Source organism: Phyllobates terribilis, unplaced genomic scaffold (genome assembly GCF_046119375.1).
Source record: "Phyllobates terribilis strain yellow unplaced genomic scaffold, ASM4611937v1 Scaffold_43__1_contigs__length_10536358, whole genome shotgun sequence".
Taxonomy (NCBI): Eukaryota; Metazoa; Chordata; class Amphibia; order Anura; family Dendrobatidae; genus Phyllobates; species Phyllobates terribilis.
This window is the reverse complement of record NW_027362803.1, coordinates 3,184,359-3,328,537: the sequence shown is the minus strand read 5'-3', so window position 1 is coordinate 3,328,537 and position 144,179 is coordinate 3,184,359.

The window sequence follows — 144,179 nt, the reverse complement described above, 5'->3', positions numbered from 1 at the left end:
GTCATAATGGTCGTCATGGCGACGGTGATGTCATAATGGTCGTCATGGCAATGGTGATGTCAGAATGCTCGTCATGGCGACGATGATGTCAGTATGGTGGTCATGGCTTTGGTGATGTCATAACAGTCGTCATGGCGACGATGATGTCATAATGGTCGTCACGGCGACGATGATGTCATAATGGTCGTCACGGCGACGATGATGTCATAATGGTCGTCACGGCGATGATGATGTCATAATGGTCGTCACGGCGACGGTGATGTCATTATGGTCGTCATGGCGACGATGATGTCATACTGGTCGTCATGGCGACGATGATGTCATACTGGTCGTCATGGCGACGGTGTTGCCATAATGGTCGTCATGGCGACGATGACGTCATAATGGTCGTCATGGCGACGATGATGTCATAATGGTCGTCATGGCGACGATGATGTCATACTGGTCGTCATGGCGACGGTGTTGCCATAATGGTCGTCATGGCGACGATGATGTCATAATGGTCGTCATGCCGACGATGATGTCATAATGGTCGTCATGGCGACGGTGTTGCCATAATGGTCGTCATGGCGACGATGATGTCATAATGGTCGTCATGGCGACGGTGATGTCATAATGGTCGTCATGCCGACGATGATGTCATAATGGTCGTCATGGCGAAGATGATGTCATAATGGTCGTCATGGCGACGATGATGTCATTATGGTCGTCATGGCGACGATGACGTCATAATGGTCGTCATGGCGACGATGATGTTATAATGGTCGTCATGGCGACGGTGATGTCATAATAGTCGTCATGGCGACGATGATGTCATTATGGTTGTCATGGCTTTGGTGATGTCATAATGGTCGTCATGGCGACGGTGATGTCATAATGGTCGTCACGGCGACGGTGATGTCATAATGGTCGTCATGCCGACGATGATGTCATAATGGTCGTCATGGCGACGGTGTTGCCATAATGGTCGTCATGGCGAAGATGATGTCATACTGGTCGTCATGGCGACGATGATGTCATACTGGTCGTCATGGCGACGGTGTTGCCATAATGGTCGTCATGGCGACGATGACGTCATAATGGTCGTCATGGCGACGATGATGTCATAATGGTCGTCATGGCAACGATGATGTCATACTGGTCGTCATGGCGACGGTGTTGCCATAATGGTCGTCATGGCGACGATGATGTCATAATGGTCGTCATGCCGACGATGATGTCATAATGGTCGTCATGGCGACGGTGTTGCCATAATGGTCGTCATGGCGACGATGATGTCATAATGGTCGTCATGGTGACGGTGATGTCATAATGGTCGTCATGCCGACGATGATGTCATAATGGTCGTCATGGCGAAGATGATGTCATAATGGTCGTCATGGCGACGATGATGTCATTATGGTCGTCATGGCGACGATGACGTCATAATGGTCGTCATGGCGACGATGATGTTATAATGGTCGTCATGGCGACGGTGATGTCATAATAGTTGTCATGGCGACGATGATGTCATTATGGTTGTCATGGCTTTGGTGATGTCATAATGGTCGTCATGGCGACGGTGATGTCATAATGGTCGTCACGGCGACGGTGATGTCATAATGGTCGTCATGCCGACGATGATGTCATAATGGTCGTCATGGCGACGGTGTTGCCATAATGGTCGTCATGGCGAAGATGATGTCATAATGGTCGTCATGGCGACGGTGATGTCATAATGGTCGTCATGACGACGATGATGTCATAATGGTCGTCACGGCGATGATGATGTCATAATGGTCGTCACGGCGACGGTGATGTCATAATGGTCGTCATGGCGACGGTGATGTCATAATGGTCGTCATGGCGACGATGATGTCATAATGGTCGTCATGGCGACGGTGTTGCCATAATGGTCGTCATGGCGACGATGATGTCAATATGGTGGTCATGGCTTTGGTGATGTCATAATGGTCGTCATGGCGACGGTGATGTCATAATGGTCGTCATGGCAATGGTGATGTCAGAATGCTCGTCATGGCGACGATGATGTCAGTATGGTGGTCATGGCTTTGGTGATGTCATAATAGTCGTCATGGCGACGATGATGTCATAATGGTCGTCACGGCGACGATGATGTCATAATGGTCGTCACGGCGACGATGATGTCATAATGGTCGTCACGGCGATGATGATGTCATAATGGTCGTCACGGCGACGGTGATGTCATAATGGTCGTCATGGCGACGATGATGTCATACTGGTCGTCATGGCGACGATGATGTCATACTGGTCGTCATGGCGACGGTGTTGCCATAATGGTCGTCATGGCGACGATGACGTCATAATGGTCGTCATGGCGACGATGATGTCATAATGGTCGTCATGGCGACGATGATGTCATACTGGTCGTCATGGCGACGGTGTTGCCATAATGGTCGTCATGGCGACGATGATGTCATAATGGTCGTCATGCCGACGATGATGTCATAATGGTCGTCATGGCGACGGTGTTGCCATAATGGTCGTCATGGCGACGATGATGTCATAATGGTCGTCATGGTGACGGTGATGTCATAATGGTCGTCATGCCGACGATGATGTCATAATGGTCGTCATGGCGAAGATGATGTCATAATGGTCGTCATGGCGACGATGATGTCATTATGGTCGTCATGGCGACGATGACGTCATAATGGTCGTCATGGCGACGATGATGTTATAATGGTCGTCATGGCGACGGTGATGTCATAATAGTCGTCATGGCGACGATGATGTCATTATGGTTGTCATGGCTTTGGTGATGTCATAATGGTCGTCATGGCGACGGTGATGTCATAATGGTCGTCACGGCGACGGTGATGTCATAATGGTCGTCATGCCGACGATGATGTCATAATGGTCGTCATGGCGACGGTGTTGCCATAATGGTCGTCATGGCGAAGATGATGTCATAATGGTCGTCATGGCGACGGTGATGTCATAATGGTCGTCATGACGACGATGATGTCATAATGGTCGTCACGGCGATGATGATGTCATAATGGTCGTCACGGCGACGGTGATGTCATAATGGTCGTCATGCCGACGATGATGTCATAATGGTCGTCATGGCGACGGTGTTGCCATAATGGTCGTCATGGCGAAGATGATGTCATAATGGTCGTCATGGCGACGGTGATGTCATAATGGTCGTCATGACGACGATGATGTCATAATGGTCGTCATGGCGAAGATGATGTCATAATAGTCGTCATGGCGACGATGATGTCATTATGGTCGTCATGGCGACGATGATGTCATAATGGTCGTCATGGCGACGATGATGTCATAATGGTCGTCATGGCGACGATGATGTCATAATGGTCGTCATGGCGACGATGATGTCAATATGGTGGTCATGGCTTTGGTGATGTCATAATGGTCGTCATGGCAATGGTGATGTCAGAATGGTCGTCATGGCGACGATGATGTCAGTATGGTGGTCATGGCTTTGGTGATGTCATAATAGTCGTCATGGCGACGATGATGTCATAATGGTCGTCACGGCGACGATGATGTCATAATGGTCGTCATGCCGACGATGATGTCATAATGGTCGTCATGGCGACGGTGTTGCCATAATGGTCGTCATGGCGACGATGATGTCATAATGGTCGTCATGGCGACGATGATGTCATAATGGTCGTCATGGCGACGATGATGTCAGTATGGTGGTCATGGCTTTGGTGATGTCATAATGGTCGTCATGGCGACGGTGATGTCATAATGGTCGTCATGGCAATGGTGATGTCAGAATGGTCGTCATGGCGACGATGATGTCAGTAGGGTGGTCATGGCTTTGGTGATGTCATAATGGTCGCCATGGCGACGATGATGTCATTATGGTTGTCATGGCTTTGGTGATGTCATAATGGTCGTCATGACGACGGTGATGTCATAATGGTCGTCATGGCGACGATGATGTCATAATGGTCGTCATGGCGATGATGATGTCATTATGGTTATCATGGCTTTGGTGATGTCATAATGGTCGTCATGACGACGATGATGTCATAATGGACGGAACGGCGACGATGATGTCATAATGGTTGTCACGGCGACGGTGATGTCATAATGGTCGTCATGGCGACGATGATGTCATAATAGTCGTCATGGCGACGATGATGTCATAATAGTCGTCATGGCGACGATGATGTCATTATGGTTGTCATGGCTTTCTTGATGTCATAATGGTCGTCATGGCGACGGTGATGTTATAATGGTCGCCAAGGCGACGATGATGTCATAATGGTCGTCACGGCGATGATGATGTCACAATGGTCGTCACGGCGACGGTGTTGCCATAATGGTCGTCATGGCGACGATGATGTCATAATGGTCGTCATGGCGACCGTGATGTCATAATGGTCGTCATGACGACGATGATGTCATAATGGTCGTCATGGCGAAGATGATGTCATATTGGTCGTCATGGCGACGATAATGTCATAATAGTCGTCATGGCGACGATGATGTCATTATGGTCGTCATGCCGACGATGACGTCATAATGGTCGTCATGGCGACGGTGTTGCAATAATGGTCGTCATGGCGACGATGATGTCATAATGGTCGTCATGGCGACGAAGATGTCATAATGGTCGTCATGGCGACGATGATGTCAATATGGTGGTCATAGCTTTGGTGATGTCATAATGGTCGTCATGGCGACGGTGATGTCATAATGGTCGTCATGGCAATGGTGATGTCAGAATGCTCGTCATGGCGAGGATGATGTCAGTATGGTGGTCATGGCTTTGGTGATGTCATAATAGTCGTCATGGCGACGATGATGTCATAATGGTCGTCACGGCGACGATGATGTCATAATGGTCGTCACGGCGACGATGATGTCATAATGGTCGTCACGGCGATGATGATGTCATAATGGTCGTCACGGCGACGGTGATGTCATAATGGTCGTCATGGCGACGATGATGTCATACTGGTCGTCATGGCGACGGTGTTGCCATAATTGTCGTCATGGCGACGATGATGTCATACTGGTCGTCATGGCGACGGTGTTGCCATAATGGTCGTCATGGCGACGATGACGTCATAATGGTCGTCATGGCGACGATGACGTCATAATGGTCGTCATGGCGACGATGATGTCATAATGGTCGTCATGGCGACGATGATGTCATACTGGTCGTCATGACGACGGTGTTGCCATAATGGTCGTCATGGCGACGATGATGTCATAATGATCGTCATGCCGACGATGATGTCATAATGGTCGTCATGGCGACGGTGTTGCCATAATGGTCGTCATGGCGACGATGATGTCATAATGGTCGTCATGGTGACGGTGATGTCATAATGGTCGTCATGCCGACGATGATGTCATAATGGTCGTCATGGCGAAGATGATGTCATAATGGTCGTCATGGCGACGATGATGTCATAATGGTCGTCATGGCGACGATGACGTCATAATGGTCGTCATGGCGACGGTGATGTTATAATGGTCGTCATGGCAACGATGATGTCATTATGGTTGTCATGGCTTTGGTGATGTCATAATGGTCGTCATGGCGACGGTGATGTCATAATGGTCGTCACGGCGACGGTGATGTCATAATGGTCGTCATGCCGACGATGATGTCATAATGGTCGTCATGGCGACGGTGTTGCCATAATGGTCGTCATGGCGAAGATGATGTCATAATGGTCGTCATGGCGACGGTGATGTCATAATGGTCGTCATGACGACGATGATGTCATAATGGTCGTCACGGCGATGATGATGTCATAATGGTCGTCACGGCGATGATGATGTCATAATGGTCGTCACGGCGACGGTGATGTCATAATGGTCGTCATGGCGACGGTGTTGCCACAATGGTCGTCATGGCGACGATGATGTCATAATGGTCGTCATGGCGACGGTGATGTCATAATGGTCGTCATGCCGACGATGATGTCATAATGGTCGTCATGGCGAAGATGACGTCATAATGGTCGTCATGGCGACGATGATGTCATAATGGTCGTCATGGCGACGATGACGTCATAATGGTCGTCATGGCGACGATGATGTCATAATGGTCGTCATGGCGACGGTGATGTCATAATATTCGTCATGGCGACGATGATGTCATAATGGTCGTCATGCCGACGATGATGTCATAATGGTCGTCATGGCGACGGTGTTGCCATAATGGTCGTCATGGCGACGATGATGCCATAATGGTCGTCATGGCGACGATGATGTCATAATGGTCGTCATGGCGACGATGATGTCAGTATGGTGGTCATGGCTTTGGTGATGTCATAATGGTCGTCATGGCGACGGTGATGTCATAATGGTCGTCATGGCAATGGTGATGTCAGAATGGTCGTCATGGCGACGATGATGTCAGTATGGTGGTCATGGCTTTGGTGATGTCATAATGGTCGCCATGGCGACGATGATGTCATTATGGTTGTCATGGCTTTGGTGATGTCATAATGGTCGTCATGGCGACGGTGATGTCATAATGGTCGTCATGGCGACGATGATGTCATAATGGTCGTCATGGCGATGATGATGTCATTATGGTTATCATGGCTTTGGTGATGTCATAATGGTCGTCATGACGACGATGATGTCATAATGGACGGCACGGCGACGATGATGTCATAATGGTTGTCACGGCGACGGTGATGTCATAATGGTCGTCATGGCGACGATGATGTCATAATAGTCGTCATGGCGACGATGATGTCATAATAGTCGTCATGGCGACGATGATGTCATTATGGATGTCATGGCTTTGGTGATGTCATAATGGTCGTCATGGCGACGGTGATGTTATAATGGTCGTCAAGGCGACGATGATGTCATAATGGTCGTAACGGCGATGATGATGTCACAATGGTCGTCACGGCGACGGTGTTGCCATAATGGTCGTCATGGCGACGATGATGTCATAATGGTCGTCATGGCAACCGTGATGTCATAATGGTCGTCATGACGACGATGATGTCATAATGGTCGTCATGGCGAAGATGATGTCATATTGGTCGTCATGGCGACGATAATGTCATAATAGTCGTCATGGCGACGATGATGTCATTATGGTCGTCATGCCGACGATGATGTCATAATAGTCGTCATGGCGACGGTGTTGCAATAATGGTCGTCATGGCGACGATGATGTCATAATGGTCGTCATGGCGACGATGATGTCATAATGGTCGTCATGGCGACGATGATGTCAATATGGTGGTCATGGCTTTGGTGATGTCATAATGGTCGTCATGGCGACGGTGATGTCATAATGGTCGTCACGGCGACGATGATGTCATAATGGTCGTCACGGCGACGGTGATGTCATAATGGTCGTCATGGCGACGATGATGTCATACTGGTCGTCATGGCGACGGTGTTGCCATAATGGTCGTCATGGCGACGATGACGTCATAATGGTCGTCATGGCGACGATGATGTCATAATGGTCGTCATGGCGACGATGAAGTCATACTGGTCGTCATGGCGACGATGACGTCATAATGGTCGTCATGGCGACGATGATGTCATTATGGTCGTCATGGCGACGATGATGTCATACTGGTCGTCATGGCGACGGTGTTGCCATAATGGTCGTCATGGCGACGATGATGTCATAATGGTCGTCATGCCGACGATGATGTCATAATGGTCGTCATGGCGACGGTGATGTCATAATGGTCGTCATGGCGAAGATGATGTCATAATGGTCGTCATGGCGACGATGATGTCATAATGGTCGTCATGGCGACGATGACGTCATAATGGTCATCATGGCGACGATGGTGTTATAATGGTCGTCATGGCGACGGTGATGTCATAATAGTCGTCATGGCGACGATGATGTCATTATGGTTGTCATGACTTTGGTGATGTCATAATGGTCGTCATGGCGACGGTGATGTCATAATGGTCGTCACGGCGACGGTGATGTCATAATGGTCGTCATGCCGACGATGATGTCATAATGGTCGTCATGGCGACGGTGTTGCCATAATGGTCGTCATGGCGAAGATGATGTCATAATGGTCGTCATGGCGACGGTGATGTCATAATGGTCGTCATGGCGAAGATGATGTCATAATGGTCGTCATGGCGACGGTGATGTCATAATGGTCGTCATGACGACGATGATGTCATAATGGTCGTCATGGCGAAGATGATGTCATAATGTCGTCATGGCGACGATAATGTCATAATAGTCGTCATGGCGACGATGATGTCATTATGGTCGTCATGCCGACGATGATGTCATAATGGTCGTCATGGCGACGATGATGTCATAATGGTCGTCATGGCGACGATGATGTCATAATGGTCGTCATGGCTACGATGATGTCAATATGGTGGTCATGGCTTTGGTGATGTCATAATGGTCATCATGGCAATGGTGATGTCAGAATGGTCGTCATGGCGACGATGATGTCAGTATGGTGGTCATTGCTTTGGTGATGTCATAATAGTCGTCATGGCGACGATGATGTCATAATGGTCGTCACGGTGACGATGATGTCATAATGGTCGTCACGGCGACGGTGATGTCATAATGGTCGTCATGGCGACGACGATGTCATACTGGTCGTCATGGCGACGGTGTTGCCATAATGGTCGTCATGGCGACGGTGTTGCCATAATGGTCGTCATGGCGACGATGATGTCATAATGGTCGTCATGGCGACGGTGATGTCATAATGGTCGTCATGGCGAAGATGATGTCATAATGGTCGTCATGGCGACGATGACGTCATCATGGTCTTCATGGCGACGATGACGTCATAATAGTCGTCATGGCGACGGTGATGCCATAATAGTCGTCATGGCGACGATGATGTCATAATGGTCGTCATACCGACGATGATGTCATAATGGTCGTCACGGCGACGATGATGTCATAATGGTCGTCACGGCGACGGTGATGTCATAATGGTCGTCACGGCGACGGTGATGTCATAATGGTCGTCATGGCGACGATGATGTCATACTGGTCGTCATGGCGACGGTGTTGCCATAATGGTCATCATGGCGACGATGATGTCATAATGGTCGTCATGGCGAAGATGATGTCATAATGGTCGTCATGGCGACGATGATGTCATAATGGTCGTCATGGCGACGATGACGTCATAATGGTCGTCATGGCGACGATGATGTCATAATGGTCGTCATGGCGACGGTGATGTCATAATATTCGTCATGGCGACGATGATATCATAATGGTCGTCATGCCGACGATGATGTCATAATGGTCGTCATGGCGACGGTGTTGCCATAATGGTCGTCATGGCGACGATGATGTCATAATGGTCGTCATGGCGACGATGATATTATAATGATCGTCATGGCGACGATGATGTCAGTATGGTGGTCATGGCTTTGGTGATGTCATAATGGTCGTCATGGCGACGGTGATGTCATAATGGTCGTCATGGCAATGGTGATGTCAGAATGGTCGTCATGGCGACGATGATGTCAGTATGGTGGTCATGGCTTTGGTGATGTCATAATGGTCGTCATGGCGACGATGATGTCATTATGGTTGTCATGGCTTTGGTGATGTCATAATGGTCGTCATGGCGACGGTGATGTCATAATGGTCGTCATGGCGACGATGATGTCATAATGGTCGTCACGGCGATGATGATGTCATAATGGTCGTCACGGCGACAGTGATGTCATAATGGTCGTCATGCCGACGATGATGTCATAATGGTCGTCATGGCGACGGTGTTGCCATAATGGTCGTCATGGTGACGATGATGTCATAATGGTCGTCATGGCGACGGTGATGTCATAATGGTCGTCATGACGACGATGATGTCATAATGGTCGTCATGGCGAAGATGATGTCATAATGGTCGTCATGGCGACGATAATGTCATAATAGTTGTCATGGCGACGATGATGTCATTATGGTCGTCATGCCGACGATGATGTCATAATGGTCGTCATGGCGACGGTGTTGCCATAATGGTCGTCATGGCGACGATGATGTCATAATGGTCGTCATGGCGACGATGATGTCATAATGGTCGTCATGGCGACGATGATGTCAATATGATGGTCATGGCTTTGGTGATGTCATAATGGTCGTCATGGCGACGGTGATGTCATAATGGTCGTCATGGCAATGGTGATGTCATAATGGTCGTCATGGCGACGATGATGTCATAATGGTCGTCATGGCGACGATGATGTCAATATGATGGTCATGGCTTTGGTGATGTCATAATGGTCGTCATGGCGACGGTGATGTCATAATGGTCGTCATGGCAATGGTGATGTCAGAATGCTCGTCATGGCGACGATGATGTCAGTATGGTGGTCATGGCTTTGGTGATGTCATAATAGTCGTCATGGCGACGATGATGTCATAATGGTCGTCATGGCGACGATGATGTCATAATGGTCGTCACGGCGACGGTGATGTCATAATGGTCGTCATGGCGACGATGAGGTCATACTGGTCGTCATGGCGACGGTGTTGCCATAATGGTCGTCATGGCGACGTTGATGTCATAATGGTCGTCATGGCGACGATGATGTCATAATGATCGTCATGCCGACGATGATGTCATAATGGTCGTCATGGCGACGATGATGTCATAATGGTCGTCATGGCGACGATGACGTAATAATGGTCTTCATGGCGACGATGATGTCATAATGGTCGTCATGGCGACGGTGATGCCATAATAGTCGTCATGGCGACGATGATGTCATAATGGTCGTCATGCCGACGATGATGTCATAATGGTCGTCATGGCGACGGTGTTGCCATAATGGTCGTCATGGTGACGATGATGTCATAATGGTCGTCATGGCGACGATGATGTCATAATGGTCGTCATGGCGACGATGATGTCAGTATGGTGGTCATGGCTTTGGTGATGTCATAATGGTCGTCATGGCGACCGTGATGTCATAATGGTCGTCATGGCAATGGTGATGTCAGAATGGTCGTCATGGCGACGATGATGTCAGTATGGTGGTCATGGCTTTGGTGATGTCATAATGGTCGTCATGGCGACAATGATGTCATTATGGTTGTCATGGCTTTGGTGATGTCATAATGGTCGTCATGGCGACGGTGATGTCATAATGGTCGTCATGGCGACGATGATGTCAGTATGGTGGTCATGGCTTTGGTGATGTCATAATGGTCGTCATGGCGACGATGATGTCAGTATGGTGGTCATGGCTTTGGTGATGTCATAATGGTCGTCATGGCGACGATGATGTCATAATGGTCGTCATGGCGACGATGATGTCAATATGGTTGTCATGGCTTTGGTGATGTCATAATGGTCGTCATGGCGACGGTGATGTCATAATGGTCGTCATGGCGGCGATGATGTCATAATGGTCGTCACGGCGACGATGATGTCATAATGGTCGTCACGGCGACGGTGATGTCATAATGGTCGCCATGGCGACGATGATGTCATACTGGTCGTCATGGCGACGGTGTTGCCATAATGGTCGTCATGGCGACGATGATGTCATAATGGTCGCCATGGCGACGATGATGTCATAATGGTCGTCATGGCGACGATGACGTCATAATGGTCATCATGGCGACGATGATGTCATAATGTCGTCATGGCGACGATGATGTCATACTGGTCGTCATGGCGACGGTGTTGTCATAATGGTCGTCATGGCGACGATGATGTCATAATGGTCGTCACGGCGACGGTAATGTCATAATGGTCGTCATGGTGACGATGATGTCATAGTGGTCGTCATGGCGACGGTGTTGCCATAATGGTCGTCATGGCGACGATGACGTCATAATGGTCGTCATGACGACGATGATGTCATAATGGTCGTCATGGCGACGATGATGTCATACTGGTCGTCATGGTGACGGTGTTGCCATAATGGTCGTCATGGAGACGATGATGTCAATATGGTTGTCATGGCTTTGGTGATGTCATTATGGTCGTCATGGCTTTGGTGATGTCATAATGGTCGTCATGGCGACGGTGATGTCATAATAGTCGTCATGGCGACGATGATGTCATACTGGTCGTCATGGCGACGGTGTTGCCATAATGGTCGTCATGGCGACGATGATATCATAATGGTCGTCATGGCGACGATGATGTCATAATGGTCGTCATGCCGACGATGATGTCATAATGGTCGTCATGGCGAAGATGATGTCATAATGGTCGTCATGGCGACGATGATGTCATAATGGTCGTCATGGCGACGATGACGTCATAATGGTCGTCATGGCGACGATGATGTCATAATGGTCGTCATGGCGACGGTGATGTCATTATGGTGGTCATGGCTTTGGTGATGTCATAATGGTCGTCATGGCGACGGTGATGTCATAATGGTCGTCATAGCAATGGTGATGTCAGAATGGTCGTCACGGCGACGATGATGTCAATATGGTGGTCATGGCTTTGGTGATGTCATAATGGTCGTCATGGCGACGATGATGTCATTATGGTTGTCATGTCTTTGGTGATGTCATAATGGTCGTCATGGCGACGGTGATGTCATAATGGTCGTCATGGCGACGATGATGTCATAATGGTCGTCACGGCGATGATGATGTCATAATGGTCGTCACGGCGACGGTGATGTCATAATGGTCGTCACGGCGACGGTGATGTCATAATGGTCGTCATGGCGACGATGATGTCATACTGGTCGTCATGGCGACGGTGTTGCCATAATGGTCGTCATGGCGACGATGATATCATAATGGTCGTCATGGCGACGATGATGTCATAATGGTCGTCATGGCGACGATGATGTCATAATGGTCGCCATGGCGACGATGATGTCATAATGGTCGTCATGGCGACGATGACGTCATAATGGTCATCATGGCGACGATGATGTCATAATGTCGTCATGGCGACGATGATGTCATACTGGTCGTCATGGCGACGGTGTTGCCATAATGGTCGTCATGGCGACGATGATGTCATAATGGTCGTCACGGCGACGATGATGTCATAATGGTCGTCACGGCGACGGTGATGTCATAATGGTCGTCATGGCGACGATGATGTCATACTGGTCGTCATGGCGACGGTGTTGCCATAATGGTCATCATGGCGACGATGATATCATAATGGTCGTCATGGCGACGATGATGTCATAATGGTCGTCATGCCGACGATGATGTCATAATGGTCGTCATGGCGACGGTGATGTCATAATATTCGTCATGGCGACGATGATATCATAATGGTCGTCATGCCGACGATGATGTCATAATGGTCGTCATGGCGACGGTGTTGCCATAATGGTCGTCATGGCGACGATGATGTCATAATGGTCGTCATGGCGACGATGATGTTATAATGATCGTCATGGCGACGATGATGTCAGTATGGTGGTCATGTCTTTGGTGATGTCATAATGGTCGTCATGGCGACGGTGATGTCATAATGGTCGTCATGGCAATGGTGATGTCAGAATGGTCGTCATGGCGACGATGATGTCAATATGGTGGTCATGGCTTTGGTGATGTCATAATGGTCGTCATGGCGACGATGATGTCATTATGGTTGTCATGGCTTTGGTGATGTCATAATGGTCGTCATGCCGACGATGATGTCATAATGGTCGTCATGGCGAAGATGATGTCATAATGGTCGTCATGGCGACGATGATGTCATAATGGTCGTCATGGCGACGATGATGCCATAATGGTCGTCATGGCGACGATGACGTCATAATGGTCGTCACGGCGACGATGATGTCATAATGGTCGTCACGGCGATGATGATGTCATAATGGTCGTCACGGCGACGGTGATGTCATAATGGTCGTCATGGCGACGATGATGTCATAATGGTCGTCATGGCGACGATGATGCCATAATGGTCGTCATGGCGACGATGATGCCATAATGGTCGTCATGGCGACGATGACGTCATAATGGTCGTCATGGCGACGATGATGTCATAATGGTTGTCATGGAGACGATGATGTCATACTGGTCGTCATGGCGACGGTGTTGCCATAATGGTCGTCATGGCGACGATGATGTCATAATGGTCGTCATGCCGACGATGATGTCATAATGGTCGTCATGGCGACGGTGTTGCCATAATGGTCGTCATGGCGACGATGATGTCATAATGGTCGTCATGGCGACGGTGATGTCATAATGGTCGTCATGCCGACGATGATGTCATAATGGTCGTCATGGCGAAGATGATGTCATAATGGTCGTCATGGCGACGATGATGTCATAATGGTCGTCATGGCGACGATGACGTCATAATGGTCGTCATGGCGACGATGATGTTATAATGGTCGTCATGGCGACGGTGATGTCATAATAGTCGTCATGGCGACGATGATGTCATAATGGTCGTCATGCCGACGATGATGTCATAATGGTCGTCATGGCGACGTTGTTGCCATAATGGTCGTCATGGCGACGATGATGTCATAATGGTCGTCATGGCGATGATGATGTCATAATGGTCGTCATGGCGACGATGATGTCATAATGGTCGTCATGGCGACGATGATGTCAGTATGGTGGTCATGGCTTTGGTGATGTCAGAATGGTCGTCATGGCGACGATGATGTCAGTATGGTGGTCATGGCTTTGGTGATGTCATAATGGTCGTCATGGCGACGATGATGTCATTATGGTTGTCATGGCTTTGGTGATGTCATAATGGTCGTCATGGCGACGGTGATGTCATAATGGTCGTCATGGCGACGATGATGTCATAATGGTCGTCACGGCGATGATGATGTCATAATGGTCGTCACGGCGACGGTGATGTCATAATGGTCGTCATGCCGACGATGATGTCATAATGGTCGTCATGGCGACGGTGTTGCCATAATGGTCGTCATGGCGACGATGATGTCATAATGGTCGTCATGGCGACGGTGATGTCATAATGGTCGTCATGACGATGATGATGTCATAATGGTCGTCATGGCGAAGATGATGTCATAATGGTCGTCATGGCGACGATAATGTCATAATAGTCGTCATGGCGACGATGATGTCATTATGGTCGTCATGCCGACGATGATGTCATAATGGTCGTCATGGCGACGGTGTTCCCATAATGGTCGTCATGGCGACGATGATGTCATAATGGTCGTCATGGCGACGATGATGTCAATATGATGGTCATGGCTTTGGTGATGTCATAATGGTCGTCATGGCGACGGTGATGTCATAATGGTCGTCATGGCAATGGTGATGTCAGAATGCTCGTCATGGCGACGATGATGTCAGTATGGTGGTCATGGCTTTGGTGATGTCATAATAGTCGTCATGGCGACGATGATGTCATAATGGTCGTCATGGCGACGATGATGTCATAATGGTCGTCACTGCGATGGTGATGTCATTATGGTCGTCATGGCGACGATGATGTCATAATGGTCGTCATGGCGACGATGATGTCATAATGGTCGTCATGGCGACGATGATGTCATAATGGTCGTCATGGCGACGATGATGTCATAATGGTCGTCATGGCGACGATGACGTCATAATGGTCTTCATGGCGACGATGATGTCATAATGGTCGTCTTGGCGACGGTGATGCCATAATAGTCGTCATGGCGACGATGATGTCATAATGGTCGTCATGCCGACGATGATGTCATAATGGTCGTCATGGCGACGGTGTTGCCATAATGGTCGTCATGGTGACGATGATGTCATAATGGTCGTCATGGCGACGATGATGTCATAATGGTCGTCATGGCGACGGTGATGTCATAATGGTCGTCATGGCGACGGTGATGTCATAATGGTCGTCATGGCGACGATGATGTCATAATGGTCGTCACGGCGACGATGATGTCATAATGGTCGTCACGGCGACGGTGATGTCATAATGGTCGTCATGGCGACGATGATGTCATACTGGTCGTCATGGCGACGGTGTTGCCATAATGGTCGTCATGGCGACGATGATGTCATAATGGTCGCCATGGCGACGATGATGTCATAATGGTCGTCATGGCGACGATGACGTCATAATGGTCATCATGGCGACGATGATGTCATAATGTCGTCATGGCGACGATGATGTCATACTGGTCGTCATGGCGACGGTGTTGCCATAATGGTCGTCATGGCGACGATGATGTCATAATGGTCGTCACGGCGACTATGATGTCATAATGGTCGTCACGGCGACGGTGATGTCATAATGGTCGTCATGGCGACGATGATGTCATACTGGTCGTCATGGCGACGGTGTTGCCATAATGGTCGTCATGGCGACGATGATATCATAATGGTCGTCATGGCGACGATGATGTCATAATGGTCGTCATGCCGACGATGATGTCATAATGGTCGTCATGGCGAAGATGATGTCATAATGGTCGTCATGGCGACGATGATGTCATAATGGTCGTCATGGCGACGATGACGTCATAATGGTCGTCATGGCGACGATGATGTCATAATGGTCGTCATGGCGACGGTGATGTCATAATATTCGTCATGGCGACGATGATATCATAATGGTCGTCATGCCGACGATGATGTCATAATGGTCGTCATGGCGACGGTGTTGCCATAATGGTCGTCATGGCGACGATGATGTCATAATGGTCGTCATGGCGACAATGATGTTATAATGATCGTCATGGCGACGATGATGTCAGTATGGTAGTCATGGCTTTGGTGATGTCATAATGGTCGTCATAGCGACGGTGATGTCATAATGGTCGTCATGGCAATGGTGATGTCAGAATGGTCGTCATGGCGACGATGATGTCAATATGGTGGTCATGGCTTTGGTGATGTCATAATGGTCGTCATGGCGACGATGATGTCGTTATGGTTGTCATGGCTTTGGTGATGTCATAATGGTCGTCATGCCGACGATGATGTCATAATGGTCGTCATGGCGACGATGATGTCATACTGGTCGTCATGGCGACGGTGTTGCCATAATGGTCGTCATGGCGACGATGATGTCATAATGGTCGTCATGGCGACGATGATGCCATAATGGTCGTCATGGCGACGATGATGCCATAATGGTCGTCATGGCGACGATGACGTCATAATGGTCGTCATGGCGACGATGATGTCATAATGGTCGTCATGGCGACGATGATGTCATAATGGTCGTCATGGCGACGGTGTTGCCATAATGGTCGTCATGGCGACGATGATGTCATAATGGTCGTCATGCAGACGATGATGTCATAATGGTCGTCATGGCGACGGTGTTGCCATAATGGTCGTCATGGCGACGATGATGTCATAATGGTCGTCATGGCGACGGTGATGTCATAATGGTCGTCATGCCGACGATGATGTCATAATGGTCGTCATGGCGAAGATGATGTCATAATGGTCGTCATGGCGACGATGATGTCATAATGGTCGTCATGGCGACGATGACGTCATAATGGTCGTCATGGCGACGATGATGTTATAATGGTCGTCATGGCGACGGTGATGTCATAATAGTCGTCATGGCGACGATGATGTCATAATGGTCGTCATGCCGACGATGATGTCATAATGGTCGTCATGGCGACGTTGTTGCCATAATGGTCGTCATGGCGACGATGATGTCATAATGGTCGTCATGGCGATGATGATGTCATAATGGTCGTCATGGCGACGATGATGTCAATATGGTGGTCATGGCTTTGGTGATGTCATAATGGTCTTCATGGCGACGGTGATGTCATAATGGTCGTCATGGCAATGGTGATGTCAGAATGGTCGTCATGGCGACGATGATGTCAGTATGGTGGTCATGGCTTTGGTGATGTCATAATAGTCGTCATGGCGACGATGATGTCATAATGGTCGTCATGTCGACGATGATGTCATAATGGTCGTCATGGCGACGATGATGTCATAATGGTCGTCATGGCGACGGTGATGTCAGAATGGTCGTCATGGCGACGATGATGTCAGTATGGTGGTCATGGCTTTGGTGATGTCATAATGGTCGTCATGGCGACGATGATGTCATTATGGTTGTCATGGCTTTGGTGATGTCATAATGGTCGTCATGGCGACGGTGATGTCATAATGGTCGTCATGGCGACGATGATGTCATAATGGTCGTCACGGCGATGATGATGTCATAATGGTCGTCACGGCGACGGTGATGTCATAATTGTCGTCATGCCGACGATGATGTCATAATGGTCGTCATGCCGACGATGATGTCATAATGGTCGTCATGGCGACGGTGTTGCCATAATGGTCGTCATGGCGACGATGATGTCATAAAGGTCGTCATGGCGACGGTGATGTCATAATGGTCGTCATGACGATGATGATGTCATAATGGTCGTCATGGCGAAGATGATGTCATAATGGTCGTCATGGCGACGATAATGTCATTATGGTCGTCATGCCGACGATGATGTCATAATGGTCGTCATGGCGACGGTGTTCCCATAATGGTCGTCATGGCGATGATGATGTCAATATGATGGTCATGGCTTTGGTGATGTCATAATGGTCGTCATGGCGACGGTGATGTCATAATGGTCGTCATGGCAATGGTGATGTCAGAATGCTCGTCATGGCGACGATGATGTCAGTATGGTGGTCATGGCTTTGGTGATGTCATAATAGTTGTCATGGTGACGATGATGTCATAATGGTCGTCATGGCGACGATGATGTCATAATGGTCGTCACGGCGACGGTGATGTCATAATGGTCGTCATGGCGACGATGAGGTCATACTGGTCGTCATGGCGACGGTGTTGCCATAATGGTCGTCATGGCGACGATGATGTCATAATGGTCGTCATGGCGACGATGATGTCATAATGGTCATCATGCCGACGATGATGTCATAATGGTCGTCATGGCGACGATGATGTCATAATGGTCGTCATGGCGACGATGACGTCATAATGGTCTTCATGGCGACGATGATGTCATAATGGTCGTCATGGCGACGGTGATGCCATAATAGTCGTCATGGCGACGATGATGTCATAATGGTCGTCATGCCGACGATGATGTCATAATGGTCGTCATGGCGACGGTGTTGCCATAATGGTCGTCATGGTGACGATGATGTCATAATGGTCGTCATGGCGACGATGATGTCATAATGGTCGTCATGGCGACGATGATGTCAGTATGGTGGTCATGGCTTTGGTGATGTCATAATGGTCGTCATGGCGACCGTGATGTCATAATGGTCGTCATGGCAATGGTGATGTCAGAATGGTCGTCATGGCGACGATGATGTCAGTATGGTGGTCATGGCTTTGGTGATGTCATAATGGTCGTCATGGCGACGATGATGTCATAATGGTCGTCATGGCGACGATGATGTCATAATGGTCGTCATGGCGAAGATGATGTCATAATGGTCGTCATGGCGACGATGATGTCATAATGGTCGTCATGGCGACGATGATGTCAGTATGGTGGTCATGGCTTTGGTGATGTCATAATGGTCGTCATGGCGACGATGATGTCATAATGGTCGTCACGGCGATGATGATGTCATAATGGTAGTCACGGCGACGGTGATGTCATAATGGTCGTCATGGCGACGATGATGTCATACTGGTCGTCATGGCGACGGTGTTGCCATAATGGTCGTCATGGCGACGATGATGTCATAATGGTCGTCATGGCGACGATGATGCCATAATGGTCGTCATGGCGACGATGATGCCATAATGGTCGTCATGGCGACGATGACGTCATAATGGTCGTCATGGCGACGATGATGTCATAATGGTCGTCATGGCGACGATGATGTCATAATGGTCGTCATGGCGACGATGATGTCATACTGGTCGTCATGGCGACGGTGTTGCCATAATGGTCGTCATGGCGACGATGATGTCATAATGGTCGTCATGCCGACGATGATGTCATAATGGTCGTCATGGCGACGGTGTTGCCATAATGGTCGTCATGGCGACGATGATGTCATAATGGTCGTCATGGCGACGGTGATGTCATAATGGTCGTCATGGCGACGGTGATGTCATAATGGTCGTCATGGCGACGATGATGTCATAATGGTCGTCACGGCGACGATGATGTCATAATGGTCGTCACGGCGACGGTGATGTCATAATGGTCGTCATGGCGACGATGATGTCATACTGGTCGTCATGGCGACGGTGTTGCCATAATGGTCGTCATGGCGACGATGATGTCATAATGGTCGCCATGGCGACGATGATGTCATAATGGTCGTCATGGCGACGATGACGTCATAATGGTCATCATGGCGACGATGATTTCATAATGTCGTCATGGCGACGATGATGTCATACTGGTCGTCATGGCGACGGTGTTGCCATAATGGTCGTCATGGCGACGATGATGTCATAATGGTCGTCACGGCGACGATGATGTCATAATGGTCGTCACGGCGACGGTGATGTCATAATGGTCGTCATGGCGACGATGATGTCATACTGGTCGTCATGGCGACGGTGTTGCCATAATGGTCGTCATGGCGATGATGATATCATAATGGTCGTCATGGCGACGATGATGTCATAATGGTCGTCATGCCGACGATGATGTCATAATGGTCGTCATGGCGAAGATGATGTCATACTGGTCGTCATGGCGACGATGATGTCATAATGGTCGTCATGGCGACGATGATGTCATAATGGTCGTCATGGCGACGGTGTTGCCATAATGGTCGTCATGGCGACGATGATGTCATAATGGTCGTCATGGCGACGATGATGTTATAATGATCGTCATGGCGACGATGATGTCAGTATGGTGGTCATGGCTTTGGTGATGTCATAATGGTCGTCATGGCGACGGTGATGTCATAATGGTCGTCATGGCAATGGTGATGTCAGAATGGTCGTCATGGCGACGATGATGTCAATATGGTGGTCATGGCTTTGGTGATGTCATAATGGTCGTCATGGCGACGATGATGTCATTATGGTTGTCATGGCTTTGGTGATGTCATAATGGTCGTCATGCCGACGATGATGTCATAATGGTCGTCATGGCGAAGATGATGTCATAATGGTCGTCATGGCGACGATGATGTCATAATGGTCGTCATGGCGACGATGACGTCATAATGGTCGTCATGGCGACGATGATGTCATAATGGTCGTCACGGCGATGATGATGTCATAATGGTCGTCATGGCGACGGTGATGTCATAATGGTCGTCATGGCGACGATGATGTCATACTGGTCGTCATGGCGACGGTGTTGCCATAATGGTCGTCATGGCGACGATGATGTCATAATGGTCGTCATGGCGACGATGATGCCATAATGGTCGTCATGGCGACGATGATGCCATAATGGTCGTCATGGCGACGATGACGTCATAATGGTCGTCATGGCGACGATGATGTCATAATGGTCGTCATGGCGACGATGATGTCATACTGGTCGTCATGGCGACGGTGTTGCCATAATGGTCGTCATGGCGACGATGATGTCATAATGGTCGTCATGCCGACGATGATGTCATAATGGTCGTCATGGCGACAGTGTTGCCATAATGGTCGTCATGGCGACGATGATGTCATAATGGTCGTCATGGCGACGGTGATGTCATAATGGTCGTCATGCCGACGATGATGTCATAATGGTCGTCATGGCGAAGATGATGTCATAATGGTCGTCATGGCGACGATGATGTCATAATGGTCGTCATGGCGACGATGACGTCATAATGGTCGTCATGGCGACGATGATGTTATAATGGTCGTCATGGCGACGGTGATGTCATAATAGTCGTCATGGCGACGATGATGTCATAATGGTCGTCATGCCGACGATGATGTCATAATGGTCGTCATGGCGACGTTGTTGCCATAATGGTCGTCATGGCGACGATGATGTCATAATGGTCGTCATGGCGATGATGATGTCATAATGGTCGTCATGGCGACGATGATGTCAATATGGTGGTCATGGCTTTGGTGATGTCATTATGGTCTTCATGGCGACGGTGATGTCATAATGGTCGTCATGGCAATGGTGATGTCAGAATGGTCGTCATGGCGACGATGATGTCATTATGGTTGTCATGGCTTTGGTGATGTCATAATAGTCGTCATGGCGACGATGATGTCATAATGGTCGTCATGGCGACGATGATGTCAGTATGGTGGTCATGGCTTTGGTGATGTCAGAATGGTCGTCATGGCGACGATGATGTCAGTATGGTGGTCATGACTTTGGTGATGTCATAATGGTCGTCATGGCGACGATGATGTCATTATGGTTGTCATGGCTTTGGTGATGTCATAATGGTCGTCATGGTGACGGTGATGTCATAATGGTCGTCATGGCGACGATGATGTCATAATGGTCGTCACGGCGATGATGATGTCATAATGGTCGTCACGGCGACGGTGATGTCATAATGGTCGTCATGCCGACGATGATGTCATAATGGTCGTCATGGCGACGGTGTTGCCATAATGGTCGTCATGGCGACGATGATGTCATAATGGTCGTCATGGCGACGGTGATGTCATAATGGTCGTCATGACGATGATGATGTCATAATGGTCGTCATGGCGAAGATGATGTCATAATGGTCGTCATGGCGACGATAATGTCATAATAGTCGTCATGGCGACGATGATGTCATTATGGTCGTCATGCCGACGATGATGTCATAATGGTCGTCATGGCGACGGTGTTCCCATAATGGTCGTCATGGCGATGATGATGTCATAATGGTCGTCATGGCGACGATGATGTCATAATGGTCGTCATGGCGACGATGATGTCAATATGATGGTCATGGCTTTGGTGATGTCATAATGGTCGTCATGGCGACGGTGATGTCATAATGGTCGTCATGGCAATGGTGATGTCAGAATGCTCGTCATGGCGACGATGATGTCAGTATGGTGGTCATGGCTTTGGTGATGTCATAATAGTCGTCATGGCGACGATGATGTCATAATGGTCGTCATGGCGACGATGATGTTATAATGGTCGTCACGGCGACGGTGATGTCATAATGGTCGACATGGCGACGATGAGGTCATACTGGTCGTCATGGCGACGGTGTTGCCATAATGGTCGTCATGGCGACGATGATGTCATAATGGTCGTCATGGCGACGATGATGTCATAATGGTCGTCATGGCGACGATGATGTCATAATGGTCGTCATGGCGACGATGACGTCATAATGGTCTTCATGGCGACGATGATGTCATAATGGTCGTCATGGCGACGGTGATGCCATAATAGTCGTCATGGCGACGATGATGTCATAATGGTCGTCATGCCGACGATGATGTCATAATGGTCGTCATGGCGACGGTGTTGCCATAATGGTCGTCATGGTGACGATGATGTCTTAATGGTCGTCATGGCGACGATGATGTCATAATGGTCGTCATGGCGACGATGATGTCAGTATGGTGGTCATGGCTTTGGTGATGTCATAATGGTCGTCATGGCGACCGTGATGTCATAATGGTCGTCATGGCAATGGTGATGTCAGAATGGTCGTCATGGCGACGATGATGTCAGTATGGTGGTCATGGCTTTGGTGATGTCATAATGGTCGTCATGGCGACGATGATGTCATAATGGTCGTCATGGCGACGATGATGTCAATATGGTTGTCATGGCTTTGGTGATGTCATAATAGTCGTCATGGCGACGGTGATGTCATAATGGTCGTCATGGCGACGATGATGTCATAATGGTCGTCATGGCGAAGATGATGTCATAATGGTCGTCATGGCGACGATGATGTCATAATGGTCGTCACGGCGACGATGATGTCATAATGGTCGTCACGGCGACGGTGATGTCATAATGGTCGTCACGGCGACGATGATGTCATACTGGTCGTCATGGCGACGGTGTTGCCATAATGGTCGTCATGGCGACGATGATGTCATAATGGTCGTCATGGCGACGATGATGCCATAATGGTCGTCATGGCGACGATGACGTCATAATGGTGGTCATGGCGACGATGATGTCATAATGGTCGTCATGGCGACGATGATGTCATACTGGTCGTCATGGCGACGGTGTTGCCATAATGGTCGTCATGGCGACGATGATGTCATAATGGTCGTCATGCCGACGATGATGTCATAATGGTCGTCATGGCGACGGTGTTGCCATAATGGTCGTCATGGCGACGATGATGTCATAATGGTCGTCATGGCGACGGTGATGTCATAATGGTCGTCATGCCGACGATGATGTCATAATGGTCGTCATGGCGAAGATGATATCATAATGGTCGTCATGGCGACGATGACGTCATAATGGTCGTCATGGCGACGATGACGTCATAATGGTCGTCATGGCGACGATGACGTCATAATGGTCATCATGGCGACAATGACGTCATAATGGTCGTCATGGCGACGATGATGTTATAATGGTCGTCATGGCGACGGTGATGTCATAATAGTCGTCATGGCGACGATGATGTCATAATGGTCGCCATGCCGACAATGATGTCATAATGGTCGTCATGGCGACGTTGTTGCCATAATGGTCGTCATGGCGACGATGATGTCATAATGGTCGTCATGGCGATGATGATGTCATAATGGTCGTCATGGCGACGATGATGTCAATATGGTGGTCATGGCTTTGGTGATGTCATAATGGTCTTCATGGCTTTGGTGATGTCATAATCGGCGTCATGGCAATGGTGATGTCAGAATTGTCGTCATGGCGACGATGATGTCAGTATGGTGGTCATGGCTTTGGTGATGTCATAATGGTCGTCACGGCGACGATGATGTCATAATGGTCGTCATGGTGACGGTGTTGCCATAATGGTCGTCATGGAGACGATGATGTCATAATGGTCGTCATGGCGAAGATGATGTCATAATGGTCGTCATGGCGACGATGATGTCATAATGGTCGTCATGGCGACGATGACGTCATCATGGTCGTCATGGCGACGATGATGTCATAATGGTCGTCATGGCGACGGTGATGTCATAATATTCGTCATGGCGACGATGATATCATAATGGTCGTCATGCCGACGATGATGTCACAATGGTCGTCATGGCGACGGTGTTGCCATAATGGTCGTCATGGTGACGATGATGTCATAATGGTCGTCATGGCGACGATGATATTATAAATATCGTCATGGCGACGATGATGTCAGTATGGTGGTCATGGCTTTGGTGATGTCATAATGGTCGTCATGGCGACGGTGATGTCATAATGGTCGTCATGGCAATAGTGATGTCAGAATGGTCGTCATGGCGACGATGATGTCAGTATGGTGGTCATGGCTTTGGTGATGTCATAATGGCCGTCATGGCGACGATGATGTCATTATGGTTGTCATGGCTTTGGTGATGTCATAATGGTTGTCATGGCGACGGTGATGTCATAATGGTCGTCATGGCGACGATGATGTCATAATGGTCGTCACGACGATGATGATGTCATAATGGTCGTCATGGCGACGGTGATGTCATAATATTCGTCATGGCGACGATGATATCATAATGGTCGTCATGCCGACGATGATGTCATAATGGTCGTCATGGCGACGGTGTTGCCATAATGGTCGTCATGGTGACGATGATGTCATAATGGTCGTCATGGCGACGATGATATTATAAAGATCGTCAAGGCGACGATGATGTCAGTATGGTGGTCATGGCTTTGGTGATGTCATAATGGTCGTCATGGCGACGGTGATGTCATAATGGTCGTCATGGCAATGGTGATGTCAGAATGGTCGTCATGGCGACGATGATGTCAGTATGGTGGTCATGGCTTTGGTGATGTCATAATGGTCGTCATGGCGACGATGATGTCATTATGGTTGTCATGGCTTTGGTGATGTCATAATGGTTGTCATGGCGACGGTGATGTCATAATGGTCGTCATGGCGACGATGATGTCATAATGGTCGTCACGACGATGATGATGTCATAATGGTCGTCACGGCGACGGTGATGTCATAATGGTCGTCATGCCGACGATGATGTCATAATGGTCGTCATGGCGACGGTGTTGCCATAATGGTCGTCATGGCGACGATGATGTCATAATGGTCGTCATGACGACGATGATGTCATAATGGTCGTCATGGCGAAGATGATGTCATAATGGTCGTCATGGCGACCATAATGTCATAATAGTCGTCATGGTGACGATGATGTCATTATGGTCGTCATGCCGACGATGATGTCATAATGGTCGTCATGGCGACGGTGTTGCCATAATGGTCGTCATGGCGACGATGATGTCATAATGGTCGTCATGGCGACGATGATGTCATAATGGTCGTCATGGCGACGATGATGTCAATATGATGGTCATGGCTTTGGTGATGTCATAATGGTCGTCATGGCGACGGTGATGTCATAATGGTCGTCATGGCAATGGTGATGTCAGAATGCTCGTCATGGCGACGATGATGTCAGTATGGTGGTCATGGCTTTGGTGATGTCATAATAGTCGTCATGGCGACGATGATGTCATAATGGTCGTCATGGCGACGATGATGTCATAATGGTCGTCACGGCGACGGTGATGTCATAATGGTCGTCATGGCGACGATGAGGTCATACTGGTCGTCATGGCGACGGTGTTGCCATAATGGTCGTCATGGCGACGATGATGTCATAATGGTCGTCATGGCGACGATGATGTCATAATGGTCGTCATGGCGACGATGATGTCATAATGGTCGTCATGGCGACGATGATGTCAGTATGGTGGTCATGGCTTTGGTGATGTCATAATGGTCGTCATGGCGACCGTGATGTCATAATGGTCGTCATGGCAATGGTGATGTCAGAATGGTCGTCATGGCGACGATGATGTCAGTATGGTGGTCATGGCTTTGGTGATGTCATAATGGTCGTCATGGCGACGATGATGTCATAATGGTCGTCATGGCGACGATGATGTCAATATGGTTGTCATGGCTTTGGTGATGTCATAATAGTCGTCATGGCGACGGTGATGTCATAATGGTCGTCATGGCGACGATGATGTCATAATGGTCGTCATGGCGAAGATGATGTCATAATGGTCGTCATGGCGACGATGATGTCATAATGGTCGTCACGGCGACGATGATGTCATAATGGTCGTCACGGCGACGGTGATGTCATAATGGTCGTCACGGCGACGATGATGTCATACTGGTCGTCATGGCGACGGTGTTGCCATAATGGTCGTCATGGCGACGATGATGTCATAATGGTCGTCATGGCGACGATGATGCCATAATGGTCGTCATGGCGACGATGACGTCATAATGGTGGTCATGGCGACGATGATGTCATAATGGTCGTCATGGCGACGATGATGTCATACTGGTCGTCATGGCGACGGTGTTGCCATAATGGTCGTCATGGCGACGATGATGTCATAATGGTCGTCATGCCGACGATGATGTCATAATGGTCGTCATGGCGACGGTGTTGCCATAATGGTCGTCATGGCGACGATGATGTCATAATGGTCGTCATGGCGACGGTGATGTCATAATGGTCGTCATGCCGACGATGATGTCATAATGGTCGTCATGGCGAAGATGATATCATAATGGTCGTCATGGCGACGATGACGTCATAATGGTCGTCATGGCGACGATGACGTCATAATGGTCGTCATGGCGACGATGACGTCATAATGGTCGTCATGGCGACAATGACGTCATAATGGTCGTCATGGCGACGATGATGTTATAATGGTCGTCATGGCGACGGTGATGTCATAATAGTCGTCATGGCGACGATGATGTCATAATGGTCGCCATGCCGACAATGATGTCATAATGGTCGTCATGGCGACGTTGTTGCCATAATGGTCGTCATGGCGACGATGATGTCATAATGGTCGTCATGGCGATGATGATGTCATAATGGTCGTCATGGCGACGATGATGTCAATATGGTGGTCATGGCTTTGGTGATGTCATAATGGTCTTCATGGCTTTGGTGATGTCATAATGGTCGTCATGGCAATGGTGATGTCAGAATTGTCGTCATGGCGACGATGATGTCAGTATGGTGGTCATGGCTTTGGTGATGTCATAATGGTCGTCACGGCGACGATGATGTCATAATGGTCGTCATGGTGACGGTGTTGCCATAATGGTCGTCATGGAGACGATGATGTCATAATGGTCGTCATGGCGAAGATGATGTCATAATGGTCGTCATGGCGACGATGATGTCATAATGGTCGTCATGGCGACGATGACGTCATCATGGTCGTCATGGCGACGATGATGTCATAATGGTCGTCATGGCGACGGTGATGTCATAATATTCGTCATGGCGACGATGATATCATAATGGTCGTCATGCCGACGATGATGTCACAATGGTCGTCATGGCGACGGTGTTGCCATAATGGTCGTCATGGTGACGATGATGTCATAATGGTCGTCATGGCGACGATGATATTATAAATATCGTCATGGCGACGATGATGTCAGTATGGTGGTCATGGCTTTGGTGATGTCATAATGGTCGTCATGGCGACGGTGATGTCATAATGGTCGTCATGGCAATAGTGATGTCAGAATGGTCGTCATGGCGACGATGATGTCAGTATGGTGGTCATGGCTTTGGTGATGTCATAATGGCCGTCATGGCGACGATGATGTCATTATGGTTGTCATGGCTTTGGTGATGTCATAATGGTTGTCATGGCGACGGTGATGTCATAATGGTCGTCATGGCGACGATGATGTCATAATGGTCGTCACGACGATGATGATGTCATAATGGTCGTCATGGCGACGGTGATGTCATAATATTCGTCATGGCGACGATGATATCATAATGGTCGTCATGCCGACGATGATGTCATAATGGTCGTCATGGCGACGGTGTTGCCATAATGGTCGTCATGGTGACGATGATGTCATAATGGTCGTCATGGCGACGATGATATTATAAAGATCGTCAAGGCGACGATGATGTCAGTATGGTGGTCATGGCTTTGGTGATGTCATAATGGTCGTCATGGCGACGGTGATGTCATAATGGTCGTCATGGCAATGGTGATGTCAGAATGGTCGTCATGGCGACGATGATGTCAGTATGGTGGTCATGGCTTTGGTGATGTCATAATGGTCGTCATGGCGACGATGATGTCATTATGGTTGTCATGGCTTTGGTGATGTCATAATGGTTGTCATGGCGACGGTGATGTCATAATGGTCGTCATGGCGACGATGATGTCATAATGGTCGTCACGACGATGATGATGTCATAATGGTCGTCACGGCGACGGTGATGTCATAATGGTCGTCATGCCGACGATGATGTCATAATGGTCGTCATGGCGACGGTGTTGCCATAATGGTCGTCATGGCGACGATGATGTCATAATGGTCGTCATGACGACGATGATGTCATAATGGTCGTCATGGCGAAGATGATGTCATAATGGTCGTCATGGCGACCATAATGTCATAATAGTCGTCATGGTGACGATGATGTCATTATGGTCGTCATGCCGACGATGATGTCATAATGGTCGTCATGGCGACGGTGTTGCCATAATGGTCGTCATGGCGACGATGATGTCATAATGGTCGTCATGGCGACGATGATGTCATAATGGTCGTCATGGCGACGATGATGTCAATATGATGGTCATGGCTTTGGTGATGTCATAATGGTCGTCATGGCGACGGTGATGTCATAATGGTCGTCATGGCAATGGTGATGTCAGAATGCTCGTCATGGCGACGATGATGTCAGTATGGTGGTCATGGCTTTGGTGATGTCATAATAGTCGTCATGGCGACGATGATGTCATAATGGTCGTCATGGCGACGATGATGTCATAATGGTCGTCACGGCGACGGTGATGTCATAATGGTCGTCATGGCGACGATGAGGTCATACTGGTCGTCATGGCGACGGTGTTGCCATAATGGTCGTCATGGCGACGATGATGTCATAATGGTCGTCATGGCGACGATGATGTCATAATGGTCGTCATGCCGACGATGATGTCATAATGGTCGTCATGGCGACGATGATGTCATAATGGTCGTCATGGCGACGATGACGTCATAATGGTCTTCATGGCGACGATGATGTCATAATGGTCGTCATGGCGACGGTGATGCCATAATAGTCGTCATGGCGACGATGATGTCATAATGGTCGTCATGCCGACGATGATGTCATAATGGTCGTCATGGCGACGGTGTTGCCATTATGGTCGTCATGGTGACGATGATGTCATAATGGTCGTCATGGCGACGATGATGTCATAATGGTCGTCATGGCGACGATGATGTCAGTATGGTGGTCATGGCTTTGGTGATGTCATAATGGTCGTCATGGCGACCGTGATGTCATAATGGTCGTCATGGCAATGGTGATGTCAGAATGGTCGTCATGGCGACGATGATGTCAGTATGGTGGTCATGGCTTTGGTGATGTCATAATGGTCGTCATGGCGACGATGATGCCATAATGGTCGCCATGGCGACGATGATGTCATAATGGTCGTCATGGCGACGATGACGTCATAATGGTCATCATGGCGACGATGATGTCATAATGTCGTCATGGCGACGATGATGTCATACTGGTCGTCATGGCGAGGGTGTTGCCATAATGGTCGTCATGGCGACGATGATGTCATAATGGTCGTCACGGCGATGATGATGTCATAATGGTCGTCACGGCGACGGTAATGTCATAATGGTCGTCATGGCGACGGTGTTGCTATAATGGTCGTCATGGCGACGATGATTTCAATATGGTTGTCATGGCTTTGGTGATGTCATTATGGTCGTCATGGCTTTGGTGATGTCATAATGGTCGTCATGGCGACGGTGATGTCATAATGGTCGTCATGGCGACGATGATGTCATAATGGTCGTCACGGCGACGATGATGTCATAATGGTCGTCACGGCGACGATGATGTTATAATGATCGTCATGGCGACGATGATGTCAGTATGGTGGTCATGGCTTTGGTGATGTCATAATGGTCGTCATGGCGACGGTGATGTCATAATGGTCGTCATGTCAATGGTGATGTCAGAATGGTCGTCATGGCGACGATGATGTCAGTATGGTGGTCATGGCTTTGGTGATGTCATAATGGTCGTCATGGCGACGATGATGTCATTATGGTTGTCATGGCTTTGGTGATGTCATAATGGTCGTCATGGCGACGGTGATGTCATAATGGTCGTCATGGCGACGATGATGTCATAATGGTCGTCACGGCGATGATGATGTCATAATGGTCGTCACGGCGACGGTGATGTCATAATGGTCGTCATGGCGACGATGATGTCATACTGGTCGTCATGGCGACGATGTTGCCATAATGGTCGTCATGGCGACGATGATGTCATAATGGTCGTCATGGCGACGATGATGCCATAATGGTCGTCATGGCGACGATGACGTCATAATGGTCGTCATGGCGACGATGATGTCATAATGGTCGTCATGGCGACGATGATGTCATTCTGGTCGTCATGGCGACGATGATGTTATAATGGTCGTCATGGCGACGATGATGTTATAATGGTCGTCATGGCGACGGTGATGTCATAATAGTCGTCATGGCGACGATGATGTCATAATGGTCGTCATGCCGACGATGATGTCATAATGGTCGTCATGGCGACGTTGTTACCATAATGGTCGTCATGGCGACGATGATGTCATAATGGTCGTCATGGCTATGATGATGTCATAATGGTCGTCATGGCGACGATGATGTCAATATGGTGGTCATGGCTTTGGTGATGTCTTAATGGTCTTCATGGCGACGGTGATGTCATAATGGTCGTCATGGCAATGGTGATGTCAGAATGGTCGTCATGGCGACGATGATGTCAGTATGGTGGTCATGGCTTTGGTGATGTCATAATAGTCGTCATGGCAACGATGATGTCATAATGGTCATCATGGCGACGATGATGTCAGTATGGTTGTCATGGCTTTGGTGATGTCATAATGGTCGTCATGGCGACGGTGATGTCATAATGGTCGTCATGGCAATGGTGATGTCAGAATGGTCGTCATGGCGACGATGATGTCAGTATGGTGGTCATGGCTTTGGTGATGTCATAATAGTCGTCATGGCGACGATGATGTCATAATGATCGTCATGGCGACGATGATGTCATAATGGTCGTCATGGCGACGATGATGTCAGTATGGTTGTCATGGCTTTGGTGATGTCATAATGGTCGTCATGGCGAAGGTGATGTCATAATGGTCGTCATGGCGACGATGATGTCATAATGGTCGTCACGGCGACGATGATGTCATAATGGTCGTCATGGCGACGATGATGTCATAATGGTCGTCACGGCGACGGTGATGTCATAATGGTCGTCATGGCGACTATGATGTCATACTGGTCGTCATGGCGACGGTGTTGCCATAATGGTCGTCATGGCGACGATGATGTCATAATGGTCGTCATGGCGACGATGATGTCATAATAGTCGTCATGCCGACGATGATGTCATAACGGTCGTCATGGCGACGATGATGTCATAATGGTCGTCATGGCGACGATGACATCATAATGGTCGTCATGGCGACGATGATGTCATAATGGTCGTCATGGCGACGGTGATGCCATAATAGTCGTCATGGCGACGATGATGTCATAATAGTCGTCATGCCGACGATGATGTCATAATGGTCGTCATGGCGACGGTGTTGCCATAATGGTCGTCATGGTGACGATGATATCATAATGGTCGTCATGGCGACGATGATGTCATAATGGTCGTCATGGCGACGATGATGTCAGTATGGTGGTCATGGCTTTGGTGATGTCATAATGGTCGTCATGGCGACGGTGATGTCATAATGGTCGTCATGGCAATGGTGATGTCAGAATGGTCGTCATGGCGACGATGATGTCAGTATGGTGGTCATGGCTTTGGTGATGTCATAATGGTCGTCATGGCGACGATGATGTCATAATGATCGTCATGGCGACGATGATGTCAATATGGTTGTCATGGCTTTGGTGATGTCATAATGGTCGTCATGGCGACAGTGATGTCATAATGGTCGTCATGGCGACGATGATGTCATAATGGTCGTCATGGCGACGATGATGTCAATATGGTTGTCATGGCTTTGGTGATGTCATAATGGTCGTCATGGCGACGGTGATGTCATAATGGTCGTCATGGCGACGATGATGTCATAATGGTCGTCATGCCGACGATGATGTCATAATGGTCGTCATGGCGACGTTGTTGCCATAATGGTCGTCATGGCGACGATGATGTCATAATGGTCGTCATGGCGATGATGATGTCATAATGGTCGTCATGGCGACGATGATGTCAATATGGTGGTCATGGCTTTGGTGATGTCATAATGGTCGTCATGGCGACGGTGATGTCATAATGGTCGTCATGGCAATGGTGATGTCAGAATGGTCGTCATGGCGACGATGATGTCAGTATGGTGGTCATGGCTTTGGTGATGTCATAATAGTCGTCATGGCGACTATGATGTCATAATGGTCGTCATGGCGACGATGATGTCATAATGGTCGTCATGGCGACGATGATGTCAGTATGGTTGTCATGGCGACGGTGATGTCATAATGGTCGTCATGGCGACGGTGATGTCATAATGGTCGTCATGGCGACGATGATGTCATAATGGTCGTCACGGCGATGATAATGTCATAATGGTCGTCACGGCGACGGTGATGTCATAATGGTCGTCATGGCGACTATGATGTCATACTGGTCGTCATGGCGACGGTGTTGCCATAATGGTCGTCATGGCGACGATGATGTCATAATGGTCGTCATGGCGACGATGATGCCATAATGGTCGTCATGGCGACGATAACGTCATAATGGTCGTCATGGTGACGATGATGTCATAATGGTCGTCATGGCGACGATGATGTCATACTGGTCGTCATGGCGACGGTGTTGCCATAATGGTCGTCATGGCGACGATGATGTCATAATGGTCGTCATGCCGACGATGATGTCATAATGGTCGTCATGGCGACGGTGTTGCCATAATGGTCGTCATGGCGACGATGATGTCATAATGGTCGTCATGGCGACGGTGATGTCATAATGGTCGTCATGCCGACGATGATGTCATAATTGTCGCCATGGCGAAGATGATGTCATAATGGTCGTCATGGCGACGATGATGTCATAATGGTCGTCATGGCGACGATGACGTCATAATGGTCGTCATGGCGACGATGATGTTATAATGGTCGTCATGGCGACGGTGATGTCATAATAGTCGTCATGGCGACGATGATGTCATAATGGTCGTCATGCCGACGATGATGTCATAATGGTCGTCATGGCGACGTTGTTGCCATAATGGCCGTCATGGCGACGATGATGTCATAATGGTCGTCATGGCGACGATGATGTCATAATTGTCGTCATGGCGACGATGATGTCAATATGGTGGTCATGGCTTTGGTGATGTCATAATGGTCTTCATGGCGACGGTGATGTCATAATGGTCGTCATGGCAATGGTGATGTCAGAATGGTCATCATGGCGACGATGATGTCAGTATGGTGGTCATGGCGACGATGATGTCATAATGGTCGTCACGGCGACGATGATGTCATAATGGTCGTCACGGCTACGATGATGTCATAATGGTCGTCACGGCGACGGTGATGTCATAATGGTCGTCGTGGCGACGATGATGTCATACTGGTCATCATGGCCACGGTGTTGCCATAATGGTCGTCATGGCGACGATGATGTCATAATGGTCGTCATGGCGACGATGATGTCATAATGGTCGTCACGGCGACGGTGATGTCATAATGGTCGTCATGGCGACTATGATGTCATACTGGTCGTCATGGCGACGGTGTTGCCATAATGGTCGTCATGGCGACGATGATGTCATAATGGTCGTCATGGCGACGATGATGTCATAATAGTCGTCATGCCGACGATGATGTCATAACGGTCGTCATGGCGACGATGATGTCATAACGGTCGTCATGGCGACGATGACGTCATAATGGTCGTCATGGCGACGATGATGTCATAATGGTCGTCATGGCGACGGTGATGCCATAATAGTCGTCATGGCGACGATGATGTCATAATAGTCGTCATGCCGACGATGATGTCATAATGGTCGTCATGGCGACGGTGTTGCCATAATGGTCGTCATGGTGACGATGATATCATAATGGTCGTCATGGCGACGATGATGTCATAATGGTCGTCATGGCGACGATGATGTCAGTATGGTGGTCATGGCTTTGGTGATGTCATAATGGTCGTCATGGCGACGGTGATGTCATAATGGTCGTCATGGCAATGGTGATGTCAGAATGGTCGTCATGGCGACGATGATGTCAGTATGGTGGTCATGGCTTTGGTGATGTCATAATGGTCGTCATGGCGACGGTGATGTCATAATGATCGTCATGGCGACGATGATGTCAATATGGTTGTCATGGCTTTGGTGATGTCATAATGGTCGTCATGGCGACGGTGATGTCATAATGGTCGTCATGGCGACGATGATGTCATAATGGTCGTCATGGCGACGATGATGTCAATATGGTTGTCATTGCTTTGGTGATGTCATAATGGTCGTCATGGCGACGGTGATGTCATAATGGTCGTCATGGCGACGATGATGTCATAATGGTCGTCATGCCGACGATGATGTCATAATGGTCGTCATGGCGACGATGATGTCATAATGGTCGTCATGGCGATGATGATGTCATAATGGTCGTCATGGCGACGATGATGTCAATATGGTGGTCATGGCTTTGATGATGTCATAATGGTCGTCATGGCGACGGTGATGTCATAATGGTCGTCATGGCAATGGTGATGTCAGAATGGTCGTCATGGCGACGATGATGTCAGTATGGTGGTCATGGCTTTGGTGATGTCATAATAGTCGTCATGGCGACGATGATGTCATAATGGTCGTCATGGCGACGATGATGTCATAATGGTCGTCATGGCGACGATGATGTCACTATGGTTGTCATGGCTTTGGTGATGTCATAATGGTCGTCATGGCGACGGTGATGTCATAATGGTTGTCATGGCGACGATGATGTCATAATGGTCGTCACGGCGATGATAATGTCATAATGGTCGTCACGGCGACGGTGATGTCATAATGGTCGTCATGGCGACGATGATGTCATACTGGTCGTCATGGCGACGGTGTTGCCATAATGGTCGTCATGGCGACGATGATGTCATAATGGTCGTCATGGCGACGATGATGCCATAATGGTCGTCGTGGCGACGATGACATCATAATGGTCGTCATGGCGACGATGATGTCATAATGGTCGTCATGGCGACGATGATGTCATACTGGTCGTCATGGCGACGGTGTTGCCATAATGGTCATCATGGCGACGATGATGTCATAATGGTCGTCATGCCGACGATGATGTCATAATGGTCGTCATGGCGACGGTGTTGCCATAATGGTCGTCATGGCGACGATGATTTCAATATGGTTGTCATGGCTTTGGTGATGTCATTATGGTCGTCATGGCTTTGGTGATGTCATAATGGTCGTCATGGCGACGGTGATGTCATAATGGTCGTCATGGCGACGATGATGTCATAATGGTCGTCACGGCGACGATGATGTCATAATGGTCGTCACGGCGACGATGATGTTATAATGATTGTCATGGCGACGATGATGTCAGTATGGTGGTCATGGCTTTGGTGATGTCATAATGGTCGTCATGGCGACGATGATGTCATAATGGTCGTCACGACGATGATGATGTCATAATGGTCGTCATGGCGACGGTGATGTCATAATATTCGTCATGGCGACGATGATATCATAATGGTCGTCATGCCGACGATGATGTCATAATGGTCGTCATGGCGACGGTGTTGCCATAATGGTCGTCATGGTGACGATGATGTCATAATGGTCGTCATGGCGACGATGATATTATAAAGATCGTCATGGCGACGATGATGTCAGTATGGTGGTCATGGCTTTGGTGATGTCATAATGGTCGTCATGGCGACGGTGATGTCATAATGGTCGTCATGGCAATGGTGATGTCAGAATGGTCGTCATGGCGACGATGATGTCAGTATGGTGGTCATGGCTTTGGTGATGTCATAATGGTCGTCATGGCGACGATGATGTCATTATGGTTGTCATGGCGACGATGATGTCATAATGGTCGTCACGACGATGATGATGTCATAATGGTCGTCACGGCGACGGTGATGTCATAATGGTCGTCATGCCGACGATGATGTCATAATGGTCGTCATGGCGACGGTGTTGCCATAATGGTCGTCATGGCGACGATGATGTCATAATGGTCGTCATGACGACGATGATGTCATAATGGTCGTCATCGCGAAGATGATGTCATAATGTTCGTCATGGCGACCATAATGTCATAATAGTCGTCATGGTGACGATGATGTCATTATGGTCGTCATGCCGACGATGATGTCATAATGGTCGTCATGGCGACGGTGTTGCCATAATGGTCGTCATGGCGACGATGATGTCATAATGGTCGTCATGGCGACGATGATGTCATACTGGTCGTCATGGCGACGATGATGTCAATATGATGGTCATGGCTTTGGTGATGTCATAATGGTCGTCATGGCGACGGTGATGTCATAATGGTCGTCATGGCAATGGTGATGTCAGAATGCTCGTCATGGCGACGATGATGTCAGTATGGTGGTCATGGCTTTGGTGATGTCATAATAGTCGTCATGGCGACGATGATGTCATAATGGTCGTCATGGCGACGATGATGTCATAATGGTCGTCATGGCGACGATGACGTCATAATGGTCTTCATGGCGACGATGATGTCATAATGGTCGTCATGGCGACGGTGATGCCATAATAGTCGTCATGGCGACGATGATGTCATAATGGTCGTCATGCCGACGATGATGTCATAATGGTCGTCATGGCGACGGTGTTGCCATTATGGTCGTCATGGTGACGATGATGTCATAATGGTCGTCATGGCGACGATGATGTCATAATGGTCGTCATGGCGACGATGATGTCAGTATGGTGGTCATGGCTTTGGTGATGTCATAATGGTCGTCATGGCGACCGTGATGTCATAATGGTCGTCATGGCAATGGTGATGTCAGAATGGTCGTCATGGCGACGATGATGTCAGTATGGTGGTCATGGCTTTGGTGATGTCATAATGGTCGTCATGGCGACGATGATGCCATAATGGTCGCCATGGCGACGATGATGTCATAATGGTCGTCAGGGCGACGATGACGTCATAATGGTCATCATGGCGACGATGATGTCATAATGTCGTCATGGCGACGATGATGTCATACTGGTCGTCATGGCGAGGGTGTTGCCATAATGGTCGTCATGGCGACGATGATGTCATAATGGTCGTCACGGCGATGATGATGTCATAATGGTCGTCACGGCGACGGTAATGTCATAATGGTCATCATGGCGACGATGATGTCATACTGGTCGTCATGGCGACGGTGTTGCTATAATGGTCGTCATGGCGACGATGATTTCAATATGGTTGTCATGGCTTTGGTGATGTCATTATGGTCGTCATGGCTTTGGTGATGTCATAATGGTCGTCATGGCGACGGTGATGTCATAATGGTCGTCATGGCGACGATGATGTCATAATGGTCGTCACGGCGACGATGATGTCATAATGGTCGTCACGGCGACGATGATGTTATAATGATCGTCATGGCGACGATGATGTCAGTATGGTGGTCATGGCTTTGGTGATGTCATAATGGTCGTCATGGCGACGGTGATGTCATAATATTCGTCATGGCGACGATGATATCATAATGGTCGTCATGCCGACGATGATGTCATAATGGTCGTCATGGCGACGGTGTTGCCATAATGGTCGTCATGGTGACGATGATGTCATAATGGTCGTCATGGCGACGATGATATTATAAAGATCGTCATGGCGACGATGATGTCAGTATGGTGGTCATGGCTTTGGTGATGTCATAATGGTCGTCATGGCGACGGTGATGTCATAATGGTCGTCATGGCAATGGTGATGTCAGAATGGTCGTCATGGCGACGATGATGTCAGTATGGTGGTCATGGCTTTGGTGATGTCATAATGGTCGTCATGGCGACGATGATGTCATTATGGTTGTCATGGCGACGATGATGTCATAATGGTCGTCACGACGATGATGATGTCATAATGGTCGTCACGGCGACGGTGATGTCATAATGGTCGTCATGCCGACGATGATGTCATAATGGTCGTCATGGCGACGGTGTTGCCATAATGGTCGTCATGGCGACGATGATGTCATAATGGTCGTCATGACGACGATGATGTCATAATGGTCGTCATGGCGAAGATGATGTCATAATGTTCGTCATGGCGACCATAATGTCATAATAGTCGTCATGGTGACGATGATGTCATTATGGTCGTCATGCCGACGATGATGTCATAATGGTCGTCATGGCGACGGTGTTGCCATAATGGTCGTCATGGCGACGATGATGTCATAATGGTCGTCATGGCGACGATGATGTCATAATGGTCGTCATGGCGACGATGATGTCAATATGATGGTCATGGCTTTGGTGATGTCATAATGGTCGTCATGGCGACGGTGATGTCATAATGGTCGTCATGGCAATGGTGATGTCAGAATGCTCGTCATGGCGACGATGATGTCAGTATGGTGGTCATGGCTTTGGTGATGTCATAATAGTCGTCATGGCGACGATGATGTCATAATGGTCGTCATGGCGACGATGATGTCATAATGGTCGTCATGGCGACGATGACGTCATAATGGTCTTCATGGCGACGATGATGTCATAATGGTCGTCATGGCGACGGTGATGCCATAATAGTCGTCATGGCGACGATGATGTCATAATGGTCGTCATGCCGACGATGATGTCATAATGGTCGTCATGGCGACGGTGTTGCCATTATGGTCGTCATGGTGACGATGATGTCATAATGGTCGTCATGGCGACGATGATGTCATAATGGTCGTCATGGCGACGATGATGTCAGTATGGTGGTCATGGCTTTGGTGATGTCATAATGGTCGTCATGGCGACCGTGATGTCATAATGGTCGTCATGGCAATGGTGATGTCAGAATGGTCGTCATGGCGACGATGATGTCAGTATGGTGGTCATGGCTTTGGTGATGTCATAATGGTCGTCATGGCGACGATGATGCCATAATGGTCGCCATGGCGACGATGATGTCATAATGGTCGTCAGGGCGACGATGACGTCATAATGGTCATCATGGCGACGATGATGTCATAATGTCGTCATGGCGACGATGATGTCATACTGGTCGTCATGGCGAGGGTGTTGCCATAATGGTCGTCATGGCGACGATGATGTCATAATGGTCGTCACGGCGATGATGATGTCATAATGGTCGTCACGGCGACGGTAATGTCATAATGGTCATCATGGCGACGATGATGTCATACTGGTCGTCATGGCGACGGTGTTGCTATAATGGTCGTCATGGCGACGATGATTTCAATATGGTTGTCATGGCTTTGGTGATGTCATTATGGTCGTCATGGCTTTGGTGATGTCATAATGGTCGTCATGGCGACGGTGATGTCATAATGGTCGTCATGGCGACGATGATGTCATAATGGTCGTCACGGCGACGATGATGTCATAATGGTCGTCACGGCGACGATGATGTTATAATGATCGTCATGGCGACGATGATGTCAGTATGGTGGTCATGGCTTTGGTGATGTCATAATGGTCGTCATGGCGACGGTGATGTCATAATGGTCGTCATGTCAATGGTGATGTCAGAATGGTCGTCATGGCGACGATGATGTCAGTATGGTGGTCATGGCTTTGGTGATGTCATAATGGTCGTCATGGCGACGATGATGTCATTATGGTTGTCATGGCTTTGGTGATGTCATAATGGTCGTCATGCCGACGATGATGTCATAATGGTCGTCATGGCGAAGATGATGTCATAATGGTCGTCATGGCGACGATGATGTCATAATGGTCGTCATGGCGACGATGACGTCATAATGGTCGTCATGGCGACGATGATGTCATACTGGTCGTCATGGCGACGGTGTTGCCATAATGGTCGTCATGGCGACGATGATGTCATAATGGTCGTCACGGCGACGATGATGTCATAATGGTCGTCACGGCGACGGTGATGTCATAATGGTCGTCATGGCGACGATGATGTCATACTGGTCGTCATGGCGACGGTGTTGCCATAATGGTCGTCATGGCGATGATGATATCATAATGGTCGTCATGGCGACGATGATGTCATAATGGTCGTCATGCCGACGATGATGTCATAATGGTCGTCATGGCGAAGATGATGTCATACTGGTCGTCATGGCGACGATGATGTCATAATGGTCGTCATGGCGACGATGATGTCATAATGGTCGTCATGGCGACGGTGTTGCCATAATGGTCGTCATGGCGACGATGATGTCATAATGGTCGTCATGGCGACGATGATGTTATAATGATCGTCATGGCGACGATGATGTCAGTATGGTGGTCATGGCTTTGGTGATGTCATAATGGTCGTCATGGCGACGGTGATGTCATAATGGTCGTCATGGCAATGGTGATGTCAGAATGGTCGTCATGGCGACGATGATGTCAATATGGTGGTCATGGCTTTGGTGATGTCATAATGGTCGTCATGGCGACGATGATGTCATTATGGTTGTCATGGCTTTGGTGATGTCATAATGGTCGTCATGGCGAAGATGATGTCATAATGGTCGTCATGGCGACGATGATGTCATAATGGTCGTCATGGCGACGATGACGTCATAATGGTCGTCATGTCGACGATGATGTCATAATGGTCGTCACGGCGATGATGATGTCATAATGGTCGTCATGGCGACGGTGATGTCATAATGGTCGTCATGGCGACGATGATGTCATAATGGTCGTCACGGCGATGATGATGTCATAATGGTCGTCATGGCGACGGTGATGTCATAATGGTCGTCATGGCGACGATGATGTCATACTGGTCGTCATGGCGACGGTGTTGCCATAATGGTCGTCATGGCGACGATGATGTCATAATGGTCGTCATGGCGACGATGATGCCATAATGGTCGTCATGGCGACGATTATGCCATAATGGTCGTCATGGCGACGATGACGTCATAATGGTCGTCATGGCGACGATGATGTCATAATGGTCGTCATGGCAATGGTGATGTCAGAATGCTCGTCATGGCGACGATGATGTCAGTATGGTGGTCATGGCTTTGGTGATGTCATAATAGTCGTCATGGCGACGATGATGTCATAATGGTCGTCATGGCGACGATGATGTCATAATGGTCGTCATGGCGACGATGACGTCATAATGGTCTTCATGGCGACGATGATGTCATAATGGTCGTCATGGCGACGGTGATGCCATAATAGTCGTCATGGCGACGATGATGTCATAATGGTCGTCATGCCGACGATGATGTCATAATGGTCGTCATGGCGACGATGATTTCATAATGGTCGTCATGGCGACGATGATGTCAATATGATGGTCATGGCTTTGGTGATGTCATAATGGTCGTCATGGCGACGGTGATGTCATAATGGTCGTCATGGCAATGGTGATGTCAGAATGCTCGTCATGGCGACGATGATGTCAGTATGGTGGTCATGGCTTTGGTGATGTCATAATAGTCGTCATGGCGACGATGATGTCATAATGGTCGTCATGGCGACGATGATGTCATAATGGTCGTCATGGCGACGATGACGTCATAATGGTCTTCATGGCGACGATGATGTCATAATGGTCGTCATGGCGACGGTGATGCCATAATAGTCGTCATGGCGACGATGATGTCATAATGGTCGTCATGCCGACGATGATGTCATAATGGTCGTCATGGCGACGGTGTTGCCATTATGGTCGTCATGGTGACGATGATGTCATAATGGTCGTCATGGCGACGATGATGTCATAATGGTCGTCATGGCGACGATGATGTCAGTATGGTGGTCATGGCTTTGGTGATGTCATAATGGTCGTCATGGCGACCGTGATGTCATAATGGTCGTCATGGCAATGGTGATGTCAGAATGGTCGTCATGGCGACGATGATGTCAGTATGGTGGTCATGGCTTTGGTGATGTCATAATGGTCGTCATGGCGACGATGATGCCATAATGGTCGCCATGGCGACGATGATGTCATAATGGTCGTCAGGGCGACGATGACGTCATAATGGTCATCATGGCGACGATGATGTCATAATGTCGTCATGGCGACGATGATGTCATACTGGTCGTCATGGCGAGGGTGTTGCCATAATGGTCGTCATGGCGACGATGATGTCATAATGGTCGTCACGGCGATGATGATGTCATAATGGTCGTCACGGCGACGGTAATGTCATAATGGTCATCATGGCGACGATGATGTCATACTGGTCGTCATGGCGACGGTGTTGCTATAATGGTCGTCATGGCGACGATGATTTCAATATGGTTGTCATGGCTTTGGTGATGTCATTATGGTCGTCATGGCTTTGGTGATGTCATAATGGTCGTCATGGCGACGGTGATGTCATAATGGTCGTCATGGCGACGATGATGTCATAATGGTCGTCACGGCGACGATGATGTCATAATGGTCGTCACGGCGACGATGATGTTATAATGATCGTCATGGCGACGATGATGTCAGTATGGTGGTCATGGCTTTGGTGATGTCATAATGGTCGTCATGGCGACGGTGATGTCATAATGGTCGTCATGTCAATGGTGATGTCAGAATGGTCGTCATGGCGACGATGATGTCAGTATGGTGGTCATGGCTTTGGTGATGTCATAATGGTCGTCATGGCGACGATGATGTCATTATGGTTGTCATGGCTTTGGTGATGTCATAATGGTCGTCATGCCGACGATGATGTCATAATGGTCGTCATGGCGAAGATGATGTCATAATGGTCGTCATGGCGACGATGATGTCATAATGGTCGTCATGGCGACGATGACGTCATAATGGTCGTCATGGCGACGATGATGTCATACTGGTCGTCATGGCGACGGTGTTGCCATAATGGTCGTCATGGCGACGATGATGTCATAATGGTCGTCACGGCGACGATGATGTCATAATGGTCGTCACGGCGACGGTGATGTCATAATGGTCGTCATGGCGACGATGATGTCATACTGGTCGTCATGGCGACGGTGTTGCCATAATGGTCGTCATGGCGATGATGATATCATAATGGTCGTCATGGCGACGATGATGTCATAATGGTCGTCATGCCGACGATGATGTCATAATGGTCGTCATGGCGAAGATGATGTCATACTGGTCGTCATGGCGACGATGATGTCATAATGGTCGTCATGGCGACGATGATGTCATAATGGTCGTCATGGCGACGGTGTTACCATAATGGTCGTCATGGCGACGATGATGTCATAATGGTCGTCATGGCGACGATGATGTTATAATGATCGTCATGGCGACGATGATGTCAGTATGGTGGTCATGGCTTTGGTGATGTCATAATGGTCGTCATGGCGACGGTGATGTCATAATGGTCGTCATGGCAATGGTGATGTCAGAATGGTCGTCATGGCGACGATGATGTCAATATGGTGGTCATGGCTTTGGTGATGTCATAATGGTCGTCATGGCGACGATGATGTCATTATGGTTGTCATGGCTTTGGTGATGTCATAATGGTCGTCATGGCGAAGATGATGTCATAATGGTCGTCATGGCGACGATGATGTCATAATGGTCGTCATGGCGACGATGACGTCATAATGGTCGTCATGTCGATGATGATGTCATAATGGTCGTCACGGCGATGATGATGTCATAATGGTCGTCATGGCGACGGTGATGTCATAATGGTCGTCATGGCGACGATGATGTCATAATGGTCGTCACGGCGATGATGATGTCATAATGGTCGTCATGGCGACGGTGATGTCATAATGGTCGTCATGGCGACGATGATGTCATACTGGTCGTCATGGCGACGGTGTTGCCATAATGGTCGTCATGGCGACGATGATGTCATAATGGTCGTCATGGCGACGATGATGCCATAATGGTCGTCATGGCGACGATGATGCCATAATGGTCGTCATGGCGACGATGACGTCATAATGGTCGTCATGGCGACGATGATGTCATAATGGTCGTCATGGCGACGATGATGTCATACTGGTCGTCATGGCGACGGTGTTGCCATAATGGTCGTCATGGCGACGATGATGTCATAATGGTCGTCATGCCGACGATGATGTCATAATGGTCGTCATGGCGACAGTGTTGCCATAATGGTCGTCATGGCGACGATGATGTCATAATGGTCGTCATGGCGACGGTGATGTCATAATGGTCGTCATGCCGACGATGATGTCATAATGGTCGTCATGGCGAAGATGATGTCATAATGGTCGTCATGGCGACGATGATGTCATAATGGTCGTCATGGCGACGATGACGTCATAATGGTCGTCATGGCGACGATGATGTTATAATGGTCGTCATGGCGACGGTGATGTCATAATAGTCGTCATGGCGACGATGATGTCATAATGGTCGTCATGCCGACGATGATGTCATAATGGTCGTCATGGCGACGTTGTTGCCATAATGGTCGTCATGGCGACGATGATGTCATAATGGTCGTCATGGCGATGATGATGTCATAATGGTCGTCATGGCGACGATGATGTCAATATGGTGGTCATGGATTTGGTGATGTCATAATGGTCTTCATGGCGACGGTGATGTCATAATGGTCGTCATGGCAATGGTGATGTCAGAATGGTCGTCATGGCGACGATGATGTCATTATGGTTGTCATGGCTTTGGTGATGTCATAATAGTCGTCATGGCGACGATGATGTCATAATGGTCGTCATGGCGACGATGATGTCAGTATGGTGGTCATGGCTTTGGTGATGTCAGAATGGTCGTCATGGCGACGATGATGTCAGTATGGTGGTCATGACTTTGGTGATGTCATAATGGTCGTCATGGCGACGATGATGTCATTATGGTTGTCATGGCTTTGGTGATGTCATAATGGTCGTCATGGTGACGGTGATGTCATAATGGTCGTCATGGCGACGATGATGTCATAATGGTCGTCATGGCGACGATGATGTCAATATGGTGGTCATGGCTTTGGTGATGTCATAATGGTCTTCATGGCGACGGTGATGTCATAATGGTCGTCATGGCAATGGTGATGTCAGAATGGTCGTCATGGCGACGATGATGTCATTATGGTTGTCATGGCTTTGGTGATGTCATAATAGTCGTCATGGCGACGATGATGTCATAATGGTCGTCATGGCGACGATGATGTCAGTATGGTGGTCATGGCTTTGGTGATGTCAGAATGGTCGTCATGGCGACGATGATGTCAGTATGGTGGTCATGACTTTGGTGATGTCATAATGGTCGTCATGGCGACGATGATGTCATTATGGTTGTCATGGCTTTGGTGATGTCATAATGGTCGTCATGGTGACGGTGATGTCATAATGGTCGTCATGGCGACGATGATGTCATAATGGTCGTCACGGCGATGATGATGTCATAATGGTCGTCACGGCGACGGTGATGTCATAATGGTCGTCATGCCGACGATGATGTCATAATGGTCGTCATGGCGACGGTGTTGCCATAATGGTCGTCATGGCGACGATGATGTCATAATGGTCGTCATGGCGACGGTGATGTCATAATGGTCGTCATGACGATGATGATGTCATAATGGTCGTCATGGCGACGATGATGTCATACTGGTCGTCATGGCGACGGTGTTGCCATAATGGTCGTCATGGCGACGATGATGTCATAATGGTCGTCATGCCGACGATGATGTCATAATGGTCGTCATGGCGACGGTGTTGCCATAATGGTCGTCATGGCGACGATGATGTCATAATGGTCGTCATGGCGACGGTGATGTCATAATGGTCGTCATGGCGAAGATGATATCATAATGGTCGTCATGGCGACGATGACGTCATAATGGTCGTCATGGCGACGATGACGTCATAATGGTCGTCATGGCGACGATGACGTCATAATGGTCGTCATGGCGACAATGACGTCATAATGGTCGTCATGGCGACGATGATGTTATAATGGTCGTCATGGCGACGGTGATGTCATAATAGTCGTCATGGCGACGATGATGTCATAATGGTCGCCATGCCGACAATGATGTCATAATGGTCGTCATGGCGACGTTGTTGCCATAATGGTCGTCATGGCGACGATGATGTCATAATGGTCGTCATGGCGATGATGATGTCATAATGGTCGTCATGGCGACGATGATGTCAATATGGTGGTCATGGCTTTGGTGATGTCATAATGGTCTTCATGGCTTTGGTGATGTCATAATGGTCGTCATGGCAATGGTGATGTCAGAATTGTCGTCATGGCGACGATGATGTCAGTATGGTGGTCATGGCTTTGGTGATGTCATAATGGTCGTCATGGCGACGATGATGTCATAATGGTCGTCATGGCGACGATGACGTCATCATGGTCGTCATGGCGACGATGATGTCATAATGGTCGTCATGGCGACGGTGATGTCATAATATTCGTCATGGCGACGATGATATCATAATGGTCGTCATGCCGACGATGATGTCACAATGGTCGTCATGGCGACGGTGTTGCCATTATGGTCGTCATGGTGACGATGATGTCATAATGGTCGTCATGGCGACGATGATATTATAAATATCGTCATGGCGACGATGATGTCAGTATGGTGGTCATGGCTTTGGTGATGTCATAATGGTCGTCATGGCGACGGTGATGTCATAATGGTCGTCATGGCAATAGTGATGTCAGAATGGTCGTCATGGCGACGATGATGTCAGTATGGTGGTCATGGCTTTGGTGATGTCATAATGGCCGTCATGGCGACGATGATGTCATTATGGTTGTCATGGCTTTGGTGATGTCATAATGGTTGTCATGGCGACGGTGATGTCATAATGGTCGTCATGGCGACGATGATGTCATAATGGTCGTCACGACGATGATGATGTCATAATGGTCGTCATGGCGACGGTGATGTCATAATATTCGTCATGGCGACGATGATATCATAATGGTCGTCATGCCGACGATGATGTCATAATGGTCGTCATGGCGACGGTGTTGCCATAATGGTCGTCATGGTGACGATGATGTCATAATGGTCGTCATGGCGACGATGATATTATAAAGATCGTCATGGCGACGATGATGTCAGTATGGTGGTCATGGCTTTGGTGATGTCATAATGGTCGTCATGGTGACGGTGATGTCATAATGGTCGTCATGGCAATGGTGATGTCAGAATGGTCGTCATGGCGACGATGATGTCAGTATGGTGGTCATGGCTTTGGTGATGTCATAATGGTCGTCATGGCGACGATGATGTCATTATGGTTGTCATGGCTTTGGTGATGTCATAATGGTTGTCATGGCGACGGTGATGTCATAATGGTCGTCATGGCGACGATGATGTCATAATGGTCGTCACGACGATGATGATGTCATAATGGTCGTCACGGCGACGGTGATGTCATAATGGTCGTCATGCCGACGATGATGTCATAATGGTCGTCATGGCGACGGTGTTGCCATAATGGTCGTCATGGCGACGATGATGTCATAATGGTCGTCATGACGACGATGATGTCATAATGGTCGTCATGGCGAAGATGATGTCATAATGGTCGTCATGGCGACCATAATGTCATAATAGTCGTCATGGTGACGATGATGTCATTATGGTCGTCATGCCGACGATGATGTCATAATGGTCGTCATGGCGACGGTGTTGCCATAATGGTCGTCATGGCGACGATGATGTCATAATGGTCGTCATGGCGACGGTGTTGCCATAATGGTCGTCATGGCGACGATGATGTCATAATGGTCGTCATGGCGACGATGATGTCATAATGGTCGTCATGGCGACGATGATGTCAATATGATGGTCATGGCTTTGGTGATGTCATAATGGTCGTCATGGCGACGGTGATGTCATAATGGTCGTCATGGCAATGGTGATGTCAGAATGCTCGTCATGGCGACGATGATGTCAGTATGGTGGTCATGGCTTTGGTGATGTCATAATAGTCGTCATGGCGACGATGATGTCATAATGGTCGTCATGGCGACGATGATGTCATAATGGTCGTCACGGCGACGGTGATGTCATAATGGTCGTCATGGCGACGATGAGGTCATACTGGTCGTCATGGCGACGGTGTTGCCATAATGGTCGTCATGGCGACGATGATGTCATAATGGTCGTCATGGCGACGATGATGTCATAATGGTCGTCATGCCGACGATGATGTCATAATGGTCGTCATGGCGACGATGATGTCATAATGGTCGTCATGGCGACGATGACGTCATAATGGTCTTCATGGCGACGATGATGTCATAATGGTCGTCATGGCGACGGTGATGCCATAATAGTCGTCATGGCGACGATGATGTCATAATGGTCGTCATGCCGACGATGATGTCATAATGGTCGTCATGGCGACGGTGTTGCCATTATGGTCGTCATGGTGACGATGATGTCATAATGGTCGTCATGGCGACGATGATGTCATAATGGTCGTCATGGCGACGATGATGTCAGTATGGTGGTCATGGCTTTGGTGATGTCATAATGGTCGTCATGGCGACCGTGATGTCATAATGGTCGTCATGGCAATGGTGATGTCAGAATGGTCGTCATGGCGACGATGATGTCAGTATGGTGGTCATGGCTTTGGTGATGTCATAATGGTCGTCATGGCGACGATGATGCCATAATGGTCGCCATGGCGACGATGATGTCATAATGGTCGTCATGGCGACGATGACGTCATAATGGTCATCATGGCGACGATGATGTCATAATGTCGTCATGGCGACGATGATGTCATACTGGTCGTCATGGCGAGGGTGTTGCCATAATGGTCGTCATGGCGACGATGATGTCATAATGGTCGTCACGGCGTCGATGATGTCATAATGGTCGTCACGGCGACGGTAATGTCATAATGGTCGTCATGGCGACGGTGTTGCTATAATGGTCGTCATGGCGACGATGATTTCAATATGGTTGTCATGGCTTTGGTGATGTCATTATGGTCGTCATGGCTTTGGTGATGTCATAATGGTCGTCATGGCGACGGTGATGTCATAATGGTCGTCATGGCGACGATGATGTCATAATGGTCGTCACGGCGACGATGATGTCATAATGGTCGTCACGGCGACGATGATGTTATAATGATCGTCATGGCGACGATGATGTCAGTATGGTGGTCATGGCTTTGGTGATGTCATAATGGTCGTCATGGCGACGGTGATGTCATAATGGTCGTCATGTCAATGGTGATGTCAGAATGGTCGTCATGGCGACGATGATGTCAGTATGGTGGTCATGGCTTTGGTGATGTCATAATGGTCGTCATGGCGACGATGATGTCATTATGGTTGTCATGGCTTTGGTGATGTCATAATGGTCGTCATGGCGACGGTGATGTCATAATGGTCGTCATGGCGACGATGATGTCATAATGGTCGTCACGGCGATGATGATGTCATAATGGTCGTCACGGCGACGGTGATGTCATAATGGTCGTCATGGCGACAATGATGTCATACTGGTCGTCATGGCGACGATGTTGCCATAATGGTCGTCATGGCGACGATGATGTCATAATGGTCGTCATGGCGACGATGATGCCATAATGGTCGTCATGGCGACGATGACGTCATAATGGTCGTCATGGCGACGATGGTGTCATAATGGTCGTCATGGCGACGATGATGTCATTCTGGTCGTCATGGCGACGGTGTTGCCATAATGGTCGTCATGGCGACGATGATGTCATAATGGTCGTCATGGCTACGGTGTTGCCATAATAGTCGTCATGGCGACGGTGATGTCATAATGGTCGTCATGCCGATGATGATGTCATAATGGTCGTCATGGCGAAGATGATGTCATAATGGTCGTCATGGCGACGATGACGTCATAATGGTCGTCATGGCGACGATGACGTCATAATGGTCGTCATGGCGACGATGATGTTATAATGGTCGTCATGGCGACGATGATGTTATAATGGTCGTCATGGCGACGGTGATGTCATAATAGTCGTCATGGCGACGATGATGTCATAATGGTCGTCATGCCGACGATGATGTCATAATGGTCGTCATGGCGACGTTGTTACCATAATGTTCGTCATGGCGACGATGATGTCATAATGGTCGTCATGGCTATGATGATGTCATAATGGTCGTCATGGCGACGATGATGTCAATATGGTGGTCATGGCTTTGGTGATGTCTTAATGGTCTTCATGGCGACGGTGATGTCATAATGGTCGTCATGGCAATGGTGATGTCAGAATGGTCGTCATGGCGACGATGATGTCAGTATGGTGGTCATGGCTTTGGTGATGTCATAATAGTCGTCATGGCGACGATGATGTCATAATGGTCATCATGGCGACGATGATGTCAGTATGGTTGTCATGGCTTTGGTGATGTCATAATGGTCGTCATGGCGACGGTGATGTCATAATGGTCGTCATGGCAATGGTGATGTCAGAATGGTCGTCATGGCGACGATGATGTCAGTATGGTGGTCATGGCTTTGGTGATGTCATAATAGTCGTCATGGCGACGATGATGTCATAATGGTCGTCATGGCGACGATGATGTCATAATGGTCGTCATGGCGACGATGATGTCAGTATGGTTGTCATGGCTTTGGTGATGTCATAATGGTCGTCATGGCGAAGGTGATGTCATAATAGTCGTCATGGCGACGATGATGTCATAATGGTCGTCACGGCGACGATGATGTCATAATGGTCGTCATGGCGACGATGATGTCATAATGGTCGTCACGGCGTCGATGATGTCATAATGGTCGTCACGGCGACGGTAATGTCATAATGGTCGTCATGGCGACGGTGTTGCTATAATGGTCGTCATGGCGACGATGATTTCAATATGGTTGTCATGGCTTTGGTGATGTCATTATGGTCGTCATGGCTTTGGTGATGTCATAATGGTCGTCATGGCGACGGTGATGTCATAATGGTCGTCATGGCGACGATGATGTCATAATGGTCGTCACGGCGACGATGATGTCATAATGGTCGTCACGGCGACGATGATGTTATAATGATCGTCATGGCGACGATGATGTCAGTATGGTGGTCATGGCTTTGGTGATGTCATAATGGTCGTCATGGCGACGGTGATGTCATAATGGTCGTCATGTCAATGGTGATGTCAGAATGGTCGTCATGGCGACGATGATGTCAGTATGGTGGTCATGGCTTTGGTGATGTCATAATGGTCGTCATGGCGACGATGATGTCATTATGGTTGTCATGGCTTTGGTGATGTCATAATGGTCGTCATGGCGACGGTGATGTCATAATGGTCGTCATGGCGACGATGATGTCATAATGGTCGTCACGGCGATGATGATGTCATAATGGTCGTCACGGCGACGGTGATGTCATAATGGTCGTCATGGCGACAATGATGTCATACTGGTCGTCATGGCGACGATGTTGCCATAATGGTCGTCATGGCGACGATGATGTCATAATGGTCGTCATGGCGACGATGATGCCATAATGGTCGTCATGGCGACGATGACGTCATAATGGTCGTCATGGCGACGATGGTGTCATAATGGTCGTCATGGCGACGATGATGTCATTCTGGTCGTCATGGCGACGGTGTTGCCATAATGGTCGTCATGGCGACGATGATGTCATAATGGTCGTCATGGCTACGGTGTTGCCATAATAGTCGTCATGGCGACGGTGATGTCATAATGGTCGTCATGCCGATGATGTCATAATGGTCGTCATGGCGAAGATGATGTCATAATGGTCGTCATGGCGACGATGACGTCATAATGGTCGTCATGGCGACGATGACGTCATAATGGTCGTCATGGCGACGATGATGTTATAATGGTCGTCATGGCGACGATGATGTTATAATGGTCGTCATGGCGACGGTGATGTCATAATAGTCGTCATGGCGACGATGATGTCATAATGGTCGTCATGCCGACGATGATGTCATAATGGTCGTCATGGCGACGTTGTTACCATAATGGTCGTCATGGCGACGATGATGTCATAATGGTCGTCATGGCTATGATGATGTCATAATGGTCGTCATGGCGACGATGATGTCAATATGGTGGTCATGGCTTTGGTGATGTCTTAATGGTCTTCATGGCGACGGTGATGTCATAATGGTCGTCATGGCAATGGTGATGTCAGAATGGTCGTCATGGCGACGATGATGTCAGTATGGTGGTCATGGCTTTGGTGATGTCATAATAGTCGTCATGGCGACGATGATGTCATAATGGTCATCATGGCGACGATGATGTCAGTATGGTTGTCATGGCTTTGGTGATGTCATAATGGTCGTCATGGCGACGGTGATGTCATAATGGTCGTCATGGCAATGGTGATGTCAGAATGGTCGTCATGGCGACGATGATGTCAGTATGGTGGTCATGGCTTTGGTGATGTCATAATAGTCGTCATGGCGACGATGATGTCATAATGGTCGTCATGGCGACGATGATGTCATAATGGTCGTCATGGCGACGATGATGTCAGTATGGTTGTCATGGCTTTGGTGATGTCATAATGGTCGTCATGGCGAAGGTGATGTCATAATGGTCGTCATGGCGACGATGATGTCATAATGGTCGTCACGGCGACGATGATGTCATAATGGTCGTCATGGCGACGATGATGTCATAATGGTCGTCACGGCGACGGTGATGTCATAATGGTCGTCATGGCGACTATGATGTCATACTGGTCGTCATGGCGACGGTGTTGCCATAATGGTCGTCATGGCGACGATGATGTCATAATGGTCGTCATGGCGACGATGATGTCATAATAGTCGTCATGCCGACGATGATGTCATAACGGTCGTCATGGCGACGATGATGTCATAATGGTCGTCATGGCGACGATGACGTCATAATGGTCGTCATGGCGACGATGATGTCATAATGGTCGTCATGGTGACGGTGATGCCATAATAGTCGTCATGGCGACGATGATGTCATAATAGTCGTCATGCCGACGATGATGTCATAATGGTCGTCATGGCGACGGTGTTGCCATAATGGTCGTCATGGTGACGATGATATCATAATGGTCGTCATGGCGACGATGATGTCATAATGGTCGTCATGGCGACGATGATGTCAGTATGGTGGTCATGGCTTTGGTGATGTCATAATGGTCGTCATGGCGACGGTGATGTCATAATGGTCGTCATGGCAATGGTGATGTCAGAATGGTCGTCATGGCGACGATGATGTCAGTATGGTGGTCATGGCTTTGGTGATGTCATAATGGTCGTCATGGCGACGATGATGTCATAATGATCGTCATGGCGACGATGATGTCAATATGGTTGTCATGGCTTTGGTGATGTCATAATGGTCGTCATGGCGACGGTGATGTCATAATGGTCGTCATGGCGACGATGATGTCATAATGGTCGTCATGGCGACGATGATGTCAATATGGTTGTCATGGCTTTGGTGATGTCATAATGGTCGTCATGGCGACGGTGATGTCATAATGGTCGTCATGGCGACGATGATGTCATAATGGTCGTCATGCCGACGATGATGTCATAATGGTCGTCATGGCGACGTTGTTGCCATAATGGTCGTCATGGCGACGATGATGTCATAATGGTCGTCATGGCGATGATGATGTCATAATGGTCGTCATGGCGACGATGATGTCAATATGGTGGTCATGGCTTTGGTGATGTCATAATGGTCGTCATGGCGACGGTGATGTCATAATGGTCGTCATGGCAATGGTGATGTCAGAATGGTCGTCATGGCGACGATGATGTCAGTATGGTGGTCATGGCTTTGGTGATGTCATAATAGTCGTCATGGCGACTATGATGTCATAATGGTCGTCATGGCGACGATGATGTCATAATGGTCGTCATGGCGACGATGATGTCAGTATGGTTGTCATGGCGACGGTGATGTCATAATGGTCGTCATGGCGACGGTGATGTCATAATGGTCGTCATGGCGACGATGATGTCATAATGGTCGTCACGGCGATGATAATGTCATAATGGTCGTCACGGCGACGGTGATGTCATAATGGTCGTCATGGCGACTATGATGTCATACTGGTCGTCATGGCGAAGGTGTTGCCATAATGGTCGTCATGGCGACGATGATGTCATAATGGTCGTCATGGCGACGATGATGCCATAATGGTCGTCATGGCGACGATAACGTCATAATGGTCGTCATGGTGACGATGATGTCATAATGGTCGTCATGGCGACGATGATGTCATACTGGTCGTCATGGCGACGGTGTTGCCATAATGGTCGTCATGGCGACGATGATGTCATAATGGTCGTCATGCCGACGATGATGTCATAATGGTCGTCATGGCGACGGTGTTGCCATAATGGTCGTCATGGCGACGATGATGTCATAATGGTCGTCATGGCGACGGTGATGTCATAATGGTCGTCATGCCGACGATGATGTCATAATTGTCGCCATGGCGAAGATGATGTCATAATGGTCGTCATGGCGACGATGACGTCATAATGGTCGTCATGGCGACGATGACGTCATAATGGTCGTCATGGCGACGATGATGTTATAATGGTCGTCATGGCGACGGTGATGTCATAATAGTCGTCATGGCGACGATGATGTCATAATGGTCGTCATGCCGACGATGATGTCATAATGGTCGTCATGGCGACGTTGTTGCCATAATGGCCGTCATGGCGACGATGATGTCATAATGGTCGTCATGGCGATGATGATGTCATAATTGTCGTCATGGCGACGATGATGTCAATATGGTGGTCATGGCTTTGGTGATGTCATAATGGTCTTCATGGCGACGGTGATGTCATAATGGTCGTCATGGCAATGGTGATGTCAGAATGGTCGTCATGGCGACGATGATGTCAGTATGGTGGTCACGGCGACGATGATGTCATAATGGTCGTCACGGCGACGATGATGTCATAATGGTCGTCACGGCGACGATGATGTCATAATGGTCGTCACGGCGACGGTGATGTCATAATGGTCGTCATGGCGACGATGATGTCATACTGGTCATCATGGCGACGGTGTTGCCATAATGGTCGTCATGGCGACGATGATGTCATAATGGTCGTCATGGCGACGATGATGTCATAATGGTCGTCACGGCGACGGTGATGTCATAATGGTCGTCATGGCGACTATGATGTCATACTGGTCGTCATGGCGACGGTGTTGCCATAATGGTCGTCATGGCGACGATGATGTCATAATGGTCGTCATGGCGACGATGATGTCATAATAGTCGTCATGCCGACGATGATGTCATAACGGTCGTCATGGCGACGATGATGTCATAATGGTCGTCATGGCGACGATGACGTCATAATGGTCGTCATGGCGACGATGATGTCATAATGGTCGTCATGGCGACGGTGATGCCATAATAGTCGTCATGGCGACGATGATGTCATAATAGTCGTCATGCCGACGATGATGTCATAATGGTCGTCATGGCGACGGTGTTGCCATAATGGTCGTCATGGTGACGATGATATCATAATGGTCGTCATGGCGACGATGATGTCATAATGGTCGTCATGGCGACGATGATGTCAGTATGGTGGTCATGGCTTTGGTGATGTCATAATGGTCGTCATGGCGACGGTGATGTCATAATGGTCGTCATGGCAATGGTGATGTCAGAATGGTCGTCATGGCGACGATGATGTCAGTATGGTGGTCATGGCTTTGGTGATGTCATAATGGTCGTCATGGCGACGGTGATGTCATAATGATCGTCATGGCGACGATGATGTCAATATGGTTGTCATGGCTTTGGTGATGTCATAATGAGCGTCATGGCGACGGTGATGTCATAATGGTCGTCATGGCGACGATGATGTCATAATGGTCGTCATGGCGACGATGATGTCAATATGGTTGTCACTGCTTTGGTGATGTCATAATGGTCGTCATGGCGACGGTGATGTCATAATGGTCGTCATGGCGACGATGATGTCATAATGGTCGTCATGCCGACGATGATGTCATAATGGTCGTCATGGCGACGATGATGTCATAATGGTCGTCATGGCGACGATGATGTCAATATGGTGGTCATGGCTTTGATGATGTCATAATGGTCGTCATGGCGACGGTGATGTCATAATGGTCGTCATGGCAATGGTGATGTCAGAATGGTCGTCATGGCGACGATGATGTCAGTATGGTGGTCATGGCTTTGGTGATGTCATAATAGTCGTCATGGCGACGATGATATCATAATGGTCGTCATGGCGACGATGATGTCATAATGGTCGTCATGGCGACGATGATGTCAGTATGGTTGTCATGGCTTTGGTGATGTCATAATGGTCGTCATGGCGACGGTGATGTCATAATGGTTGTCATGGCGACGATGATGTCATAATGGTCGTCACGGCGATGATAATGTCATAATGGTCGTCACGGCGACGGTGATGTCATAATGGTCGTCATGGCGACGATGATGTCATACTGGTCGTCATGGCGACGGTGTTGCCATAATGGTCGTCATGGCGACGATGATGTCATAATGGTCGTCATGGCGACGATGATGCCATAATGGTCGTCGTGGCGACGATGACATCATAATGGTCGTCATGGCGACGATGATGTCATAATGGTCGTCATGGCGACGATGATGTCATACTGGTCGTCATGGCGACGGTGTTGCCATAATGGTCATCATGGCGACGATGATGTCATAATGGTCGTCATGCCGACGATGATGTCATAATGGTCGTCATGGCGACGGTGTTGCCATAATGGTCGTCATGGCGACGATGATTTCAATATGGTTGTCATGGCTTTGGTGATGTCATTATGGTCGTTATGGCTTTGGTGATGTCATAATGGTCGTCATGGCGACGGTGATGTCATAATGGTCGTCATGGCGACGATGATGTCATAATGGTCGTCACGGCGACGATGATGTCATAATGGTCGTCACGGCGACGATGATGTTATAATGATCGTCATGGCGACGATGATGTCAGTATGGTGGTCATGGCTTTGGTGATGTCATAATGGTCGTCATGGCGACGATGATGTCATAATGGTCGTCACGACGATGATGATGTCATAATGGTCGTCATGGCGACGGTGATGTCATAATATTCGTCATGGCGACGATGATATCATAATGGTCGTCATGCCGACGATGATGTCATAATGGTCGTCATGGCGACGGTGTTGCCATAATGGTCGTCATGGTGACGATGATGTCATAATGGTCGTCATGGCGACGATGATATTATAAAGATCGTCATGGCGACGATGATGTCAGTATGGTGGTCATGGCTTTGGTGATGTCATAATGGTCGTCATGGCGACGGTGATGTCATAATGGTCGTCATGGCAATGGTGATGTCAGAATGGTCGTCATGGCGACGATGATGTCAGTATGGTGGTCATGGCTTTGGTGATGTCATAATGGTCGTCATGGCGACGGTGATGTCATAATGGTCGTCATGGCAATGGTGATGTCAGAATGGTCGTCATGGCGACGATGATGTCAGTATGGTGGTCATGGCTTTGGTGATGTCATAATAGTCGTCATGGCGACTATGATGTCATAATGGTCGTCATGGCGACGATGATGTCATAATGGTCGTCATGGCGACGATGATGTCAGTATGGTTGTCATGGCGACGGTGATGTCATAATGGTCGTCATGGCGACGGTGATGTCATAATGGTCGTCATGGCGACGATGATGTCATAATGGTCGTCACGGCGATGATAATGTCATAATGGTCGTCACGGCGACGGTGATGTCATAATGGTCGTCATGGCGACTATGATGTCATACTGGTCGTCATGGCGAAGGTGTTGCCATAATGGTCGTCATGGCGACGATGATGTCATAATGGTCGTCATGGCGACGATGATGCCATAATGGTCGTCATGGCGACGATAACGTCATAATGGTCGTCATGGTGACGATGATGTCATAATGGTCGTCATGGCGACGATGATGTCATACTGGTCGTCATGGCGACGGTGTTGCCATAATGGTCGTCATGGCGACGATGATGTCATAATGGTCGTCATGCCGACGATGATGTCATAATGGTCGTCATGGCGACGGTGTTGCCATAATGGTCGTCATGGCGACGATGATGTCATAATGGTCGTCATGGCGACGGTGATGTCATAATGGTCGTCATGCCGACGATGATGTCATAATTGTCGCCATGGCGAAGATGATGTCATAATGGTCGTCATGGCGACGATGATGTCATAATGGTCGTCATGGCGACGATGACGTCATAATGGTCGTCATGGCGACGATGATGTTATAATGGTCGTCATGGCGACGGTGATGTCATAATAGTCGTCATGGCGACGATGATGTCATAATGGTCGTCATGCCGACGATGATGTCATAATGGTCGTCATGGCGACGTTGTTGCCATAATGGCCGTCATGGCGACGATGATGTCATAATGGTCGTCATGGCGATGATGATGTCATAATTGTCGTCATGGCGACGATGATGTCAATATGGTGGTCATGGCTTTGGTGATGTCATAATGGTCTTCATGGCGACGGTGATGTCATAATGGTCGTCATGGCAATGGTGATGTCAGAATGGTCGTCATGGCGACGATGATGTCAGTATGGTGGTCACGGCGACGATGATGTCATAATGGTCGTCACGGCGACGATGATGTCATAATGGTCGTCACGGCGACGATGATGTCATAATGGTCGTCACGGCGACGGTGATGTCATAATGGTCGTCATGGCGACGATGATGTCATACTGGTCATCATGGCGACGGTGTTGCCATAATGGTCGTCATGGCGACGATGATGTCATAATGGTCGTCATGGCGACGATGATGTCATAATGGTCGTCACGGCGACGGTGATGTCATAATGGTCGTCATGGCGACTATGATGTCATACTGGTCGTCATGGCGACGGTGTTGCCATAATGGTCGTCATGGCGACGATGATGTCATAATGGTCGTCATGGCGACGATGATGTCATAATAGTCGTCATGCCGACGATGATGTCATAACGGTCGTCATGGCGACGATGATGTCATAATGGTCGTCATGGCGACGATGACGTCATAATGGTCGTCATGGCGACGATGATGTCATAATGGTCGTCATGGCGACGGTGATGCCATAATAGTCGTCATGGCGACGATGATGTCATAATAGTCGTCATGCCGACGATGATGTCATAATGGTCGTCATGGCGACGGTGTTGCCATAATGGTCGTCATGGTGACGATGATATCATAATGGTCGTCATGGCGACGATGATGTCATAATGGTCGTCATGGCGACGATGATGTCAGTATGGTGGTCATGGCTTTGGTGATGTCATAATGGTCGTCATGGCGACGGTGATGTCATAATGGTCGTCATGGCAATGGTGATGTCAGAATGGTCGTCATGGCGACGATGATGTCAGTATGGTGGTCATGGCTTTGGTGATGTCATAATGGTCGTCATGGCGACGGTGATGTCATAATGATCGTCATGGCGACGATGATGTCAATATGGTTGTCATGGCTTTGGTGATGTCATAATGAGCGTCATGGCGACGGTGATGTCATAATGGTCGTCATGGCGACGATGATGTCATAATGGTCGTCATGGCGACGATGATGTCAATATGGTTGTCACTGCTTTGGTGATGTCATAATGGTCGTCATGGCGACGGTGATGTCATAATGGTCGTCATGGCGACGATGATGTCATAATGGTCGTCATGCCGACGATGATGTCATAATGGTCGTCATGGCGACGATGATGTCATAATGGTCGTCATGGCGACGATGATGTCAATATGGTGGTCATGGCTTTGATGATGTCATAATGGTCGTCATGGCGACGGTGATGTCATAATGGTCGTCATGGCAATGGTGATGTCAGAATGGTCGTCATGGCGACGATGATGTCAGTATGGTGGTCATGGCTTTGGTGATGTCATAATAGTCGTCATGGCGACGATGATATCATAATGGTCGTCATGGCGACGATGATGTCATAATGGTCGTCATGGCGACGATGATGTCAGTATGGTTGTCATGGCTTTGGTGATGTCATAATGGTCGTCATGGCGACGGTGATGTCATAATGGTTGTCATGGCGACGATGATGTCATAATGGTCGTCACGGCGATGATAATGTCATAATGGTCGTCACGGCGACGGTGATGTCATAATGGTCGTCATGGCGACGATGATGTCATACTGGTCGTCATGGCGACGGTGTTGCCATAATGGTCGTCATGGCGACGATGATGTCATAATGGTCGTCATGGCGACGATGATGCCATAATGGTCGTCGTGGCGACGATGACATCATAATGGTCGTCATGGCGACGATGATGTCATAATGGTCGTCATGGCGACGATGATGTCATACTGGTCGTCATGGCGACGGTGTTGCCATAATGGTCATCATGGCGACGATGATGTCATAATGGTCGTCATGCCGACGATGATGTCATAATGGTCGTCATGGCGACGGTGTTGCCATAATGGTCGTCATGGCGACGATGATTTCAATATGGTTGTCATGGCTTTGGTGATGTCATTATGGTCGTTATGGCTTTGGTGATGTCATAATGGTCGTCATGGCGACGGTGATGTCATAATGGTCGTCATGGCGACGATGATGTCATAATGGTCGTCACGGCGACGATGATGTCATAATGGTCGTCACGGCGACGATGATGTTATAATGATCGTCATGGCGACGATGATGTCAGTATGGTGGTCATGGCTTTGGTGATGTCATAATGGTCGTCATGGCGACGATGATGTCATAATGGTCGTCACGACGATGATGATGTCATAATGGTCGTCATGGCGACGGTGATGTCATAATATTCGTCATGGCGACGATGATATCATAATGGTCGTCATGCCGACGATGATGTCATAATGGTCGTCATGGCGACGGTGTTGCCATAATGGTCGTCATGGTGACGATGATGTCATAATGGTCGTCATGGCGACGATGATATTATAAAGATCGTCATGGCGACGATGATGTCAGTATGGTGGTCATGGCTTTGGTGATGTCATAATGGTCGTCATGGCGACGGTGATGTCATAATGGTCGTCATGGCAACGGTGATGTCAGAATGGTCGTCATGGCGACGATGATGTCAGTATGGTGGTCATGGCTTTGGTGATGTCATAATGGTCGTCATGGCGACGATGATGTCATTATGGTTGTCATGGCTTTGGTGATGTCATAATGGTTGTCATGGCGACGGTGATGTCATAATGGTCGTCATGGCGACGATGATGTCATAATGGTCGTCACGACGATGATGATGTCATAATGGTCGTCACGGCGACGGTGATGTCATAATGGTCGTCATGCCGAAGATGATGTCATAATGGTCGTCATGGCGACGGTGTTGCCATAATGGTCGTCATGGCGACGATGATGTCATAATGGTCGCCATGACGACGATGATGTCATAATGGTCGTCATGGCGAAGATGATGTCATAATGTTCGTCATGGCGACCATAATGTCATAATAGTCGTCATGGTGACGATGATGTCATTATGGTCGTCATGCCGACGATGATGTCATAATGGTCGTCATGGCGACGGTGTTGCCATAATGGTCGTCATGGCGACGATGATGTCATAATGGTCGTCATGGCGACGATGATGTCATAATGGTCGTCATGGCGACGATGATGTCAATATGATGGTCATGGCTTTGGTGATGTCATAATGGTCGTCATGGCGACGGTGATGTCATAATGGTCGTCATGGCAATGGTGATGTCAGAATGGTCGTCATGGCGACGATGATGTCAGTATGGTGGTCATGGCTTTGGTGATGTCATAATAGTCGTCATGGCGACGATGATGTCATAATGGTCGTCATGGCGACGATGATGTCATAATGGTCGTCATGGCGACGATGATGTCAGTATGGTTGTCATGGCTTTGGTGATGTCATAATGGTCGTCATGGCGACGGTGATGTCATAATGGTTGTCATGGCGACGATGATGTCATACTGGTCGTCATGGCGACGGTGTTGCTATAATGGTCGTCATGGCGACGATGATTTCAATATGGTTGTCATGGCTTTGGTGATGTCATTATGGTCGTCATGGCATTGGTGATGTCATAATGGTCGTCACGGCGACGATGATGTTATAATGATCGTCATGGCGACGATGATGTCAGTATGGTGGTCATGGCTTTGGTGATGTCATAATGGTCGTCATGGCGACGGTGATGTCATAATGGTCGTCATGGCGACGATGATGTCATAATGGTCGTCATGGCGACGATGATGTCAATATGGTGGTCATGGCTTTGATGATGTCATAATGGTCGTCATGGCGACGGTGATGTCATAATGGTCGTCATGGCAATGGTGATGTCAGAATGGTCGTCATGGCGACGATGATGTCAGTATGGTGGTCATGGCTTTGGTGATGTCATAATAGTCGTCATGGCGACGATGATGTCATAATGGTCGTCATGGCGACGATGATGTCATAATGGTCGTCATGGCGACGATGATGTCAGTATGGTTGTCATGGCTTTGGTGATGTCATAATGGTCGTCATGGCGACGGTGATGTCATAATGGTTGTCATGGCGACGATGATGTCATACTGGTCGTCATGGCGAGGGTGTTGCTATAATGGTCGTCATGGCGACGATGATTTCAATATGGTTGTCATGGCTTTGGTGATGTCATTATGGTCGTCATGGCTTTGGTGATGTCATAATGGTCGTCATGGCGACGGTGATGTCATAATGGTCGTCATGGCGACGATGATGTCATAATGGTCGTCACGGCGACGATGATGTCATAATGGTCGTCACGGCGACGATGATGTTATAATGGTTGTCATGGCGACGATGATGTCATACTGGTCGTCATGGCGACGGTGTTGCTATAATGGTCGTCATGGCGACGATGATTTCAATATGGTTGTCATGGCTTTGGTGATGTCATTATGGTCGTCATGGCTTTGGTGATGTCATAATGGTCGTCATGGCGACGGTGATGTCATAATGGTCGTCATGGCGACGATGATGTCATAATGGTCGTCACGGCGACGATGATGTCATAATGGTCGTCACGGCGACGATGATGTTATAATGATCGTCATGGCGACGATGATGTCAGTATGGTGGTCATGGCTTTGGTGATGTCATAATGGTCGTCATGGCGACGGTGATGTCATAATGGTCGTCATGGCGACGATGATGTCATAATGGTCGTCATGGCGACGATGATGTCAATATGGTGGTCATGGCTTTGATGATGTCATAATGGTCGTCATGGCGACGGTGATGTCATAATGGTCGTCATGGCAATGGTGATGTCAGAATGGTCGTCATGGCGACGATGATGTCAGTATGGTGGTCATGGCTTTGGTGATGTCATAATAGTCGTCATGGCGACGATGATGTCATAATGGTCGTCATGGCGACGATGATGTCAGTATGGTTGTCATGGCTTTGGTGATGTCATAATGGTCGTCATGGCGACGGTGATGTCATAATGGTTGTCATGGCGACGATGATGTCATACTGGTCGTCATGGCGACGGTGTTGCTATAATGGTCGTCATGGCGACGATGATTTCAATATGGTTGTCATGGCTTTGGTGATGTCATTATGGTCGTCATGGCTTTGGTGATGTCATAATGGTCGTCATGGCGACGGTGATGTCATAATGGTCGTCATGGCGACGATGATGTCATAATGGTCGTCACGGCGACGATGATGTCATAATGGTCGTCACGGCGACGATGATGTTATAATGATCGTCATGGCGACGATGATGTCAGTATGGTGGTCATGGCTTTGGTGATGTCATAATAGTCGTCATGGCGACGATGATGTCATAATGGTCGTCATGGCGACGATGATGTCATAATGGTCGTCATGGCGACGATGATGTCATAATGGTCGTCATGGCGACGATGATGTCAGTATGGTTGTCATGGCTTTGGTGATGTCATAATGGTCGTCATGGCGACGGTGATGTCATAATGGTCGTCATGGCGACGATGATGTCATAATGGTCGTCATGGCGACGATGATGTCAATATGGTTGTCATGGCTTTGGTGATGTCATAATGGTCGTCATGGCGACGGTGATGTCATAATGGTTGTCATGGCGACGATGATGTCATACTGGTCGTCATGGCGACGGTGTTGCTATAATGGTCGTCATGGCGACGATGATTTCAATATGGTTGTCATGGCTTTGGTGATGTCATTATGGTCGTCATGGCTTTGGTGATGTCATAATGGTCGTCATGGCGACGGTGATGTCATAATGGTCGTCATGGCGACGATGATGTCATAATGGTCGTCACGGCGACGATGATGTCATAATGGTCGTCACGGCGACGATGATGTTATAATGATCGTCATGGCGACGATGATGTCAGTATGGTGGTCATGGCTTTGGTGATGTCATAATGGTCGTCATGGCGACGGTGATGTCATAATGGTCGTCATGGCGACGATGATGTCATAATGGTCGTCATGGCGACGATGATGTCAATATGGTTGTCATGGCTTTGGTGATGTCATAATGGTCGTCATGGCGACGGTGATGTCATAATGGTCGTCATGGCGACGATGATGTCATAATGGTCGTCATGCCGACGATGATGTCATAATGGTCGTCATGGCGACGTTGTTGCCATAATGGTCGTCATGGCGACGATGATGTCATAATGGTCGTCATGGCGATGATGATGTCATAATGGTCGTCATGGCGAAGATGATGTCATAATGGTCGTCATGGCGACGATGACGTCATAATGGTCGTCATGGCGATGATGATGTCATAATGGTCGTCATGGCGACGATGATGTCAATATGGTGGTCATGGCTTTGATGATGTCATAATGGTCGTCATGGCGACGGTGATGTCATAATGGTCGTGATGGCAATGGTGATGTCATAATGGTCGTCATGGCGACGGTGATGTCATAATGGTTGTCATGGCGATGATAATGTCATAATGGTCGTCACGGCGATGATAATGTCATAATGGTCGTCACGGCGACGGTGTTGCCATAATGGTCGTCATGGCGACGATGATGTCATAATGGTCGTCATGGCGACGATGATGTCAGTATGGTTGTCATGGCTTTGGTGATGTCATAATAGTCGTCATGGCGACGATGATGTCATAATGGTCATCATGGCGACGATGATGTCATAATGGTCGTCACGGCGACGATGATGTTATAATGATCGTCATGGCGACGATGATGTCAGTATGGTGGTCATGGCTTTGGTGATGTCATAATGGTCGTCATGGCGACGGTGATGTCATAATGGTCGTCATGGCGACGATGATGTCATAATGGTCGTCATGGCGACGATGATGTCAATATGGTTGTCATGGCTTTGGTGATGTCATAATGGTCGTCATGGCGACGGTGATGTCATAATGGTCGTCATGGCGACGATGATGTCATAATGGTCGTCATGCCGACGATGATGTCATAATGGTCGTCATGGCGACGTTGTTGCCATAATGGTCGTCATGGCGACGTTGTTGCCATAATGGTCGTCATGGCGACGATGATGTCATAATGGTCGTCATGGCGATGATGATGTCATAATGGTCGTCATGGCGAAGATGATGTCATAATGGTCGTCATGGCGACGATGACGTCATAATGGTCGTCATGGCGATGATGATGTCATATTGGTCGTCATGGCGACGATGATGTCAATATGGTGGTCATGGCTTTGATGATGTCATAATGGTCGTCATGGCGACGGTGATGTCATAATGGTCGTCATGGCAATGGTGATGTCAGAATGGTCGTCATGGCGACGATGATGTCAGTATGGTGGTCATGGCTTTGGTGATGTCATAATAGTCGTCATGGCGACGATGATGTCATAATGGTCGTCATGGCGACGATGATGTCATAATGGTCGTCATGGCGACGATGATGTCAGTATGGTTGTCATGGCTTTGGTGATGTCATAATGGTCGTCATGGCGACGGTGATGTCATAATGGTTGTCATGGCGACGATGATGTCATACTGGTCGTCATGGCGACGGTGTTGCTATAATGGTCGTCATGGCGACGATGATTTCAATATGGTTGTCATGGCTTTGGTGATGTCATTATGGTCGTCATGGCTTTGGTGATGTCATAATGGTCGTCATGGCGACGGTGATGTCATAATGGTCGTCATGGCGACGATGATGTCATAATGGTCGTCACGGCGACGATGATGTCATAATGGTCGTCACGGCGACGATGATGTTATAATGATCGTCATGGCGACGATGATGTCAGTATGGTGGTCATGGCTTTGGTGATGTCATAATGGTCGTCATGGCGACGGTGATGTCATAATGGTCGTCATGGCGACGATGATGTCATAATGGTCGTCATGGCGACGATGATGTCAATATGGTTGTCATGGCTTTGGTGATGTCATAATGGTCGTCATGGCGACGGTGATGTCATAATGGTCGTCATGGCGACGATGATGTCATAATGGTCGTCATGCCGACGATGATGTCATAATGGTCGTCATGGCGACGTTGTTGCCATAATGGTCGTCATGGCGACGATGATGTCATAATGGTCGTCATGGCGATGATGATGTCATAATGGTCGTCATGGCGAAGATGATGTCATAATGGTCGTCATGGCGACGATGACGTCATAATGGTCGTCATGGCGATGATGATGTCATAATGGTCGTCATGGCGACGATGATGTCAATATGGTGGTCATGGCTTTGATGATGTCATAATGGTCGTCATGGCGACGGTGATGTCATAATGGTCGTGATGGCAATGGTGATGTCATAATGGTCGTCATGGCGACGGTGATGTCATAATGGTTGTCATGGCGATGATAATGTCATAATGGTCGTCACGGCGATGATAATGTCATAATGGTCGTCACGGCGACGGTGTTGCCATAATGGTCGTCATGGCGACGATGATGTCATAATGGTCGTCATGGCGACGATGATGTCAGTATGGTTGTCATGGCTTTGGTGATGTCATAATAGTCGTCATGGCGACGATGATGTCATAATGGTCATCATGGCGACGATGATGTCATAATGGTCGTCACGGCGACGATGATGTTATAATGATCGTCATGGCGACGATGATGTCAGTATGGTGGTCATGGCTTTGGTGATGTCATAATGGTCGTCATGGCGACGGTGATGTCATAATGGTCGTCATGGCGACGATGATGTCATAATGGTCGTCATGGCGACGATGATGTCAATATGGTTGTCATGGCTTTGGTGATGTCATAATGGTCGTCATGGCGACGGTGATGTCATAATGGTCGTCATGGCGACGATGATGTCATAATGGTCGTCATGCCGACGATGATGTCATAATGGTCGTCATGGCGACGTTGTTGCCATAATGGTCGTCATGGCGACGATGATGTCATAATGGTCGTCATGGCGATGATGATGTCATAATGGTCGTCATGGCGAAGATGATGTCATAATGGTCGTCATGGCGACGATGACGTCATAATGGTCGTCATGGCGACGATGATGTCAGTATGGTTGTCATGGCTTTGGTGATGTCATAATAGTCGTCATGGCGACGATGATGTCATAATGGTCGTCATGGCGACGATGATGTCATAATGGTCGTCATGGCGACGATGATGTCAGTATGGTTGTCATGGCTTTGGTGATGTCATAATAGTCGTCATGGCGACGATGATGTCATAATGGTCATCATGGCGACGATGATGTCATAATGGTCGTCACGGCGACGATGATGTTATAATGATCGTCATGGCGACGATGATGTCAGTATGGTGGTCATGGCTTTGGTGATGTCATAATGGTCGTCATGGCGACGGTGATGTCATAATGGTCGTCATGGCGACGATGATGTCATAATGGTCGTCATGGCGACGATGATGTCAATATGGTTGTCATGGCTTTGGTGATGTCATAATGGTCGTCATGGCGACGGTGATGTCATAATGGTCGTCATGGCGACGATGATGTCATAATGGTCGTCATGCCGACGATGATGTCATAATGGTCGTCATGGCGACGTTGTTGCCATAATGGTCGTCATGGCGACGTTGTTGCCATAATGGTCGTCATGGCGACGATGATGTCATAATGGTCGTCATGGCGATGATGATGTCATAATGGTCGTCATGGCGAAGATGATGTCATAATGGTCGTCATGGCGACGATGACGTCATAATGGTCGTCATGGCGATGATGATGTCATATTGGTCGTCATGGCGACGATGATGTCAATATGGTGGTCATGGCTTTGATGATGTCATAATGGTCGTCATGGCGACGGTGATGTCATAATGGTCGTCATGGCAATGGTGATGTCAGAATGGTCGTCATGGCGACGATGATGTCAGTATGGTGGTCATGGCTTTGGTGATGTCATAATAGTCGTCATGGCGACGATGATGTCATAATGGTCGTCATGGCGACGATGATGTCATAATGGTCGTCATGGCGACGATGATGTCAGTATGGTTGTCATGGCTTTGGTGATGTCATAATGGTCGTCATGGCGACGGTGATGTCATAATGGTTGTCATGGCGACGATGATGTCATACTGGTCGTCATGGCGACGGTGTTGCTATAATGGTCGTCATGGCGACGATGATTTCAATATGGTTGTCATGGCTTTGGTGATGTCATTATGGTCGTCATGGCTTTGGTGATGTCATAATGGTCGTCATGGCGACGGTGATGTCATAATGGTCGTCATGGCGACGATGATGTCATAATGGTCGTCACGGCGACGATGATGTCATAATGGTCGTCACGGCGACGATGATGTTATAATGATCGTCATGGCGACGATGATGTCAGTATGGTGGTCATGGCTTTGGTGATGTCATAATGGTCGTCATGGCGACGGTGATGTCATAATGGTCGTCATGGCGACGATGATGTCATAATGGTCGTCATGGCGACGATGATGTCAATATGGTTGTCATGGCTTTGGTGATGTCATAATGGTCGTCATGGCGACGGTGTTGTCATAATGGTCGTCATGGCGACGATGATGTCATAATGGTCGTCATGCCGACGATGATGTCATAATGGTCGTCATGGCGACGTTGTTGCCATAATGGTCGTCATGGCGACGATGATGTCATAATGGTCGTCATGGCGATGATGATGTCATAATGGTCGTCATGGCGAAGATGATGTCATAATGGTCGTCATGGCGACGATGACGTCATAATGGTCGTCATGGCGACGATGATGTCAGTATGGTTGTCATGGCTTTGGTGATGTCATAATAGTCGTCATGGCGACGATGATGTCATAATGGTCGTCATGGCGACGATGATGTCATAATGGTCGTCATGGCGACGATGATGTCAGTATGGTTGTCATGGCTTTGGTGATGTCATAATAGTCGTCATGGCGACGATGATGTCATAATGGTCATCATGGCGACGATGATGTCATAATGGTCGTCACGGCGACGATGATGTTATAATGATCGTCATGGCGACGATGATGTCAGTATGGTGGTCATGGCTTTGGTGATGTCATAATGGTCGTCATGGCGACGGTGATGTCATAATGGTCGTCATGGCGACGATGATGTCATAATGGTCGTCATGGCGACGATGATGTCAATATGGTTGTCATGGCTTTTTATTGATGTCATAATGGTCGTCATGGCGACGGTGATGTCATAATGGTCGTCATGGCGACGATGATGTCATAATGGTCGTCATGCCGACGATGATGTCATAATGGTCGTCATGGCGACGTTGTTGCCATAATGGTCGTCATGGCGACGATGATGTCATAATGGTCGTCATGGCGATGATGATGTCATAATGGTCGTCATGGCGAAGATGATGTCATAATGGTCGTCATGGCGACGATGACGTCATAATGGTCGTCATGGCGATGATGATGTCATAATGGTCGTCATGGCTACGATGATGTCAATATGGTGGTCATGACTTTGATGATGTCATAATGGTCGTCATGGCGACGGTGATGTCATAATGGTCGTCATGGCAATGGTGATGTCAGAATGGTCGTCATGGCGACGATGATGTCAGTATGGTGGTCATGGCTTTGGTGATGTCATAATAGTCGTCATGGCGACGATGATGTCATAATGGTCGTCATGGCGACGATGATGTCATAATGGTCGTCATGGCGACGATGATGTCAGTATGGTTGTCATGGCTTTGGTGATGTCATAATGGTCGTCATGGCGACGGTGATGTCATAATGGTTGTCATGGCGACGATGATGTCATAATGGTCGTCACGGCGATGATAATGTCATAATGGTCGTCACGGCGACGGTGTTGCCATAATGGTCGTCATGGCGACGATGATGTCATAATGGTCGTCATGGCGACGATGATGTCATAATGGTCGTCATGCCGACGATGATGTCATAATGGTCGTCATGGCGACGATGATGTCATAATGGTCGTCATGGCGACGATGACGTCATAATGGTCTTCATGGCGACGATGATGTCATAATGGTCGTCATGGCGACGGTGATGCCATAATAGTCGTCATGGCGACGATGATGTCATAATGGTCGTCATGCCGACGATGATGTCATAATGGTCGTCATGGCGACGGTGTCGCCATTATGGTCGTCATGGTGACGATGATGTCATAATGGTCGTCATGGCGACGATGATGTCATAATGGTCGTCATGGCGACGATGATGTCAGTATGGTGGTCATGGCTTTGGTGATGTCATAATGGTCGTCATGGCGACCGTGATGTCATAATGGTCGTCATGGCAATGGTGATGTCAGAATGGTCGTCATGGCGACGATGATGTCAGTATGGTGGTCATGGCTTTGGTGATGTCATAATGGTCGTCATGGCGACGATGATGCCATAATGGTCGCCATGGCGACGATGATGTCATAATGGTCGTCATGGCGACGATGACGTCATAATGGTCATCATGGCGACGATGATGTCATAATGTCGTCATGGCGACGATGATGTCATACTGGTCGTCATGGCGAGGGTGTTGCCATAATGGTCGTCATGGCGACGATGATGTCATAATGGTCGTCACGGCGATGATGATGTCATAATGGTCGTCACGGCGACGGTAATGTCATAATGGTCGTCATGGCGACGATGATGTCATACTGGTCGTCATGGCGACGGTGTTGCTATAATGGTCGTCATGGCGACGATGATTTCAATATGGTTGTCATGGCTTTGGTGATGTCATTATGGTCGTCATGGCTTTGGTGATGTCATAATGGTCGTCATGGCGACGGTGATGTCATAATGGTCGTCATGGCGACGATGATGTCATAATGGTCGTCACGGCGACGATGATGTCATAATGGTCGTCACGGCGACGATGATGTTATAATGATCGTCATGGCGACGATGATGTCAGTATGGTGGTCATGGCTTTGGTGATGTCATAATGGTCGTCATGGCGACGGTGATGTCATAATGGTCGTCATGGCGACGATGATGTCATAATGGTCGTCATGGCGACGATGATGTCAATATGGTTGTCATGGCTTTGGTGATGTCATAATGGTCGTCATGGCGACGGTGATGTCATAATGGTCGTCATGGCGACGATGATGTCATAATGGTCGTCATGCCGACGATGATGTCATAATGGTCGTCATGGCGACGTTGTTGCCATAATGGTCGTCATGGCGACGATGATGTCATAATGGTCGTCATGGCGATGATGATGTCATAATGGTCGTCATGGCGACGATGATGTCAATATGGTGGTCATGGCTTTGGTGATGTCATAATGGTCGTCATGGCGACGGTGATGTCATAATGGTCGTCATGGCAATGGTGATGTCAGAATGGTCGTCATGGCGACGATGATGTCAGTATGGTGGTCATGGCTTTGGTGATGTCATAATAGTCGTCATGGCGACTATGATGTCATAATGGTCGTCATGGCGACGATGATGTCATAATGGTCGTCATGGCGACGATGATGTCAGTATGGTTGTCATGGCGACGGTGATGTCATAATGGTCGTCATGGCGACGGTGATGTCATAATGGTCGTCATGGCGACGATGATGTCATAATGGTCGTCACGGCGATGATAATGTCATAATGGTCGTCACGGCGACGGTGATGTCATAATGGTCGTCATGGCGACTATGATGTCATACTGGTCGTCATGGCGACGGTGTTGCCATAATGGTCGTCATGGCGACGATGATGTCATAATGGTCGTCATGGCGACGATGATGCCATAATGGTCGTCATGGCGACGATAACGTCATAATGGTCGTCATGGTGACGATGATGTCATAATGGTCATCATGGCGACGATGATGTCATACTGGTCGTCATGGCGACGGTGTTGCCATAATGGTCGTCATGGCGACGATGATGTCATAATGGTCGTCATGCCGACGATGATGTCATAATGGTCGTCATGGCGACGGTGTTGCCATAATGGTCGTCATGGCGACGATGATGTCATAATGGTCGTCATGGCGACGGTGATGTCATAATGGTCGTCATGCCGACGATGATGTCATAATGGTCGCCATGGCGAAGATGATGTCATAATGGTTGTCATGGCGACGATGATGTCATAATGGTCGTCATGGCGACGATGACGTCATAATGGTCGTCATGGCGACGGTGATGTTATAATGGTCGTCATGGCGACGGTGATGTCATAATAGTCGTCATGGCGACGATGATGTCATAATGGTCGTCATGCCGACGATGATGTCATAATGGTCGTCATGGCGACGTTGTTGCCATAATGGCCGTCATGGCGACGATGATGTCATAATGGTCGTCATGGCGATGATGATGTCATAATTGTCGTCATGGCGACGATGATGTCAATATGGTGGTCATGGCTTTGGTGATGTCATAATGGTCTTCATGGCGACGGTGATGTCATAATGGTCGTCATGGCAATGGTGATGTCAGAATGGTCGTCATGGCGACGATGATGTCAGTATGGTGGTCATGCCGACGATGATGTCATAATGGTCGTCATGGCGACGGTGTTGCCATAATGGTCGTCATGGCGACGATGATGTCATAATGGTCGTCATGGCGACGGTGATGTCATAATGGTCGTCATGCCGACGATGATGTCATAATGGTCGCCATGGCGAAGATGATGTCATAATGGTCGTCATGGCGACGATGATGTCATAATGGTCGTCATGGCGACGATGACGTCATAATGGTCGTCATGGCGACGATGATGTTATAATGGTCGTCATGGCGACGGTGATGTCATAATAGTCGTCATGGCGACGATGATGTCATAATGGTCGTCATGCCGACGATGATGTCATAATGGTCGTCATGGCGACGATGATGTCATAATGGTCGTCATGGCTTTGGTGATGTCATAATGGTCGTCATGGCAACGGTGATGTCATAATGGTCGTCATGGCGACGATGATGTCATAATGGTCGTCACGGCGACGATGATGTCATAATGGTCGTCACGGCGACGGTGATGTCATAATGGTCGTCATGGCGACGATGATGTCATACTGGTCGTCATGGCGACGGTGTTGCCATAATGGTCGTCATGGCGACGATGATGTCATAATGGTCGTCATGGCGACGATGATGTTATAATAGTCGTCATGCCGATGATGATGTCATAATGGTCGTCATGGCGAAGATGATGTCATAATGGTCGTCATGGCGACGATGACGTCATAATGGTCGTCATGGCGACGATGACGTCATAATGGTCGTCATGGCGACGATGATGTTATAATGGTCGTCATGGCGACGATGATGTTATAATGGTCGTCATGGCGACGGTGATGTCATAATAGTCGTCATGGCGACGATGATGTCATAATGGTCGTCATGCCGACGATGATGTCATAATGGTCGTCATGGCGACGTTGTTACCATAATGGTCGTCATGGCGACGATGATGTCATAATGGTCGTCATGGCTATGATGATGTCATAATGGTCGTCATGGCGACGATGATGTCAATATGGTGGTCATGGCTTTGGTGATGTCTTAATGGTCTTCATGGCGACGGTGATGTCATAATGGTCGTCATGGCAATGGTGATGTCAGAATGGTCGTCATGGCGACGATGATGTCAGTATGGTGGTCATGGCTTTGGTGATGTCATAATAGTCGTCATGGCGACGATGATGTCATAATGGTCATCATGGCGACGATGATGTCAGTATGGTTGTCATGGCTTTGGTGATGTCATAATGGTCGTCATGGCGACGGTGATGTCATAATGGTCGTCATGGCAATGGTGATGTCAGAATGGTCGTCATGGCGACGATGATGTCAGTATGGTGGTCATGGCTTTGGTGATGTCATAATAGTCGTCATGGCGACGATGATGTCATAATGGTCGTCATGGCGACGATGATGTCATAATGGTCGTCATGGCGACGATGATGTCAGTATGGTTGTCATGGCTTTGGTGATGTCATAATGGTCGTCATGGCGAAGGTGATGTCATAATGGTCGTCATGGCGACGATGATGTCATAATGGTCGTCACGGCGACGATGATGTCATAATGGTCGTCATGGCGACGATGATGTCATAATGGTCGTCACGGCGACGGTGATGTCATAATGGTCGTCATGGCGACTATGATGTCATACTGGTCGTCATGGCGACGGTGTTGCCATAATGGTCGTCATGGCGACGATGATGTCATAATGGTCGTCATGGCGACGATGATGTCATAATAGTCGTCATGCCGACGATGATGTCATAACGGTCGTCATGGCGACGATGATGTCATAATGGTCGTCATGGCGACGATGACGTCATAATGGTCGTCATGGCGACGATGATGTCATAATGGTCGTCATGGCGACGGTGATGCCATAATAGTCGTCATGGCGACGATGATGTCATAATAGTCGTCATGCCGACGATGATGTCATAATGGTCGTCATGGCGACGGTGTTGCCATAATGGTCGTCATGGTGACGATGATATCATAATGGTCGTCATGGCGACGATGATGTCATAATGGTCGTCATGGCGACGATGATGTCAGTATGGTGGTCATGGCTTTGGTGATGTCATAATGGTCGTCATGGCGACGGTGATGTCATAATGGTCGTCATGGCAATGGTGATGTCAGAATGGTCGTCATGGCGACGATGATGTCAGTATGGTGGTCATGGCTTTGGTGATGTCATAATGATCGTCATGGCGACGATGATGTCAATATGGTTGTCATGGCTTTGGTGATGTCATAATGGTCGTCATGGCGACGGTGATGTCATAATGGTCGTCATGGCGACGATGATGTCATAATGGTCGTCATGGCGACGATGATGTCAATATGGTTGTCATGGCTTTGGTGATGTCATAATGGTCGTCATGGCGACGGTGATGTCATAATGGTCGTCATGGCGACGATGATGTCATAATGGTCGTCATGCCGACGATGATGTCATAATGGTCGTCATGGCGACGTTGTTGCCATAATGGTCGTCATGGCGACGATGATGTCATAATGGTCGTCATGGCGATGATGATGTCATAATGGTCGTCATGGCGACGATGATGTCAATATGGTGGTCATGGCTTTGGTGATGTCATAATGGTCGTCATGGCGACGGTGATGTCATAATGGTCGTCATGGCAATGGTGATGTCAGAATGGTCGTCATGGCGACGATGATGTCAGTATGGTGGTCATGGCTTTGGTGATGTCATAATAGTCGTCATGGCGACTATGATGTCATAATGGTCGTCATGGCGACGATGATGTCATAATGGTCGTCATGGCGACGATGATGTCAGTATGGTTGTCATGGCGACGGTGATGTCATAATGGTCGTCATGGCGACGGTGATGTCATAATGGTCGTCATGGCGACGATGATGTCATAATGGTCGTCACGGCGATGATAATGTCATAATGGTCGTCACGGCGACGGTGATGTCATAATGGTCGTCATGGCGACTATGATGTCATACTGGTCGTCATGGCGACGGTGTTGCCATAATGGTCGTCATGGAGACGATGATGTCATAATGGTTGTCATGGCGACGATGATGCCATAATGGTCGTCATGGCGACGATAACGTCATAATGGTCGTCATGGTGACGATGATGTCATAATGGTCATCATGGCGACGATGATGTCATACTGGTCGTCATGGCGACGGTGTTGCCATAATGGTCGTCATGGCGACGATGATGTCATAATGGTCGTCATGCCGACGATGATGTCATAATGGTCGTCATGGCGACGGTGTTGCCATAATGGTCGTCATGGCGACGATGATGTCATAATGGTCGTCATGGCGACGGTGATGTCATAATGGTCGTCATGCCGACGATGATGTCATAATGGTCGCCATGGCGAAGATGATGTCATAATGGTCGTCATGGCGATGATGATGTCATAATGGTCGTCATGGCGACGATGACGTCATAATGGTCGTCATGGCGACGATGATGTTATAATGGTCGTCATGGCGACGGTGATGTCATAATAGTCGTCATGGCGACGATGATGTCATAATGGTCGTCATGCCGACGATGATGTCATAATGGTCGTCATGGCGACGTTGTTGCCATAATGGCCGTCATGGCGACGATGATGTCATAATGGTCGTCATGGCGATGATGATGTCATAATTGTCGTCATGGCGACGATGATGTCAATATGGTGGTCATGGCTTTGGTGATGTCATAATGGTCTTCATGGCGACGGTGATGTCATAATGGTCGTCATGGCAATGGTGATGTCAGAATGGTCGTCATCGCGACGATGATGTCAGTATGGTGGTCATGGCTTTGGTGATGTCATAATGGTCGTCATGGCAACGGTGATGTCATAATGGTCGTCATGGCGACGATGATGTCATAATGGTCGTCACGGCGACGATGATGTCATAATGGTCGTCACGGCGACGGTGATGTCATAATGGTCGTCATGGCGACGATGATGTCATACTGGTCGTCATGGCGACCGTGTTGCCATAATGGTCGTCATGGCGACGATGATGTCATAATGGTCGTCATGGCGACGATGATGTCATAATGGTCGTCACGGCGACGGTGATGTCATAATGGTCGTCATGGCGACTATGATGTCATACTGGTCGTCATGGCGACGGTGTTGCCATAATGGTCGTCATGGCGACGATGATGTCATAATGGTCGTCATGGCGACGATGATGTCATAATAGTCGTCATGCCGACGATGATGTCATAACGGTCGTCATGGCGACGATGATGTCATAATGGTCGTCATGGCGACGATGACGTCATAATGGTCGTCATGGCGACGATGATGTCATAATGGTCGTCATGGCGACGGTGATGCCATAATAGTCGTCATGGCGACGATGATGTCATAATAGTCGTCATGCCGACGATGATGTCATAATGGTCGTCATGGCGACGGTGTTGCCATAATGGTCGTCATGGTGACGATGATATCATAATGGTCGTCATGGCGACGATGATGTCATAATAATCGTCATGGCGACGATGATGTCAGTATGGTGGTCATGGCTTTGGTGATGTCATAATGGTCGTCATGGCGACGGTGATGTCATAATGGTCGTCATGGCAATGGTGATGTCAGAATGGTCGTCATGGCGACGATGATGTCAGTATGGTGGTCATGGCTTTGGTGATGTCATAATGGTCGTCATGGCGACGATGATGTCATAATGATCGTCATGGCGACGATGATGTCAATATGGTTGTCATGGCTTTGGTGATGTCATAATGGTCGTCATGGCGACGGTGATGTCATAATGGTCGTCATGGCGACGATGATGTCAATATGGTTGTCATTGCTTTGGTGATGTCATAATGGTCGTCATGGCGACGGTGATGTCATAATGGTCGTCATGGCGACGATGATGTCATAATGGTCGTCATGCCGACGATGATGTCATAATGGTCGTCATGGCGACGTTGTTGCCATAATGGTCGTCATGGCGACGATGATGTCATAATGGTCGTCATGGCGATGATGATGTCATAATGGTCGTCATGGCGACGATGATGTCAATATGGTGGTCATGGCTTTGGTGATGTCATAATGGTCGTCATGGCGACGGTGATGTCATAATGGTCGTCATGGCAATGGTGATGTCAGAATGGTCGTCATGGCGACGATGATGTCAGTATGGTGGTCATGGCTTTGGTGATGTCATAATAGTCGTCATGGCGACGATGATGTCATAATGGTCGTCATGGCGACGATGATGTCATAATGGTCGTCATGGCGACGATGATGTCAGTATGGTTGTCATGGCTTTGGTGATGTCATAATGGTCGTCATGGCTTTGGTGATGTCATAATGGTTGTCATGGCGACGATGATGTCATAATGGTCGTCACGGCGATGATAATGTCATAATGGTCGTCACGGCGACGGTGATGTCATAATGGTCGTCATGGCGACGATGATGTCATACTGGTCGTCATGGCGACGGTGTTGCCATAATGGTCGTCATGGCGACGATGATGTCATAATGGTCGTCATGGCGACGATGATGCCATAATGGTCGTCATGGCGACGATGACATCATAATGGTCGTCATGGCAACGATGATGTCATAATGGTCGTCATGGCGACGATGATGTCATACTGGTCGTCATGGCGACGGTGTTGCCATAATGGTCATCATGGCGACGATGATGTCATAATGGTCGTCATGCCGACGATGATGTCATAATGGTCGTCATGGCGACGATGTTGCCATAATGGTCGTCATGGCGACGATGATTTCAATATGGTTGTCATGGCTTTGGTGATGTCATTATGGTCGTCATGGCTTTGGTGATGTCATAATGGTCGTCATGGCGACGATGATGTCATAATGGTCGTCACGGCGACGATGATGTCATAATGGTCGTCACGGCGACGATGATGTTATAATGATCGTCATGGCGACGATGATGTCAGTATGGTGGTCATGGCTTTGGTGATGTCATAATGGTCGTCATGGCGACGGTGATGTCATAATGGTCGTCATGGCGACGATGATGTCAGTATGGTGGTCATGGCTTTGGTGATGTCATAATGGTCGTCATGGCGACGATGATGTCATAATTGTCGTCATGGCGACGATGATGTCATACTGGTCGTCATGGCGACGGTGTTGCCATAATGGTCGTCATGGCGACGATGATGTCATAATGGTCGTCATGCCGACGATGATGTCATAATGGTCGTCATGGCGACGGTGTTGCCATAATGTTCGTCATGGCGACGATGATGTCATAATGGTCGTCATGGCGACGGTGATGTCATAATGGTCGTCATGCCGACGATGATGTCATAATGGTCGTCATGGCGAAGATGATGTCATAATGGTTGTCATGGCGACGATGATGTCATAATGGTCGTCATGGCGACGATGACGTCATAATGGTCGTCATGGCGACGATGATGTTATAATGGTCGTCATGGCGACGATGATGTTATAATGGTCGTCATGGCGACGGTGATGTCATAATAGTCGTCATGGCGACGATGATGTCATAATGGTCGTCATGCCGACGATGATGTCATAGTGGTCGTCATGGCGACGTTGTTACCATAATGGTCGTCATGGCGACGATGATGTCATAATGGTCGTCATGGCGATGATGATGTCATAATGGTCGTCATGGCGACGATGATGTCAATATGGTGGTCATGGCTTTGGTGATGTCTTAATGGTCTTCATGGCGACGGTGATGTCATAATGGTCGTCATGGCAATGGTGATGTCAGAATGGTCGTCATGGCGACGATGATGTCAGTATGGTGGTCATGGCTTTGGTGATGTCATAATAGTCGTCATGGCGACGATGATGTCATAATGGTCGTCATGGCGACGATGATGTCAGTATGGTTGTCATGGCTTTGGTGATGTCATAATGGTCGTCATGGCGACGGTGATGTCAGAATGGTCGTCATGGCAATGGTGATGTCAGAATGGTCGTCATGGCGACGATGATGTCAGTATGGTGGTCATGGCTTTGGTGATGTCATAATAGTCGTCATGGCGACGATGATGTCATAATGGTCGTCATGGCGACGATGATGTCATAATGGTCGTCATGGCGACGATGATGTCAGTATGGTTGTCATGGCTTTGGTGATGTCATAATGGTCGTCATGGCGAAGGTGATGTCATAATGGTCGTCATGGCGACGATGATGTCATAATGGTCGTCACGGCGACGATGATGTCATAATGTTCGTCACGGCGACGGTGATGTCATAATGGTCGTCATGGCGACGATGATGTCATACTGGTCGTCATGGCGACGGTGTTGCCATAATGGTCGTCATGGCGACGATGATGTCATAATGGTCGTCACGGCGACGGTGATGTCAGAATGGTCGTCACGGCGACGGTAATGTCATAATGGTCGTCATGGCGACTATGATGTCATACTGGTCGTCATGGCGACGATGATGTCATAACGGTCGTCATGGCGACGACGATGTCATAATAGTCGTCATGCCGACGATGATGTCATAACGGTCGTCATGGCGACGATGATGTCATAATGGTCGTCATGGCGACGATGACGTCATAATGGTCGTCATGGCGACGATGATGTCATAATGGTCGTCATGGCGACGGTGATGCCATAATAGTCGTCATGGCGACGATGATGTCATAATAGTCGTCATGCCGACGATGATGTCATAATGGTCGTCATGGCGACGGTGTTGCCATAATGGTCGTCATTGTGACGATGATATCATAATGGTCGTCATGGCGACGATGATGTCATAATGGTCGTCATGGCGACGATGATGTCAGCATGGTGGTCATGGCTTTGGTGATGTCATAATGGTCGTCATGGCGACGGTGATGTCATAATGGTCGTCATGGCAATGGTGATGTCAGAATGGTCGTCATGGCGACGATGATGTCAGTATGGTGGTCATGGCTTTGGTGATGTCATAATGGTCGTCATGGCGACGATGATGTCATAATGATCGTCATGGCGACGATGATGTCAATATGGTTGTCATGGCTTTGGTGATGTCATAATGGTCGTCATGGCGACGGTGATGTCATAATGGTCGTCATGGCGACGATGATGTCATAATGGTCGTCATGGCGACGATGATGTCAATATGGTTGTCATGGCTTTGGTGATGTCATAATGGTCGTCATGGCGACGGTGATGTCATAATGGTCGTCATGGCGACGATGATGTCATAATGGTCGTCATGCCGACGATGATGTCATAATGGTCGTCATGGCGACGTTGTTGCCATAATGGTCGTCATGGCGACGATGATGTCATAATGGTCGTCATGGCGATGATGATGTCATAATGGTCGTCATGGCGACGATGATGTCAATATGGTGGTCATGGCTTTGGTGATGTCATAATGGTCGTCATGGCGACGGTGATGTCATAATGGTCGTCATGGCAATGGTGATGTCAGAATGGTCGTCATGGCGACGATGATGTCAGTATGGTGGTCATGGCTTTGGTGATGTCATAATAGTCGTCATGGCGACGATGATGTCATAATGCTCGTCATGGCGACGATGATGTCATAATGGTCGTCATGGCGACGATGATGTCAGTATGGTTGTCATGGCTTTGGTGATGTCATAATTGTCGTCATGGCGACGGTTATTTCATAATGGTCGTCATGGCGACGATGATGTCATAATGGTCGTCACGGCGATGATAATGTCATAATGGTCGTCACGGCGACGGTGATGTCATAATGGTCGTCATGGCGACGATGATGTCATACTGGTCGTCATGGCGACGGTGTTGCCATAATGGTCGTCATGGCGACGATGATGTCATAATGGTCGTCATGCCAACGATGATGTCATAATGGTCGTCATGGCGACGGTGTTGCCATAATGGTCGTCATGGCGACGATGATGTCATAATGGTCGTCATGGCGACGGTGATGTCATAATGGTCGTCATGCCGACGATGATGTCATAATGGTCGCCATGGCGAAGATGATGTCATAATGGTCGTCATGGCGACGATGATGTCATAATGGTCGTCATGGCGACGATGACGTCATAATGGTCGTCATGGCGACGATGATGTTATAATGGTCGTCATGGCGACGGTGATGTCATAATAGTCGTCATGGCGACTATGATGTCATAATGGTCGTCATGCCGACGATGATGTCATAATGGTCGTCATTGTTGCCATAATGGCCGTCATGGCGACGATGATGTCATAATGGTCGTCATGGCGATGATGATGTCATAATTGTCGTCATGGCGACGATGATGTCAATATGGTGGTCATGGCTTTGGTGATGTCATAATGGTCTTCATGGCGACGGTGATGTCATAATGGTCGTCATGGCAATGGTGATGTCAGAATGGTCGTCATGGCGACGATGATGTCAGTATGGTGGTCATGGCTTTGGTGATGTCATAATGGTCGTCATGGCAACGGTGATGTCATAATGGTCGTCACGGCGACGATGATGTCATAATGGTCGTCACGGCGACGATGATGTCATAATGGTCGTCACGGCGACGGTGATGTCATAATGGTCGTCATGGCGACTATGATGTCATACTGGTCGTCATGGCGACGGTGTTGCCATAATGGTCGTCATGGCGACGATGATGTCATAATGGTCGTCATGGCGACGATGATGTCATAATAGTCGTCATGCCGACGATGATGTCATAACGGTCGTCATGGCGACGATGATGTCATAATGGTCGTCATGGCGACGATGACGTCATAATGGTCGTCATGGCGACGATGATGTCATAATGGTCGTCATGGCGACGGTGATGCCATAATAGTCGTCATGGCGACGATGATGTCATAATAGTCGTCATGCCGACGATGATGTCATAATGGTCGTCATGGCGACGGTGTTGCCATAATGGTCGTCATGGTGACGATGATATCATAATGGTCGTCATGGCGACGATGATGTCATAATGGTCGTCATGGCGACGATGATGTCAGTATGGTGGTCATGGCTTTGGTGATGTCATAATGGTCGTCATGGCGACGGTGATGTCATAATGGTCGTCATGGCAATGGTGATGTCAGAATGGTCGTCATGGCGACGATGATGTCAGTATGGTGGTCATGGCTTTGGTGATGTCATAATGATCGTCATGGCGACGATGATGTCAATATGGTTGTCATGGCTTTGGTGATGTCATAATGGTCGTCATGGCGACGGTGATGTCATAATGGTCGTCATGGCGACGATGATGTCATAATGGTCGTCATGGCGACGATGATGTCAATATGGTTGTCATGGCTTTGGTGATGTCATAATGGTCGTCATGGCGACGGTGATGTCATAATGGTCGTCATGGCGACGATGATGTCATAATGGTCGTCATGCCGACGATGATGTCATAATGGTCGTCATGGCGACGTTGTTGCCATAATGGTCGTCATGGCGACGATGATGTCATAATGGTCGTCATGGCGATGATGATGTCATAATGGTCGTCATGGCGACGATGATGTCAATATGGTGGTCATGGCTTTGGTGATGTCATAATGGTCGTCATGGCGACGGTGATGTCATAATGGTCGTCATGGCAATGGTGATGTCAGAATGGTCGTCATGGCGACGATGATGTCAGTATGGTGGTCATGGCTTTGGTGATGTCATAATAGTCGTCATGGCGACTATGATGTCATAATGGTCGTCATGGCGACGATGATGTCATAATGGTCGTCATGGCGACGATGATGTCAGTATGGTTGTCATGGCGACGGTGATGTCATAATGGTCGTCATGGCGACGGTGATGTCATAATGGTCGTCATGGCGACGATGATGTCATAATGGTCGTCACGGCGATGATAATGTCATAATGGTCGTCACGGCGACGGTGATGTCATAATGGTCGTCATGGCGACTATGATGTCATACTGGTCGTCATGGCGACGGTGTTGCCATAATGGTCGTCATGGCGACGATGATGTCATAATGGTTGTCATGGCGACGATGATGCCATAATGGTCGTCATGGCGACGATAACGTCATAATGGTCGTCATGGTGACGATGATGTCATAATGGTCATCATGGCGACGATGATGTCATACTGGTCGTCATGGCGACGGTGTTGCCATAATGGTCGTCATGGCGACGATGATGTCATAATGGTCGTCATGCCGACGATGATGTCATAATGGTCGTCATGGCGACGGTGTTGCCATAATGGTCGTCATGGCGACGATGATGTCATAATGGTCGTCATGGCGACGGTGATGTCATAATGGTCGTCATGCCGACGATGATGTCATAATGGTCGCCATGGCGAAGATGATGTCATAATGGTCGTCATGGCGATGATGATGTCATAATGGTCGTCATGCCGACGATGATGTCATAATGGTCGTCATGGCGACGTTGTTGCCATAATGGCCGTCATGGCGACGATGATGTCATAATGGTCGTCATGGCGATGATGATGTCATAATTGTCGTCATGGCGACGATGATGTCAATATGGTGGTCATGGCTTTGGTGATGTCATAATGGTCTTCATGGCGACGGTGATGTCATAATGGTCGTCATGGCAATGGTGATGTCAGAATGGTCGTCATGGCGACGATGATGTCAGTATGGTGGTCATGGCTTTGGTGATGTCATAATGGTCGTCATGGCAACGGTGATGTCATAATGGTCGTCATGGCGACGATGATGTCATAATGGTCGTCACGGCGACGATGATGTCATAATGGTCGTCACGGCGACGGTGATGTCATAATGGTCGTCATGGCGACGATGATGTCATACTGGTCGTCATGGCGACCGTGTTGCCATAATGGTCGTCATGGCGACGATGATGTCATAATGGTCGTCATGGCGACGATGATGTCATAATGGTCGTCACGGCGACGGTGATGTCATAATGGTCGTCATGGCGACTATGATGTCATACTGGTCGTCATGGCGACGGTGTTGCCATAATGGTCGTCATGGCGACGATGATGTCATAATGGTCGTCATGGCGACGATGATGTCATAATAGTCGTCATGCCGACGATGATGTCATAACGGTCGTCATGGCGACGATGATGTCATAATGGTCGTCATGGCGACGATGACGTCATAATGGTCGTCATGGCGACGATGATGTCATAATGGTCGTCATGGCGACGGTGATGCCATAATAGTCGTCATGGCGACGATGATGTCATAATAGTCGTCATGCCGACGATGATGTCATAATGGTCGTCATGGCGACGGTGTTGCCATAATGGTCGTCATGGTGATGATGATATCATAATGGTCGTCATGGCGACGATGATGTCATAATGGTCGTCATGGCGACGATGATGTCAGTATGGTGGTCATGGCTTTGGTGATGTCATAATGGTCGTCATGGCGACGGTGATGTCATAATGGTCGTCATGGCAATGGTGATGTCAGAATGGTCGTCATGGCGACGATGATGTCAGTATGGTGGTCATGGCTTTGGTGATGTCATAATGGTCGTCATGGCGACGATGATGTCATAATGATCGTCATGGCGACGATGATGTCAATATGGTTGTCATGGCTTTGGTGATGTCATAATGGTCGTCATGGCGACGGTGATGTCATAATGGTCGTCATGGCGACGATGATGTCAATATGGTTGTCATTGCTTTGGTGATGTCATAATGGTCGTCATGGCGACGGTGATGTCATAATGGTCGTCATGGCGACGATGATGTCATAATGGTCGTCATGCCGACGATGATGTCATAATGGTCGTCATGGCGACGTTGTTGCCATAATGGTCGTCATGGCGACGATGATGTCATAATGGTCGTCATGGCGATGATGATGTCATAATGGTCGTCATGGCGACGATGATGTCAATATGGTGGTCATGGCTTTGGTGATGTCATAATGGTCGTCATGGCGACGGTGATGTCATAATGGTCGTCATGGCAATGGTGATGTCAGAATGGTCGTCATGGCGACGATGATGTCAGTATGGTGGTCATGGCTTTGGTGATGTCATAATAGTCGTCATGGCGACGATGATGTCATAATGGTCGTCATGGCGACGATGATGTCATAATGGTCGTCATGGCGACGATGATGTCAGTATGGTTGTCATGGCTTTGGTGATGTCATAATGGTCGTCATGGCTTTGGTGATGTCATAATGGTTGTCATGGCGACGATGATGTCATAATGGTCGTCACGGCGATGATAATGTCATAATGGTCGTCACGGCGACGGTGATGTCATAATGGTCGTCATGGCGACGATGATGTCATACTGGTCGTCATGGCGACGGTGTTGCCATAATGGTCGTCATGGCGACGATGATGTCATAATGGTCGTCATGGCGACGATGATGCCATAATGGTCGTCATGGCGACGATGACATCATAATGGTCGTCATGGCAACGATGATGTCATAATGGTCGTCATGGCGACGATGATGTCATACTGGTCGTCATGGCGACGGTGTTGCCATAATGGTCATCATGGCGACGATGATGTCATAATGGTCGTCATGCCGACGATGATGTCATAATGGTCGTCATGGCGACGGTGTTGCCATAATGGTCGTCATGGCGACGATGATTTCAATATGGTTGTCATGGCTTTGGTGATGTCATTATGGTCGTCATGGCTTTGGTGATGTCATAATGGTCGTCATGGCGACGATGATGTCATAATGGTCGTCACGGCGACGATGATGTCATAATGGTCGTCACGGCGACGATGATGTTATAATGATCGTCATGGCGACGATGATGTCAGTATGGTGGTCATGGCTTTGGTGATGTCATAATGGTCGTCATGGCGACGGTGATGTCATAATGGTCGTCATGGCGACGATGATGTCAGTATGGTGGTCATGGCTTTGGTGATGTCATAATGGTCGTCATGGCGACGATGATGTCATAATTGTCGTCATGGCGACGATGATGTCATACTGGTCGTCATGGCGACGGTGTTGCCATAATGGTCGTCATGGCGACGATGATGTCATAATGGTCGTCATGCCGACGATGATGTCATAATGGTCGTCATGGCGACGGTGTTGCCATAATGTTCGTCATGGCGACGATGATGTCATAATGGTCGTCATGGCGACGGTGATGTCATAATGGTCGTCATGCCGACGATGATGTCATAATGGTCGTCTTGGCGAAGATGATGTCATAATGGTTGTCATGGCGACGATGATGTCATAATGGTCGTCATGGCGACGATGACGTCATAATGGTCGTCATGGCGACGATGATGTTATAATGGTCGTCATGGCGACGATGATGTTATAATGGTCGTCATGGCGACGGTGATGTCATAATAGTCGTCATGGCGACGATGATGTCATAATGGTCGTCATGCCGACGATGATGTCATAGTGGTCGTCATGGCGACGTTGTTACCATAATGGTCGTCATGGCGACGATGATGTCATAATGGTCGTCATGGCGATGATGATGTCATAATGGTCGTCATGGCGACGATGATGTCAATATGGTGGTCATGGCTTTGGTGATGTCTTAATGGTCTTCATGGCGACGGTGATGTCATAATGGTCGTCATGGCAATGGTGATGTCAGAATGGTCGTCATGGCGACGATGATGTCAGTATGGTGGTCATGGCTTTGGTGATGTCATAATAGTCGTCATGGCGACGATGATGTCATAATGGTCGTCATGGCGACGATGATGTCAGTATGGTTGTCATGGCTTTGGTGATGTCATAATGGTCGTCATGGCGACGGTGATGTCAGAATGGTCGTCATGGCAATGGTGATGTCAGAATGGTCGTCATGGCGACGATGATGTCAGTATGGTGGTCATGGCTTTGGTGATGTCATAATAGTCGTCATGGCGACGATGATGTCATAATGGTCGTCATGGCGACGATGATGTCATAATGGTCGTCATGGCGACGATGATGTCAGTATGGTTGTCATGGCTTTGGTGATGTCATAATGGTCGTCATGGCGAAGGTGATGTCATAATGGTCGTCATGGCGACGATGATGTCATAATGGTCGTCACGGCGACGATGATGTCATAATGTTCGTCACGGCGACGGTGATGTCATAATGGTCGTCATGGCGACGATGATGTCATACTGGTCGTCATGGCGACGGTGTTGCCATAATGGTCGTCATGGCGACGATGATGTCATAATGGTCGTCATGGCGACGATGATGTCATAATGGTCGTCACGGCGACGGTGATGTCAGAATGGTCGTCACGGCGACGGTAATGTCATAATGGTCGTCATGGCGACTATGATGTCATACTGGTCGTCATGGCGACGATGATGTCATAACGGTCGTCATGGCGACGACGATGTCATAATAGTCGTCATGCCGACGATGATGTCATAACGGTCGTCATGGCGACGATGATGTCATAATGGTCGTCATGGCGACGATGACGTCATAATGGTCGTCATGGCGACGATGATGTCATAATGGTCGTCATGGCGACGGTGATGCCATAATAGTCGTCATGGCGACGATGATGTCATAATAGTCGTCATGCCGACGATGATGTCATAATGGTCGTCATGGCGACGGTGTTGCCATAATGGTCGTCATTGTGACGATGATATCATAATGGTCGTCATGGCGACGATGATGTCATAATGGTCGTCATGGCGACGATGATGTCAGCATGGTGGTCATGGCTTTGGTGATGTCATAATGGTCGTCATGGCGACGGTGATGTCATAATGGTCGTCATGGCAATGGTGATGTCAGAATGGTCGTCATGGCGACGATGATGTCAGTATGGTGGTCATGGCTTTGGTGATGTCATAATGGTCGTCATGGCGACGATGATGTCATAATGATCGTCATGGCGACGATGATGTCAATATGGTTGTCATGGCTTTGGTGATGTCATAATGGTCGTCATGGCGACGGTGATGTCATAATGGTCGTCATGGCGACGATGATGTCATAATGGTCGTCATGGCGACGATGATGTCAATATGGTTGTCATGGCTTTGGTGATGTCATAATGGTCGTCATGGCGACGGTGATGTCATAATGGTCGTCATGGCGACGATGATGTCATACTGGTCGTCATGGCGACGGTGTTGCCATAATGGTCGTCATGGCGACGATGATGTCATAATGGTCGTCATGCCAACGATGATGTCATAATGGTCGTCATGGCGACGGTGTTGCCATAATGGTCGTCATGGCGACGATGATGTCATAATGGTCGTCATGGCGACGATGATGTCATAATGGTCGTCATGGCGACGATGACGTCATAATGGTCGTCATGGCGACGATGATGTTATAATGGTCGTCATGGCGACGGTGATGTCATAATAGTCGTCATGGCGACTATGATGTCATAATGGTCGTCATGCCGACGATGATGTCATAATGGTCGTCATTGTTGCCATAATGGCCGTCATGGCGACGATGATGTCATAATGGTCGTCATGGCGATGATGATGTCATAATTGTCGTCATGGCGACGATGATGTCAATATGGTGGTCATGGCTTTGGTGATGTCATAATGGTCTTCATGGCGACGGTGATGTCATAATGGTCGTCATGGCAATGGTGATGTCAGAATGGTCGTCATGGCGACGATGATGTCAGTATGGTGGTCATGGCTTTGGTGATGTCATAATGGTCGTCATGGCAACGGTGATGTCATAATGGTCGTCACGGCGACGATGATGTCATAATGGTCGTCACGGCGACGATGATGTCATAATGGTCGTCACGGCGACGGTGATGTCATAATGGTCGTCATGGCGACTATGATGTCATACTGGTCGTCATGGCGACGGTGTTGCCATAATGGTCGTCATGGCGACGATGATGTCATAATGGTCGTCATGGCGACGATGATGTCATAATAGTCGTCATGCCGACGATGATGTCATAACGGTCGTCATGGCGACGATGATGTCATAATGGTCGTCATGGCGACGATGACGTCATAATGGTCGTCATGGCGACGATGATGTCATAATGGTCGTCATGGCGACGGTGATGCCATAATAGTCGTCATGGCGACGATGATGTCATAATAGTCGTCATGCCGACGATGATGTCATAATGGTCGTCATGGCAGCGATGACGTCATAATGGTCGTCATGGCGACGATGATGTCATAATGGTCGTCACGGCGACGATGATGTCATAATGTTCGTCACGGCGACGGTGATGTCATAATGGTCGTCATGGCGACGATGATGTCATACTGGTCGTCATGGCGACGGTGTTGCCATAATGGTCGTCATGGCGACGATGATGTCATAATGGTCGTCATGGCGACGATGATGTCATAATGGTCGTCACGGCGACGGTGATGTCAGAATGGTCGTCACGGCGACGGTAATGTCATAATGGTCGTCATGGCGACTATGATGTCATACTGGTCGTCATGGCGACGATGATGTCATAACGGTCGTCATGGCGACGACGATGTCATAATAGTCGTCATGCCGACGATGATGTCATAACGGTCGTCATGGCGACGATGATGTCATAATGGTCGTCATGGCGACGATGACGTCATAATGGTCGTCATGGCGACGATGATGTCATAATGGTCGTCATGGCGACGGTGATGCCATAATAGTCGTCATGGCGACGATGATGTCATAATAGTCGTCATGCCAACGATGATGTCATAATGGTCGTCATGGCGACGGTGTTGCCATAATGGTCGTCATGGCGACGATGATGTCATAATGGTCGTCATGCCAACGATGATGTCATAATGGTCGTCATGGCGACGGTGTTGCCATAATGGTCGTCATGGCGACGATGATGTCATAATGGTCGTCATGGCGACGGTGATGTCATAATGGTCGTCATGCCGACGATGATGTCATAATGGTCGCCATGGCGAAGATGATGTCATAATGGTCGTCATGGCGACGATGATGTCATAATGGTCGTCATGGCGACGATGACGTCATAATGGTCGTCATGGCGACGATGATGTTATAATGGTCGTCATGGCGACGGTGATGTCATAATAGTCGTCATGGCGACTATGATGTCATAATGGTCGTCATGCCGACGATGATGTCATAATGGTCGTCATTGTTGCCATAATGGCCGTCATGGCGACGATGATGTCATAATGGTCGTCATGGCGATGATGATGTCATAATTGTCGTCATGGCGACGATGATGTCAATATGGTGGTCATGGCTTTGGTGATGTCATAATGGTCTTCATGGCGACGGTGATGTCATAATGGTCGTCATGGCAATGGTGATGTCAGAATGGTCGTCATGGCGACGATGATGTCAGTATGGTGGTCATGGCTTTGGTGATGTCATAATGGTCGTCATGGCAACGGTGATGTCATAATGGTCGTCACGGCGACGATGATGTCATAATGGTCGTCACGGCGACGATGATGTCATAATGGTCGTCACGGCGACGGTGATGTCATAATGGTCGTCATGGCGACTATGATGTCATACTGGTCGTCATGGCGACGGTGTTGCCATAATGGTCGTCATGGCGACGATGATGTCATAATGGTCGTCATGGCGACGATGATGTCATAATAGTCGTCATGCCGACGATGATGTCATAACGGTCGTCATGGCGACGATGATGTCATAATGGTCGTCATGGCGACGATGACGTCATAATGGTCGTCATGGCGACGATGATGTCATAATGGTCGTCATGGCGACGGTGATGCCATAATAGTCGTCATGGCGACGATGATGTCATAATAGTCGTCATGCCGACGATGATGTCATAATGGTCGTCATGGCAGCGATGACGTCATAATGGTCGTCATGGCGACGATGATGTCATAATGGTCGTCACGGCGACGATGATGTCATAATGTTCGTCACGGCGACGGTGATGTCATAATGGTCGTCATGGCGACGATGATGTCATACTGGTCGTCATGGCGACGGTGTTGCCATAATGGTCGTCATGGCGACGATGATGTCATAATGGTCGTCATGGCGACGATGATGTCATAATGGTCGTCACGGCGACGGTGATGTCAGAATGGTCGTCACGGCGACGGTAATGTCATAATGGTCGTCATGGCGACTATGATGTCATACTGGTCGTCATGGCGACGATGATGTCATAACGGTCGTCATGGCGACGACGATGTCATAATAGTCGTCATGCCGACGATGATGTCATAACGGTCGTCATGGCGACGATGATGTCATAATGGTCGTCATGGCGACGATGACGTCATAATGGTCGTCATGGCGACGATGATGTCATAATGGTCGTCATGGCGACGGTGATGCCATAATAGTCGTCATGGCGACGATGATGTCATAACGGTCGTCATGCCGACGATGATGTCATAATGGTCGTCATGGCGACGGTGTTGCCATAATGGTCGTCATTGTGACGATGATATCATAATGGTCGTCATGGCGACGATGATGTCATAATGGTCGTCATGGCGACGATGATGTCAGCATGGTGGTCATGGCTTTGGTGATGTCATAATGGTCGTCATGGCGACGGTGATGTCATAATGGTCGTCATGGCAATGGTGATGTCAGAATGGTCGTCATGGCGACGATGATGTCAGTATGGTGGTCATGGCTTTGGTGATGTCATAATGGTCGTCATGGCGACGATGATGTCATAATGATCGTCATGGCGACGATGATGTCAATATGGTTGTCATGGCTTTGGTGATGTCATAATGGTCGTCATGGCGACGGTGATGTCATAATGGTCGTCATGGCGACGATGATGTCATAATGGTCGTCATGGCGACGATGATGTCAATATGGTTGTCATGGCTTTGGTGATGTCATAATGGTCGTCATGGCGACGGTGATGTCATAATGGTCGTCATGGCGACGATGATGTCATACTGGTCGTCATGGCGACGGTGTTGCCATAATGGTCGTCATGGCGACGATGATGTCATAATGGTCGTCATGCCAACGATGATGTCATAATGGTCGTCATGGCGACGGTGTTGCCATAATGGTCGTCATGGCGACGATGATGTCATAATGGTCGTCATGGCGACGGTGATGTCATAATGGTCGTCATGCCGACGATGATGTCATAATGGTCGCCATGGCGAAGATGATGTCATAATGGTCGTCATGGCGACGATGATGTCATAATGGTCGTCATGGCGACGATGACGTCATAATGGTCGTCATGGCGACGATGATGTTATAATGGTCGTCATGGCGACGGTGATGTCATAATAGTCGTCATGGCGACTATGATGTCATAATGGTCGTCATGCCGACGATGATGTCATAATGGTCGTCATTGTTGCCATAATGGCCGTCATGGCGACGATGATGTCATAATGGTCGTCATGGCGATGATGATGTCATAATTGTCGTCATGGCGACGATGATGTCAATATGGTGGTCATGGCTTTGGTGATGTCATAATGGTCTTCATGGCGACGGTGATGTCATAATGGTCGTCATGGCAATGGTGATGTCAGAATGGTCGTCATGGCGACGATGATGTCAGTATGGTGGTCATGGCTTTGGTGATGTCATAATGGTCGTCATGGCAACGGTGATGTCATAATGGTCGTCACGGCGACGATGATGTCATAATGGTCGTCACGGCGACGATGATGTCATAATGGTCGTCACGGCGACGGTGATGTCATAATGGTCGTCATGGCGACTATGATGTCATACTGGTCGTCATGGCGACGGTGTTGCCATAATGGTCGTCATGGCGACGATGATGTCATAATGGTCGTCATGGCGACGATGATGTCATAATAGTCGTCATGCCGACGATGATGTCATAACGGTCGTCATGGCGACGATGATGTCATAATGGTCGTCATGGCGACGATGACGTCATAATGGTCGTCATGGCGACGATGATGTCATAATGGTCGTCATGGCGACGGTGATGCCATAATAGTCGTCATGGCGACGATGATGTCATAATAGTCGTCATGGCGACGGTGTTGCCATAATGGTCGTCATGGTGACGATGATATCATAATGGTCGTCATGGCGACGATGATGTCATAATGGTCGTCATGGCGACGATGATGTCAGTATGGTGGTCATGGCTTTGGTGATGTCATAATGGTCGTCATGGCGACGGTGATGTCATAATGGTCGTCATGGCAATGGTGATGTCAGAATGGTCGTCATGGCGACGATGATGTCAGTATGGTGGTCATGGCTTTGGTGATGTCATAATGGTCGTCATGGCGACGATGATGTCATAATGATCGTCATGGCGACGATGATGTCAATATGGTTGTCATGGCTTTGGTTATGTCATAATGGTCGTCATGGCGACGGTGATGTCATAATGGTCGTCATGGCGACGATGATGTCATAATGGTCGTCATGGCGACGATGATGTCAATATGGTTGTCATTGCTTTGGTGATGTCATAATGGTCGTCATGGCGACGGTGATGTCATAATGGTCGTCATGGCGACGATGATGTCATAATGGTCGTCATGCCGACGATGATGTCATAATGGTCGTCATGGCGACGTTGTTGCCATAATGGTCGTCATGGCGACGATGATGTCATAATGGTCGTCATGGCGATGATGATGTCATAATGGTCGTCATGGCGACGATGATGTCAATATGGTGGTCATGGCTTTGGTGATGTCATAATGGTCGTCATGGCGACGGTGATGTCATAATGGTCGTCATGGCAATGGTGATGTCAGAATGGTCGTCATGGCGACGATGATGTCAGTATGGTGGTCATGGCTTTGGTGATGTCATAATAGTCGTCATGGCGACGATGATGTCATAATGGTCGTCATGGCGACGATGATGTCATAATGGTCGTCATGGCGACGATGATGTCAGTATGGTTGTCATGGCTTTGGTGATGTCATAATGGTCGTCATGGCGACGGTGATGTCATAATGGTTGTCATGGCGACGATGATGTCATAATGGTCGTCACGGCGATGATAATGTCATAATGGTCGTCACGGCGACGGTGATGTCATAATGGTCGTCATGGCGACGATGATGTCATACTGGTCGTCATGGCGACGGTGTTGCCATAATGGTCGTCATGGCGACGATGATGTCATAATGGTCGTCATGGCGACGATGATGCCATAATGGTCGTCATGGCGACGATGACATCATAATGGTCGTCATGGCGACGATGATGTCATAATGGTCGTCATGGCGACGATGATGTCATACTGGTCGTCATGGCGACGGTGTTGCCATAATGGTCATCATGGCGACGATGATGTCATAATGGTCGTCATGCCGACGATGATGTCATAATGGTCGTCATGGCGACGGTGTTGCCATAATGGTCGTCATGGCGACGATGATTTCAATATGGTTGTCATGGCTTTGGTGATGTCATTATGGTCGTCATGGCTTTGGTGATGTCATAATGGTCGTCATGGCGACGGTGATGTCATAATGGTCGTCATGGCGACGATGATGTCATAATGGTCGTCACGGCGACGATGATGTCATAATGGTCGTCACGGCGACGATGATGTTATAATGATCGTCATGGCTAAGATGATGTCAGTATGGTGGTCATGGCTTTGGTGATGTCATAATGGTCGCCATGGCGACGGTGATGTCATAATGGTCGTCATGTCAATGGTGATGTCAGAATGCTCGTCATGGCGACGATGATGTCAGTATGGTGGTCATGGCTTTGGTGATGTCATAATGGTCGTCATGGCGACGATGATGTCATTATGGTTGTCATGGCTTTGGTGATGTCATAATGGTCGTCATGGCGACGGTGATGTCATAATGTTCATCATGGCGACGATGATGTCATAATGGTCGTCACGGCGATGATGATGTCATCATGGTCGTCACGGCGACGGTGATGTCATAATGGTCGTCATGGCGACGATGATGTCATACTGGTCGTCATGGCGACGGTGTTGCCATAATGGTCGTCATGGCTTTGGTGATGTCATAATGGTCGTCATGGCGACGATGATGTCATAATGATCGTCATGGCGACGATGATGTCAATATGGTTGTCATGGCTTTGGTGATGTCATAATGGTCGTCATGGCGACGGTGATGTCATAATGGTCGTCATGGCGACGATGATGTCATAATGGTCGTCATGGCGACGATGATGTCAATATGGTTGTCATGGCTTTGGTGATGTCATAATGGTCGTCATGGCGACGGTGATGTCATAATGGTCGTCATGGCGACAATGATGTCATAATGGTCGTCATGCCGACGATGATGTCATAATGGTCGTCATGGCGACGTTGTTGCCATAATGGTCGTCATGGCGACGATGATGTCATAATGGTCGTCATGGCGATGATGATGTCATAATGGTCGTCATGACGACGATGATGTCAATATGGTGGTCATGGCTTTGGTGATGTCATAATGGTCGTCATGGCGACGGTGATGTCATAATGGTCGTCATGGCAATGGTGATGTCAGAATGGTCGCCATGGCGACGATGATGTCAGTATGGTGGTCATGGCTTTGGTGATGTCATAATAGTCGTCATGGCGACGATGATGTCATAATGGTCGTCATGGCGACGATGATGTCATAATGGTCGTCATGGCGACGATGATGTCAGTATGGTTGTCATGGCTTTGGTGATGTCATAATGGTCGTCATGGCGACGATGATGTCATAATGGTCGTCACGGCGATGATAATGTCATAATGGTCGTCACGGCGATGATAATGTCATAATGGTCGTCACGGCGACGGTGATGTCATAATGGTCGTCATGGCGACGATGATGTCATACTGGTCGTCATGGCGACGGTGTTGCCATAATGGTCGTCATGGCGACGATGATGTCATAATGGTCGTCATGGCGACGATGATGCCATAATGGTCGTCATGGCGACGATGACATCATAATGGTCGTCATGGCGACGATGGTGTCATAATGGTCGTCATGGCGACGATGATGTCATAATGGTCGTCATGCCGACGATGATGTCATAATGGTCGTCATGGCGACGGTGTTGCCATAATGGTCGTCATGGCGACGATGATTTCAATATGGTTGTCATGGCTTTGGTGATGTCATTATGGTCGTCATGGCTTTGGTGATGTCATAATGGTCGTCATGGCGACGGTGATGTCATAATGGTCGTCATGGCGACGATGATGTCATAATGGTCGTCACGGCGACGATGATGTCATAATGGTCGTCACGGCGACGATGATGTTATAATGATCGTCATGGCGATGATGATGTCAGTATGGTGGTCATGGCTTTGGTGATGTCATAATGGTCGTCATGGCGACGGTGATGTCATAATGGTCGTCATGTCAATGGTGATGTCAGAATGCTCGTCATGGCGACGATGATGTCAGTATGGTGGTCATGGCTTTGGTGATGTCATAATGGTCGTCATGGCGACGGTGTTGCCATAATGGTCGTCATGGCGACGATGATGTCATAATGGTCGTCATGGCGACGATGATGTCATAATGGTCGTCACGGCGACGGTGATGTCATAATGGTCGTCATGGCGACTATGATGTCATACTGGTCGTCATGGCGACGGTGTTGCCATAATGGTCGTCATGGCGACGATGATGTCATAATGGTCGTCATGGCGACGATGATGTCATAATAGTCGTCATGCCGACGATGATGTCATAACGGTCGTCATGGCGACGATGATGTCATAATGGTCGTCATGGCGACGATGACGTCATAATGGTCGTCATGGCGACGATGATGTCATAATGGTCGTCATGGCGACGGTGATGCCATAATAGTCGTCATGGCGACGATGATGTCATAATAGTCGTCATGCCGACGATGATGTCATAATGGTCGTCATGGCGACGGTGTTGCCATAATGGTCGTCATGGTGACGATGATATCATAATGGTCGTCATGGCGACGATGATGTCATAATGGTCGTCATGGCGACGATGATGTCAGTATGGTGGTCATGGCTTTGGTGATGTCATAATGGTCGTCATGGCGACGGTGATGTCATAATGGTCGTCATGGCAATGGTGATGTCAGAATGGTCGTCATGGCGACGATGATGTCAGTATGGTGGTCATGGCTTTGGTGATGTCATAATGGTCGTCATGGCGACGATGATGTCATAATGATCGTCATGGCGACGATGATGTCAATATGGTTGTCATGGCTTTCGTGATGTCATAATGGTCGTCATGGCGACGGTGATGTCATAATGGTCGTCATGGCGACGATGATGTCATAATGGTCGTCATGGCGACGATGATGTCAATATGGTTGTCATTGCTTTGGTGATGTCATAATGGTCGTCATGGCGACGGTGATGTCATAATGGTCGTCATGGCGACGATGATGTCATAATGGTCGTCATGCCGACGATGATGTCATAATGGTCGTCATGGCGACGTTGTTGCCATAATGGTCGTCATGGCGACGATGATGTCATAATGGTCGTCATGGCGATGATGATGTCATAATGGTCGTCATGGCGACGATGATGTCAATATGGTGGTCATGGCTTTGGTGATGTCATAATGGTCGTCATGGCGACGGTGATGTCATAATGGTCGTCATGGCAATGGTGATGTCAGAATGGTCGTCATGGCGACGATGATGTCAGTATGGTTTCATGGCTTTGGTGATGTCATAATGGTCGTCATGGCGACGGTGATGTCATAATGGTTGTCATGGCGACGATGATGTCATAATGGTCGTCACGGCGATGATAATGTCATAATGGTCGTCACGGCGATGGTGATGTCATAATGGTCGTCATGGCGACGATGATGTCATACTGGTCGTCATGGCGACGGTGTTGCCATAATGGTCGTCATGGCGACGATGATGTCATAATGGTCGTCATGGCGACGATGATGCCATAATGGTCGTCATGGCGACGATGACATCATAATGGTCGTCATGGCGACGATGATGTCATAATGGTCGTCATGGCGACGATGATGTCATACTGGTCGTCATGGCGACGGTGTTGCCATAATGGTCATCATGGCGACGATGATGTCATAATGGTCGTCATGCCGACGATGATGTCATAATGGTCGTCATGGCGACGGTGTTGCCATAATGGTCGTCATGGCGACGATGATTTCAATATGGTTGTCATGGCTTTGGTGATGTCATTATGGTCGTCATGGCTTTGGTGATGTCATAATGGTCGTCATGGCGACGGTGATGTCATAATGGTCGTCATGGCGACGATGATGTCATAATGGTCGTCACGGCGACGATGATGTCATAATGGTCGTCACGGCGACGATGATGTTATAATGATCGTCATGGTGACGATGATGTCAGTATGGTGGTCATGGCTTTGGTGATGTCATAATGGTCGCCATGGCGACGGTGATGTCATAATGGTCGTCATGTCAATGGTGATGTCAGAATGCTCGTCATGGCGACGATGATGTCAGTATGGTGGTCATGGCTTTGGTGATGTCATAATGGTCGTCATGGCGACGATGATGTCATTATGGTTGTCATGGCTTTGGTGATGTCATAATGGTCGTCATGGCGACGGTGATGTCATAATGTTCGTCATGGCGACGATGATGTCATAATGGTCGTCACGGCGATGATGATGTCATAATGGTCGTCACGGCGACGGTGATGTCATAATGGTCGTCATGGCGACGATGATGTCATACTGGTCGTCATGGCGACGGTGTTGCCATAATGGTCGTCATGGCTTTGGTGATGTCATAATGGTCGTCATGGCGACGATGATGTCATAATGATCGTCATGGCGACGATGATGTCAATATGGTTGTCATGGCTTTGGTGATGTCATAATGGTCGTCATGGCGACGGTGATGTCATAATGGTCGTCATGGCGACGATGATGTCATAATGGTCGTCATGGCGACGATGATGTCAATATGGTTGTCATGGCTTTGGTGATGTCATAATGGTCGTCATGGCGACGGTGATGTCATAATGGTCGTCATGGCGACAATGATGTCATAATGGTCGTCATGCCGACGATGATGTCATAATGGTCGTCATGGCGACGTTGTTGCCATAATGGTCGTCATGGCGACGATGATGTCATAATGGTCGTCATGCCGATGATGATGTCATAATGGTCGTCATGGCGACGATGATGTCAATATGGTGGTCATGGCTTTGGTGATGTCATAATGGTCATCATGGCGACGGTGATGTCATAATGGTCGTCATGGCAATGGTGATGTCAGAATGGTCGCCATGGCGACGATTATGTCAGTATGGTGGTCATGGCTTTGGTGATGTCATAATAGTCGTCATGGCGACGATGATGTCATAATGGTCGTCATGGCGACGATGATGTCATAATGGTCGTCATGGCGATGATAATGTCATAATGGTCGTCACGGCGACGGTGATGTCATAATGGTCGTCATGGCGACGATGATGTCATACTGGTCGTCATGGCGACGGTGTTGCCATAATGGTCGTCATGGCGACGATGATGTCATAATGGTCGTCATGGCGACGATGATGCCATAATGGTCGTCATGGCGACGATGACATCATAATGGTCGTCATGGCGACGATGATGTCATAATGGTCGTCATGGCGACGATGATGTCATAATGGTCGTCATGCCGACGATGATGTCATAATGGTCGTCATGGCGACGGTGTTGCCATAATTGTCGTCATGGCGACGATGATTTCAATATGGTTGTCATGGCTTTGGTGATGTCATTATGGTCGTCATGGCTTTGGTGATGTCATAATGGTCGTCATGGCGACGGTGATGTCATAATGGTCGTCATGGCGACGATGATGTCATAATGGTCGTCACGGCGACGATGATGTCATAATGGTCGTCACGGTGACGATGATGTTATAATGATCGTCATGGCGACGATGATGTCAGTATGGTGGTCATGGCTTTGGTGATGTCATAATGGTCGTCATGGCGACGGTGATGTCATAATGGTCGTCATGTCAATGGTGATGTCAGAATGCTCGTCATGGCGACGATGATGTCAGTATGGTGGTCATGGCTTTGGTGATGTCATAATGGTCGTCATGGCGACGATGATATCATTATGGTTGTCATGGCTTTGGTGATGTCATAATGGTCGTCATGGCGACGGTGATGTCATAATGGTCGTCATGGCGACGATGATGTCATAATGGTCGTCACGGCGATGATGATGTCATAATGGTCGTCACGGCGACGGTGATGTCATAATGGTCGTCATGGCGTCGATGATGTCATACTGCTCGTCATGGCGACGGTGTTGCCATAATGGTCGTCATGGCGACGATGATGTCATAATGGTCGTCATGGCGACGATGATGCCATAATGGTCGTCATGGCGACGATGACGTCATAATGGTCGTCATGGCGACGATGATGTCATAATTGTCGTCATGGCGACGATGATGTCATACTGGTCGTCATGGCGACGGTGTTGCCATAATGGTCGTCATGGCGACGATGATGTCATAATGGTCGTCATGCCGACGATGATGTCATAATGGTCGTCATGGCGACGATAATGTCATAATGGTCGTCATGCCGACGATGATGTCATAATGTTCGTCATGGCGACGATGATGTCATAATGGTCGTCATGGCGACGGTGATGTCATAATGGTCGTCATGCCGACGATGATGTCATAATGGTCGTCATGGCGAAGATGATGTCATAATGGTTGTCATGGCGACGATGATGTCATAATGGTCGTCATGGCGACGATGACGTCATAATGGTCGTCATGGCGACGATGATGTTATAATGGTCGTCATGGCGACGGTGATGTTATAATGGTCGTCATGGCGACGGTGATGTCATAATAGTCGTCATGGCGACGATGATGTCATAATGGTCGTCATGCCGACGATGATGTCATAGTGGTCGTCATGGCGACGTTGTTACCATAATGGTCGTCATGGCGACGATGATGTCATAATGGTCGTCATGGCGATGATGATGTCATAATGGTCGTCATGGCGACGATGATGTCAATATGGTGGTCATGGCTTTGGTGATGTCTTAATGGTCTTCATGGCGACGGTGATGTCATAATGGTCGTCATGGCAATGGTGATGTCAGAATGGTCGTCATGGCGACGATGATGTCAGTATGGTGGTCATGGCTTTGGTGATGTCATAATAGTCGTCATGGCGACGATGATGTCATAATGGTCGTCATGGCGACGATGATGTCAGTATGGTTGTCATGGCTTTGGTGATGTCATAATGGTCGTCATGGCGACGGTGATGTCATAATGGTCGTCATGGCAATGGTGATGTCAGAATGGTCGTCATGGCGACGATGATGTCAGTATGGTGGTCATGGCTTTGGTGATGTCATAATAGTCGTCATGGCGACGATGATGTCATAATGGTCGTCATGGCGACGATGATGTCATAATGGTCGTCATGGCGACGATGATGTCAGTATGGTTGTCATGGCTTTGGTGATGTCATAATGGTCGTCATGGCGACGGTGATGTCATAATGGTCATCATGCCGACGATGATGTCATAATGGTCGTCATGGCGAAGATGATGTCATAATGGTTGTCATGGCGACGATGATGTCATAATGGTCGTCATGGCGACGATGACGTCATAATGGTCGTCATGGCGACGATTATGTTATAATGGTCGTCATGGCGACGGTGATGTTATAATGGTCGTCATGGCGACGGTGATGTCATAATAGTCGTCATGGCGACGATGATGTCATAATGGTCGTCATGCCGACGATGATGTCATAGTGGTCGTCATGGCGACGTTGTTACCATAATGGTCGTCATGGCGACGATGATGTCATAATGGTCGTCATGGCGATGATGATGTCATAATGGTCGTCATGGCGACGATGATGTCAATATGGTGGTCATGGCTTTGGTGATGTCTTAATGGTCTTCATGGCGACGGTGATGTCATAATGGTCGTCATGGCAATGGTGATGTCAGAATGGTCGTCATGGCGACGATGATGTCAGTATGGTGGTCATGGCTTTGGTGATGTCATAATAGTCGACATGGCGACGATGATGTCATAATGGTCGTCATGGCGACGATGATGTCAGTATGGTTGTCATGGCTTTGGTGATGTCATAATGGTCGTCATGGCGACGGTGATGTCATAATGGTCGTCATGGCGACGATGATGTCAGTATGGTGGTCATGGCTTTGGTGATGTCATAATAGTCGTCATGGCGACGATGATGTCATAATGGTCGTCATGGCGACGATGATGTCATAATGGTCGTCATGGCGACGATGATGTCAGTATGGTTGTCATGGCTTTGGTGATGTCATAATGGTCGTCATGGCGAAGGTGATGTCATAATGGTCGTCATGGCGACGATGATGTCATAATGGTCGTCACGGCGACGATGATGTCATAATGGTCGTCACGGCGACGGTGATGTCATAATGGTCGTCATGGCGACGATGATGTCATACTGGTCGTCATGGCGACGGTGTTGCCATAATGGTCGTCATGGCGACGATGATGTCATAATGGTCGTCATGACGACGATGATGTCATATTGGTCGTCACGGCGACGGTGATGTCATAATGGTCGTCACGGCGACGGTGATGTCATAATGGTCGTCATGGCGACTATGATGTCATACTGGTCGTCATGGCGACGGTGTTGCCATAATGGTCGTCATGGCGACGATGATGTCATAATGGTCGTCATGGCGACGACGATGTCATAATGGTCGTCATGCCGACGATGATGTCATAACGGTCGTCATGGCGACGATGATGTCATAATGGTCGTCATGGCGACGATGACGTCATAATGGTCGTCATGGCGACGGTGATGCCATAATGGTCGTCATGGCGACGGTGATGCCATAATAGTCGTCATGGCGACGATGACGTAATAATGGTCGTCATGGCGACGATGATGTCATAATGGTCGTCATGGCGACGGTGATGCCATAATAGTCGTCATGGCGACGATGATGTCATAATAGTCGTCATGCCGACGATGATGTCATAATGGTCGTCATGGCGACGGTGTTGCCATAATGGTCGTCATGGCGACGATGATGTCATAATGGTCGTCATGGCGATGATGATGTCATAATGGTCGTCATGGCGACGATGATGTCAATATGGTGGTCATGGCTTTGGTGATGTCATAATGGTCGTCATGGCGACGGTGATGTCATAATGGTCGTCATGGCAATGGTGATGTCAGAATGGTCGCCATGGCGACGATGATGTCAGTATGGTGGTCATGGCTTTGGTGATGTCATAATAGTCGTCATGGCGACGATGATGTCATAATGGTCGTCATGGCGACGATGATGTCATAATGGTCGTCATGGCGACGATGATGTCAGTATGGTTGTCATGGCTTTGGTGATGTCATAATGGTCGTCATGGCGACGATGATGTCATAATGGTCGTCACGGCGACGATGATGTCATAATGGTCGTCACGGCGACGATAATGTCATAATGGTCGTCACGGCGACGGTGATGTCATAATGGTCGTCATGGCGACGATGATGTCATACTGGTCGTCATGGCGACGGTGTTGCCATAATGGTCGTCATGGCGACGATGATGTCATAATGGTCGTCATGGCGACGATGATGCCATAATGGTCGTCATGGCGACGATGACATCATAATGGTCGTCATGGCGACGATGATGTCATAATGGTCGTCATGGCGACGATGATGTCATAATGGTCGTCATGCCGACGATGATGTCATAATGGTCGTCATGGCGACGGTGTTGCCATAATGGTCGTCATGGCGACGATGATTTCAATATGGTTGTCATGGCTTTGGTGATGTCATTATGGTCGTCATGGCTTTGGTGATGTCATAATGGTCGTCATGGCGACGGTGATGTCATAATGGTCGTCATGGCGACGATGATGTCATAATGGTCGTCACGGCGACGATGATGTCATAATGGTCGTCACGGCGACGATGATGTTATAATGATCGTCATGGCGACGATGATGTCAGTATGGTGGTCATGGCTTTGGTGATGTCATAATGGTCGTCATGGCGACGGTGATGTCATAATGGTCGTCATGTCAATGGTGATGTCAGAATGCTCGTCATGGCGACGATGATGTCAGTATGGTGGTCATGGCTTTGGTGATGTCATAATGGTCGTCATGGCGACGGTGTTGCCATAATGATCGTCATGGCGACGATGATGTCATAATTGTCGTCATGGCGACGATGATGTCATAATGGTCGTCACGGCGACGGTGATGTCATAATGGTCGTCATGGCGACTATGATGTCATACTGGTCGTCATGGCGACGGTGTTGCCATAATGGTCGTCATGGCGACGATGATGTCATAATGGTCGTCATGGCGACGATGATGTCATAATAGTCGTCATGCCGACGATGATGTCATAACGGTCGACATGGCGACGATGATGTCATAATGGTCGTCATGGCAACGATGACGTCATAATGGTCGTCATGGCGACGATGATGTCATAATGGTCGTCATGGCGACGATGATGTCATAATAGTCGTCATGCCGACGATGATGTCATAATGGTCGTCATGGCGACGGTGTTGCCATAATGGTCGTCATGGTGACGATGATATCATAATGGTCGTCATGGCGACGATGATGTCATAATGGTCGTCATGGCGACGATGATGTCAGTATGGTGGTCATGGCTTTGGTGATGTCATAATGGTCGTCATGGCGACGGTGATGTCATAATGGTCGTCATGGCAATGGTGATGTCAGAATGGTCGTCATGGCGACGATGATGTCAGTATGGTGGTCATGGCTTTGGTGATGTCATAATGGTCGTCATGGCGACGATGATGTCATAATGATCGTCATGGCGACGATGATGTCAATATGGTTGTCATGGCTTTGGTGATGTCATAATGGTCGTCATGGCGACGGTGATGTCATAATGGTCGTCATGGCGACGATGATGTCATAATGGTCGTCATGGCGACGATGATGTCAATATGGTTGTCATTGCTTTGGTGATGTCATAATGGTCGTCATGGCGACGGTGATGTCATAATGGTCGTCATGGCGACGATGATGTCATAATGGTCGTCATGGCGACGATGATGTCATAATGGTCGTCATGGCGACGTTGTTGCCATAATGGTCGTCATGGCGACGATGATGTCATAATGGTCGTCATGGCGATGATGATGTCATAATGGTCGTCATGGCGACGATGATGTCAATATGGTGGTCATGGCTTTGGTGATGTCATAATGGTCGTCATGGCGACGGTGATGTCATAATGGTCGTCATGGCAATGGTGATGTCAGAATGGTCGTCATGGCGACGATGATGTCAGTATGGTGGTCATGGCTTTGGTGATGTCATAATAGTCGTCATGGCGACGATGATGTCATAATGGTCGTCATGGCGACGATGATGTCATAATGGTCGTCATGGCGACGATGATGTCAGTATGGTTGTCATGGCTTTGGTGATGTCATAATGGTCGTCATGGCGACGGTGATGTCATAATGGTTGTCATGGCGACGATGATGTCATAATGGTCGTCACGGCGATGATAATGTCATAATGGTCGTCACGGCGACGGTGATGTCATAATGGTCGTCATGGCGACGATGATGTCATACTGGTCGTCATGGCGACGGTGTTGCCATAATGGTCGTCATGGCGACGATGATGTCATAATGGTCGTCATGGCGACGATGATGCCATAATGGTCGTCATGGCGACGATGACATCATAATGGTCGTCATGGCGACGATGATGTCATACTGGTCGTCATGGCGACGGTGTTGCCATAATGGTCATCATGGCGACGATGATGTCATAATGGTCGTCATGCCGACGATGATGTCATAATGGTCGTCATGGCGACGGTGTTGCCATAATGGTCGTCATGGCGACGATGATTTCAATATGGTTGTCATGGCTTTGGTGATGTCATAATGGTCGTCATGGCGACGGTGATGTCATAATGGTCGTCATGGCGACGGTGATGTCATAATGGTCGTCATGGCGACGATGATGTCATAATGGTCGTCACGGCGACGATGATGTCATAATGGTCGTCACGGCGACGATGATGTTATAATGATCGTCATGGCGACGATGATGTCAGTATGGTGGTCATGGCTTTGGTGATGTCATAATGGTCGCCATGGCGACGGTGATGTCATAATGGTCGTCATGTCAATGGTGATGTCAGAATGCTCGTCATGGCGACGATGATGTCAGTATGGTGGTCATGGCTTTGGTGATGTCATAATGGTCGTCATGGCGACGATGATGTCATTATGGTTGTCATGGCTTTGGTGATGTCATAATGGTCGTCATGGCGACGGTGATGTCATAATGTTCGTCATGGCGACGATGATGTCATAATGGTCGTCACGGCGATGATGATGTCATAATGGTCGTCACGGCGACGGTGATGTCATAATGGTCGTCATGGCGACGATGATGTCATACTGGTCGTCATGGCGACGGTGTTGCCATAATGGTCGTCATGGCTTTGGTGATGTCATAATGGTCGTCATGGCGACGATGATGTCATAATGATCGTCATGGCGACGATGATGTCATAATGATCGTCATGGCGACGATGATGTCAATATGGTTGTCATGGCTTTGGTGATGTCAATATGGTCGTCATGGCGACGGTGATGTCATAATGGTCGTCATGGCGACGATGATGTCATAATGGTCGTCATGGCGACGATGATGTCAATATGGTTGTCATGGCTTTGGTGATGTCATAATGGTCGTCATGGCGACGGTGATGTCATAATGGTCGTCATGGCGACAATGATGTCATAATGGTCGTCATGCCGACGATGATGTCATAATGGTCGTCATGGCGACGTTGTTGCCATAATGGTCGTCATGGCGACGTTGTTGCCATAATGGTCGTCATGGCGATGATGATGTCATAATGGTCGTCATGGCGACGATGATGTCAATATGGTGGTCATGGCGACGATGATGTCAATATGGTGGTCATGGCTTTGGTGATGTCATAATGGTCGTCATGGCGACGGTGATGTCATAATGGTCGTCATGGCAATGGTGATGTCAGAATGGTCGCCATGGCGACGATGATGTCAGTATGGTGGTCATGGCTTTGGTGATGTCATAATAGTCGTCATGGCGACGATGATGTCATAATGGTCGTCATGGCGACGATGATGTCATAATGGTCGTCATGGCGACGATGATGTCAGTATGGTTGTCATGGCTTTGGTGATGTCATAATGGTCGTCATGGCGACGATGATGTCATAATGGTCGTCACGGCGATGATAATGTCATAATGGTCGTCACGGCGACGGTGATGTCATAATGGTCGTCATGGCGACGATGATGTCATACTGGTCGTCATGGCGACGGTGTTGCCATAATGGTCGTCATGGCGACGATGATGTCATAATGGTGGTCATGGCGACGATGATGCCATAATGGTCGTCATGGCGACGATGACATCATAATGGTCGTCATGGCGACGATGATGTCATAATGGTCGTCATGGCGACGATGATGTCATAATGGTCGTCATGCCGACGATGATGTCATAATGGTCGTCATGGCGACGGTGTTGCCATAATGGTCGTCATGGCGACGATGATGTCATAATGGTCGTCATGGCGAAGATGATGTCATAATGGTTGTCATGGCGACGATGATGTCATAATGGTCGTCATGGCGACGATGACGTCATAATGGTCGTCATGGCGACGATGATGTTATAATGGTCGTCATGGCGACGGTGATGTTATAATGGTCGTCATGGCGACGGTGATGTCATAATAGTCGTCATGGCGACGATGATGTCATAATGGTCGTCATGCCGACGATGATGTCATAGTGGTCGTCATGGCGACGTTGTTACCATAATGGTCGTCATGGCGACGATGATGTCATAATGGTCGTCATGGCGATGATGATGTCATAATGGTCGTCATGGCGACGATGATGTCAATATGGTGGTCATGGCTTTGGTGATGTCTTAATGGTCTTCATGGCGACGGTGATGTCATAATGGTCGTCATGGCAATGGTGATGTCAGAATGGTCGTCATGGCGACGATGATGTCAGTATGGTGGTCATGGCTTTGGTGATGTCATAATAGTCGTCATGGCGACGATGATGTCATAATGGTCGTCATGGCGACGATGATGTCAGTATGGTTGTCATGGCTTTGGTGATGTCATAATGGTCGTCATGGCGACGGTGATGTCATAATGGTCGTCATGTCAATGGTGATGTCAGAATGCTCGTCATGGCCACGATGATGTCAGTATGGTGGTCATGGCTTTGGTGATGTCATAATGGTCGTCATGGCGACGATGATGTCATTATGGTTGTCATGGCTTTGGTGATGTCATAATGGTCGTCATGGCGACGGTGATGTCATAATGGTCGTCATGGCGACGATGATGTCATAATGGTCGTCACGGCGATGATGATGTCATAATGGTCGTCACGGCGACGGTGATGTCATAATGGTCGTCATGGCGACGATGATGTCTTACTGCTCGTCATGGCGACGGTGTTGCCATAATGGTCGTCATGGCGACGATGATGTCATAATGGTCGTCATGGCGACGATGATGCCATAATGGTCGTCATGGCGACGATGACGTCATAATGGTCGTCATGGCGACGATGATGTCATAATTGTCGTCATGGCGACGATGATGTCATACTGGTCGTCATGGCGACGGTGTTGCCATAATGGTCGTCATGGCGACGATGATGTCATAATGGTCGTCATGCCGACGATGATGTCATAATGGTCGTCATGGCGACGGTGTTGCCATAATGTTCGTCATGGCGACGATGATGTCATAATGGTCGTCATGGCGACGGTGATGTCATAATGGTCGTCATGCCGACGATGATGTCATAATGGTCGTCATGGCGAAGATGATGTCATAATGGTTGTCATGGCGACGATGATGTCATAATGGTCGTCATGGCGACGATGACGTCATAATGGTCGTCATGGCGACGATGATGTTATAATGGTCGTCATGGCGACGGTGATGTTATAATGGTCGTCATGGCGACGGTGATGTCATAATAGTCGTCATGGCGACGATGATGTCATAATGGTCGTCATGCCGACGATGATGTCATAGTGGTCGTCATGGCGACGTTGTTACCATAATGGTCGTCATGGCGACGATGATGTCATAATGGTCGTCATGGTGATGATGATGTCATAATGGTCGTCATGGCGACGATGATGTCAATATGGTGGTCATGGCTTTGGTGATGTCTTAATGGTCTTCATGGCGACGGTGATGTCATAATGGTCGTCATGGCAATGGTGATGTCAGAATGGTCGTCATGGCGACGATGATGTCAGTATGGTGGTCATGGCTTTGGTGATGTCATAATAGTCGTCATGGCGACGATGATGTCATAATGGTCGTCATGGCGACGATGATGTCAGTATGGTTGTCATGGCTTTGGTGATGTCATAATGGTCGTCATGGCGACGGTGATGTCATAATGGTCGTCATGGCAATGGTGATGTCAGAATGGTCGTCATGGCGACGATGATGTCAGTATGGTGGTCATCGCTTTGGTGATGTCATAATAGTCGTCATGGCGACGATGATGTCATAATGGTCGTCATGGCGACGATGATGTCATAATGGTCGTCATGGCGACGATGATGTCAGTATGGTTGTCATGTCTTTGGTGATGTCATAATGGTCGTCATGGCGACGGTGATGTCATAATGGTCGTCATGCCGACGATGATGTCATAATGGTCGTCATGGCGAAGATGATGTCATAATGGTTGTCATGGCGACGATGATGTCATAATGGTCGTCATGGCGACGATGACGTCATAATGGTCGTCATGGCGACGATGATGTTATAATGGTCGTCATGGCGACGGTGATGTTATAATGGTCGTCATGGCGACGGTGATGTCATAATAGTCGTCATGGCGACGATGATGTCATAATGGTCGTCATGCCGACGATGATGTCATAGTGGTCGTCATGGCGACGTTGTTACCATAATGGTCGTCATGGCGACGATGATGTCATAATGGTCGTCATGGCGATGATGATGTCATAATGGTCGTCATGGCGACGATGATGTCAATATGGTGGTCATGGCTTTGGTGATGTCTTAATGGTCTTCATGGCGACGGTGATGTCATAATGGTCGTCATGGCAATGGTGATGTCAGAATGGTCGTCATGGCGACGATGATGTCAGTATGGTGGTCATGGCTTTGGTGATGTCATAATAGTCGACATGGCGACGATGATGTCATAATGGTCGTCATGGCGACGATGATGTCAGTATGGTTGTCATGGCTTTGGTGATGTCATAATGGTCGTCATGGCGACGGTGATGTCATAATGGTCGTCATGGCGACGGTGATGTCAGTATGGTGGTCATGGCTTTGGTGATGTCATAATAGTCGTCATGGCGACGATGATGTCATAATGGTCGTCATGGCGACGATGATGTCATAATGGTCGTCATGGCGACGATGATGTCAGTATGGTTGTCATGGCTTTGGTGATGTCATAATGGTCGTCATGGCGAAGGTGATGTCATAATGGTCGTCATGGCGACGATGATGTCATAATGGTCGTCACGGCGTCGATGATGTCATAATGGTCGTCACGGCGACGGTGATGTCATAATGGTCGTCATGGCGACGATGATGTCATACTGGTCGTCATGGCGACGGTGTTGCCATAATGGTCGTCATGGCGACGATGATGTCATAATGGTCGTCATGACGACGATGATGTCATATTGGTCGTCACGGCGACGGTGATGTCATAATGGTCGTCACGGCGACGGTGATGTCATAATGGTCGTCATGGCGACTATGATGTCATACTGGTCGTCATGGCGACGGTGTTGCCATAATGGTCGTCATGGCGACGATGATGTCATAATGGTCGTCATGGCGACGACGATGTCATAATAGTCGTCATGCCGACGATGATGTCATAACGGTCGTCATGGCGACGATGATGTCATAATGGTCGTCATGGCGACGATGACGTCATAATGGTCGTCATGGCGACGGTGATGCCATAATGGTCGTCATGGCGACGGTGATGCCATAATAGTCGTCATGGCGACGATGACGTCATAATGGTCGTCATGGCGACGATGATGTCATAATGGTCGTCATGGCGACGGTGATGCCATAATAGTCGTCATGGCGACGATGATGTCATAATAGTCGTCATGCCGACGATGATGTCATAATGGTCGTCATGGCGACGGTGTTGCCATAATGGTCGTCATGGCGACGATGATGTCATAATGGTCGTCATGGCGATGATGATGTCATAATGGTCGTCATGGCGACGATGATGTCAATATGGTGGTCATGGCTTTGGTGATGTCATAATGGTCGTCATGGCGACGGTGATGTCATAATGGTCGTCATGGCAATGGTGATGTCAGAATGGTCGCCATGGCGACGATGATGTCAGTATGGTGGTCATGGCTTTGGTGATGTCATAATAGTCGTCATGGCGACGATGATGTCATAATGGTCGTCATGGCGACGATGATGTCATAATGGTCGTCATGGCGACGATGATGTCAGTATGGTTGTCATGGCTTTGGTGATGTCATAATGGTCGTCATGGCGACGATGATGTCATAATGGTCGTCACGGCGACGATGATGTCATAATGGTCGTCACGGCGACGATAATGTCATAATGGTCGTCACGGCGACGGTGATGTCATAATGGTCGTCATGGCGACGATGATGTCATACTGGTCGTCATGGCGACGGTGTTGCCATAATGGTCGTCATGGCGACGATGATGTCATAATGGTCGTCATGGCGACGATGATGCCATAATGGTCGTCATGGCGACGATGACATCATAATGGTCGTCATGGCGACGATGATGTCATAATGGTCGTCATGGCGACGATGATGTCATAATGGTCGTCATGCCGACGATGATGTCATAATGGTCGTCATGGCGACGGTGTTGCCATAATGGTCGTCATGGCGACGATGATTTCAATATGGTTGTCATGGCTTTGGTGATGTCATTATGGTCGTCATGGCTTTGGTGATGTCATAATGGTCGTCATGGCGACGGTGATGTCATAATGGTCGTCATGGCGACGATGATGTCATAATGGTCGTCACGGCGACGATGATGTCATAATGGTCGTCACGGCGACGATGATGTTATAATGATCGTCATGGCGACGATGATGTCAGTATGGTGGTCATGGCTTTGGTGATGTCATAATGGTCGTCATGGCGACGGTGATGTCATAATGGTCGTCATGTCAATGGTGATGTCAGAATGCTCGTCATGGCGACGATGATGTCAGTATGGTGGTCATGGCTTTGGTGATGTCATAATGGTCGTCATGGCGACGGTGTTGCCATAATGATCGTCATGGCGACGATGATGTCATAATTGTCGTCATGGCGACGATGATGTCATAATGGTCGTCACGGCGACGGTGATGTCATAATGGTCGTCATGGCGACTATGATGTCATACTGGTCGTCATGGCGACGGTGTTGCCATAATGGTCGTCATGGCGACGATGATGTCATAATGGTCGTCATGGCGACGATGATGTCATAATAGTCGTCATGCCGACGATGATGTCATAACGGTCGACATGGCGACGATGATGTCATAATGGTCGTCATGGCAACGATGACGTCATAATGGTCGTCATGGCGACGATGATGTCATAATGGTCGTCATGGCGACGATGATGTCATAATAGTCGTCATGCCGACGATGATGTCATAATGGTCGTCATGGCGACGGTGTTGCCATAATGGTCGTCATGGTGACGATGATATCATAATGGTCGTCATGGCGACGATGATGTCATAATGGTCGTCATGGCGACGATGATGTCAGTATGGTGGTCATGGCTTTGGTGATGTCATAATGGTCGTCATGGCGACGGTGATGTCATAATGGTCGTCATGGCAATGGTGATGTCAGAATGGTCGTCATGGCGACGATGATGTCAGTATGGTGGTCATGGCTTTGGTGATGTCATAATGGTCGTCATGGCGACGATGATGTCATAATGATCGTCATGGCGACGATGATGTCAATATGGTTGTCATGGCTTTGGTGATGTCATAATGGTCGTCATGGCGACGGTGATGTCATAATGGTCGTCATGGCGACGATGATGTCATAATGGTCGTCATGGCGACGATGATGTCAATATGGTTGTCATTGCTTTGGTGATGTCATAATGGTCGTCATGGCGACGGTGATGTCATAATGGTCGTCATGGCGACGATGATGTCATAATGGTCGTCATGGCGACGATGATGTCATAATGGTCGTCATGGCGACGTTGTTGCCATAATGGTCGTCATGGCGACGTTGTTGCCATAATGGTCGTCATGGCGACGATGATGTCATAATGGTCGTCATGGCGATGATGATGTCATAATGGTCGTCATGGCGACGATGATGTCAATATGGTGGTCATGGCTTTGGTGATGTCATAATGGTCGTCATGGCGACGGTGATGTCATAATGGTCGTCATGGCAATGGTGATGTCAGAATGGTCGTCATGGCGACGATGATGTCAGTATGGTGGTCATGGCTTTGGTGATGTCATAATAGTCGTCATGGCGACGATGATGTCATAATGGTCGTCATGGCGACGATGATGTCATAATGGTCGTCATGGCGACGATGATGTCAGTATGGTTGTCATGGCTTTGGTGATGTCATAATGGTCGTCATGGCGACGGTGATGTCATAATGGTTGTCATGGCGACGATGATGTCATAATGGTCGTCACGGCGATGATAATGTCATAATGGTCGTCACGGCGACGGTGATGTCATAATGGTCGTCATGGCGACGATGATGTCATACTGGTCGTCATGGCGACGGTGTTGCCATAATGGTCGTCATGGCGACGATGATGTCATAATGGTCGTCATGGCGACGATGATGCCATAATGGTCGTCATGGCGACGATGACATCATAATGGTCGTCATGGCGACGATGATGTCATAATGGTCGTCATGGCGACGATGATGTCATACTGGTCGTCATGGCGACGGTGTTGCCATAATGGTCATCATGGCGACGATGATGTCATAATGGTCGTCATGCCGACGATGATGTCATAATGGTCGTCATGGCGACGGTGTTGCCATAATGGTCGTCATGGCGACGATGATTTCAATATGGTTGTCATGGCTTTGGTGATGTCATTATGGTCGTCATGGCTTTGGTGATGTCATAATGGTCGTCATGGCGACGGTGATGTCATAATGGTCGTCATGGCGACGATGATGTCATAATGGTCGTCACGGCGACGATGATGTCATAATGGTCGTCACGGCGACGATGATGTTATAATGATCGTCATGGCGACGATGATGTCAGTATGGTGGTCATGGCTTTGGTGATGTCATAATGGTCGCCATGGCGACGGTGATGTCATAATGGTCGTCATGTCAATGGTGATGTCAGAATGCTCGTCATGGCGACGATCATGTCAGTATGGTGGTCATGGCTTTGGTGATGTCATAATGGTCGTCATGGCGACGATGATGTCATTATGGTTGTCATGGCTTTGGTGATGTCATAATGGTCGTCATGGCGACGGTGATGTCATAATGTTCGTCATGGCGACGATGATGTCATAATGGTCGTCACGGCGATGATGATGTCATAATGGTCGTCACGGCGACGGTGATGTCATAATGGTCGTCATGGCGACGATGATGTCATACTGGTCGTCATGGCGACGGTGTTGCCATAATGGTCGTCATGGCTTTGGTGATGTCATAATGGTCGTCATGGCGACGATGATGTCATAATGATCGTCATGGCGATGATGATGTCATAATGGTCGTCATGGCGACGATGATGTCAATATGGTGGTCATGGCTTTGGTGATGTCATAATGGTCGTCATGGCGACGGTGATGTCATAATGGTCGTCATGGCAATGGTGATGTCAGAATGGTCGCCATGGCGACGATGATGTCAGTATGGTGGTCATGGCTTTGGTGATGTCATAATAGTCGTCATGGCGACGATGATGTCATAATGGTCGTCATGGCGACGATGATGTCATAATGGTCGTCATGGCGACGATGATGTCAGTATGGTTGTCATGGCTTTGGTGATGTCATAATGGTCGTCATGGCGACGATGATGTCATAATGGTCGTCACGGCGATGATAATGTCATAATGGTCGTCACGGCGACGGTGATGTCATAATGGTCGTCATGGCGACGATGATGTCATACTGGTCGTCATGGCGACGGTGTTGCCATAATGGTCGTCATGGCGACGATGATGTCATAATGGTGGTCATGGCGACGATGATGCCATAATGGTCGTCATGGCGACGATGACATCATAATGGTCGTCATGGCGACGATGATGTCATAATGGTCGTCATGGCGACGATGATGTCATAATGGTCGTCATGCCGACGATGATGTCATAATGGTCGTCATGGCGACGGTGTTGCCATAATGGTCGTCATGGCGACGATGATGTCATAATGGTCGTCATGGCGAAGATGATGTCATAATGGTTGTCATGGCGACGATGATGTCATAATGGTCGTCATGGCGACGATGACGTCATAATGGTCGTCATGGCGACGATGATGTTATAATGGTCGTCATGGCGACGGTGATGTTATAATGGTCGTCATGGCGACGGTGATGTCATAATAGTCGTCATGGCGACGATGATGTCATAATGGTCGTCATGCCGACGATGATGTCATAGTGGTCGTCATGGCGACGTTGTTACCATAATGGTCGTCATGGCGACGATGATGTCATAATGGTCGTCATGGCGATGATGATGTCATAATGGTCGTCATGGCGACGATGATGTCAATATGGTGGTCATGGCTTTGGTGATGTCTTAATGGTCTTCATGGCGACGGTGATGTCATAATGGTCGTCATGGCAATGGTGATGTCAGAATGGTCGTCATGGCGACGATGATGTCAGTATGGTGGTCATGGCTTTGGTGATGTCATAATAGTCGTCATGGCGACGATGATGTCATAATGGTCGTCATGGCGACGATGATGTCAGTATGGTTGTCATGGCTTTGGTGATGTCATAATGGTCGTCATGGCGACGGTGATGTCATAATGGTCGTCATGTCAATGGTGATGTCAGAATGCTCGTCATGGCCACGATGATGTCAGTATGGTGGTCATGGCTTTGGTGATGTCATAATGGTCGTCATGGCGACGATGATGTCATTATGGTTGTCATGGCTTTGGTGATGTCATAATGGTCGTCATGGCGACGGTGATGTCATAATGGTCGTCATGGCGACGATGATGTCATAATGGTCGTCACGGCGATGATGATGTCATAATGGTCGTCACGGCGACGGTGATGTCATAATGGTCGTCATGGCGACGATGATGTCATACTGCTCGTCATGGCGACGGTGTTGCCATAATGGTCGTCATGGCGACGATGATGTCATAATGGTCGTCATGGCGACGATGATGCCATAATGGTCGTCATGGCGACGATGACGTCATAATGGTCGTCATGGCGACGATGATGTCATAATGGTCGTCATGGCGACGATGATGTCATAATGGTCGTCATGGCGACGATGATGTCAGTATGGTTGTCATGGCTTTGGTGATGTCATAATGGTCGTCATGGCGAAGGTGATGTCATAATGGTCGTCATGGCGACGATGATGTCATAATGGTAGTCACGGCGACGATGATGTCATAATGGTCGTCACGGCGACGGTGATGTCATAATGGTCGTCATGGCGACGATGATGTCATACTGGTCGTCATGGCGACGGTGTTGCCATAATGGTCGTCATGGCGACGATGATGTCATAATGGTCGTCATGACGACGATGATGTCATATTGGTCGTCACGGCGACGGTGATGTCATAATGGTCGTCACGGCGACGGTGATGTCATAATGGTCGTCATGGCGACTATGATGTCATACTGGTCGTCATGGCGACGGTGTTGCCATAATGGTCGTCATGGCGACGATGATGTCATAATGGTCGTCATGGCGACGACGATGTCATAATAGTCGTCATGCCGACGATGATGTCATAACGGTCGTCATGGCGACGATGATGTCATAATGGTCGTCATGGCGACGATGACGTCATAATGGTCGTCATGGCGACGGTGATGCCATAATGGTCGTCATGGCGACGGTGATGCCATAATAGTCGTCATGGCGACGATGACGTCATAATGGTCGTCATGGCGACGATGATGTCATAATGGTCGTCATGGCGACGGTGATGCCATAATAGTCGTCATGGCGACGATGATGTCATAATAGTCGTCATGCCGACGATGATGTCATAATGGTCGTCATGGCGACGGTGTTGCCATAATGGTCGTCATGGCGACGATGATGTCATAATGGTCGTCATGGCGACGATGATGTCATAATGGTCGTCATGGCGATGATGATGTCATAATGGTCGTCATGGCGACGATGATGTCAATATGGTGGTCATGGCTTTGGTGATGTCATAATGGTCGTCATGGCGACGGTGATGTCATAATGGTCGTCATGGCAATGGTGATGTCAGAATGGTCGCCATGGCGACGATGATGTCAGTATGGTGGTCATGGCTTTGGTGATGTCATAATAGTCGTCATGGCGACGATGATGTCATAATGGTCGTCATGGCGACGATGATGTCATAATGGTCGTCATGGCGACGATGATGTCAGTATGGTTGTCATGGCTTTGGTGATGTCATAATGGTCGTCATGGCGACGATGATGTCATAATGGTCGTCACGGCGACGATGATGTCATAATGGTCGTCACGGCGACGATAATGTCATAATGGTCGTCACGGCGACGGTGATGTCATAATGGTCGTCATGGCGACGATGATGTCATACTGGTCGTCATGGCGACGGTGTTGCCATAATGGTCGTCATGGCGACGATGATGTCATAATGGTCGTCATGGCGACGATGATGCCATAATGGTCGTCATGGCGACGATGACATCATAATGGTCGTCATGGCGACGATGATGTCATAATGGTCGTCATGGCGACGATGATGTCATAATGGTCGTCATGCCGACGATGATGTCATAATGGTCGTCATGGCGACGGTGTTGCCATAATGGTCGTCATGGCGACGATGATTTCAATATGGTTGTCATGGCTTTGGTGATGTCATTATGGTCGTCATGGCTTTGGTGATGTCATAATGGTCGTCATGGCGACGGTGATGTCATAATGGTCGTCATGGCGACGATGATGTCATAATGGTCGTCACGGCGACGATGATGTCATAATGGTCGTCACGGCGACGATGATGTTATAATGATCGTCATGGCGACGATGATGTCAGTATGGTGGTCATGGCTTTGGTGATGTCATAATGGTCGTCATGGCGACGGTGATGTCATAATGGTCGTCATGTCAATGGTGATGTCAGAATGCTCGTCATGGCGACGATGATGTCAGTATGGTGGTCATGGCTTTGGTGATGTCATAATGGTCGTCATGGCGACGGTGTTGCCATAATGATCGTCATGGCGACGATGATGTCATAATTGTCGTCATGGCGACGATGATGTCATAATGGTCGTCACGGCGACGGTGATGTCATAATGGTCGTCATGGCGACTATGATGTCATAATGGTCGTCATGGCGACGATGATGTCATAATAGTCGTCATGCCGACGATGATGTCATAACGGTCGACATGGCGACGATGATGTCATAATGGTCGTCATGGCAACGATGACGTCATAATGGTCGTCATGGCGACGATGATGTCATAATGGTCGTCATGGCGACGATGATGTCATAATAGTCGTCATGCCGACGATGATGTCATAATGGTCGTCATGGCGACGGTGTTGCCATAATGGTCGTCATGGTGACGATGATATCATAATGGTCGTCATGGCGACGATGATGTCATAATGGTCGTCATGGCGACGATGATGTCAGTATGGTGGTCATGGCTTTGGTGATGTCATAATGGTCGTCATGGCGACGGTGATGTCATAATGGTCGTCATGGCAATGGTGATGTCAGAATGGTCGTCATGGCGACGATGATGTCAGTATGGTGGTCATGGCTTTGGTGATGTCATAATGGTCGTCATGGCGACGATGATGTCATAATGATCGTCATGGCGACGATGATGTCAATATGGTTGTCATGGCTTTGGTGATGTCATAATGGTCGTCATGGCGACGGTGATGTCATAATGGTCGTCATGGCGACGATGATGTCATAATGGTCGTCATGGCGACGATGATGTCAATATGGTTGTCATTGCTTTGGTGATGTCATAATGGTCGTCATGGCGACGGTGATGTCATAATGGTCGTCATGGCGACGATGATGTCATAATGGTCGTCATGGCGACGATGATGTCATAATGGTCGTCATGGCGACGTTGTTGCCATAATGGTCGTCATGGCGACGATGATGTCATAATGGTCGTCATGGCGATGATGATGTCATAATGGTCGTCATGGCGACGATGATGTCAATATGGTGGTCATGGCTTTGGTGATGTCATAATGGTCGTCATGGCGACGGTGATGTCATAATGGTCGTCATGGCAATGGTGATGTCAGAATGGACGTCATGGCGACGATGATGTCAGTATGGTGGTCATGGCTTTGGTGATGTCATAATAGTCGTCATGGCGACGATGATGTCATAATGGTCGTCATGGCGACGATGATGTCATAATGGTCGTCATGGCGACGATGATGTCAGTATGGTTGTCATGGCTTTGGTGATGTCATAATGGTCGTCATGGCGACGGTGATGTCATAATGGTTGTCATGGCGACGATGATGTCATAATGGTCGTCACGGCGATGATAATGTCATAATGGTCGTCACGGCGACGGTGATGTCATAATGGTCGTCATGGCGACGATGATGTCATACTGGTCGTCATGGCGACGGTGTTGCCATAATGGTCGTCATGGCGACGATGATGTCATAATGGTCGTCATGGCGACGATGATGCCATAATGGTCGTCATGGCGACGATGACATCATAATGGTCGTCATGGCGACGATGATGTCATAATGGTCGTCATGGCGACGATGATGTCATACTGGTCGTCATGGCGACGGTGTTGCCATAATGGTCATCATGGCGACGATGATGTCATAATGGTCGTCATGCCGACGATGATGTCATAATGGTCGTCATGGCGACGGTGTTGCCATAATGGTCGTCATGGCGACGATGATTTCAATATGGTTGTCATGGCTTTGGTGATGTCATTATGGTCGTCATGGCTTTGGTGATGTCATAATGGTCGTCATGGCGACGGTGATGTCATAATGGTCGTCATGGCGACGATGATGTCATAATGGTCGTCACGGCGACGATGATGTCATAATGGTCGTCACGGCGACGATGATGTTATAATGATCGTCATGGCGACGATGATGTCAGTATGGTGGTCATGGCTTTGGTGATGTCATAATGGTCGCCATGGCGACGGTGATGTCATAATGGTCGTCATGTCAATGGTGATGTCAGAATGCTCGTCATGGCGACGATCATGTCAGTATGGTGGTCATGGCTTTGGTGATGTCATAATGGTCGTCATGGCGACGATGATGTCATTATGGTTGTCATGGCTTTGGTGATGTCATAATGGTCGTCATGGCGACGGTGATGTCATAATGTTCGTCATGGCGACGATGATGTCATAATGGTCGTCACGGCGATGATGATGTCATAATGGTCGTCACGGCGACGGTGATGTCATAATGGTCGTCATGGCGACGATGATGTCATACTGGTCGTCATGGCGACGGTGTTGCCATAATGGTCGTCATGGCTTTGGTGATGTCATAATGGTCGTCATGGCGACGATGATGTCATAATGATCGTCATGGCGATGATGATGTCATAATGGTCGTCATGGCGACGATGATGTCAATATGGTGGTCATGGCTTTGGTGATGTCATAATGGTCGTCATGGCGACGGTGATGTCATAATGGTCGTCATGGCAATGGTGATGTCAGAATGGTCGCCATGGCGACGATGATGTCAGTATGGTGGTCATGGCTTTGGTGATGTCATAATAGTCGTCATGGCGACGATGATGTCATAATGGTCGTCATGGCGACGATGATGTCATAATGGTCGTCATGGCGACGATGATGTCAGTATGGTTGTCATGGCTTTGGTGATGTCATAATGGTCGTCATGGCGACGATGATGTCATAATGGTCGTCACGGCGATGATAATGTCATAATGGTCGTCACGGCGACGGTGATGTCATAATGGTCGTCATGGCGACGATGATGTCATACTGGTCGTCATGGCGACGGTGTTGCCATAATGGTCGTCATGGCGACGATGATGTCATAATGGTGGTCATGGCGACGATGATGCCATAATGGTCGTCATGGCGACGATGACATCATAATGGTCGTCATGGCGACGATGATGTCATAATGGTCGTCATGGCGACGATGATGTCATAATGGTCGTCATGCCGACGATGATGTCATAATGGTCGTCATGGCGACGGTGTTGCCATAATGGTCGTCATGGCGACGATGATGTCATAATGGTCGTCATGGCGAAGATGATGTCATAATGGTTGTCATGGCGACGATGATGTCATAATGGTCGTCATGGCGACGATGACGTCATAATGGTCGTCATGGCGACGATGATGTTATAATGGTCGTCATGGCGACGGTGATGTTATAATGGTCGTCATGGCGACGGTGATGTCATAATAGTCGTCATGGCGACGATGATGTCATAATGGTCGTCATGCCGACGATGATGTCATAGTGGTCGTCATGGCGACGTTGTTACCATAATGGTCGTCATGGCGACGATGATGTCATAATGGTCGTCATGGCGATGATGATGTCATAATGGTCGTCATGGCGACGATGATGTCAATATGGTGGTCATGGCTTTGGTGATGTCTTAATGGTCTTCATGGCGACGGTGATGTCATAATGGTCGTCATGGCAATGGTGATGTCAGAATGGTCGTCATGGCGACGATGATGTCAGTATGGTGGTCATGGCTTTGGTGATGTCATAATAGTCGTCATGGCGACGATGATGTCATAATGGTCGTCATGGCGACGATGATGTCAGTATGGTTGTCATGGCTTTGGTGATGTCATAATGGTCGTCATGGCGACGGTGATGTCATAATGGTCGTCATGTCAATGGTGATGTCAGAATGCTCGTCATGGCCACGATGATGTCAGTATGGTGGTCATGGCTTTGGTGATGTCATAATGGTCGTCATGGCGACGATGATGTCATTATGGTTGTCATGGCTTTGGTGATGTCATAATGGTCGTCATGGCGACGGTGATGTCATAATGGTCGTCACGGCGACGGTGATGTCATAATGGTCGTCATGGCGACGATGATGTCATACTGCTCGTCATGGCGACGGTGTTGCCATAATGGTCGTCATGGCGACGATGATGTCATAATGGTCGTCATGGCGACGATGATGCCATAATGGTCGTCATGGCGACGATGACGTCATAATGGTCGTCATGGCGACGATGATGTCATAATTGTCGTCATGGCGACGATGATGTCATACTGGTCGTCATGGCGACGGTGTTGCCATAATGGTCGTCATGGCGACGATGATGTCATAATGGTCGTCATGCCGACGATGATGTCATAATGGTCGTCATGGCGACGGTGTTGCCATAATGTTCGTCATGGCGACGATGATGTCATAATGGTCGTCATGGCGACGGTGATGTCATAATGGTCGTCATGCCGACGATGATGTCATAATGGTCGTCATGGCGAAGATGATGTCATAATGGTTGTCATGGCGACGATGATGTCATAATGGTCGTCATGGCGACGATGACGTCATAATGGTCGTCATGGCGACGATGATGTTATAATGGTCGTCATGGCGACGGTGATGTTATAATGGTCGTCATGGCGACGGTGATGTCATAATAGTCGTCATGGCGACGATGATGTCATAATGGTCGTCATGCCGACGATGATGTCATAGTGGTCGTCATGGCGACGTTGTTACCATAATGGTCGTCATGGCGACGATGATGTCATAATGGTCGTCATGGTGATGATGATGTCATAATGGTCGTCATGGCGACGATGATGTCAATATGGTGGTCATGGCTTTGGTGATGTCTTAATGGTCTTCATGGCGACGGTGATGTCATAATGGTCGTCATGGCAATGGTGATGTCAGAATGGTCGTCATGGCGACGATGATGTCAGTATGGTGGTCATGGCTTTGGTGATGTCATAATAGTCGTCATGGCGACGATGATGTCATAATGGTCGTCATGGCGACGATGATGTCAGTATGGTTGTCATGGCTTTGGTGATGTCATAATGGTCGTCATGGCGACGGTGATGTCATAATGGTCGTCATGGCAATGGTGATGTCAGAATGGTCGTCATGGCGACGATGATGTCAGTATGGTGGTCATCGCTTTGGTGATGTCATAATAGTCGTCATGGCGACGATGATGTCATAATGGTCGTCATGGCGACGATGATGTCATAATGGTCGTCATGGCGACGATGATGTCAGTATGGTTGTCATGTCTTTGGTGATGTCATAATGGTCGTCATGGCGACGGTGATGTCATAATGGTCGTCATGCCGACGATGATGTCATAATGGTCGTCATGGCGAAGATGATGTCATAATGGTTGTCATGGCGACGATGATGTCATAATGGTCGTCATGGCGACGATGACGTCATAATGGTCGTCATGGCGACGATGATGTTATAATGGTCGTCATGGCGACGGTGATGTTATAATGGTCGTCATGGCGACGGTGATGTCATAATAGTCGTCATGGCGACGATGATGTCATAATGGTCGTCATGCCGACGATGATGTCATAGTGGTCGTCATGGCGACGTTGTTACCATAATGGTCGTCATGGCGACGATGATGTCATAATGGTCGTCATGGCGATGATGATGTCATAATGGTCGTCATGGCGACGATGATGTCAATATGGTGGTCATGGCTTTGGTGATGTCTTAATGGTCTTCATGGCGACGGTGATGTCATAATGGTCGTCATGGCAATGGTGATGTCAGAATGGTCGTCATGGCGACGATGATGTCAGTATGGTGGTCATGGCTTTGGTGATGTCATAATAGTCGACATGGCGACGATGATGTCATAATGGTCGTCATGGCGACGATGATGTCAGTATGGTTGTCATGGCTTTGGTGATGTCATAATGGTCGTCATGGCGACGGTGATGTCATAATGGTCGTCATGGCGACGATGATGTCAGTATGGTGGTCATGGCTTTGGTGATGTCATAATAGTCGTCATGGCGACGATGATGTCATAATGGTCGTCATGGCGACGATGATGTCATAATGGTCGTCATGGCGACGATGATGTCAGTATGGTTGTCATGGCTTTGGTGATGTCATAATGGTCGTCATGGCGAAGGTGATGTCATAATGGTCGTCATGGCGACGATGATGTCATAATGGTCGTCACGGCGACGATGATGTCATAATGGTCGTCACGGCGACGGTGATGTCATAATGGTCGTCATGGCGACGATGATGTCATACTGGTCGTCATGGCGACGGTGTTGCCATAATGGTCGTCATGGCGACGATGATGTCATAATGGTCGTCATGACGACGATGATGTCATATTGGTCGTCACGGCGACGGTGATGTCATAATGGTCGTCACGGCGACGGTGATGTCATAATGGTCGTCATGGCGACTATGATGTCATACTGGTCGTCATGGCGACGGTGTTGCCATAATGGTCGTCATGGCGACGATGATGTCATAATGGTCGTCATGGCGACGACGATGTCATAATAGTCGTCATGCCGACGATGATGTCATAACGGTCGTCATGGCGACGATGATGTCATAATGGTCGTCATGGCGACGATGACGTCATAATGGTCGTCATGGCGACGGTGATGCCATAATGGTCGTCATGGCGACGGTGATGCCATAATAGTCGTCATGGCGACGATGACGTCATAATGGTCGTCATGGCGACGATGATGTCATAATGGTCGTCATGGCGACGGTGATGCCATAATAGTCGTCATGGCGACGATGATGTCATAATAGTCGTCATGCCGACGATGATGTCATAATGGTCGTCATGGCGACGGTGTTGCCATAATGGTCGTCATGGCGACGATGATGTCATAATGGTCGTCATGGCGATGATGATGTCATAATGGTCGTCATGGCGACGATGATGTCAATATGGTGGTCATGGCTTTGGTGATGTCATAATGGTCGTCATGGCGACGGTGATGTCATAATGGTCGTCATGGCAATGGTGATGTCAGAATGGTCGCCATGGCGACGATGATGTCAGTATGGTGGTCATGGCTTTGGTGATGTCATAATAGTCGTCATGGCGACGATGATGTCATAATGGTCGTCATGGCGACGATGATGTCATAATGGTCGTCATGGCGACGATGATGTCAGTATGGTTGTCATGGCTTTGGTGATGTCATAATGGTCGTCATGGCGACGATGATGTCATAATGGTCGTCACGGCGACGATGATGTCATAATGGTCGTCACGGCGACGATAATGTCATAATGGTCGTCACGGCGACGGTGATGTCATAATGGTCGTCATGGCGACGATGATGTCATACTGGTCGTCATGGCGACGGTGTTGCCATAATGGTCGTCATGGCGACGATGATGTCATAATGGTCGTCATGGCGACGATGATGCCATAATGGTCGTCATGGCGACGATGACATCATAATGGTCGTCATGGCGACGATGATGTCATAATGGTCGTCATGGCGACGATGATGTCATAATGGTCGTCATGCCGACGATGATGTCATAATGGTCGTCATGGCGACGGTGTTGCCATAATGGTCGTCATGGCGACGATGATTTCAATATGGTTGTCATGGCTTTGGTGATGTCATTATGGTCGTCATGGCTTTGGTGATGTCATAATGGTCGTCATGGCGACGGTGATGTCATAATGGTCGTCATGGCGACGATGATGTCATAATGGTCGTCACGGCGACGATGATGTCATAATGGTCGTCACGGCGACGATGATGTTATAATGATCGTCATGGCGACGATGATGTCAGTATGGTGGTCATGGCTTTGGTGATGTCATAATGGTCGTCATGGCGACGGTGATGTCATAATGGTCGTCATGTCAATGGTGATGTCAGAATGCTCGTCATGGCGACGATGATGTCAGTATGGTGGTCATGGCTTTGGTGATGTCATAATGGTCGTCATGGCGACGGTGTTGCCATAATGATCGTCATGGCGACGATGATGTCATAATTGTCGTCATGGCGACGATGATGTCATAATGGTCGTCACGGCGACGGTGATGTCATAATGGTCGTCATGGCGACTATGATGTCATACTGGTCGTCATGGCGACGGTGTTGCCATAATGGTCGTCATGGCGACGATGATGTCATAATGGTCGTCATGGCGACGATGATGTCATAATAGTCGTCATGCCGACGATGATGTCATAACGGTCGACATGGCGACGATGATGTCATAATGGTCGTCATGGCAACGATGACGTCATAATGGTCGTCATGGCGACGATGATGTCATAATGGTCGTCATGGCGACGATGATGTCATAATAGTCGTCATGCCGACGATGATGTCATAATGGTCGTCATGGCGACGGTGTTGCCATAATGGTCGTCATGGTGACGATGATATCATAATGGTCGTCATGGCGACGATGATGTCATAATGGTCGTCATGGCGACGATGATGTCAGTATGGTGGTCATGGCTTTGGTGATGTCATAATGGTCGTCATGGCGACGGTGATGTCATAATGGTCGTCATGGCAATGGTGATGTCAGAATGGTCGTCATGGCGACGATGATGTCAGTATGGTGGTCATGGCTTTGGTGATGTCATAATGGTCGTCATGGCGACGATGATGTCATAATGATCGTCATGGCGACGATGATGTCAATATGGTTGTCATGGCTTTGGTGATGTCATAATGGTCGTCATGGCGACGGTGATGTCATAATGGTCGTCATGGCGACGATGATGTCATAATGGTCGTCATGGCGACGATGATGTCAATATGGTTGTCATTGCTTTGGTGATGTCATAATGGTCGTCATGGCGACGGTGATGTCATAATGGTCGTCATGGCGACGATGATGTCATAATGGTCGTCATGGCGACGATGATGTCATAATGGTCGTCATGGCGACGTTGTTGCCATAATGGTCGTCATGGCGACGATGATGTCATAATGGTCGTCATGGCGATGATGATGTCATAATGGTCGTCATGGCGACGATGATGTCAATATGGTGGTCATGGCTTTGGTGATGTCATAATGGTCGTCATGGCGACGGTGATGTCATAATGGTCGTCATGGCAATGGTGATGTCAGAATGGTCGTCATGGCGACGATGATGTCAGTATGGTGGTCATGGCTTTGGTGATGTCATAATAGTCGTCATGGCGACGATGATGTCATAATGGTCGTCATGGCGACGATGATGTCATAATGGTCGTCATGGCGACGATGATGTCACTATGGTTGTCATGGCTTTGGTGATGTCATAATGGTCGTCATGGCGACGGTGATGTCATAATGGTTGTCATGGCGACGATGATGTCATAATGGTCGTCACGGCGATGATAATGTCATAATGGTCGTCACGGCGACGGTGATGTCATAATGGTCGTCATGGCGACGATGATGTCATACTGGTCGTCATGGCGACGGTGTTGCCATAATGGTCGTCATGGCGACGATGATGTCATAATGGTCGTCATGGCGACGATGATGCCATAATGGTCGTCATGGCGACGATGACATCATAATGGTCGTCATGGCGACGATGATGTCATAATGGTCGTCATGGCGACGATGATGTCATACTGGTCGTCTTGGCGACGGTGTTGCCATAATGGTCATCATGGCGACGATCATGTCATAATGGTCGTCATGCCGACGATGATGTCATAATGGTCGTCATGGCGACGGTGTTGCCATAATGGTCGTCATGGCGACGATGATTTCAATATGGTTGTCATGGCTTTGGTGATGTCATTATGGTCGTCATGGCTTTGGTGATGTCATAATGGTCGTCATGGCGACGGTGATGTCATAATGGTCGTCATGGCGACGATGATGTCATAATGGTCGTCACGGCGACGATGATGTCATAATGGTCGTCACGGCGACGATGATGTTATAATGATCGTCATGGCGACGATGATGTCAGTATGGTGGTCATGGCTTTGGTGATGTCATAATGGTCGCCATGGCGACGGTGATGTCATAATGGTCGTCATGTCAATGGTGATGTCAGAATGCTCGTCATGGCGACGATCATGTCAGTATGGTGGTCATGGCTTTGGTGATGTCATAATGGTCGTCATGGCGACGATGATGTCATTATGGTTGTCATGGCTTTGGTGATGTCATAATGGTCGTCATGGCGACGGTGATGTCATAATGTTCGTCATGGCGACGATGATGTCATAATGGTCGTCACGGCGATGATGATGTCATAATGGTCGTCACGGCGACGGTGATGTCATAATGGTCGTCATGGCGACGATGATGTCATACTGGTCGTCATGGCGACGGTGTTGCCATAATGGTCGTCATGGCTTTGGTGATGTCATAATGGTCGTCATGGCGACGATGATGTCATAATGATCGTCATGGCGACGATGATGTCATAATGATCATCATGGCGACGATGATGTCAATATGGTTGTCATGGCTTTGGTGATGTCATAATGGTCGTCATGGCGACGGTGATGTCATAATGGTCGTCATGGCGACGATGATGTCATAATGGTCGTCATGGCGACGATGATGTCAATATGGTTGTCATGGCTTTGGTGATGTCATAATGGTCGTCATGGCGACGGTGATGTCATAATGGTCGTCATGGCGACAATGATGTCATAATGGTCGTCATGCCGACGATGATGTCATAATGGTCGTCATGGCGACGTTGTTGCCATAATGGTCGTCATGGCGACGATGATGTCATAATGGTCGTCATGGCGATGATGATGTCATAATGGTCGTCATGGCGACGATGATGTCAATATGGTGGTCATGGCTTTGGTGATGTCATAATGGTCGTCATGGCGACGGTGATGTGATAATGGTCGTCATGGCAATGGTGATGTCAGAATGGTCGCCATGGCGACGATGATGTCAGTATGGTGGTCATGGCTTTGGTGATGTCATAATAGTCGTCATGGCGACGATGATGTCATAATGGTCGTCATGGCGACGATGATGTCATAATGGTCGTCATGGAGACGATGATGTCAGTATGGTTGTCATGGCTTTGGTGATGTCATAATGGTCGTCATGGCGACGATGATGTCATAATGGTCGTCACGGCGATGATAATGTCATAATGGTCGTCACGGCGACGGTGATGTCATAATGGTCGTCATGGCGACGGTGTTGCCATAATGGTCGTCATGGCGACGATGATGTCATAATGGTGGTCATGGCGACGATGATGCCATAATGGTCGTCATGGCGACGATGACATCATAATGGTCGTCATGGCGACGATGATGTCATAATGGTCGTCATGGCGACGATGATGTCATAATGGTCGTCATGCCGACGATGATGTTATAATGGTCGTCATGGCGACGGTGTTGCCATAATGGTCGTCATGGCGACGATGATTTCAATATGGTCGTCATGGCGACGATGATGTCATAATGGTCGTCACGGCGACGATGATGTCATAATGGTCGTCACGGCGACGATGATGTTATAATGATCGTCATGGCGACGATGATGTCAGTATGGTGGTCATGGCTTTGGTGATGTCATAATGGTCGTCATGGCGACGGTGATGTCATAATGGTCGTCATGTCAATGGTGATGTCAGAATGCTCGTCATGGCGACGATGATGTCAGTATGGTGGTCATGGCTTTGGTGATGTCATAATGGTCGTCATGGCGACGATGATATCATTATGGTTGTCATGGCGACGATGATATCATTATGGTTGTCATGGCTTTGGTGATGTCATAATGGTCGTCATGGCGACGGTGATGTCATAATGGTCGTCATGGCGACGATGATGTCATAATGGTCGTCACGGCGATGATGATGTCATAATGGTCGTCACGGCGACGGTGATGTCATAATGGTCGTCATGGCGACGATGATGTCATAATGGTCGTCATGGCGACGATGATGTCATACTGCTCGTCATGGCGACGGTGTTGCCATAATGGTCGTCATGGCGACGATGATGTCATAATGGTCGTCATGGCGACGATGACGTCATAATGGTCGTCATGGCGACGGTGATGTCATAATTGTCGTCATGGCGACGATGATGTCATACTGGTCGTCATGGCGACGGTGTTGCCATAATGGTCGTCATGGCGACGATGATGTCATAATGGTCGTCATGCCGACGATGATGTCATAATGGTCGTCATGGCGACGATGATGTCATAATGGTCGTCATGCCGACGATGATGTCATAATGTTCGTCATGGCGACGATGATGTCATAATGGTCGTCATGGCGACGGTGATGTCATAATGGTCGTCATGCCGACGATGATGTCATAATGGTCGTCATGGCGAAGATGATGTCATAATGGTTGTCATGGCGACGATGATGTCATAATGGTCGTCATGGCGACGATGACGTCATAATGGTCGTCATGGCGACGATGATGTTATAATGGTCGTCATGGCGACGGTGATGTTATAATGGTCGTCATGGCGACGGTGATGTCATAATAGTCGTCATGGCGACGATGATGTCATAATGGTCGTCATGCCGACGATGATGTCATAGTGGTCGTCATTGCGACGTTGTTACCATAATGGTCGTCATGGCGACGATGATGTCATAATGGTCGTCATGGCGATGATGATGTCATAATGGTCGTCATGGCGACGATGATGTCAATATGGTGGTCATGGCTTTGGTGATGTCTTAATGGTCTTCATGGCGACGGTGATGTCATAATGGTCGTCATGGCAATGGTGATGTCAGAATGGTCGTCATGGCGACGATGATGTCAGTATGGTGGTCATGGCTTTGGTGATGTCATAATAGTCGTCATGGCGACGATGATGTCATAATGGTCGTCATGGCGACGATGATGTCAGTATGGTTGTCATGGCTTTGGTGATGTCATAATGGTCGTCATGGCAACGGTGATGTTATAATGGTCGTCATGGCAATGGTGATGTCAGAATGGTCGTCATGGCGACGATGATGTCAGTATGGTGGTCATGGCTTTGGTGATGTCATAATAGTCGTCATGGCGACGATGATGTCATAATGGTCGTCATGGCGACGATGATGTCATAATGGTCGTCATGGCGACGATGATGTCAGTATGGTTGTCATGGCTTTGGTGATGTCATAATGGTCGTCATGGCGACGGTGATGTCATAATGGTCGTCATGCCGACGATGATGTCATAATGGTCGTCATGGCGAAGATGATGTCATAATGGTTGTCATGGCGACGATGATGTCAATATGGTTGTCATGGCTTTGGTGATGTCATAATGGTCGTCATGGCGACGGTGATGTCATAATGGTCGTCATGGCGACGATGATGTCATAATGGTCGTCATGGCGACGATGATGTCAATATGGTCGTCATGGCTTTGGTGATGTCATAATGGTCGTCATGGCGACGGTGATGTCATAATGGTCGTCATGGCGACGATGATGTCATAATGGTCGTCACGGCGACGATGATGTCATAATGGTCGTCACGGCGACGGTGATGTCATAATGGTCGTCACGGCGACGGTGATGTCATAATGGTCGTCACGGCGACGATGATGTCATATTGGTCGTCATGGCGACGGTGTTGCCATAATGGTCGTCATGGCGACGATGACGTCATGATGGTCGCCATGGCGACGATGATGTCATAATGGTCGTCATGGCGACGGTGACGTCATAATGGTCGTCATGGCGACGATTATGTCATAATGGTCGTCATGGCGACGATGATGTCATACTGGTCGTCATGGCGACGGTGTTGCCATAATGGTCGTCATGGCGACGATGATGTCATAATGGTCGTCACGGCGACGATGATGTCATAATGGTCGTCACGGCGACGGTAATGTCATAATGGTCGTCACGGCGACGATGATGTCATACTGGTCGTCATGGCGACGGTGTTGCCATAATGGTCGACATGGCGACGATGATGTCATAATGGTCGTCATGGCGACGATGATGTCATAATGGTCGTCATGCCGACGATGATGTCATAACGGTCGTCATGACGACGATGATGTCATAATGGTCGTCATGGCGACGGTGTTGCCATAATGGTCGTCATGGTGACGATGATATCATAATGGTCGTCATGGCGACGATGATGTCATAATGGTCGTCATGGCAATGGTGATGTCAGAATGGTCGTCATGGCGACGATGATGTCAGTATGGTGGTCATGGCTTTGGTGATGTCATAATGGTCGTCATGGCGACGGTGATGTCATAATGGTCGTCATGGCAATGGTGATGTCAGAATGGTCGTCATGGCGACGATGATGTCAGTATGGTGGTCATGGCAATGGTGATGTCAGAATGGTCGTCATGGCGACGATGATGTCAGTATGGTGGTCATGGCTTTGGTGATGTCATAATGGTCGTCATGGCGACGATGATGTCATAATGATCGTCATGGCGACGATGATGTCAATATGGTTGTCATGGCTTTGGTGATGTCATAATGGTCGTCATGGCGACGGTGATGTCATAATGGTCGTCATGGCGACGATGATGTCATAATGGTCGTCATGGCGACGATGATGTCATAATGGTCATCATGGCGACGATGATGTCATAATGTCGTCATGGCGACGATGATGTCATACTGGTCGTAATGGCGACGGTGTTGCCATAATGGTCGTCATGGCGACGATGATGTCATAATGGTCGTCACAGCGACGATGATGTCATAATGGTCGTCACGGCGACGGTAATGTCATAATGGTCGTCATAGCGACGATGATGTCATACTGGTCGTCATGGCGACGGTGTTGCCATAATGGTCGTCATGGCGACGATGACGTCATAATGGTCGTCATGACGAAGATGATGTCATAATGGTCGTCATGGCGACGATGATGTCATACTGGTCGTCATGGTGACAGTGTTGCCATAATGGTCGTCATGGCGACGATGATGTCAATATGGTTGTCATGGCTTTGGTGATGTCATTATGGTCGTCATGGCTTTGGTGATGTCATAATGGTCGTCATGGCGACGGTGATGTCATAATGGTCGTCATGGCGACGATGATGTCATAATGGTCGTCACGGCGACGATGATGTCATAATGGTCGTCACGGCGACGGTGATGTCATAATGGTCATCATGGCGACGGTGATGTCATAATATTCGTCATGGCGACGATGATATCATAATGGTCGTCATGCCGACGATGATGTCATAATGGTCGTCATGGCGACGGTGTTGCCATAATGGTCGTCATGGCGACGATGATGTCATAATGGTCGTCATGGCGATGATGATGTTATAATGATCGTCATGGCGACGATGATGTCAGTATGGTGGTCATGGCTTTGGTGATGTCATAATGGTCGTCATGGCGACGGTGATGTCATAATGGTCGTCATGGCAATGGTGATGTCAGAATGGTCGTCATGGCGACGATGATGTCAGTATGGTGGTCATGGCTTTGGTGATGTCATAATGGTCGTCATGGCGACGATGATGTCATTATGGTTGTCATGGCTTTGGTGATGTCATAATGGTCGTCATGGCGACGGTGATGTCATAATGGTCGTCATGGCGACGATGATGTCATAATGGTCGTCACGGCGATGATGATGTCATAATGGTCGTCACGGCGACGGTGATGTCATAATGGTCGTCATGGCGACGATGATGTCATACTGGTCGTCATGGCGACGGTGTTGCCATAATGGTCGTCATGGCGACGATGATGTCATAATGGTCGTCATGGCGACGATGATGCCATAATGGTCGTCATGGCGACGATGACGTCATAATGGTCGTCATGGCGACGATGATGTCATAATGGTCGTCATGGCGACGATGATGTCATACTGGTCGTCATGGCGACGGTGTTGCCATAATGGTCGTCATGGCGACGATGATGTCATGATGGTCGTCATGGCGACGGTGATGTCATAATGGTCGTCATGCCGACGATGATGTCATAATGGTCGTCATGGCGACGGTGATGCCATAATAGTCGTCATGGCGACGATGATGTCATAATTGTCGTCATGCCGACGATGATGTCATAATGGTCGTCATGGCGACGGTGTTGCCATAATGGTCGTCATGGTGACGATGATATCATAATGGTCGTCATGGCGACGATGATGTCATAATGGTCGTCATGGCGACGATGATGTCAGTATGGTGGTCACGGCTTTGGTGATGTCATAATGGTCGTCATGGCGACGGTGATGTCATAATGGTCGTCATGGCAATGGTGATGTCAGAATGGTCGTCATGGCGACGATGATGTCAGTATGGTGGTCATGGCTTTGGTGATGTCATAATGGTCGTCATGGCGACGATGATGTCATAATGATCGTCATGGCGACGATGATGTCAATATGGTTGTCATGGCTTTGGTGATGTCATAATGGTCGTCATGGTGACGGTGATGTCATAATGGTCGTCATGGCGACGATGATGTCATAATGGTCGTCATGGCGACGATGATGTCAATATGGTCGTCATGGCTTTGGTGATGTCATAATGGTCGTCATGGCGACGGTGATGTCATAATGGTCGTCATGGCGACGATGATGTCATAATGGTCGTCACGGCGACGATGATGTCATAATGGTCGTCACGGCGACGGTGATGTCATAATGGTCGTCACGGCGACGGTGATGTCATAATGGTCGTCACGGCGACGATGATGTCATATTGGTCGTCATGGCGACGGTGTTGCCATAATGGTCGTCATGGCGACGATGACGTCATGATGGTCGCCATGGCGACGATGATGTCATAATGGTCGTCATGGCGACGATGACGTCATAATGGTCGTCATGGCGACGATTATGTCATAATGGTCGTCATGGCGACGATGATGTCATACTGGTCGTCATGGCGACGGTGTTGCCATAATGGTCGTCATGGCGACGATGATGTCATAATGGTCGTCACGGCGACGATGATGTCATAATGGTCGTCACGGCGACGATGATGTCATACTGGTCGTCATGGCGACGGTGTTGCCATAATGGTCGACATGGCGACGATGTCGTCATAATGGTCGTCATGGCGACGATGATGTCATAATGGTCGTCATGGCGACGATGAAGTCATACTGGTCGTCATGGTGACGGTGTTGCCATAATGGTCGTCATGGCGACGATGATGTCAATATGGTTGTCATGGCTTTGGTGATGTCATTATGGTCGTCATGGCTTTGGTGATGTCATAATGGTCGTCACGGCGACGGTGATGTCATAATGGTCGTCACGGCGACAATGATGTCATAATGGTCGTCACGGCAACGGTGATGTCATAATGGTCGTCATGGCGACGGTGATGTCATAATGGTCGTCATGGCGACGATGATGTCATAATGGTCGTCATGGCGACGATGATGTCATAATGGTCGTCATGGCGACGATGATGTCATAATGGTCGTCATGGCGACGATGATGTCATAATGGTCGTCATGCCGACGATGATGGCATAATGATTGCCATGGCGACGATGATGTCATAATGGTCGTCATGGCGACGATGACGTCATAATGGTCTTCATGGCGACGATGATGTCATAATGGTCGTCATGGCGACGGTGATGCCATACTAGTCGTCATGGCGACGATGATGTCATAATGGTCGTCATGCCGACGATGATGTCATAATGGTCGTCATGGCGACGGTGTTGCCATAATGGTCGTCATGGTGACGATGATGTCATAATGGTCGTCATGGCGACGATGATGTCATAATGGTCGTGATGGCGACGATGATGTCAGTATGGTGGTCATGGCTTTGGTGATGTCATAATGGTCGTCATGGCGACCGTGATGTCATAATGGTCGTCATGGCAATGGTGATGTCAGAATGGTCGTCATGGCGACGATGATGTCAGTATGGTGGTCATGGCTTTGGTGATGTCATAATGGTCGTCATGGCGACGATGATGTCAATATGGTCGTCATGGCGACGATGATGTCAATATGGTTGTCATGTCTTTGGTGATGTCATAATGGTCGTCATGGCGACGGTGATGTCATAATGGTCGTCACGGCGACGATGATGTCATAATGGTCGTCACGGCGACGGTGATGTCATAATGGTCGTCATGGCGACGATGATGTCATACTGGTCGCCATGGCGACGGTGTTGCCATAATGGTCGTCATGGCGACGATGATGTCATAATGGTCGCCATGGCGACGATGATGTCATAATGGTCGTCATGGCGATGATGACGTCATAATGGTCATCATGGCGACGATGATGTCATAATGTCGTCATGGCGACGATGTTGTCATACTGGTTGTCATGGCGACGGTGTTGCCATAATGGTCGTCATGGCGACGATGATGTCATAATGGTCGTCATGGCGACGGTGATGTCATAATGGTCGTCATGGCAATGGTGATGTCAGAATGGTCGTCATGGCGACAATGATGTCAGTATGGTGGTCATGGCTTTGGTGATGTCATAATAGTCGTCATGGCGACGATGATGTCATAATGGTCGTCATGGCGACGATGATGTCATAATGGTCGTCATGGCGACGATGATGTCAGTATGGTTGTCATGGCTTTGGTGATGTCATAATGGTCGTCATGGCGACGGTGATGTCATAATGGTCGTCATGGCGACGATGATGTCATAATGGTCGTCACGGGGACGATGATGTCATAATGGTCGTCACGGCGACGGTGATGTCATAATGGTCGTCATGGCGACGATGATGTCATACTGGTCGTCATGGCGACGGTGTTGCCATAATGGTCGTCATGGCGATGATGATGTCATAATGGTCGTCATGGCGACGATGATGTCATAATGGTCGTCATGCCGACGATGATGTCATAACGGTCGTCATGGCGACGATGATGTCATAATGGTCGTCATGGCGACGGTGATGCCATAATAGTCGTCATGGCGACGATGATGTCATAATGGTCGTCATGGCGACGATGATGTCATAATGGTCGTCATGGCGACGATGATGTCATAATGGTCGTCATGGCGACGATGATGTCAATATGGTTGTCATGGCTTTGGTGATGCCATAATGCTCGTCATGGCGACGGTGATGTCATAATGGTCGTCATGCCGACGATGATGTCATAATGGTCGTCATGGCGACGTTGTTGCCATAATGGTCGTCATGGCGACGATGATGTCATAATGGTCGTCATGGCGATGAAGATGTCATAATGGTCGTCATGGCGACGATGATGTCAATATGGTGGTCATGGCTTTGGTGATGTCATAATGGTCGTCATGGCGACGATGATGTCATAATGGTCGTCATGGCGACGATGATGTCATAATGGTCGTCACGACGACGGTGATGTCATAATGGTCGTCATGGCGACGATGATGTCATACTGGTCGTCATGGCGACGGTGTTGCCATAATGGTCGTCATGGCGACGATGATGTCATAATGGTCGTCATGGCGACGATGATGTCATAATGGTCGTCATGCCGACGATGATGTCATAACGGTCGTCATGGCGACGATGATGTCATAATGGTCGTCATGGCGACGGTGTTGCCATAATGGTCGTCATGGTGACGATGATATCATAATGGTCGTCATGGCGACGATGATGTCATAATGGTCGTCATGGCAATGGTGATGTCAGAATGGTCGTCATGGCGACGATGATGTCAGTATGGTGGTCATGGCTTTGGTGATGTCATAATGGTCGTCATGGCGACGGTGATGTCATAATGGTCGTCATGGCAATGGTGATGTCAGAATGGTCGTCATGGCGACGATGATGTCAGTATGGTGGTCATGGCTTTGGTGATGTCATAATGGTCGTCATGGCGACGATGATGTCATAATGATCGTCATGGCGACGATGATGTCAATATGGTTGTCATAGCTTTGGTGATGTCATAATGGTCGTCATGGCTTTGGTGATGTCATAATGGTCGTCATGGCGACGATGATGTCATAATGTCGTCATGGCGACGATGATGTCATACTGGTCGTCATGGCGACGGTGTTGCCATAATGGTCGTCATGGCGACGATGATGTCATAATGGTCGTCACAGCGACGATGATGTCATAATGGTCGTCACGGCGACGGTAATGTCATAATGGTCGTCATAGCGACGATGATGTCATACTGGTCGTCATGGCGACGGTGTTGCCATAATGGTCGTCATGGCGACAATGACGTCATAATGGTCGTCATGACGACGATGATGTCATAATGGTCGTCATGGCGACGATGATGTCATACTGGTCGTCATGGTGACGGTGTTGCCATAATGGTCGTCATGGCGACGATGATGTCAATATGGTTGTCATGGCTTTGGTGATGTCATTATGGTCGTCATGGCTTTGGTGATGTCATAATGGTCGTCATGGCGACGGTGATGTCATAATGGTCGTCATGGCGACGATGATGTCATAATGGTCGTCACGGCGACGATGATGTCATAATGGTCGTCACGGCGACGGTGATGTCATAATGGTCATCATGGCGACGGTGAAGTCATAATATTCGTCATGGCGACGATGATATCATAATGGTCGTCATGCCGACGATGATGTCATAATGGTCGTCATGGCGACGGTGTTGCCATAATGGTCGTCATGGCGACGATGATGTCATAATGGTCGTCATGGCGATGATGATGTCATAATGGTCGTCATGGCGACGATGATGTCAATATGGTTGTCATGGCTTTGGTGATGTCATAATGGTCGTCATGGCTTTGGTGATGTCATAATGGTCGTCATGGCGACGATGATGTCATAATGTCGTCATGGCGACGATGATGTCATACTGGTCGTCATGGCGACGGTGTTGCCATAATGGTCGTCATGGCGACGATGATGTCATAATGGTCGTCACAGCGACGATGATGTCATAATGGTCGTCACGGCGACGGTAATGTCATAATGGCCGTCATAGCGACGATGATGTCATACTGGTCGTCATGGCGACGGTGTTGCCACAATGGTCGTCATGGCGACGATGACGTCATAATGGTCGTCATGACGACGATGATGTCATAATGGTCGTCATGGCGACGATGATGTCATACTGGTCGTCATGGTGACGGTGTTGCCATAATGGTCGTCATGGCGACGATGATGTCAATATGGTTGTCATGGCTTTGGTGATGTCATTATGGTCGTCATGGCTTTGGTGATGTCATAATGGTCGTCATGGCGACGGTGATGTCATAATGGTCGTCATGGCGACGATGATGTCATAATGGTCGTCACGGCGACGATGATGTCATAATGGTCGTCACGGCGACGGTGATGTCATAATGGTCATCATGGGGACGGTGATGTCATAATATTCGTCATGGCGACGATGATATCATAATGGTCGTCATGCCGACGATGATGTCATAATGGTCGTCATGGCGACGGTGTTGCCATAATGGTCGTCATGGCGACGATGATGTCATAATGGTCGTCATGGCGATGATGATGTTATAATGATCGTCATGGCGACGATGATGTCAGTATGGTGGTCATGGCTTTGGTGATGTCATAATGGTCGTCATGGCGACGGTGATGTCATAATGGTCGTCATGGCAATGGTGATGTCAGAATGGTCGTCATGGCGACGATGATGTCAGTATGGTGGTCATGGCTTTGGTGATGTCATAATGGTCGTCATGGCGACGATGATGTCATTATGGTTGTCATGGCTTTGGTGATGTCATAATGGTCGTCATGGCGACGGTGATGTCATAATGGTTGTCATGGCGACGATGATGTCATAATGGTCGTCACGGTGATGATGATGTCATAATGGTCGTCACGGCGACGGTGATGTCATAATGGTCGTCATGGCGACGATGATGTCATACTGGTCGTCATGGCGACGGTGTTGCCATAATGGTCGTCATGGCGACGATGATGCCATAATGGTCGTCATGGCGACGATGACGTCATAATGGTCGTCATGGCGACGATGATGTCATAATGGTCGTCATGGCGACGATTATGTCATACTGGTCGTCATGGCGACGGTGTTGTCATAATGGTCGTCATGGCGACGATGATGTCATAATGGTCGTCATGCCGACGATGATGTCATAATGGTCGTCATGGCGACGGTGTTGCCATAATAGTCGTCATGGCGACGATGATGTCATAATGGTCGTCATGGCGACGGTGATGTCATAATGGTCGTCATGCCGACGATGATGTCATAATGGTCGTCATGGCGACGGTGATGCCATAATAGTCGTCATGGCGACGATGATGTCATAATTGTCGTCATGCCGACGATGATGTCATAATGGTCGTCATGGCGACGGTGTTGCCATAATGGTCGCCATGGTGACGATGATATCATAATGGTCGTCATGGCGACGATGATGTCATAATGGTCGTCATGGCAACGATGATGTCAATATGGTTGTCATGGCTTTGGTGATGTCATAATGGTCGTCATGGCGACGGTGATGTCATAATGGTCGTCATGGCGACGAAGATGTCATAATGGTCGTCATGCCGACGATGATGTCATAATGGTCGTCATGGCGACGTTGTTGCCATAATGGTCGTCATGGCGACGATGATGTCATAATGGTCGTCATGGCGATGATGATGTCATAATGGTCGTCATGGCGACGATGATATCAATATGGTGGTCATGGCTTTGGTGATGTCATAATGGTCGTCATGGCGACGATGATGTCATAATGGTCGTCATGGCGACGATGATGTCATAATGGTCGTCACGACGACGGTGATGTCATAATGGTCGTCATGGCGACGATGATGTCATACTGGTCGTCATGGCGACGGTGTTGCCATAATGGTCGTCATGGCGACGATGATGTCATAATGGTCGTCATGGCGACGATGATGTCATAATGGTCGTCATGCCGACGATGATGTCATAACGGTCGTCATGACGACGATGATGTCATAATGGTCGTCATGGCGACGGTGTTGCCATAATGGTCGTCATGGTGACGATGATATCATAATGGTCGTCATGGCGACGATGATGTCATAATGGTCGTCATGGCAATGGTGATGTCAGAATGGTCGTCATGGCGACGATGATGTCAGTATGGTGGTCATGGCAATGGTGATGTCAGAATGGTCGTCATGGCGACGATGATGTCAGTATGGTGGTCATGGCTTTGGTGATGTCATAATGGTCGTCATGGCGACGATGATGTCATAATGATCGTCATGGCGACGATGATGTCAATATGGTTGTCATGGCTTTGGTGATGTCATAATGGTCGTCATGACGACGGTGATGTCATAATGGTCGTCATGGCGACGATGATGTCATAATGGTCGTCATGGCGACGATGATGTCAATATGGTTGTCATGGCTTTGGTGATGTCATAATGGTCGTCATGGCTTTGGTGATGTCATAATGGTCGTCATGGCGACGATGATGTCATAATGTCGTCATGGCGACGATGATGTCATACTGGTCGTCATGGCGACGGTGTTGCCATAATGGTCGTCATGGCGACGATGATGTCATAATGGTCGTCACAGCGACGATGATGTCGTAATGGTCGTCACGGCGACGGTAATGTCATAATGGTCGTCATAGCGACGATGATGTCATATTGGTCGTCATGGCGACGGTGTTGCCATAATGGTCGTCATGGCGACGATGACGTCATAATGGTCGTCATGACGACGATGATGTCATAATGGTCGTCATGGCGACGATGATGTCATACTGGTCGTCATGGTGACGGTGTTGCCATAATGGTCGTCATGGCGACGATGATGTCAATATGGTTGTCATGGCTTTGGTGATGTCATTATGGTCGTCATGGCTTTGGTGATGTCATAATGGTCGTCATGGCGATGGTGATGTCATAATGGTC